This window comes from Lissotriton vulgaris, chromosome 2_2, assembly GCF_964263255.1.
Source record: "Lissotriton vulgaris chromosome 2_2, aLisVul1.2, whole genome shotgun sequence".
In the NCBI taxonomy this organism is placed as follows: domain Eukaryota; kingdom Metazoa; phylum Chordata; class Amphibia; order Caudata; family Salamandridae; genus Lissotriton; species Lissotriton vulgaris.
Window position 1 is genome coordinate 87,836,552 of NC_141688.1, and position 144,179 is coordinate 87,980,730.

Sequence of the window (144,179 nt, forward strand, 5' to 3'; positions counted from 1 at the left end):
CCAAAGTACTCAAGAAGAAAAAAAGTCAAGTTTGCCACTGGAACATTTTAATCGCAATTCCGTTGCCATTTAAAGCCTCTGAAAAAGGCGCCAGGTTGCGTAGGAGATAAAAAAGCTAATTACATTTGCATTTTTTGCACAAAATATTAAACCAATTTAAAGAAAAAAAATGAAAAACGAAAATAATAAAGTAGAGGAAAGGAACCCGCAGTGCACAGAGCCAAAGGACATGCGCAGTGGGGGGGAAATGGGGAATGGGGGAGGCTGCTTGAGTGGGTTGCGAAAAGCCCTGTGGATAATCCCTGTTGCGTTCAGCATTCAGTGATCAGCACCGGCGGTGGGCTAGGGGCATCGGGTGATGGCGTGAGGCAGGGCCCTTTGACCAACCACTACTATGTTTAGCCAAAGGCCCTGTGCAGCATGCAGCAGATAATGAAAACAAACATCTCTTATAAAAGAAAGTCAGTTAAGGTTCTGATTCGAATGAAAAAAAACATTGAAATTCACCTGTGATGGCATACAACGCGCACAGTTAAGGCATGTGTTTCACACACATTTTCTTTATATAGGTTATATTATCTGATGATTTTGAATATACAGTAAACATATTTATATGGAGTTCTGCAAAATGTAACCAGTCCCTATAATGCCGTTGAGCACTTGAATAAGTTTTAGATGTATTTAAAAAAAAAATACAGCCCGCATGAGGTAGGAGATGGGCGCACGCGCATGAGAGATGCTGCCTGACTTTGCAACTTCCTCGGAATTGAGCTTTCCTTCGACTCAGCACTAAAAATCCTTTACGTCCAACCTACTCCCCGTCAACAGGGGTGTCCCCCAAGGCTCAGTGCTCTCCCCTCAACTGTTCAACATATACATGGAACCCCTCACCACCATTCTGAAAAAAGCCAACATCCCCTTCCACCTATATGCAGACGACACCCAGATCTACTTGGAAACCTCCTCCAATAATGGTATTCTAAGACTCAACAACACTCTTACAGAAGTTCAACAATGGCTATCAACAAACCACCTTAAACTCAATCAAGACAAAACAGAAATCCTCCTCATCTCCATCAAATCGTAAAGTGGCTGAAAGCAATCGATGCTCTCAACGGTAATCTCACCCTGGCTAACTCGGTAAAATCGCTAGGAATCACCCTCAACCAAAAACTAAGCATGACCAAAAACATTAAGATCTCCTCAAAAAGTGCCTTCCTCTTCTGAGGCGTCTCAACAAAATTAAACCCTTCATCCCGCCCATGGACTTCAAACAAGCCACCCAATCACTAGTGTTATCTAGACTTGACTATGGGAACGCAGTCCTCTCCAGCACAGCTCGTTCCCACTTAGCGCCACTCAAAACAACTCGCAATGCTGCTGCCAGAATGGTTACCGGAGTAAAAAATATGACCACTTATCTCCCGCTCTCAGAGAACTAAAATGGCTCTGTCGAAATGTGTGCAAGCTTTAGAACTGCCTGCCTCACGCACAAAGCCCTGCACACAGGGAAAACTGAATATCTGGCCTCCAAACTCAAGAAAGTCGGCCAGTCAAGAAATCTCAGGAGCTCCAACACCCTCTTAGTCATCCCTTTGAAAGCCCACAAACAAAAAAACGCGTCACAATCCTTTTCTGGAAAAGCACCAAAAATCTGGAACTCCATCCCAGCCGATATCAGGACTATCCCTTCCTTCATAAAATTCAAAAGACTCCTAAAAGACCTCTACCTCAACCGTGCCTTCCCGAACTGAGAACCGAAACGCACAAGCCTGCACTCTGCAGCCACCAGGCAATGCTCCACCACCTTACCTTTTCCTGCACTTTACAGACCTCTGTCAATGTTTCACCACTACCTACTTCATCCTCGCTTTCTAACCCCCTCCTCGTTCACCTCCACTCGGAGGGAGATTTAGCCCAAGACTTTGTGCATACATCGAAACTACAGTAGGACCTCTGTACCTCAATGACGCACAGCACACTGGGACTTTTGAACACTTATGCTTACCTTTGTCTCTTTTATGTGATTTCTCCCCTATATCTGCTATAAAGTGCTCCGATACCTTCGGGTCTGGCCAGCCCTATATAAAACTTCTTATAAAAAAATTAAAAAAAACATATCACAGAGGAGGCCCACAGTATCTAACAAATCTGTGAATCATGCGGTCTGGGGCACACGTGGGCGTGAGATGTGAAAAATGAAAGTAGGGATTAGAGCTGTCCGGGTTGCATCCACTTGTTGTGATAATGGCCCTGACCCACGCCGCTCAACATGGTGGATGGGATTGTCCTCCATAAAAAAACAAGCGTGGTCCTCTTTTAATAATAAAAAGTGGTTACCGCCTTAAACAAGCGCGACCCACAATGAAAAAGAAAGAGTAAGTCCCAGCTAATGAAGGAGACCGTCTAACGCCGCAAGTGAGAAATCCAATCCCTGTGGTCAGGGCCAAAAGTAGACAAGGCGACAACAAGGAGGGACTAAGAAGCCTCCTTTACAATGAGAAGCCTGCGTTTAGCCTAACCTATTGCTCGAGCCAATGGGAAGAGGGGTCGAGGCTTCAAGTCCCCTTCCTCATCCGTATTGATTTTAAGAAGCTATAGGATGCCGAGAGCAGCGCATGCGCGCTGCTATCGCCAGCCGAGACCTAAAAAGGCTGTGAGCCACTGGTTAGAATCCAGACAGGGGATCCTGAAAAGAGCACGGAGAGAGGATACGATGTTGAAGTGGGTGTCAATGAGGCAGAAAATAAGAAACGTGACAATGGCCATGATCAAATTATTAAGAAAAAAAATAAGGGACAGAGAATCACAGAAGGTAATTCAGATGAGGAAGATACATTTCTAGAAATATTATTGGACTTCAGACCAAGACCTCCTTCATGTAATGAAGATTTTCATATCCTGAGATAGGAGTGAGGAGAAGGTGAACCTAGCACTTGCATATAGTCAGGAGTTCCATCTTCACCTTAAAAGGAGGTAGGACCTAATGAAATAGTTACTACTAATGTTTAACAGCTACATCCACCTCTGATACAGCTGTTATTTTTGTTACTGTTACAAGCGAACCAGCGAGAAGAGAGATAAATATTTTCCAGTTGAAAACAGCGTATTGAGAAATATTGCAATGTATAGTTGGTATAGAAAGACTGACTGTATACAAGAAGATGAATTGAAATATCTGAGTAAAGAAACAGCTAAATGTGTGTGTGAACCATATGAAAGACTTGAAGATGTGGAAGAAGAATATAATAGAGATTTCTTTAAAAAAGATACATTTGTGGTGAAATTACAGAATGGACATGAGTGAGGATGAAGTGAAGCAAATGGTTCTATTTAATCTGCAAGCAGATATTAGAGAATTAATCAATTTATGAAAGATTGGACACATTTAAGAAGATACCAGGCGAATTAACAACAAAAAAATGGGAAGCAGGGTCTATAAGAAAAGGCTTGAGACTGAGCGAGAAGTCAGTGTGGATATGAGTGAGCCTAAAATTGGAACGGTTGTGTCAGAACTTCCTATGCAAGAAGTGCATCATTGCACATATGTGCATGTGCCTAGTCAGAGCTCAAATAATCAGCAAACATTCCCCCTTAGCCTGTATTGCTTCTAGCCCAGATTTAATCACAGAACAATTTGCTAATACAGCTATAATTTTTAATATAAAGTGCATTGGTACCATATTTCATTACATTACAAAAACCATAAATAATATTTCATTATTTATCATACACTAAACTACGTTGCTCAGTCATTACAAACTCCGCTGCACTCGAAAACCTCACATACATACGATTCACTTTGTGCATACAGCTATATGGGTGTGTAAGAACAGAAGCATGTATATAATGAAATTGCACCATTCTTTAAGAATGTTAGAAATTGTGCTTGTTTTATAGATATTTGTTTAATCTGGAAGGGCGAGGAAGATCAACTCAAAGAGTTCGTGTTATGGCTCAATTGCATTTAAAACAAAGGTAGATTGTGATTTGGATAAGATTGCACTCTTGAACCATCTTGCAGATATTAGACATAAAGTATCACCAACAACATGGTGTCCTGTATGAAGGAAGTTAGCTATTTAGAATATCACACTGAAAAAGGGGCAAGAAAGGTCTCTAAAATACACATTTCTGCACTTCATAAAAATAATCCACCAAATACTCAACAAGAAAAAAGGATGTTACTGGGCTGCTGTTGACAGTGGAAGTTTTCCCTGATTGTAAAGCATTTACTGAGACTTGCTGACAGTGATGCGAGTGATCCTGTACCCTGGGACAAAGAATAAGTTAATACATTCCTAGAGCTCAGAGACAAACTCTGTAGTGCACCACCCGCTCTAAAAATGCCAAATTATGAGACAGTTTCTTTACATGTACTGTCATGAAAGAGAAGAGTGTTTAATGTCAGTATTATCTCAAAAGCATGGAAAGATGAAGTGGCCTGTGGCTTACTCTACCACATTGCACCCAGAAGCCGCTGCTGTTCCTGGCTGCTTAAAATTGGTAGCGGTTTGTCGTACAGTTCAGCAAATTGACGGGATTGTGATGGGTTATAAATTTATTGTGTTAGTCTCCTATCCAGTCAAGATTCTTTTGACCCGTTAAGTTGCTTAACAAAATATGAGCAAGTGACCTTAGCAGCTAATAATATTTCAATCAGAAGATGAAATACCCTGAATACCGCAATACGTTTGCCAATTGCAAACCAAGATGATGATGATGAGGAGGGTTGGATTGAATCAATGTGACCGAATTATGCATTTATTTTTATTTATTTAAACTTGTATTGCGCACAGCTACCCTCAATGGGTTTCCCGCGCCAGAGATAGATAGAAGAAAGAAAACAAGCAGAAGGCCCAAAACAGAACTGGCTGTGCAGGGAAATTAATTGAACAAAAGAGTCTTCAGTTTTTTACGAAAAGGAAGGAGATCAGTCTCAGCTTTCAAAGCCGGCGGGAAAGCATTCCACATCTTTGGGCCAAGATAAGAAAACGAGCGGCCGCCCATTTTGGCCAGTTTAATTCTGGGAACAAAAAAATCGCCACTAGTGGACGATCTTAAAGTCCGACCAGGCTTATAGTCTTGAACCAGGTTCTGCAAGTATTTAGGGGCAGAACCCTGCCTGATTTTAAAAAGGAGGCAAAAGGTTTTAAATTTTACACGGTTCGGGACTTTAAGCCAATGAAGGTCACGCAGAGCCTGAACTGCGGAGGATCTCCGAGGTACGTTACACAATAAACGGGCTGCCGAGTTTTGCACCACTTGAAGCTTGTTTATAGTGGCCTTGTCGGCCCCAAGATAGAGCACATTCCCGTAATCAATACAGGAAATCACAAGAGCCTGGACGACAGTTCTCCGAGTAGAGCAAGGCAGTATCCACAGGATCTTCTGCAACCATCTTAGGGTGGAAAAACAGATTGCAGCGACCTTTGTTACCTGCTGTCTCATAGAGAGTGTATCGTCTATGAGGAAACCTAGGTTGCGGGCAACGGGGGCTGGCTTCGGCAGAGGACCCATATCACTGGGCCAATGACGAGGGCCCCACAGGTCTTTATTCTTGCCCAGGATAACAACCTCGGTCTTGTCACCGTGAGCTTGAACAGATGGTCGTGTATCCAAGCAGCAACGCGTGACAGGCCAGATTTCAAGGCCGAGATCTCATGGCCCTCACTGCTGGAAAGAGAGAACACGATCTGCGTGTCGTCCGCATTAAGCATGGGCGGAAAATCCGTTTCGCTCGTGGATTTTGCGGATTTTCGGTAAATTCGCGATCCGCGAACGCTCGCGAATTTACCGAAAATCCACAAATTCGCACGCAGCGGATTTTTTTTTCTTGGTGATACAATTTTGCGGCGTGCGGTGTAAGTTCGCAATTGCGAACATGTGGGTGCGGCGGGCAGCAACAATCTCGCACTCGCAAAATTACAAAATTTGCAATTCTGCACAAGAAATCCACTAGCAAGCAGCATAGACCTTCTGAAAATGATTATTTTTATCAGAATCACTCCTCAGGTTGACATTTGCCTGCCCTTTTTTGGATTTGAGGCCTTTTGACTTTCTTTGGATCACTTTTGGATTAGAAATATTCACAAGTAAGTTTGTTTGGGGCATTACATTTGCTGTTCTGCAGAAAAACGAGTTTTGCTAAACTGAAAGCACTCAGCAGGTGCAAAAGTTCAAATTCATCATTAGTAACCATTCCCTGTAGTGCTTTCTGACTGGGGCCCCTCCAGAGTTCAGTTGCTAGTTGCAACAATTGTATGACCCTGCTCTGACCCTCACAGCCGGATCATGGAATAGCTACAAGTAGGCCACAAAGGTCCTTGAAAAAAAAATTGCACTGCAACAGAAAGCAAATTACAGATAAGGAAGCAGGTGCCAGACTGTAATTTTATAACAGTGACACATTAATAAATCAACCCCAAATTAATTCATGTCAGCTGAAGCAGGGCAGGTGTGCTTGCTTTTTCCCCCCATAATCTACAGTGATGATGATGAACCAGAGGGTGGCATTGATGTACCAGAGGGTGGCATGGGTGAAACAGAGGGTGGCAGTGTTGAAACAGAGGGTGCTGGGAACCTGTGATGATGAACCAGACGTAGAAGCAACATAGTCGCGACTGTTGCGAGCCGACAAGTAAGTTCGCAATCGCGAACTGGTACAAAATCCTCGCAAACTGGCAGAAACCCTTGCGAACACTATAAAAACAAAAAAATCCACAAATTTGTGAGAATTCGCGGATTTTGCGGATTGCGAGTTCGCAAATACGCAAATTCGCGAACGCCAGATTCGCAAAATTCGCCCATGTTAGTCGGCATACGAATAGATTGTCAACCCGGCGTCCTCCACGATGGTGGCAAGGGGTCTGATATAGATATTAAACAGCAAAGGGCTGAGAATCGACCCCTGGGGGATGCCGTGTGCCGATGGATAGACAGCAGATTCAGCTTCTGTCGAGAACACCTGAAAGGTGCGCTCACCTAAAAAGGAGGTAATCCAGGCAAGCGCAGATTCAGCAACACCAAGGGAGCGGAGAGAATCAAGAAGAATGGAATGAGACACGGTATCGAACGCTGCACTCAAATCCAAAAGGATTAGTTCCAAAGGTCTCCCCGCGGTCGATACCGTGCCGAAGCCTCTCCGTCACCCCGAGGAGAGCGGACTCAGTGGAATAGTGTGCGCGGAACCCGGATTGGGATGGATGAAGATATCCCACGTTCTCGACAAATGAATTAAGCTGAGTGTTCACATGTCGTTCCAAGATTTTAGAACATGCAGGCAGCAGGGAAATGGGCCTTAAATTGGCTAAATTAGAGGTGTCCGCACCAGTCTTTTTCAGCAGGGGAACAACCATGGCATGCTTCCACTCTTGCGCCACCAGAGACTCTGTAAGAGATGAATTTAGGAGTCTCATTAGGACTCTCCGTGCATCAAACCAAGACCAGACATACAGGATGTACCGCTTGAACTACTGTCTGATTTGATTCTATTTGTAGATTATTCTTGTCTGAGAGACCATCAAAGATTTTTGATGCACCATATGCAGTTTTCTTCATATGAAACCATCATCAGACTTGTGTAATGTATTTTCTGTAACAGCCAGTATGGTTTTAGTGTGGTTTATAATTTCAGACAACTGTGGTCATAATGGGGTTTTATGACATTTTCAGGTACCCTAATCTAAAATAGCACTTGCATTTTGTATTTGATGGTAGCGTTACAACTACCCAAAAACATTTCAATTGGTAAGTGTGCTGCTCACAAAAGTGGAAGTGATATTATCACTTTGGGCAACAGCTATGCTGAAGAGATTTCAAAACATACTGCTTATGAATCTGTTACAATTAAGTCAAAAGACCCAAAACAAACTAAAATCGAAAATTACAGTTAGAGTTGTTTTTTGTTGACTCCAGCACAAACGTTGAATTAACTTAAAGAACTCCTGGATGAGTCACCGGGAGATGAAAAAGGAAGATGTAAAACATCAGGTTGCATAAAAGATAATAATGAAGTTTTGATGACAAATAAAAAACATGAGCTTTACCTACCTTCATGTTATCACAATTGCCTAGGTTAATACTTTAATCAAAAGAACACCAAAATTGCCTGTACCACACTTACTTTTTTAAGCTATCACAATTTCTGCTTATTGGACAAACACAACTTTTTCGTTTGAACCGGTATTTTATTTATACCTCTTGATTTCAACTTTTTTTTGGAAACATTTTTTCTTTAAAGAATACATATATGAAAAGGAGAAAGAAAATCCACTGTTGTGTACAATATATACAAACAATTATACAAATATTTACAACAAACCATTTGAAGTCCACATATCAATGAAACATACTTGACATACTTTATCCAAAGTACATAAATTTACATCAAACAAACAAACACTTCTGACATAATGAATATTACTAGATAAGTAAGTTAAAATCCAAATTTAAGACCAAATTTGTATAGTCCAAAGGAGCAATCAACCATAAATGAAAAATATATTCAGAAGCCAAAATTAATTCAAACTTTTTGCAAGCAAGGTCTTGATTCCTTCTATTTTTGCGCTCCTTTGCTGTGCCAACAAGTTTCGAATCAAGGAAAGTTAATACCTAGATTCTCGTAAGGGCTTTTCTAATTTTCTGATTATAGTGCAGATGAGCATTCTTATTGTTACCATCTCAGGCTCTGCTCAGGTCATCACAAATATTTCTCTGTTTTTTTTAAATGGAGGAGAAGGGTCCCTACAAGTTATGGCCACCTTGTTCGATTTCTCGAATCAGTTGTTTCTTTTTTCAAAAAGTTGTAGTCGTTTTGCTGTTCAAGAGTTGTTATCGCTGTATCCCTTGTCAGTCTCACGAGCTGCCCAGACTCGCTCAGCTAACGTTTTTAGGTTTCGCCTGGCGTCCACTGCGCAGCAGTGTTCGCGCAGGCGAAATCTTTTGAGCTTCAGTAGGGGGCTTTAACCCGCCTCTCTCTTCCATTGGCTAGCTCCATAAATGGAGGGTAGCCATTGGAAGAGATAGTTGTCACTCACTCTTTCCCCCGTCACTACGCGATTCGTGGGCGTTTCTGGATCTTTTTTCAAGTCCCGCCCCTTTTCTCTCTGTCATCGGAGGTAGGCGTTTACTCATTTCCCCGACCGCCGCCCACCGGAAGAAATCTGCACCGAGATAGGGGGTATTTTGCTATGTATTTTGGAGACGCTAAAGGGAGTAGTTCGCCGGAATTTTTCAGGGGCCAAATAAATGAACTCATCTCATCCTGCCAATCCAGACGCCCACGCCGCATAATTCATGTTGTATCGGCGTGTCAGTAACCGTTTGACTTACAGATATAACCAAACAAACTTAAATTGAAGACGGCGCTGTCGTGCATGTCTCTCGGCACAAAGGAGGCGGGGAAACCTACGACACCAAAACATGGACTGCTCTTTCTCTCTTGACACAGGCTTGGCCGGTTTCCATTCAGCGGCCATCTTCAGGTCAGGCCAGATGTCACTCATGCATCAGCAGTCTGTTGGTTCGTGTAAGGGTAGTACCATATAGGTTTGCCTAACCTCACTATGGCGACTGCGGCGGACATTCCCACGAGCCAGCGAGCCAGCGGTAGTGTTTCATGTCCCCCGGCAGCAGACTGCGAATGCGCTAGCAGGGGCGGACGCGAGGCTGGAGCGGAGAGGGAACGGGAGCCATTTTGTCCCAAGTGAGCCTGCTGGAGAAAAGGAGGCTGCGACTGCGCTGGGTTGAAGGGGCCGAGAGAGCAGAGCTCAAGCAATGAGGGTGTGTCGAGGCCTATAGCAGTCTTGCTCGCCTGGCTCCGCCGCTGAGTGTGCAGGGAAGGAAGACTGCTACGCCCCCTGTGGGTGAGAGTCTGCGCCCCCGCCCTCCCTCCCGAGAGGCCCGGCTTCCCACTCTCTGCCTGTGACAGCCTCCGCCTGCCCAGTGACAGGCGCGCTCCAGGTGACAGGCCCGGCTCCCACCTCCCCCAGAGCTGACCCTGTGTAGAGCCAAGATCCCCGCCCGACCCAACCCTGTTAGAGGCTCGCTTCACCCCCCCCCCCCCCCCCCCCCTCTGTCGGTGACAGGCCTTAGCCCCCAGCCACCTCCCCATGGCAAAAAAGATGTATGACCTGCTGTTCAAGCTGCTGCTCATTTCTGCCTCGGGGTTGGGCAAGACCTGCATGCTCTTCTGCTTCTCCGGCGATGACTTCAACACCACCTTCATCTCCACCATAGGTGAGTATTTGTGGTACCAACATGGTGGGGGGGTAACTCTGAAGTATTGGTCATCCTTCAGTACCAACTGCTTGTGTTGTATCATGGGTGGGAATGGAGGTTTGATGGTGTTGATTGCATTAATAACAATCAGAGGGCCATCACCATCGTTTTGGGGCTTGGAGGGTGAATTGAAAAAGTATGCCATGGCTTTAGAACCCCATCTACTTCATTATGTGTTTGCACCAAAAAAATAAAAGATCTCGTTTTCAGTATCTGCTGTTGACCCAGATTACATCATTCTCTCGCCCATCCTCTTGCAACTTACAAAATATCACACGTGTTTGCCACCACTTTACACCATAGTATAAATCCTACAAGCAGATGTGCTGCTTGCATCAGAGCCTCAGCTGTGCCGCGTCCCGGGGAGCCCCTGTGTGTGTGTGTGTGTGGCTCTGTGTGTGGCTGTGTGTGTATTTTTGTGGCTGTGTGTGCGGCTCCGTGTGTGTGGCTCTATGTGTGTGTGTGTGGCTCTATGTGTGTGTGTGTGGCTCTGTGTGTGTGGCTGTGTGTGTGGTTCTGTGTGTGTGTGTGTGTGGCTTTGTGTGTGTGGCTCTATGTGTGTGTGTGTGTGGCTCTGTGTGTGTGTGTGGTGCTGTGTGTGTGTGGTTCTGTGTGTGTGTGGCTCTGTGTGTGTGTGTGTCTCTGTGTGTGTGTGTGGCTCTGTGTGTGTGTCTATGTGTGTGTGTGTGGCTCTGTGTGTGTGTGGCTCTGTGTGGCTCTGTGTGTGTGTGTGTGTGGCTCTGTGTGTATGTGGCTCTGTGTGTGTGTGTGGCTCTGTGTGTGTGTGTGTGTTACTCTGTGTGTGTGTGGGTGCAAATGCAATAGGTCTCGCATTTTCGAGAGATTAAGCTATTGGCATTGGAAATGACAATGCCATTTATTTATCTGTTTTCAAACCCAACACATAAATACATTTTTTGCAATTTACAATGCCAATAGCTCTAACTTTTGCAAAGGCGAGACAGTTGCATTGTAAATGCTTGTTTATTTTCGTTCTCTGAAATCACTTTGTATCACGGTACGGGAGCTCGTTAACGCGTTTTCGCGAGTCGCGTTGCCGCTCAAATCTTCCGTTCTCTCTTACTACAGGTCCTTCATCTCGCCTTCGCGCCCATTTGTCAACTTCTCCAAAAATTCGGCATGCAAACGTCATTGGAATTAAATAAGGATACTCACTTTGAAAGTGAAATTAGAACTCTACTGTGCACACAAAGCCTTCAATTGCAATTACTGACTACAGTCATCAGTGGTGGAGCGAATTAATGGGACATTAAAATTCAAGTTAGCAAACATATGTGAATCCACTTCACTGAAATAGCCAGATGTAATTGCACCTGTTCTACTGAGTCCAAATAAAAGGACGGGACTGTTTCTTCATGAAGTTTTGATGTGGAGAGTCATGAGAATCCCCTGTAATCCTACACCTGTACTTGATCATGATGACCTGGTACTAGATTAATGCAAAGGGCCGACTGATGATCAGATGAACTTGACAACCCCAGCATTAAAGAAGAACTATGTCATAATCTCTAACTGGCGACCTGGTGCTAGTAAAGAAGTACGCCAACCAGTCTTGCTTGGAGCAAGAGTCTGATCTAGATGAAACTGTGAACCAAGTAGAAAGTGAAGATGAAGATGCAGTAGTATTCATAAGTGGATCTGAAAATGAAAATGTGAATGTGCATCAAAGAAATAAATAACCTGAACCTGTGGAAATAAGAAAGAAAGTGTATAAGAACGTTAAAAGAGTAGAAACAATCAGAGAAGAACCAGAGCAAGAAGAACAAGCCTCTAATGATAGGGAAAATGAACATCTAGCAGCCAAAAGATCAACGAGAATGAAGATGCCAAACAAAAAGTATGTAGCACCTGAATGGTCGTATTTAGGTGAGGCTGGAATCGGATCTGATGTAGAAGTGACAGATTGCCAGATTTTCCTTGAAGAATCACCATGAATATTGTTGTGAATAAAATTACCGATGATTAATAATGAATTAATTACTGCTAAACTGAATTTTGAAACTGAATACTGAGATTTGATTTTCTTTCTCTTTTTAGGTTGCACAGTATTCGTAATTAAAGTATATTTTGTCTATACATTAGGTATCCAGTTGAAGATCATAGGGTTTTCCTGGACTCACGTTGGAGTAAAATCACAATTTGAAACTGTTGCAGTTTTGTTTTTTGATTTTGTACCTTAAAATTAGAAATTCAAATTTTGGTTTTGTTTTAATAGTTTGTGGGAGGAGTATGGCAATTAGCAAATAAAGATGCTGCTCAATCCTAAGAATAGTTTTCTTAATAATGATAATAATTTTCCTAGTTGACCTTTTGTTAAGCTTGCTGCTGCCGGTTGGGTATGCCTCTCCACCTAAAAATAAAAGTAATGAGTCAACCACTACTTATAATAATATACAAACTAGTACATAAAGATACATTTTTAGAAAATTTTAGGATGAACATTTATTCAAATTTGCTTTTGGAGTATTCAGGTATCATAAAAGTAAACAATTATTATGTACGTATATTCCTTCCCACTTCTGTTTCTGAGGGAGCAACCTATTTCCAACTTCCTTTGCCCTACTCATTATCATACAATGTTTTTGTTATTGTTTTCCATGATTAAAACTTTTTTGGTACCTTATATTACAGACTTTGATGTTTCTTTGGGAAAACTTCCTGTGACTGAAAATCTGAAACCTGTTTCGAATCTTCTGAGACTGATAAAGTAATCTAATCTAAAGCCTAAAGTAACTAAGAACAGCTTGTGTGTAGACTGAATGAAGGAGAGTTCGAAATTAATATGAGAGATACTGTTAGAATAGCTAGGAATGTGAAGGATGCAATCGTGATTCAGTTAGAGAAAGAGTCAAAGGAGACATTCAGAAATTCAAAACTGCATCCTAAGCTGAGAATGGAGCAATAAAGGAATGGACTGATATGCATGGTGCAAGAACTGTCTTGGAATGATGAGCCAGTAGAAATACTTGGAATGAGTAAGAGTAATGAGAGTTATGTGGTTGATGACAAGTTTCTGATTGGTGGAGACCTATTTTGAGAAGGATTTATTACATTTGTGGCAAGACTGCTTATTGTAATGTCTGATGTAATTGGGTGTAAAGCTGCTATCTTGCTTTAGTTTTCCCTCGTTAATATCATGTGAATGAGATGTCTGAAAGAGATTACACTGATCTAAAGAGAACAAAACGTGTTTTTGGACAAGTACTGATAGATATGGTTGGTGTATTGATACTGCCTATTGGTGTGGCTTTGAATGATATGAAAGTTAAAACACTGTCTATTTTAGTCGATTGGCTGGCTTTTAACAATGCTGAAGCATTAACTTGTATTATTAGGAATTCACTTGTATTATTAATGGTAATTCAAAACCATCTTGTATTAGGCATTTTGCCTGCAAAATAGGGTGGTGTCTGTGATATGTTGAAGATTCAACAATGCTACACCTACATACCAGATAAAAACAGGCTTCATAGAGATTACATTGGTAATATTACTTTTGCATGGGTCAAGGGTCCTGGAGGAGCATGGGTTATGGGAATCAGTAGTACATGGTTAAGTGAGATTGGAAAGAGATTTACAAAGGTGGGTGAATGGTTTGGTCACATAGGCGGAAGCATGCCTCATTATCATCGGTTATCTTTTGTTTTCTTTACCTTGATACTGAAGTCTGGAGGCTTCTGTGCATTGTTGTAATTGTTTAGACAGGAGCAAATGTACATTTGTTCTGGTATTCTGGGGGCTAGTGTTAGATCAAGAGTACCTCGCTTAGTCCACTTCATTGTACAAGTAGTATTGCCATTGTGCACATACCCTAGTCATTCTTTATGCATCTTTTGCTTGTTAGTACCAAACACACTTTGTCTCTGCAGTCCACCTTGAGCATCGTGCGTCCCTTTGAGAGAATGAACTAACTGGTCGTGTTAGCATGTGGCAGCTAATCCATAGCCACATGCTTCACTACCAGCGTTGGTGAATGGATTTTCAGAAGCCTATATGGCTGTTGGCTTCCTTGGATTGTCCCCTTCCCTCCCATAATTATAAGGCCATTTGATACAATACAGGACCTTCTTGTGGTGGAGTATTAAGACAGATGCCAACAATAGCACCCAGCCTGTCTATTAATAACATAATTTCTGCTGCAGGGAGGTTCTGGCTCGCATTAGCTTTGCTTGCTCACTGGTCAGGAAAATATTTTAATCTGCTGCCTTCTAGCTCAAGCTGTATGTTAAAAACGTCCACATCAATTATACAATAGTTAATACAAAGAGATGTTTGGGCCATATACCGACTATGGTGTTCCTATCATGAATAAAAGAACAAAACAAACATGAACATCCCTTTCTAAATCACATACTTTACCCAGTCTTGCAACTCTGTGTACACAAAAAAGTATATTTTTGCTTTGGCAGCGAAAATAACTGTGGCACAATAACGCATGTTATTTGGAGCTAGTGTATTTAATAAATAGGCTTTGGTATGAAATTCTGCTCCGCTTGTGCAGTTTGCAGAGTTTTTCGCGCTCCACGAGTGAAAGCGTGGAGAATCTTACTCTAGACCAGCTCCTGGTGAGATTTCACAATGTGGGCGGTCTCCGATGGCCACCACTGCTCGCGTTGAAAAGCTTTCTATTCGCGTTGAGGAAGCTGCCACTCGAGTTGAACATCTACTCGAGTTGCCAAAAGAAGCAGTGCCCTCTTGCGCTGCTCAGTGTTATTTGCGTTGATTTTACAGCCTGGGACTAACACCTTGCGCTAACAATCAGCGCAAACGCCATGACCTAATGCACTTCACCCCTTGCGGAACTCATTGTAGCACAGCAGAGGTTTTTGGTCACTGGTGCAGCTGTATGAGCTCCGCCTAAGCCTTCTAATGAACACACATTCAAGCCTTCAGCTCTAATTGTATGCTTTCCATCTTAGTTTTGGGTAAATAGTGCTTGTTAAAACAAGTACACATGAAAAAATACCATGTTATAAACCAAATATGCAGGGCTTGTATATGGATCATGCCCTCCACATACACTCAACAATAGCAATAACTAGCATACTGCACTGTGCTCATCTGAATATCCTCTATTGATTCACGTTTTTCTTAAAGCACAGCATACTGCATGTATGCAACCTTAGAGACCCGGGGGAGTAAGATACATGCCATGCTACCAGATCCTATACTCTGCATGTTGAAGGTACTCATGGGGTAGTACATGAAATATTTCATTAATGTGCTACAAGAGGGATCGCTGTACAGTTTACTATATTAGCTTCTGTGCAGGTAATGGCTGCAGATTGTAACTCACTTCACCTCTTATTACTCTGCCCTTGAGTTCTGCCGTTGGGAACATGTAGTTTTACTTGTTAGGCAGTTACTCCAATTTAATAAGGCCTCAATAAAGATTTGCCTCTAAGTGTGTCCGTTGTAAATAAAACAAGCATCACATTTTTTTGAGTTAGAGCTATTGACATAGCTCAACAGTTGCCGGAGAGAAATTGCCACTTTGCAGGTGCCGAACAGAGCATTGCTGTGTGAAACTCCTGAAAGCCGAAAACGATATTAATAGACTACAAAATAAAAAGGCAGATCAGGATGACCAAGAGGAACCTAGGACGTTTTGGGATGGCCAACACAAGCAAGCAATGAGGGAAATCGCCTGGGCGTGACCCACGCACTCAAAGGCGGGAGAATCCGACCCAGTGCACCAATAAAAACCCTGTATTTCTAAATGGCACAACTACGAACAAATGGCAATTCATGGGCTTGCCAAAAGCTGATAGAGGAGATAACAACAGGTCTTGCAGCAGAGCATGCGCGATGCCTAAGCTCAACCTAAAAAGTATGAGTTGCAGTCCCCATTTGAAGATCTGCATTGGTTTGATGCCATCTATTGGGCAAAGCGCATAATGTCAAAATTCCAATGATCATCCATCTTTAATGTATTTATATTAAATTCTCATTACACTTCACAGCTACTTTGGAGGGGATTGGATCGAGGACGAGAAAGGTTATGAGTCGTTTTGTCCTCCAACTCTGCTATTTATGTTTTCATAATAAGAGTGGCCCCATGGGCAGATGAGAACACATGACTTTTCAGACCCTTGGGGTGGGATCATGAGTGATGGGGGAGGGAGGGCTATACAAAATGGTAATGGTAATGTACAGCTCCTCGAAGATGAGCGTTGTGATAACTGCTGGATTGAGTTGGCTGTTTCTGGTGTTCTTTGCCTCCTTTGGAAAAACCCTTCGCCTCTTCGGATGCTTGTAGCGCTGGGTTGAGAATGGAAAGGGTATTTGTCTAGCAGTTGTACGTGAACACCATTCAAAATGTGTCTCCTTCTCCAGCTCACTCTCATCAGAATACCGTTCTGTGGCTATAGGATCCTTGGGCTGGGCAGCCCTGTCGTACCCACTTCCGATGGCCTGTAAGAACCACCAAGAACATAGGAATCTTACCTCCCAATGAATCATCAGGATACACATAGTTCATCTTGCTGGAAGACTTTCCCGCTCTTTTACTTGTCAAGCACCATAATGACCAAGTGAATGTATTGCACGCGAGCATCCAAAATCTGCCCAAAATAACTATTACATATATATATACATATATCTATATATATATATCCTGCCACCCAATAATAACGCTGCACTCTCCATACGATGTAGCCAGATACTTTCTTGAGTCATAGAATAATTCAGCACAACTCTCCCACCATATATATAACCCCAGTTTTTCATGTCTTCTCTGTAATCAGCTGGCTTTTTCCTTCATATGTTCTATTTGTTAGTGTGATGTTAGGGTTCAGTATACCTCTGCTTTAGGTTCTTCAAAGTGTCTTCTAGCTTATTTGATGGTAGCCTGCATGATTTGCTTTCCAACCTGGATATGGATTAACCATTGTCCCTTAGGTTTAGTTTCAAATATGATATAGTCAGTGATTGGGAAATACAGGTGGAGAGTGATACACTGCTTTTTTTGTCCCTTTTTGATATCTACGCTTGACCGCTTTGTCTTCCTCTGCTACATAGCTGCTATTGGACATCACTTATTACTGATTTTCTGCCACTTCACTCGTCAGGGGCACAAAACCTGCCTCCCTCCAGAACTCTGGTCACAGCTTCACTCTTAAAATTCACTCATGGTACTTAGGTTTAGACAAAAGGAGTAGAACTCTTTCTAATGTGTCCAACTTGTAATCCACTCTGCCACTACATTGACCTCTTTGTGGCCTAGAGTTATTAAGTGTCAGCAGTGCCGGCTGTAGCTCTGGAGGCGCCCGGTGCGACAATATTTTGGGTGCCGCCCCCCATGACCTCCTTTTCCACAGATTCCCTCACTAACACCTTCTAACAGTGCCCTTCGACATTCCATAGCCTCTCTCACATGCATTTAATTTGTTTTAAAGTGCTACTTATAGCAGTGTAGGGTTTCAGAGCACTTTACAGCATACACTCATTATACAGCGACAATGAATGATACATTTATAAATCAGTCTATAGGAAATGTTACATAAAACAATGAGGATTGCAAGGTGTAGGAATCACATAACATCCATCCTAGTAGGCAGTATATTTTAAGAGTGTTTGGTCTGGAGAAGCACAAACTCAGGATCTAAAAACATACCACAGTGGTTGGGGTTGGCTTTACTAATAAGAATGTATTCTACCCAAACAAATCCTTTTTAGGAACATTAGAAATAGATAATGAATGACTGCGGAAAAAAACATAACGTTAGAACCTATATTATGCAGTCTGCTTGCAGCTCTTTAATTACAGTTCATAAGGCACTGCACTATATTGGGACAGTAACTTATAAATTGCAAGTAATAAAAGGATCTCTGTGACAAAAGCAGTAAACCACTTCGCCATCCACATAAAAAACAGTTCTGTGATCTGCATGGTACATGTTCTTTGCAGAAGGCACATTACCCCCTCTACGATACTTCGTGATTATTCAGACTGCCATTAGACAAAATAACAAAACTCTGATCAGCAGGTACATTAATCACCAGAGTTCTCTTGACATTTTTATTGCTACCTGAAAACTACCGGACATACAAGGCACTCTGCAGCAGGTGCTATTAAACTCATGTTATTTCTAAACACAGTCCCCCCATCCCCGGTGCCATGTGCAGCCACGGTGTAGCTGCACATGGCACCGGGGATGGGGGGACTGTGTTTAGAAATAACATGAGTTTAATAGCACCTGCTGCAGAGTGGCACCTAGATGCGTCACTTTGTAAATATGGCGCAACAAGGCGCATATTTTACGCCACAGGTGCGTCACAAAAAGTGACGCACCAGCGGAGTAAAAGTGACGCACAGCCTCATAAATGAGGCCCCTGGTGCCCACAAGGTTCAGCTGGGCTCGGGGGAGGGGGGAGGGAGGGAGGTAAGAGGGGTGGAAGTTCTCTTCTCATTCCCTCACCTATATTCATTTACTCCTGTCCTTGATACAAGTAAATCTATTTGATGGGAAACAACATGCAGAGGATTAACTTATAAGTGTACATATGTTTGTGAATCGGTTTCATTACATCTATAGCAATACTGTGTTGCATTTTCTAAAGAAACAGAAATATATATCTAATCATAATTACCGTGTGGAATAAATAGCAAGAGCAGAGTATGGTGTTAACAATCTTTGCATATAACTTTGATTACTTAGATTGCGCTCTCAAGCACAGCAGCACTGTACAAGATAAGAACTGCACTTGGGTCAGCATGTAGGATACTAGAAGCCTTCCCACATAGGCCATGCTGCAAACTCACTCCCTTACAACCAAGCTTTACCCATGGAGAAGAGTGTGCCTGTTCATTTGTAGCGGTATGAAGCACTATATAGATGCACTGTAGCACAATTCATTAACAAAGCATGTCATTTGAAGTAAAGCAAGATGTTGTTGGCATTCACCGAACTGTGGGACACTCTTGACTCCATAAACCTGGAAAAGCTGAGGCAGACTACACGTGTGAATAGACTCTCTCACAAAGAACACATTGACCCTTTAGTCTTTAAATGTTAAAGGTTATAATGAATCTGAGATCATCTTTACTGAGTTTTTTGTAATTCGACCTGCCAGAATATTGGGGCCGAAATACCAAATACCACAACATCATGCGGATGCGTGTATAGGTAAGCATACATTTACTGTACTTACCTCCACCTCTACATGCCTTGAATATGTATGGAAAAAACAACAAGAATGCCAATACTGCGAAATAATTAGACTGATATCCGAGCGACAATGACCAAAACAAAGTGTCCTCAAGAAACCACTTGTTCCGTTTCTTTCATTGATTGCAACTTTTATTTATCTGTATTCATTTTTTAAGATTCTCCCCTGTCCAGACGAAAAATACGTCATCAATATAACGTAGCCAACCATTAATCCACAGTTTAAACGGGTTGTTTGTGTACACAAATCTCTCTTCATGTGCACTCATAAAGAGAACTGCCAATTCTGGAGCGAAGGCGCAGCCCATAGCCACCCATTTGATTTGAAAGAAAAAGTCCTCATTAAATTTGAAGAAATTCTTCTTTAGTGCCATTTTTGCCAGATCCAGTATGAATTTCGTAGGGATTTTAGTTGGTTTGGGCCTGCTGTCTAAGAACATTCCAAGGACCGCTAATGCATCGCCTTGTGGTATTTGAGTGTAAAGGGACACTACGTCCATACTCACTAGCCAATGTTTTTCCTCTTCAAATGTAATTTGGTCTATTTTATTTAAGAAGTCAGTTGTGTCCTGTAAAAATGATTTCACCTCTGTCATGAAGGGTTTAAGAAAGAAATTTACAAATTTGGAGACCGGTTCAAACAAGGATTCGCAACCCGAGACAATGGGCCTACCTGGGGGCTGTTGTTAGTCCTTGTACACTTTTGGTAGCACATACAAAATTGGGGTTCTTGTGTGCTTTTTTTGGAGAAATTCATATTCTTTTTGCAGAAATTTGACAGAGTGCATCCGTTTGAATAACGAGGTAAGCAGTGTGCCCAGGCTGAGTCTTGAGAGACTGGGAGGTGATGAGAGCAAGTTTGTAGTAAGACAAGTTTCTATTCTTTTGTCTTTCAGAGGCACTCTAGGTCCTGAGGAGAATCCCCACACTCGGGGTGATTCGAAACGCGTCGACCTTTCTATTATTTAGGCCAATCTGTTGAGTTGAATTTTTGAAAACAAATTATGAAACATGTTATAATGTTAGATGGCCACTTTTTTGATATGTATATAAGCTTTTTTTGATATGTATATAGGATTTTGTGATTAGTGTGTTAAAGGATTTGTTGCTTACCCCCTAATAATCAGTGGGTTCCAAGGTTGTAACCCCTGGGTAGGCACAGGATGATTGGTGTATGATAGTTAATTTGTCTGGATGTGTAATAGGTGAATGAGTCAGTCACAGTATGGTTGAAGGTTTTTTATGCTAGAAGATTTTTAGAGAGTGAATGCGGTTATAGAGCTCCCCCCCCCCCAAAAAAAACTTAGTGTTTTTTCCCCGAGTAAATAACTCAAATATGTGTTTTTGTTTGTGAAGTAATGCATAGGAATTATAATTGAAATCTTAAAAAATGAATGCAGGTAAATAAAAGTTGCAATCAATGAAAGAAACAGAACAAGTGGTTTCTTGAGGACAATTTGTTTTGGTCATTGTCGCTCGGATATCAGTCTAATTATTTCGCAGTATTGGCATTCTTGTTGTTTTTTCCTCTAATTGTGGCACTGCCTTGCTGCGTTTAAGCCAAAACCCTGGTTGTTTCATTGAATATGTATGGATCACACTGGCAGTGCTAGCACTAGATGGTGGATGATGAATGGAGGATGGATGGATTCTAATTAGATGGATGAACAGAGATGTAGCAACATAAATTACTTTCAGGTGTGTTATCATGGACCACTCTGCATGGACAAAGACACAACACAGACTAGAGGACTTCATCAATTAAAGAAAGAATGTAATATATCATGCAGAAAACATTTATTACTTGCCCTTTACCATTGTAAGACTGTAATAGGAGTTTAATGAGTCGTAATGCAATGAAGAAAGATGAATTATTTTCTAAAAACATAAAGGTACAACGCATTTTAGTATATTTTTAAATAATGCATTTTTTCTGAATCAAGAAGGGGCTCTATGTAACCATGCATCTTACACCACTGCAGTGCTTAATATGTGCCAGTGGTTTGCGGGGCTCAGCATCAGAACTTAATTATCAGAACCGGCTCTTGTGACATTCCAACACATGGCGGTGTTGTCTGTCTAATTTTGAGATGAGCACCACTACAGTGTTTAATAAGTCAATATACATTAGAAAAGAATAATACCTGCCGCTCATTCCATTATTGTAGATTTGGGAGGCTGGCACTGGTCTGAATTGTCACACTTGTAGGAGTGCAGTGGTTAGTAGTTGTGTTGGTACAGTTACTGGCAGTGCCAGAAGGGATATAGGTGGTGCAGACAGAAGTGAAATTGCAAGAAGGGCCCTGGCAGTTACTTTTTTTTGTGCAAAATAAGCACTGCTTCTCAGTGGTTTCTTATCTGCTATGCTCAGTGATTGCAGCATAGAGAGTAGTTACATGTTTTCAAACCATTTCTAAAGTTCAGATATGCATTATTTGATATAGCTAACATTGTTGTTAAATGCCAAGACATTTCCTCCATCACATATCATCACACTGATCACATTACTGATTGACATCATCAATGCCATAGCTGATGACATCACAGACATGATCACTCTATAAAGGAGTGTTTAATTGTGAGCGTGCTCTTTGAAAATACTCCTAACACCTACATGCCCACCACACACAAATGATACCCATATGCTCTCTACGACACTAAGGGCCTCATTTATGAAAACTGTTGCATCTCTGCGACAAAACAGCGATGCAACACTTTTCACTTCACCCTCCTTGCGACACAATGGATGCGCTGTTTTTAATGTATGGTGCTCCATGCCACAAGGAAAGATGGATATGTCAGGAATCCTGACGTATCTGTCAGTGCAAAAGTGACGGATTGTTGGAGTTGTTTCGCAAGCTTGATGCAACTCCAGCAATGCATGGGGCCTGTGCCTATTGCACTACACCACCCTTACGCCTACCATGAGGCAGGCGTAAGGTTTTAATGCAGTGGAGTCCTAGAAGTATTGAAGTGAAATCTGATAGATTTCACTACAACACTTCTACGAGGCTTTCTTGCGAGGGAATGCCCACCCTGCATACATTATACCTGACACATATATAATGTGGCGATGGGCTTTACAAGGTGGCGCATCTGCTTAGATGCCTCACTTTGTAAATATGGCGCAATGTGGTGCACTGTTTACGCCGCTGCTACATCACAAAAAGTGATGTAACGGCGGCACAAAAGTGTTGCAAAGCCTTCATAAATACGGTCCTAAGTATATCCAGGCGTGCACACTCCATACACAATGCTAGGCACTGTAGATACACACAGACATATACACTACACATTCAGTTCACTTATGGCTCCTCCTAACACTCACGGTCATTGTAGACACCACACACCACTGCATCATCCACGCTCCCAGGAGCACAAGCAACCTTACAGAGACTCATAGTGGTAATGTGGCCTGTCACTTGTCCTAGTGACTCGCTGACCTGCAGCCATTATGTCCTTTTAATAAAAGGTCTGTCAATCATGTACTACACACCACTTAGGGTAGTAAGGACAACCAAAGCTAATGGCGTGTCTGTCTGTGGTGCCCCGGATGCAGGGGCTCCAGGGCATCAATGGTGCATTGATCCTTGATATTTGGTATATTTTACAACCCACCCTGAAGTCAATTTCCCATGTTTGCTGCAAGGGCCTTGGCACCCATGCCACGTCAACCCTGATGACTGTGCCCTGCAGGAAGCCTGGGCTAATAGCGTTGTCAATGGAACACAGTAGAATTGTCCCAAACCTCCCTCCGGTACACTCAGATACTCACTTTATGTCTCCTCTAATCATTATTATTATACTCACGATCTTTTAATGTTGAAAAACGACTTAAACACAAATATAGGAAATATGACAAACTTGCTAAATGTCATATGACTAACTGATTACCTGTTTATTTATTAGAGCGCGTGCTAATTCTCTATAAGATGAAATTGTACATTTGTCAATTCACATCAGCACCCTTTCCAGACTCTGTAAGGAGGAGCAGACTCTGTAAGGAGGAGCCTAAACATAAACATATATAACTCCATTCTGAGGTGGGGCCAATGTACAAGACAGGAATCATGTTACGAGTTCATTTTCAAAGATGAAAGTCCCCTCCCCCTTTACCTCACAAGCTCCTCCCTCAATGGTAAGAACCCTAGAAGAACACACTCCTCCACCAAACTTTGAACTAATATCGAAGCACAAGCAGGGTACAGGCAGAAATTAAGATTATTATCAATAAGTAATCCGAGCATTATCTCTCTATTCCCTGCCTCATCTCATCTTTCGGTTCTGAGACTATACCACAGTTGTACAGATGCTGGCATACACAGGGACACTTGCAACTGTCTCCATTCAGGTCAAGGAATAGGAGAGTTGGACGACACTCCCAAAACTAGAGGAGGTGGGAGCAAAATGCTCCAATGAAAGGCAGGGAGGAGAGCCAAATCCAATCCAAGGTGTTACCTTAGCAAAGGCCAGCTCTGTAGGTCGGATACACACAGTGAAGACGAAACTTGACGTGCTTGTGCTTGTAATGTTACCACTGTCACTAAGGGTAATTCCTCTAATGTGCTCCTCTCTGCACTGGTGCATCCACCATCAGGTTGTTCCCACTGACAAGTAGCAGATTGGCATCAGGGACAAGTGAAAATATAACACATAATACCTGTCCATGCAGGATCAGCCCATACTCAGAATTGTGCTGCTTTGGCAATCATCTAGTTATCCTGGTGTTATCACAGGGCATCAATGCCCTCTTACAACTCCGCCAAATAGTTCTCCTGTGTGCAGTCCCTTCGAATTCACACCCCTCTATGCAGGACACTCAAGTAGGCCTTTTGTCAAATAATGTCACTAAAGCCCAGAGTCAGTCCTGTGCAGAGGCATGCATCCCTCTGGTCCACACCTAAGCCACACTGCCATCTTGCCATCCTCTGCACCATACCCACTGGCGGAAACTGCCCTTGGTTACCAGGGGGGCCACCTTCTAGCATGAGAGGTCTCTGGCACTAGCAGGCACCACCATGGTGGTAGAAGCAATGCCATGCTGATAGCTGTGAAAGGGGCAAACTCTCTGATTCCTCAGGGCCTCCTTGTAATGCTAGCTGGGGATGGAGGGTGCAAGGTAATAGGAGGCCTTTCGAAGCAGGGGTAACAGGACTCCTCACAAAGGCATGGCAATTGAGAGCTGCCACCAGGTCTGAGAAGCCACAGTGCCATCCTTCCGCTCTAGCAGAAGATGTAAAAAGCAGGTGGCGGGCTGCAGGAAGAGGTGGGGATTCTGCAATCTGGTCGGTACCATCTCTGCCTCTGCCACCGCCTTGTCATGGGCAGCCAGAGATACCATGGGGGAGGGAGGCTCCTCCAGAGGCTAAAGCCTAAATATGCACTAGGGTTTACCATACTGCCAGATGTGCACTGTGTTATGCAGCATATGGCTGAGAGCCTAATTCACACATACTATGGGGCACCTAAGTTGATATTCTGTGCGCAATTATTACTTTGCACTGCCTGATTCACAGGCTCAGGATTGGTGAAATGTGTGTCAATGTATAGATGCATTTCTGCATTTGTAGGTTCAGGATAAGTGGTCGATTTATGGTTGGTTGTGGGTGGAACGCACTGCAAAAGTGAGCGAACAGCCTTGAACTTGTAAGGTTGTGGCTACTAACAATGATTCCTGCAGGCAGCTCTTTTACCTTGGACAATCATGAAACATTATTACTGTCAATGGAGGAAGTAAATGTGTTGCCAGAATGGCCAGATGGAGGACTCATGCCCATATTTAATGGGAGGTTTTATATTTCCCATGTTTAATGGGCCCAATATGTTTTACAACATAGAAAAAATTGTCTCCCATGTAGAAAGAAAGAGTCACATGCCAATGTACATTTCTATTGCATTTATGCATGCAGATCCCCTCCACCTGTGAAAAAACCCCAAGAGTACATGTTACACATTGAATTTTTCCAGGAAGTCCACAGATATGTAGATCTTCTAGAAAGGATCCTTCATGATTTCCTAAGAAATCCCACTCAGCTCCGAAGGTAGGGCTAGCCCGACTGGGGTGGATGGGTTTTGTGAATTAGGCCCTTACAGCCTGATTAATGAACGGTAATTGCGCTCGCAAAGGGCCAGATTCTGAGAATCTGGCCCTTTGCGAGTGCGATTTTTGCATTTGGGATTCATCATCCCAAATGCAAAAATCGCTGATTGCGATCTCGCAATTTTGCGAGGAATTACATTTAAGGAATCTCTATTTGAGATTCCTTAAATGTAATTCATCATCCACATTTCTTTTGCGAATTCGCAATTTCTGGCCGCAATTTACCGCGAGGTGAAACCTCGCGGTAAATTGCGAAAACTCAGAAAAATGCATTTAAATGCATTTTTCTGAGTTGCATGTTACACACACACATGTCCTTTGGACATGTGTGTATGCAACACCTGTGTCAAATGTCATTTGAGGGGTGGTACAGGGTGTCCTTTGGACACCCCTGGCACCCTTCAAATCGCACTCTTATTTGCGATTAGCAAATTGCTAATCGCAAATAAGGAATACTCCCCATTCATTCCTATGGGCCTTTTGGCCCATAGGAATGAATGGGGAGTTTTTCCTTATTTGCGATTAGCAATTTGCTAATCGCAAATAAGGAATCAGTAGGAATCGCAAAAAATTTTGCTAATCCTACATGAATCCCGTTTTGCGAGTCCTTAATAGCGATTCACTATGATTCGCTATTAGGGCCTCGCAAAACGGGAGATTGATGAATCAGGCTGTAAGTCTGTAATGCTGATTACAATATCCTCTATTGAAGCACAGGAGCAAACTAACAGAATGTGTACCTGACGGAAACTCAGACTCGCATCTAGGGCAACCCTAACAACAACAATAATAATATTACATTGTTTTTATACAATGCTAAATAGCACACATGCTCTATTTCTAAGCACTGTAAATAATAGATGCGATATTACGTGTCCGGTATGGTAAGGTGTCTGCAAGACTGCACCAGACAAAAATACACACACACTCTCTCCCTCTCTGTTTTGAAATTCTTAAAAGAAGTTAGTTATTTCACAGAATTTTCTGTTTTCTCTCGCTTTGTACCTCTACCAATCCACGTTCATCTCCCTTTCTACTTCTCCTTTAGCCCCTCTCATGCACCCTGCTTGTCGTATAATATATTTTAATATTATATGCCAGCGTGATTGTTGGATAAACTGAACTTTACCCCTCCCCCCACAAAATTTTACTGAGCAAGCTAGGCCCCTGCTAAGAGTCTGTCTTGCCATCAGCTGCGGTCGGTAGTAGGAGTTCCTGCACGGCGATGACGTGGGGGGGGAGGGGCAGGGTGAGGGGTAGTAATGTATCTGCATCACCAAATGCGATGCAATGTGTTTACTTACCTGTTAAACTCCGTAATCCATACATTACTAGCCCCCCCACCCTGCCTCTCCCCCTCCCCACGTCACCGCCCTGCAGGAACTCCTACTGCTGAACGCGGCTGCTTGCCATGAACCTCAAGACCAGGGGACTGTCTAGGATAACCCTCAGACCTCTATGATAGACTTAAACAAGGGCTACTTGACCTCTTAGGTAACATCTGATGTGAGAGAAAACGTGAACTTTGATAACATCCTTGACATTGATGTAGGTGGACGGCAAAGAGTTAAGGCAAGGATACAAAGCACCATTTCATTTGTGGGTAAAACCTCCCACATTGACCATTTTATTAAATTCACACATAAATGATGCGCTCCATACATATGCGCCACAGGTTAACATGTATGAACAATTCGGCATCTCTAGAGGCGTGTTGTACCAGCAGGACACAACACCACCCCCTTTTCCAAGCCACCATCTACTAGGGAAGGGCCAGAGAGTCCAGGACCACCAGCAGGACGGCCCCCTCTCCCGCCAGCCCAGAGCCGCCATAACTGCCTCCCCTGCTTCAGGGTCAATTATTTTCCGACCAAAAAGAGTCCCCCGGCCTTTTCTTTTATCCGGGACCCGCCACTCAATACTGCACTTAGGGATGGGTGGGTGGGCAACTGTTGCTCCGGCTAGCCTTCCTGTGCTGAAGGCGAGAGACAAAGAGGGCTACTCCTTGGGGCACAATAATTTTAATACCTTGGGGGGAGGGCTCTCAGACGCCCACCTGGCATCTCACATTACTGAGAGACCCTCCCCATGACAGTAGCCTGGAGAATCGAAACTTCTTCTCTCCTTCCTTTCTGTCTTCCTTTCTTTCTGCTGAGTTCCCGTGCTCCAGCTTTGGTTGGAACTTAAGTGAATCTATCGATCGCCCTCCCTCTATCTATCTATCGCCCTCACTCTATCTATCTATCACCCTCACTCTATCTATCTATCGCCCTCACTCTATCTATCTATCGCCCTCACTCTATCTATCTATCACCCCTCACTGTATCTATCTATCGCTCTCACTCTATCTATTGCCCTCCCTCTAACTATCTATCGCCCTCACTCTATCTATCACATCAACACAGCATCACTCAGCACCACCACAGCATCACTCAGGGGCACCACAACCTCACTATACGCTACCACAGCATTACTGAACGCTACAGCATCACTCATCGCCACCACATCACTCAGCGCCACCACAGCATCACTCAGCACAACCACAGCATCACTCAGCGCAACCACAGCATCACTCAGCGCAACCACAGCATCGCTCAGCACAACCACAGCATCACTTGTTCAAATATGTTCTTTCAATGTTTCAAGCTTTATTACAAATGACACCAAAAAATGTTAAATAATGCTAAAGGTGTCACATTTGCAAATTCTATAAATATTGGCATTTACAATAACAAAATGAATACATTTGTTATTATAAAAACATATACATAACTTAAAAAATTATTAGAGTTACAAGGCCAATAGCTCCAACTTTTCTAATGCGAGACCTATTGCATTTCCAATGCTTGTTTCACTTCTAGCTGGGCCCACAACAAAGGTATGCTTTAAAGTGCCATTGGTCCTCCTTTTGTTCGAGTATCATCCTGGCTGGGAGCTATCTGAAGCCTAACACCTAGATGCCAATGCAAACAATGGAAACAAAAGCACGCAGCTTCCTATCGCTTCACAAGTACTTGTGAGAAACTGTAGTTCAGAGGCAAGTTTTTGACTTTGCTCAACCTTGTATATGACTAAGTTATATATACAGTGTAGAAATGCCAGATGCATCAGTCTGTGTGATTAATTACCCAAATAAGTATTTAAATAGCACTTATGTTTTTTTTTAGTTTTCTAATCTGTGATGTCGGAGCACTTTACATCACACACACACATTATGCAGAGAAAATATATCATGCAAGTGTGAAATCAATGTGTAGGAAATGTTACATAAGTCATTGAGGGTTACTAGGTGTAGGAGTCAGGTATCGTCCTTACTAGTAGGCATTATATGTTATGAGTGCAAGGTCTGGAGAAACACAAAATTAGGATTTAAAAGGTTATGATCTGGTTAGGGGTGTCTGTACTAATATGACTTCATGACTACCCAACAGAACGCTTTTCACCAACCTTTTAATAATGACAGATTGAGAAAAACCGCAAGGTTCAAATCCTATGCTTTGCAATTTGCTTGTAGCTCCTTGAAGCTAATGTGTAACTCACTGTGCTATACTAGAAAGACTGCAACATATTAACTGCAAGTAACAAAAGATTCTCTGGCCCTGATTATGATGTCACTGTTGCGGAATGGGACCCCACAGACCACAGGTCAGCGGTTCAGAACACAGTGCGGTCGGAAACATACATTTTTCTATGGGAGCTTGTGCGGTGGGCGGAAACCGCCCACAACATAAGCTCCCATAGACAAATGGATGTTTCCAAACATTCCTGCACCGTGTGGCAGGCACCTTGAGGTGCCAGCCATAGTGCACAGATGTTGTGGGGCCACTATGGGTGCCCACTAGGGCAGTATGTAGAGGCTGCGGAGGGATGTGGGCCCTGCTGGGGGTCCCAACAGACCCCTTCATACAGCCGTACCAAGTCAGAAAGGCCAACATGGTACTGCTGTTGGAAAGTGCCATCATTACCCTGACAGCGGAAATGCCGCCCTTAAGTGTTATTCAGGCCTTTCCGACTGGCCGACGGGCTCAAGGACCCCATCGGAACTGAGTCTGATTCCCTGGCCGGTTTAAACTTCAACCACCTTTATTATAATACAGGGGTTGGACTTTAAACCTACAATGTCGATCGGGAAGCCTCCGACCAGCCTAATTGTAATTAGGCCCTTAGTGTCAAAAGTAGTAACCCACTTACCTGTCTACATAAAATCAAACCTGTGATCTGCACGTTACAGAATGTACTATGCTGCAGGCATTTTAACCTGCTACGCTGCTTTATAAGTCAATGCTGTGACTAGACAAACATAGATCTCTCCAGCAAGTGCATTTTTGCCAAGAGGTATCATACTATTCTTATTATCTTCTCAAAACTGCAGTGCACACAAAGATCTGTGCAGCAGGTGTCTTAACTTAATCAAATAGTTTAAAATGCAGCCTCTTTCTGACCAATTCAGACATAATGCACAGGTAGGTGTGACTGGGTACAATGAGTGCTGTGTGCTCTTCAGGAACAGCACACTAGCCAATGTGGGTGAGTACAACGAAGACTGGATGCTTTTCAAGAAACACACACTGGCCGGTGTGTGTGCCTCACAAAGACGATACTTTCAATGGTAAGTGCTGTTTAGTCAGGGCAAACTGACAGGTGTGAGCAGTCCATGGAGGGTTTCCGTTTCGAGCAGCAACCTACAGGTGTTGAAAGGGCTTTCTTAATTTCACTTCCAGCTGGGCCAAAACAAAGGTATGTTTTATGGTTGAAATATTTTATTAGTATTTGTAAAGACAAGTGTAACAATAGCCACCACCTACATCCACCAGCCGGTGGGGTTCAGTCGCATCCCTGGAATAAAGAATATAGAGAAAGAAAAGTAGAAAAAAGAAGATAGGCCAGGACACCACCAGGTAACCGTTGCGCTTTAAAAATGTAATTAACATAACATAACTTAGGCCTACCAGATTCGGGTTGTGTACTGTAATTCGAGCGGGTACCTTGAGGGCATCCGGGGCAGCCAGGATCAACCAACTTCATTCGTCCGTGCGGGGAGGAGCTTTAGTAAGCTGGAGTACTCAGAGGTATCTCGGGCAAGTGAGTTCTGTGAATTCGGAGGACAAAAACTCTATGGTGGTGCCCATGTTTTATCAAACTTAGGGAGAGAACGTGTTAGGCCGGCTGTAATCTTCTCCATCCCTAGTGTGTCCTATAGCCTATATAGACCAGTCTAGTCAGGAAGGTATCGCCTCAGTTCCCCATCTAACCTGCAGCGCCTGTTTGGCTGCTCCCAGAGCCAGGGTGATTGCTCTACCACGGCAAGGTCTAAGAAGGAACATCAAGGCATTGGAGAGCCCTAGCAGTATGAAGGAGGGAAGTTTAGGTAGGTCAGTGTGGTATATGCTATCTATCTCTTTTGAGAATTGCATCCCAGTAATCCTGTATCTTTGGACATGGCCACAGAATATGTGTAAGGGTGCCCATGTGACCACATTGACGCCAACATTGCCCAGTCTCTCCCGGTTTCCATCTGGCTAGCCTCGTCAGCGTAAAATGCCAATTATGCACAATTTTAAAAAACATTTCTTTACCCACCGTACTGCAGGAGGTGGCTCTGCCTCTATAGATAATGTCTTGCCATTCATTGGGGGATAACTCATACTCAAATTCTGCCTCTCATCTATGCTGCACAAGGGACTTACTATGCTGCTTGGGGGTATATAGGAAATAGAATGTGTCTTACAGTATCCGCTTATCGGATGTTCTTGTAGTATACCACCGCTCAAATTTGGTCATGGGGCGGCCTGCGTGGGGGTACACCTGTGGCTGGGTCACCCAGTGGTGAAGAGCCAAGTATTGCCAGTATGTGTTCCAAGGGATCCCGAAGCCTGTGGTGAGGCTAGCAAAATCCATCACTCCTTTCTCGTCGAAGAGATCTCCAACACGTTTGCAATTTGCCTCCTGCCAGTGAAGATAACTGTTACCTGTGCATGTGAGAGGGAAGTCCAGGTTTCCTATAAAGGGGTCTGTTCACAAGGTGAATATCCTCCTCAGATCCCCACCTGAATACTATGGTATTTGTAGGGACAGGGGTTAGGACTATACCATCTGTACTTTACAGATCTGGGTCAGCACTTTAAAACAAACTCTATAATTCAAACTGTTGCATTGATTCCAACTAGTGTCACCTCCACACTCTCCCTCCCCTAATATGAACAGAATACTTCCAGTGAGTGAAAAGGAGATACTAAAAGAAAAATGTGTGAGAGGGCTGGTGGTGCCTCACAGGAGTGACACCATGGGGGTAAGCAGGAAGTTACTCACCTGCTACCTCAGTTTCTCATCGTCAGCAACCACCAAACCCGAACATAAAAGTGAATGTGAAAAGGAAAAAAGGGTGAACACTGGTGCTAGGATGTCGAACACTGCCAGTACATCAGTAAGAAATCCTATGTACCGCAGGATCAACCCCACTATAGGGACTCCGGGGCCTGAACCATAGCTCCTTCTGTCACAAATTAAAACCGGACTATATCACACTGGCTATTGGACTTTAATTCAGTGCTGTGTGTCTGCCCATTTAAAAGCCGACATGTTTTTTTGCCCAAGGAAAAACTCACTACAATTTCTTCAGAGCGTGGATTCTGTCACTTCACCCTGCACCAAATTAATTTTTGTTGTAGTTTTCCGGGATGAAGCCCATTACGGGCATACCTGTGCCCGCGTGTGAGTCTTTGCTAAGTCACTATCTAACTGGTTTTCACGTTGACTGCTACCGTCAGTCGTGACCTTTCTGCAAATGGCTCCATATATAAAGCCAAGAGCAGGGGCAATAAGGGACAACCCTGCCACGTACCTCTTCTAATGTGAAACGGTTTAGAGGTCATTTCGTTGACCCTAATTCTTGCCTGTGGATCCCAATACAAGCAGTCAACCCCTCTCAAAAATCTGTCCCCTGTTCCGAATTTACGTTGAACCCCTTGCAAATACGGCCAGTGAACCCGGTCGAACGCCTTCTCGGCGTCCATTGAAAGAAGCACAGCGGGTCTCTGAGTACTTTGGGATTTATACAACAAATGGCACATCCGATGAGTCCCATCACTGCAATTGCGTTCTGTAATGAAACCCGACTGGTCGGGGTCAGTCAATCCCTGTTTATGGGGTGCCAACTGGGCAGCAAGTGTGCTTGTGAAGTTCTTAGGGTCAACATTTAATAAAGAGATAGGGCGGTATGCAGCGCAATCCTGTGGGTCCTTGCCCGGTAAAGGGATCACAACAGCCATAGTCATAGTCAGGGTCAAACTACCGGTATCACTAAAATAGTTAAATAATCGTACCAGAACAGGGGCCAAATCATGGCAAATGTCTTATAAAAATCAGTCGAGAAACCATCTTCTCTAGGGGCCTTCCCGGATGTGAGATCCCTGATGGCCTTAAGGACCTCCTCTATGTGGACATCTGCATCAAAACTCGTCGCCTCAGAGTAGGTTTGCGAGGGGTTTCCCAGCCTTCTTATCTCCAGCGTAATACCGCTGCTTGGTCGCAAGGCAGGAGTATTCCGCACGGTCAAAGTCGAGGGCTTTCAGCTACTGTCTCGCAGCGTTAAGTTGACTCCTAACTTGTACGGCTCATGTGCGTCGGTGTACCACCTCTAGCTCTTTCACTTGCGATACGAGTTGTTCACGTTTTTCCTTTCTGTTTTATTGATTCCTGCTGCTATCACAATAACTTGTCCTCGGACGATGGCCTTGAAGGCGTCCCATAAGAGAGCAACCAAGGATGTTCCGTCCTTGTTAATCTCAAAATATGACTTAATTGTCACCCGTATTTCTCGAACATTAGCCTCATAAGAGAGCAGTTTGTGGTTGAGGCTCCCCTCACGAGTCCCAGGGCTCCCCCTCGAATGTACAACTCTAAACTAATTGACGAGTGATCTGAAAGGACAGCGGTCCCTATCATGATCTCCCCCCCTTTTGGCTTTTGTGACTCTCGGGGATGTAAAAAAACAATCTATGCGGGCATAAGTTGTGATCTCCCCCCCTTTTGGCTTTTGTGACTCTCGGGGATGTAAAAAAACAATCTATGCGGGCATAAGTTTGGTGAGCCGCTGAGAAGCATGTGTACTCCCTAGCGCTCGGGTAACTTTGTCTCCACTGCCTCCACAGCTGTGCATCGGGTATTATATTAAAATCCCCTCCTATGACAGAGGTCTTCGTCTGGTAACTCCAGAATAGCATTCAAAGTGTCATTGAGAAACACCTCCTGGCATTCGCTCGGGCCATATATGGATGCAATGGTGTAAATGTGGTTCCCCATTCCCACCCTCAAAGCCAGAGCTCTGCTCGGCACCTCTACATGTATTCCCAAAACCTTGCCGGGAAGTGTGTGGCAAACAGGATCGCTACTCCCACCTTCTTGTCCCCAGATTAAGAAAAGTATTGCACATAGAACTATCTGGAGCGGAGGCATTTCCAGTCTGCTCTCAGTAAGTGGGTCTCCTGTGAAAGGCAGACATTGCATTTCCACTCTCTCAAGAGCGCCAGTAGCGCATGTCTCTTAACCGGGGAATTAAGGCCCCTGACATTAAAACTCAAAATGCTCACTTTGAGTATCGGCATTAAGACTGAGGGGTGTCACTAAGCCAATTTCGCGCCCGGTCCTCGGCAGTCATCACCCAACCCTCCTGAATCCTCCCCTGTTCCTTCTCCCATCAGTTCTTGGGCCCCGCACCGTCCCCAGATGGTCCCCACCACCCCCACTCCAACCCGAGGTGTCATGTTCCCAAACTGAAGGCCTACCTCTAACCCTAACGGGAGTAGCGATAAGGGAGCAGAAAAAGAGTATAGAAAGGGGAAGTATAGAAAAACAGTAGTCCAACATATCAAGAGCAAGAATGGTGCCCTCCAACAGGATCTAAGCACAACCAGGTGCATGGGTCCGTATGTCTGACGATTGGGCATCCTCTCCAGTACGTGGGGCTTCCAGCCAGGGCCGGAGGCTAACATAGTCTTAGCCGTGTGATCTTCGGGGTCTCTTTAATCAATCGCTCTTTGGGTCTCCAGAGTCCCCGCCCCACAGCTGACAGATCAAAGCCTCTCTCTCCTGCTGCGTCTCCAGTTCCGTGGGCTTTTAGGGCTTCCCCCTCCCCGTCCTGGGCGTCTTTTCATAGTAGCCTGCCTCGAGGGCATCCTCTCCATCCAGGCTGTCGCCAAGTATGTCCTTTACATCTTTCAGAGATCTCACTATATGCAACTCTTTATCCCAAGTAAAGGACAGGCTGGAAGGGTGGCCCCACCGGTAGCAAATTCCTTTGTCCCTCAAGAGAGAAGTGATTGGCCGCAGCGCCCTTCGGCGCTGTAGAGTGAGAGGTGAGAGATCTTGGTACACACCAACCTGAAGCCCTTCAATTGTAATCGTTGCCTTGTCCCTGGTTGCCTTCATAATGAGATCCTTTTGCTTGTTCGAGTGAAGGCAAGTAAGGATATCTTGCTGCTGGCCCGGGCTCGTCGCTGGCCTTCCAGCCCGGTGTGTGCAATCAAAGGTATGCTTTAAAGGGCCATCCACCCTCCTTTTGTTCGAGTATTATTCTGAAGTATCATGTCTGCTGTAGTGTGTTTGCTGTACACTGACTGATGTGTGCTGTAACTTGATGAAACACTAAAATATATATTTGTTTTTAAATCCATCTTCGTAAAGCGTGAACTTATCACCCCTAAGGGTATCCGGGTGCTGGGGGGCCATCGGGGGTATTTAGTGACCTATTACCCAGAGTCATATGATGCTGCGCTGAGCTGCCGCCGGCTCAGGGGATCGAACCGTGATCTTTGCAGTCCGGAGTCAGACGCTCTGGCGGCTGCACCATACCTCTCCTCAATCACCCCTCATCAGCCAGGCTAGCTTGACTCCAGTGGCATAGAGAGCACAGGACCAATGTCTCAACATACCCGCCCCACTCATGGTGATAAATGATAAAAGAATAATTGATGGATGTAGTGCTGAACAATGTCAGACATTCACCCCCAGTACATAGATCTGGGCCTAAATCCATACTTGTTTTTGCTCACCATGCCATTCCACTGAGTTCCCAGCCATATGCAAATCAGACTTTACCTTTCTCCCCATGGGAACAGTCCAGCTCGAACTGACAGGCCAGGTGTCTACGGACCGGAAACAAGCATCCATGGACCAGTTTCGAGGTATCGGCCCTCATCAGCCAGGCCAGCTCTGTATTCTGGCCAGGTCCCTGTCTAGTGTGCAGCGAGGGGTTTGTGGCGACTGCTGTACAGTGAGGGTACACTGACTACTATGTGTTGTTCAGACAAGGTCACCTGACTGGTGTGTGATTTTTGTGCACCTATTGGTTATTCGGTTGGCTTTTGCTTGTTTGATGTTGAGGAAATATATTAGGGGGGATAAGACAGGCCACAGTACACAATTCCGCTCACTGTATGACATTTTTATAATGCCATCTAGGTCAAAGTCCAAATTCATACAGCATTGTGATGAAGCTGACAAGATCACATTTCCTGTGATCTCAAAGTCAAGCCAAAGGTTCTATCTTGGAATTTCCAGTCAGGGCACTATTATGCAAAAACAAAAACAAAAATTTAAAAGAAAAATTAACACGTTTCTTCATCGAAAATAAATGATGTAAGAAAGAGGCTGATGTAAAGAAGATTATGAGAAATAACCAGTAGGTGGAGTTGTAAGTCAAGCTAGGAATATCAAGACAATTATGAATATTAACTTCCTTTGGACCTCATAAATGTATCAAAAAATTTACTTTTCATCAAGATAATATAGATAATGGAGGTTTTGGAGCATTTTGGGAATTTGAAATACTTTGTTCGTAAGGTGTGATTATATAATGCTTATATTCTCCTACCCACGAGAAGATATTTCTTACTGGCTTTAGATCTGCACCCATACAGTGGTCGAAGTGCATTAAAAATGAAATATGTGAACCGTGATGCTGTGCGCAAAAGGGGTGGGGTGTGTGAACATGGGGGTCCAAAGGAGGGGCTAAAAAAACAAAATATCCGGTAACTTTTTCGGTCTGTCACATTCAGGTAACTATATTTATATAAAATAAGACACTGCTTAAATGAAAAAGTAATGCAAATTAAATTCATCAATGGGAAATGCACTATTGTACATTATGAAACCTCTAATACTTAAAGCACTGCAGAGGTCTGTGTTTGTAACCAGAGAGCCACGGAATTGAAACCTGGTTGGTGCAGTGGAGAATAGTGAGTTGTGTATGTTTAGTGCTACGAGGTCCCAGTCTTTGACAGAAAGTACAGTGAATATGTAAGTCATTATTTTAGACTTGCATTACACAAAGTATAAGATAGGCTGCAACAAACTGCAAAAAGTTTAAGATAAAAACAAAATTCTTCCAAAATATAGATTTCAGGACTACTTAGACTGTACATAGTGCAGTTTCTTTCATAACTGTCCTTAAAAAAGCACACATTTCACAGATCGGTTGGTAACTTTATTTTCAATACCACCTAAAAATAATAAATCTGTGTCATCATGAAGCATCAAGTGATTCCACCACTTTAAGACATTATCAGCTTTCAAGCTCCCTTTATATTCGCATATTAACCAGTTGTGCACCTTTACATTTTTTTCAGGCAAGCAGGCACACTGGCAAGAAGGATTGTTTAGCTGTCTGCTCCTCCTTTGGTTGCACAGCTGGAGAAGTGTGGCTCAATGGTTAGAGCGGCAGACCCTGATGCAGAGGTCTAGCCTGGGACCAGGGTTCAATTCCCGCCTCGGCAGGTCTTGGGCTCAATTTCCGCGGACCTGATAATTCTCGCCTCGGTGCCTATTCTAATCATGGGTTCAACTCTGGGCAATAGCTTGCTTAATCTCCACAACGGCCCCAACAGTGCTAGGATGCCTGGCATCACCTTGGGGGTGCCCGTGAGTGGGCACTTCACAGGGAAAGGCCAGGAAGGGGTCCACAGCGGTATGCGTACAAGCGCCTGAGATACCCCTTTGGGGGTCAATTTGGTGCGATTTACATTTACACAGCGCAGGAGACTCCTTGCCATACATTTCATCTGCGGCATTTCAACTCTTGGGCTTCATACGACGAGGCCTCGGGCGTCTATTCGTTTTGTGTGCTCTTGAAGGGTGCAGCGACTGAGGCCCAGGGCCGGACTGGCCATTGTGGGCACCAGGCGTTTCCCAGTAGGCCGAGCCTATCCATTTTGTGTGTTCTTGATGGGTGCAGCGACTGAGGTCCCGGGCCGGACTGGCCATTGCGGGCACCAGGCGTTTTCCCAGTGGGCCGGAAGGGTGGGGGCTGATTTTGATACCAGGGGCCAGTTTTGCAGCAGGGCTGCAATATCGGCCCCCTGTAACAAAAGCAGGAGGGATGCTCTCATTAGCACCCTCCACCCCCCTCCTGAGGCTGGTCGAACACATTGCCAGAGATGATTGCTGTTCCTAGTTCGGCAATGCTGAGGCCCTCAAAGCCCTTAGCTGGAGGCAATTTCAAAAGCCTCACAACGCTGGTCAAGGAATGAGCCCGATTAGCATTGGTTCAATGGACCAACAATGCTCAGCTTGCCCTACAATAACCTGCGCAGCTCAGTTATTGTTTAATCAGAAAAAAATGGTGGAACATTGATCCTCTTGCATGATCCTCCCGTCAGGTGGGGCTCTGGAGGGAAAGTCATGAGGCGAGACAATTTTGGAAATTAAAGTTGTAAAATGTTTCCTGTCTCGTGAGATGGGCCTGGGTCAGAAAGTAAAGACTAGGTTGAGAAAGTGATTGAGGAGGCAGCAGGACCTTTACTGCTTCTTAAAATAGGCTTTACACAGTGCTTTCCTTCATTGCTGCTTGGTTTACTTGCAGTATTATATTTTTACAATAAATGCTCAGAGGTGATGTTCTTTTTAATCGTTTTTGGTATTAATTTTCCTTCTCTGCTCTTTTGACTTCTCAATTCTGGAAGTAGACCAACATTTTCCTATTTTTTTGCCGAACCTAGGCAGCACATGCGCTGTCTCTCGACATGCTGTATTCAGTGAATGGATCTCTAATAAAAGAGAGAGGGACCCTCTACCAAAGGGATGGGGTACCAACTATTGACTTTGTCAAAAAAGCAATTTCCTCTGGCCACATTAATCAAAATTAATTGATTAATTGATTAATGTGGCCAGAGGGAATTGCTTCAGTGAATGGATCTACAGCCCAGCTTCTGATTGGCTTTTGTCACTGTCCTTTGAAAAACTTTGGACCCGATTCACAAAAGTAATCTGGCATTTGGAGTTGTAAAGTTAGGATTCCTAACCTTAGTACTCCTAAATGCATTTTGTGAATACCGAAAGTTGTAAAGTTAGGATTTTGTCTCAGATTACTTTTGTGAATTGGGCACGTCGCTTCTAATTGGATAATGGTTCCTGCTTGTCCACCTTTTTCTCAATTGTTGACTCCCATGATTCGCCCCCAGGACTTATTCTCTTCCACTTGCGCTATTGTAAGTCCTGTTATTTGGAACTTTTTTTTTATAATGACACCGAGCACTTCCAGCACGATACGCTGCGCTTTATCTTTAAGCATGGTGGCCACACCTTACTTTTGATCTGCACTGCACTGCTCGCCCACATCTATTTTTGTTAATTTTGAACACACTTTAACTCGCGCTGAGCCCATTTCACAAGAGCTGTGCTTTATCACACCAAGTACTTCCAGCGCTGCAGGTTGCGATTTTTCTTTAAGTATGGCGGCTACGCCTTTCTTTTGTTCTGCACGGCACTGGTCACCCACCTCCATCTTTATTAATTTTAAACATAATTTAACTCTGAGTGTTGTGCCCATTGCACGAGCGCCACGCTTTATCACACCGACCACTTCTAGCGCTGCACTTTGTCTTTAAGTATGGTGGCCGCACCAAGTAGCTCATTTCCTATTCCAATTTCTGAAACAGCAGTGTTGTAAACACACACATTTGAGAATAGGTATAACATATTGGTGAATTATAGGCAATAGTTAGCGGATATTTTGGCATTCTCATGCTGTGTTGATTTCCCACCAGTGAATGGCAGAATGCTGGTTTTTAGCAAGTTTTGTAAACAACATATTTTTCGCTTTAGCTGTAGCAAAGCCTGTCTGTCTGGTATCGGTTTAATCTGCTGCGTCCGCTGTGTTTCCCAGTGGGAAGACACACTCAGCGGGTTAAGGCCGTGGGATAGCAGCAAACAGTGTGATGTTCTTTCCCTCTCTCTTCAGGGCCGGGAGTTTTCCTTCTGTCGGCTCCAATCTCACCTTTCATGGCACAAGGACAGGATTGATGAAAAGGACAGAGTTCTAGCTGGGCATGGATGTTTTATATCACAGGGTAAGAGATGCAGTTGTGCTCTCTATTGTAAAGAGAAATGCGTTTTTATGCTGCTTTGTAATTATTTGCAGGTGCAGTGATTTACAAACGGTGTCATTTTTCACTGTCTCCATTAATGGCCAATGTTTGATGTACATGGAAACAGGCCCCTTTGTTAGCACCCTGAAAATCTATTACCAGACTTTTCCACCACGTGGGAACCTACACTCACTCATTCGAGGCATGTCAGGTACAAACGTGGGCTGCCGCCTGCTTTGCACGTAACACTGATGGAAAATATAAACACTCGCTTGTGTTACTTGTTCTTAAATAGTCACCGGTGCATTCCACGTATAACCGAGGCTGACTCAAAAACTCTTCTCAATACTAAACACAATATGCTTCCTATAAATGACAGTAGTGTTAAGCCTAAAAGCTAGGTACTTCAAAAATGTTTTTTTATTAAATGTCAAAACATGAACTTCTCAAGTTATTTAGGGCATGCTCAGTTTGATCCAGATTATGAAGTTAAAGTATTTGTGCACATATCATGTTGCTTCAGGGCCAGTTTATCAGTGCTGCATATAAACACAACTCACATTTATTGTTTTGTCTCTGGTTACTGGACAAACTAAAGACTGCTTTTGTGAGATCAGTGCACTCTCCCCCCCCCCAAGGATCTTTCCAATAACACTCCCTCAGCTGCTCTCCCTTTCATCCATTCTGCTCTAGTCTCTTCCTCACAAACTCGCAACCATTCTCTGTTTCCCACTCTCTCTCATATTCCTTCTCCCCATCTATTCTTCATAACATCCCTTTCTCCCTGTCACTCAGGCACACTTCTCTCTAAACTCTCTTTCACTCCCTCTGTCTCTCATGCACATGACCTGCTCCGGTATCATGCTGTCTCCTGTCATGCCTGACCCTTTACAACATCTCCTTTTCTATTTTTTTAATTCCTTTTTCCATTGAAGTCATTTATTTTTGACCTCCCCTCCTTTGTAACCTATTTCCCATTTTCTGGTTCTCCAGCACCCGAGGTCATATAAATAGCAATAGCGCTATACAAATATAATCACTATACTGAAAACAACCAAACACAAGTAACAAACATTGTCATTTACAATGCCAATAGCTCTACCTTTCACAAATGTGGTAACTGATTGCATTGCAAATGCTTGTTTCTTGTTTTTTGATCCTTGCAGAGCCCACTCTTTCTTCAAATTCCAGATGGATCCTCAGAGTTGAAAGTCTCAGCTGCATGTCGCCAATTCACATCTCCCCTTGGTTTTCAGTCAAAATATGTAACGACCGGAATGTTATGAAACCAATTACATTAAGGCTAGTACGTAAGCTGTGAACAGCAATGTTTGTTAGCATATTGCCCCTACAAGCTGAATCACAAATACTCAGAGTAAAATGAAATGAAAACAAATGTATAAAGCGCACACATACCAGATGGCATCATGGCGCTTTAGCCACTTACCCACCTAAACCAAGGACAGTCAAACCACCTAAAATCCTGGTAGAACTCAGGTCTCTAGGTTGGTAGATTTTTGTGGCAATCGAGGACCAAATTATGTAGCAGGATTGACTAAATTTGTGATGTTATGTAGCACATTGTGATAATATTACCTCATTACTTTGTCATTTTAACTTTTAATTAGTACCATTCTGACACTCAAACACAGCAATAAGCAACAGAAAAATGGCCAGTCCTCCTTTGCAGAGAGCCTCCCACTCTGCAGCAACGCTTGTTATTGCATTTTAGTAAGTTTTGATCCATTTGAGGTAGATTATTTTTCAAAAATTATGAAGCAGTTGATAGATTATGTGGCAATGGCGAAAAATCCCTAATTATGGGGAAAACACTGCAGCCTTGAAACAGGGGCGTAACAAAGACCCCACAGCCCCAGAGGTGCGAGTCAGGGGGGCCCAAGCTTACCCTTACTGGAGGGATCCCCTCATCCCCTACAGATGTCAGTGTGAGGGGCCCCTGGCGTGAATGCATGAGCTCACAAGAGTAGTGGCAATTACCAACAACACTGCACCAAACACTACCCTTGGAGTCTGGAGCAGTGCACTGCAACGCTTAATCAGGGGTAGTAAACGCTACATACAATGCAATATGGTCATCTTGTAAGTGTGTTTTCTACACGTGGGTCGACGTGACTGTAAAGTCACCCCTATAACGCAATAGGCGTAACCCCATGGGTGATACCATTGTTGACCCAGGGTCTGTACTGTATGTGGCGAACCCCCCTGTGACCACAGTAGTGAGGAAGCCAACGGGGGTCACGTGACCAAGCTAATAAAGATAAGCCCTCGCGGATGTGACACCAGAGGCGTGCATACGAGAGAGCTATTTGCCTACCCAACAACTGGTGCCCGTGTTTTGTTTTGCGGCCTGCGCCGCGTGTATTGCCCGCTACCTCGGAACACAACAGTGACCTCTCATGCGTGGTATTATTTAGTGCAAGGCACTGGTTGAGGGGCAAAGACTTGTGTTTTGCTTGTAATCGGTGTAGACAGGTCGCCCGACTCTCCAGCAAGAAATCAAGGTCGGAGTCTACCACAAAGTCGAAGGGGCATATTTACAATTACTGGCGCATCCCTGCAAATTAGCAGGGATGCGCTAGTAATAGTGTGCCATGCCTCTGCCACCCATGATGCGCCGCATTTACAATGCGGCGCACCATGGGCAAAAACGGCACAGATGCGTCATGCATCTGTGCCGTAAAGGTGTCGCATTGCTGGAGTTGCGTCGCATGCACGACGCAGCTCCGGCAATGCTCTGGGGGGCCCATTCTACTAATACTGCATCAAGCCTTACGCCTGCTTCAAGCAGGCGCAGGGTTTTGACGTAGCATTGGCCTAAAAGTGACTGAGTGAAATCTCGTAGATTTCCCTCAGCCACTTTTATGAGGTGGTCCTGCACAGGAACACCCCCCTGCGCCGGCAAGCCTCCATAAGGCGCAGGGCTTTACAACGTGACGCATCTCCCAGATGCATCATGTTGTAAATAGCCCGCACCATAGCGCATCTTTTGCGCCGCCGCTGCATCACAAAAGTGACGCAACGACGGCGCAAAAGAGGCGCAAGGGGCTTGTAAATCTGCCCCCATGTTTTGGTTCCTGCTCAGAGAGAGGCCGTCTCCTCTGATACACTCAGCCCCCGCTGACGCCCAGCCCTGTCACCCATCACATGCCCAGACTGTTACTGGTCGGCTCGAGCACAGCAGGCCAGTCCGGCAGTGAGCACTACAACCACAGAGGCACAGTGTTCTTTTGGGTAAGTCTCCAGGGTCAGCGAAAACCGCAGGTATGTGTGATCAACAAAGGCTCTATTGTGGGGCGACCGATGGCGGGGGATGTCTCCAAGCTGAAAGCTTGTCGCTGATGTCATCTATAGTCTGCACTCTGCTGATCACGATACGGTAGCCTGCACGACTCAGCCTTTTACCCTCCGCAGTCCATAAATTCCCCACCTGTAATAGAGTAATGATACCTTCTATCTACAGCACTTAGAGACGGCAGAAGCGCTGTGCACTAAAGTGAGTTATTGTGTCATATTTTGTGGGGTGCACTCGACTCCATGTGGTCCCAAAGGTGCAAGTGTTGAACACGCCAATCTTTATATGTACTGGACACCTGTGTGTGTCTGAGACGTCCATGAATCGCACTGGCAGGCGTCGAGTGACACAAGGCACAGTGTGTTTGTGCATAGCTCCGACCTGGGGTTCACTCTCTTTCCATCGACTCCCACTGATCATATGACTGACCCGAGGCACGGTTACTAGCCCAGGCTCACCCGAGCAGGCCCAGACCATCCCCACCAGACCAGCCACCCGCCGAAATATGCAGCCCCAGGCCGGTGACCATAGGCGCTGGAAGAGGGGGTACTGCAGCACCCGCATAATAACCATGCTAGAGTTCAGAGGATGAATGGGCAATAAACACGACTTTAACTCTTGTTTTTATCTGGTAAAAGTTGCTGTGCCTCAAAGACTGATGTCAAAGTCCGGCAGTAGATTTTCCCTATGGCTGTTTATTATGTAAACTAGAGAAGATCGTTCTCCCCTACGGTGTGCGGATTGTCACCTACGCTGACGATACCCAACTTGTGGTCTCTTTGGACCACAAGGAGGGTTCGTCTAACACCCTGGGTCCGTGTCTAGAGGCTGTTGCAGAGTGGATGCAACTCTCCCATCTCAAACTCAACGGGGAGAAGACCGAGATCATGTTACTAGGTAACCCTTCTCCTACCTTCCAGTTGAACTGGCCTTCGTGTCTCGGCACCCCTCCTCTTCCAAAGGACCAGATAAAGAGTTTGGGAATCTGGCTGGATAGAGCTCTGGATTTCTCGGTTCAAGCCACTAAAACAGCCTCCGTATGCGTAGGGCTAATGAAAATGCTCAGGAAAGTGCTCCCCTTACTTCCATTCCAGGCGAGAAGGGTCATGGTACAGGCCCTGATACTCTCCCGCCTGGACTATGGAAACGTTTTATATCTAGGGGCCCCGGCATCGGTGACAAAAAAACTCCAAGTCACTCAAAACTGTGCGGCGCGCCTGCTCTTTAACATCCCTCGCTGGCAGTCAGCGAGAACTGCCCTAAAGGAGCTTCATTGGCTCCCAGTGGCTGCAAGAACATTGTTCAAGGCCATGTGCATTCTGCACAAATCCTTTCATCAAACTGGCCCGGCAGTGCTGCTCCCCCTGGTACCGCCTTATGTGCCGCCCAGAACTCTTCGTTCGACCTCTCTGCATTTGGCAACCACGGCAAAAATCAAGAAAGCCCGCTGGGGTGGCCGTTCATTTACTTGCTCAGCAGCAAAGGCATGGAATTCCCTGCCTCTGTCCCTTAGACAAAATGATAATATGATGTCATTTAGGAGAGACTTAAAAACCTACCTGTTCTCAAAAGCGTACTAACTCTGCCCTGCAGTCGAACACAGTAATCAGTCATCAGCGCTGCGAGGCCTCCGGGCAGTTATGCGCTATATAAGTGGAATTTTTCATTTCATTTCATTTCACTCTCTCTAACTGCAAAGTGAGATGATTTTGTAAACTGAACTAAGTGGTGGTCCTGCATGGATATAGTAAAAGACATTTTTTTTTTACACATAATGAAATCTAAATACCAGTCCGAAAGCACAAATGAAACACATTTTTTCTTAATTTTATGTTTGATGGAAATAAAGATGTTAATAGGATCAAAATAAATCATGACATAATTATTTCCTGGAGACAATTTTCCACACATTGTTTACTCTTTTTTGACAATAAAAAACGGTCTCTAACCAAATTTAGTGGCCATTTAAATGGAAAATATGCAGTCTGTAAATGACTCTTCACTACCTTGCTTTAGAAATATAGCTGCGACAGAGTTGTGGTAAAAAAGCATCATCAGCTAAGTACTACACCCATACCATTGTCCTGGTGAACAACTTTGCGTTCTTTGCGTGACACTTGGAATTTTCACACTCCCTATGCCTTCTGTGATGTAACATTGATGTCAGCACACCCACTCTGTACCCTACTACCCCCTCACTGCCTCCCAGACCACTAGGTGGGGGAGAGTTTGCATTTACCAGGGAAAAGGTAAGGCCTACATTTTTGACATCCTGTGCCACGTCACAGTAGAGACAGTAAGACACCCTGAACTGCAACGAAGACATTTAACTGTCCTGTGACTTCTTCCCACAGAACAAGTCAATCAGAGGTGTATGTTTGGGGCGCTACACCCGCCCCCTACACACCAAAATAAATGTATTCTCTAGTCTAGTGAATAGTTGGGTACAGGTGCTTTCAGTCGCGTATTGTGAGGTGGCTGCAGGATTTCACCAATAATTTTAACCTGCACACAGAGACAAAAACTCACGCACACACTCTCCTCTCTGCTCTTAAAACTGTTGGTTATTTTACAACATTTTCAACATTTTAACAACACATTTTCTTTGAAGGTGCCAAAGGGGACTGCATAACACAATTGGTTTTGCGGAGTTTTTCAGCACTGTGATGAATGGATTCCTTCACTAATTATCTTTTTGGTCACTTCAGCTGGAGTATTTTCATGTGGACTCCTCCGATTTAACAAGCCGTTTTGGTATAATGTATCTATTTTTGTATTTGCATTGCTCCTTGCATTTTCATTCTTGTATTTTGTTGTATGTATGACTTGACTGTTATATGCACAGCGCTCTAATACCCCGAAGAGTAATGTTTACGCTTTATAAAACTCTGCAAATAAATAAATAACGTGGTTAATGCTGCACAGCTGAAATTTTGCCACTGACAGCAGAGAATGCACATAATTCACACAGCCTTTCAATTTTCTTAGGGACTCAGGGGAAGAAGTGGGTTGCTGTATCATTTGCAGGAGGGTGAGAACAGCAGGGCAGATTTAAAAGCCCTCTGCGCCACCAGTACGTCACTTTTTGTGACGTACTGGTAGCGCATTTCACTGCTCCATATTTACAAAGACAGGAAAAGCCACACTGCGTGGCTATTCCTGTCCTTGTAAATATGGCCCCTTTAAGCTCCAGAGGGCCCCCTCCAGCACTGTACAGGAGTGGCTGGCCCCCGCCCTGAGAGCTCCTGAATGGGCCCAGAGCGTGGGGGGCTGGAGGTTTGGGGAGAAGAGGGGGGGGGGGGCGTTGCCCCATGTACTTTGCAGGGGGGCCCCCTCAAGTTTCGTTACGCCACTGCCTTGAAAGTGCATAATTCCACTGGTCTTGATTATGAGGCATGGCGTGCCACAATGCTTGGCAGAATTAACTATTTCTCACCTAACACACATTAAAGGTTTCACCTCATTAGTGCCAGTTTAAACACCAGATTACGTGATTTTGTGCGGAGGATGGGAGCTGTAATATAAATGTGTCATGACATTTTTAATATTTGTCGCTTACCTCGCTGTAGTACAATGTGCACATATGTACGATTGAATTATTGGACATTTTAGCTGTTTGCAAATGCAGCATTGTAATGAATGTGTGATCTGTTTTGAGGCAGAAGCACAATTTTTGTTGTAATTTATAATGTATGCAGCAAATAGTTAATTATGTGACAGATACGATAAATCCCTAACTAGGCAGAACACGAGCAGCCACAGAATCGCGTTACTTCATTGTCCCTGCACATATTTTAATTATTGATTTCTAAAATGAAAACAGAGACCTTTTCCCTACTTCGCCAAAAGATGGCAGTCAAAGCCCACAGAATTAGAGCAACTGCTCAAAGAAGAAACGCTGTTCTGAACAAATATGACAGATTCTTAGCAAGACTACTATGAAAAATCACACATAACTGGGAGCCTTGGTGAATATGCAGCCAAGTGTTTTACTTCGTAAGGCCAATGAGCGGTATAAATAAATAAGGAACGAGAAAACGCCATGCTGCCTGGTACACTTTAATCCAGATGTTAATTGTCGGAGGATTGTCGGAGGAAAAATACTTGTGTTATTTTGCGTTTGTGTAGAGCCATACCATCGAAACTATTTCTTCGAAGCACATTTCGCATGTGGATGCCATTTCATGTGAATTTCAGAGGACCATCTCTCGAAATTTAGTAACCAAAAATGAATGTGTGTTATTTTGTAATTGCTACCTGCAAAGCAAGTGGGATTTTTTGCAGCATCTTAGCCTGAGGTAATTTCACATGGTTTACATTTTGTCTGAGTTGTTCCCACCTGCTAAAGCTAGTAATATCATTGGCAAATAGCTAACAAGCTCAATTTGCTTTCAGACTTTAAAAGACGCTAATGTCAACATATTGTTGCAAAGATGTATTGTGCTTGTTTTTGCAACTCTCAACTTTAAATGACCCACATAAGTGCTGCAGGACCTCAAAGGTGCAGGGAGGAACAGAAACCAGCCCACTATTCTTAAAATGGCCACCCAGCCAAGGTGCAATGCCAGCCACATCATTGAAACTAACAGCCTAATTCATGAAGGGGCCGTTTTGCGAGCCCCTAATAGCGAATCATAGCGATTCGCTATTAAGGACTCGCAAAACGGTAATCATGTAGGAATCGCATAATAAAATGCGATTCCTACTGATTCCTTATTTGCGATTAGCAAATTGCTAATCGCAAATAAGGAATAACTCGCCATTCATTCCTATGGGCCAAAAGGCCCATAGGAATGAATGGGGAGTATTCCTTATTTGCGATTAGCAATTAGCTAATCGCAAATAAGATTGCGATTTGAAGGGTGCCAGGGGTGTCCACAGGACACCCTGTAGCACCCCTCAAATGATCTGTGACACAGGTGTTGCACACACACATGTCAAAGGACATGTGTGTGTGTAACATGCAACTCAGAAAAATGCATTTAAATGCATTTTTCTGAGTTTTCGCAATTTACGCAATTTACGCAATTTACCATGTAGGAATCGCATAATAAAATGCGATTCCTACTGATTCCTTATTTGCGATTAGCAAATTGCTAATCGCAAATAAGGAATAACTCGCCATTCATTCCTATGGGCCAAAAGGCCCATAGGAATGAATGGGGAGTATTCCTTATTTGCGATTAGCAATTAGCTAATCGCAAATAAGATTGCGATTTGAAGGGTGCCAGGGGTGTCCACAGGACACCCTGTAGCACCCCTCAAATGATCTGTGACACAGGTGTTGCACACACACATGTCCAAAGGACATGTGTGTGTGTAACATGCAACTCAGAAAAATGCATTTAAATGCATTTTTCTGAGTTTTCGCAATTTACCGCGAGGTCTGACCTCGCGGTAAATTGCGCCTAGAAATAGCGAATTCGCAAATTGAAATAGGATGTTGAATAGCATTTAAGGAATCTCAAATAGAGATTCCTTAAATGTCATTTCCTCGCACATTTGCGACATCGCAATTAGCGATTTTTGCTTTTGGGATGCTGAATTCCAAAAGCAAAAATCGCACTCGCAAAGGTCCGGATTCTCAGAATCCGGCCCTTTGCGAGCCGATTTAGCCTTCATGAATAAGGCTGTAAGAAACTTGAGAATCCTCTTAAAATCAGAGCTTTTTCTCATGCCTCAAGCCAAGGAGGAGGTATTGGGAGTCAACCTCCAGCTTTCCCTTCTATGGTGAATCATCCCAGCCTCCTCTCCAACCACTGGGTGAAGATGACTGGACTTCTGGTGCTGACCTGAGTAGACTAGTGCTACATCCTGTAAACAGGGCTCCCTAAGAAGCTAATAGACATAGGTCCTGATTCCTAATTTGTTGGAATTAAAGTTTGTGAGAAGTTGGCCTGGTATATGATGTTCACTATTCTAGTGAGCACCTTGCACCAGTCCAAACGACCCTTATGGTGATTGGTTGTAAGTCAACCTTATAGACCAGCTATCATCATGGTAGCATGGACAAAAGCAGTCTTAGGCTAAACTCAAGAGGGCATGTGAAGCCAGCTGTTTTACCATATGCAATCCTTTTAACATCAAATGAAAGGACACCACACAAGTTATATATTATAAAATATATGTATTTATTACTAGAATAATCCCCTGTACTCTTTATGAGGACAGAAGCACAAGCGTTAAAAAAAGAACTTCATATAACATACAAAAGTTTCACAAATATGGATAGGCCCTGGTGGCCACTCAAACCATGTACTAAAATAGTGGTATAAGAACCACGTCACGAACAATGGTAAGGCCTAGGGCCTTGAGAATCGCTGGGGCTACACTGGACTAACAAAGGTTAGGTCGGGGGAGGTAACAGTAATCAGAAAGGTCCACCTCTAAGAGGATCAGTGTGTATCCTGTTGTCAATGTGTTAAAATACCCCTCACACACCAAAAGGGCCCTTGCTGTCATGCTTCATCATCGGGGTCTTCCCGCCCGGCTGCCGGACGGGGCAGTGCTGCGACAAGCGACTACACTGGAGCACCTTTTAAATGTGGGTGCTATGTGAGTGAATTTGAGTGAGTGTCAGTGGGGTCAGGGGTGATGAAAAAGTGATGTTTAAAAAATACCTGGCCTAGTGATAGAAAAAATTATTTAATAAACACTGGCTGGTATTATTAAAAAAGTGGTGTCGGAAAGGGTAAGCGAGTTAATGGGCTTACTTTCCTGTGCGGGTCAACATGTTTTGGGGCGCCATGCCCCTTTGTCAGGACCGGGGGAGGCCCACAGGATGCGGGTGCAGTGTCTATAGGCAACTGCGCGCACCAATAGAAGTCAATGGTGCGTAAAAGTCAGAAAGTTGCAGTTTTGGAAGTCTTCCGACTGGACTAGAACTTAACCACTTAAAACTAGGACACAAGGGATGTAAATCTCTTCAGGGGCACCGGAGTACCCTTGTTACCTCACCCACAGGAAGCGGGTGCATAGGTGTCAAAGTGCTTCGGGTTTCGTCGTGGAGTTCTATGGAGCCTTGATGAAAAGATGCTGCAGGCGACCTGGAGAGAAGAGTCCGGTTGGTTCCAAGGGTGGATCAAAGATGTAGAGTACATGAAAGCAGAGGGGACAGAGTCTGGGTCACTAGCCAGTGACCAGGATGGAACCAGGATGGAATCAGGCAATGTCGGGATGCGATCAGGTGCTGTTGTGAAGTTTGTCTTCACTGCCACATGGACCAGGAAGTCTCGACGACAACCAAGAGGTGGACACAGTCTGTCCCACGAAGACTCTCGCTGTCAGCAATGTCGGTTCTCGAATCGGAGTCAACAGTCCTTGGCAAATGCAACCCACGCAGGAATTGGAGATGGATTTTGGATCAGACCAGCAAGGTCTGATGGGCTGCTCCTTTTTAGGGGAGCAAGGGCCAGTCTGGAGCAACCAGACCAGCAGTGTAAATTTGAAGGTTCATCATCACAGAGGCCACTAGCCAACAGGCAAGTGACCGGACAACGCGTCAAGCAGGAAAAATGCAAAAGGGCCCCACGCAGCACTCGGTGAGTGTGGAGAGGTGATCTTCAGTGCAAAGGCTGCTCAGGGCTAGGGCTTCTCAATCCCCAATGCACAGCTTCGAGGGTGCCTCGGGAGCTGCACAGGAAGCACTTCGCTGGCTTTCCAAGATGGCCGGTCCTACGTCTCACGTCGTCTCCACGGGTCTCAGCTTTGCTGGGACTGTGGATCGGGCTATTGGAAGTCTGGGAGTCCAGATCTTGTCGGTCTCTGTTGTTCGAGCTCTGGCGGGAGCAACAACAAAGAAAACCTTTGAGCGCTGATGGTGCCTGCTTGTGCAGGGTAGTCCCTCCTTGACCACAAGGGAGATTCTTCAGTCTTCTATGTCGAGTAGGATGTCGAAGGGTCCAGAGTTTTGTATCAAAGTTTCAGTCAGGATGATCTAAAGTCTATGGGCACAGCTCCTACCTTTATTCCAAATCAAGGGGCTGGATCACCTTCTAGGTCCCTCCTATGGGTGGGATGGAGGAAGGGGATGGTTACTCCCATTTCCCTTTGTCCAGATTCATGCCAGAGCTGGGGCTGGAGTGCCCCAGCACCGGTTTGAACTGGACTTTGCATGGGACACCTTGTGCACCCCAGTCAGTGTCTAGTTTCATTCATCTCTCCCTGCCCCAATCCACTATCTCCTGTCTGGGTGGGTCTAGCACCTCCCTGTGACAGGAAACCTTTTGTCCAGGCCTCCCCTGCCGGAGTTTCGGTCAGCAGCAGGAGGCCAGACTTGTGTCTGTGGCAGCAGCATCCATTTTGTGATGCTGAGGCTCTGGTTAGATTTAACCACGTTTAAGGAAAGTAACATGTCTTCTCCCTCTAGAAGGGTGGAATGCTACCCCCGTTGCCAGGACTGGTGAGGGGGTAGTATTCCAAATCGTATGACACCTTACACGACATGTTTTGATAAAGCCAAACCATAGATAGCATTTAACCGCAAGGTTCATAATGCACTTAAGAGTATATGGTATGGCAATATCCTAGAACAGCTATAAGGACATGGTTCCGAAAGCTGCAGACAGGCTCAGCTCATGCTAGAGCACCATCTCACACAAAACCAAGCACTCTGACTCCAGGATTGTTAAGGCCTGCCATAGGAGTGACTTATAGGTGCATATGTGTCCAGATATAGGGTTAGATATAGGTATACTATATCTAAGCAAGGGGTGATTACACCACCTTGACCCAGCTGAGTGATCAGCCAGTTGTGTTAATTTGGGTGGCCAGCCAGGGGTGGCATAATACATGCTGCAGCCCCTGGTAGGCCTTGGATGCACCTATGCCCTGGGTACCTATAGTACCCTGTACAGGGGCTCATAAGGTGACCCAGTATCCAATTGGAGATGTACCTAGGGTACATGGAGTCCATTTTAAAGAGAGAGCAGATAGCCTGGGGCCCTGATTAGCAGGATCCCAGGCCAACTAAGTAAAAAACCAGCTAAACACTAGGCAAAAATCTGGGGTAACGATAGTCAGGTATTCACCTTCCTACATAACCCCCCCAAACGAAAGGAGATAAGGCTATCCTTGACCAGGTAAGCCTATATTGCCTAAGTGGCCATATAAGGAAGTACCTGCACTAGCATGGTTACCCCCTATCTCATGGTCCACTAAGGAATCCCTCACCCTAGGGGTATCAGTGGGTCTCCACCATAGGTAATCTGTACCTGTGGTGTGTTTTGGAAAAGTAAAAGGCTGGTGTTGAGATGGAGTACTGAAGTGAGGCTCCACTAATGTAGGGCTCAGCTTCCTCCAATCACCATCCACCATGGATGCCTTTCTTTCCATGACTGAGTTGCACTGTGCTCTCAGGGTCAACCTCTGGTTGCCTACAGCTGGAGTCTGGGCCTCTTTTGTTGGCTTACTGGAGGGTTTGGGGCCTTTGGGTACCAGGTTTGGCTGTGCCCAACAGAATCCATCTGGGGGAGGCTCCTAACTAAGTGTATGGGAGATCCATCAGGAGTTTTTGACTTTTTCACCTTGCTAGGGCTGCTAGCTTTGGTGCCCCTAATCTGCTGATGGGGTCGTTCTTGTGGACAGGGGGCCCTTTGGGGTCCACCACTGGCCTACCTGACCTCTACAGCCCTGGGCTGACTGAGGCAGGGTAGAGAGGGGCAGGTTACCTGCTCCAGACTGGGTCCCACCTTGGAAGGGTCCACTGACATCAGGGGCTCTGCCAGGCTAGGCCTGACTACCTCTGGGGCAGTTCCTTCACAAGGGGTAGGGTCAGTTCCCTGAGGAGGCTGACTCTCACCTAATGTCTGGTGGGAGGGAGACTTTTCTTCCTCCCCAATGCTCTATGTTTGAGTGGAGTGATCCATAGTTTCAGGCTTCACAACACAAACATCTGTTTGAGTTTGGGCTGTGACCATCACAGCCCTACCAACCTATTCAGGAGGGAATTCAGTTTGGGTGTGGGCTGTGACCATCACAGCCCTGCCAACCTTTACAGGGAAGTCTGCCTGAGCCTGGGCTGTGACCATCACAGCCCTTCCAACCTCTTTAGGAAGGAATTCTGCTTGGGCTGGGGCTGTGGCTATCACAGCCACACTAACCTTTTCTGGAAGGCCTACCATTCTAGAATGGGTTTCTTGTTCTACCTCAGCCCAGGCTGAGATCTCTAGATCATTCCCCAGTAGACAATCTACAGGCAAGTTTGATGGCACTGCCACTCTCTTGGGGCCAGTGACACCTCCCCAGCTGAGATTTACTACTGCCATGGGATGATCTTTCTGCACTCCATCAATGTTGATCACCTGATAGGTGAACCCAGTTAAAAGTTGTCCTGAGGGAACTAGACTGTCAGTCACCATAGTGATGCTAGCCCCTGTACCTCTGTAGGCTTCAACTTTCTGGCCATTGATGTGGGGCTCCTGTCTGTACTTGCCCAAAGTGTTGGGACAAGCAGTGAAGTTGGCAAACCCCATGTAATTTTCACAGACAAGAGTAGCTGTGTAGGGGACCTGGTTAGGCCAGAGTCCACCTGAGTTCCCCAAGTAAACCCAGCCAAATTCTTGGGGGCACTCCCACCACCTGGGGGATTACTACTAGTAGTAACAGGAGGTGTTGGAGTATTACTTGGAGGAATATTCTCCTTATTGCTGGCCTTGGGGCAACCGCTGTCAGTCTTCCAGTGGCCAGGTTATTTACAAGCATGGCAATTAGGTTTCTTAATTGTAGAGGAAGGATTTTGGGACCCACCCCCATCATTGGAATTTTGGGGCCCTGGGGAAGTCTTGTCTTTAGATTTATCCCTTCCTTTCTCTTGAGGCTTGGTAGAATCTTTCTTCTGGTCATTACCCTGAGTTTTAGGCCTAATCCTGGTTCTGACCCATTTGTCTGCCCTCTTACCCAATTCTTGTGGAGAGGTCAGATCTGAGTCCACCAGGTGCTGGTGTAAAAACTGGTTTTGACAATTACAAAGGATCTGCTCCCTCATAATCAAATTATACAATCCTGTATAGTGATGTACTTTGCTGCCCAGTAACCAACCTTCCAGAGCCTTAGTAGCACGATCTACAAAATCAGTCCAGTCCTGAGTCTGCGCTTTTTGGGTATCTCTGAACAACAACCTGTATTGCTCAGTGGTAAGGCCAACCCCCTTGATAAGGGCACTCTTCAGGACAGTGTAGTTTTTAGCATCCTCAGGTCTAACAGTGAGGAGTTTGTCTCTTCCTTTCTCTGAGAAGGAGAGCAACAAGATTGCTGCCCACTGATCTTGGGGAACCTGCTGTACCATGCAGGCTCTCTCCAGAGCAGTCATCCATTTGTGGATGTCATCCCCATCCCTGTAGGGGGGCACCATCTTACTCAGGTTTCTATGATCATAGGACCTGTCTTCATCCTTAGGGATATTGCTGCCACCAGTGGAATCTAATCCACTTAATCTTTGTTCCCTTGCTAAAGCAAGTTTAGCTTGTGCCAGGGCTGTTTCCTCTTTCTCTATCTGAAGTTGGACAGCTCTCATCCTAGCCTCATGCTCTTTTCTCTGAGGGGGAAGTCATTCCCCTTTGAGAACCCCTTGAGGCATTAGAAAGGATAGACTCCCTGGAAGGAGATCTGTACCTTTTATTGCTAGGGAGAAGCCTACTATTAGGTCTGGAGGGGTGAAACCCTACTCCATACCCATGTAAGCTTAGGTTAGCCTTGCTAAGTCTCCTGACCTGAACCTGGCTATCCCCCTGATCATCTGAATCATCTCCATCTATCTCCTCAACTTCTGGGGTGATGGTCTCATCATCTATGGTGTCTCCTTCTCCTGTATTAGCTGAGGGGCCTGCAGAGACCTTCTCAAAATCAGCTGTCTCTAGGACATGTTTGAGGATTGGGATGGTAGGGTTATGACCCTTTTTCAGCCTCATTGAGGGCCCCTAGGCACTCAATTCTCTGAAGCTGAGTTTTTCATAGCTTGACGGTCACTTTCCACAAGTAGAGAACTGGGTAGTTCACCTATGCCAGCCATGACTAGTGAGGTGTGGGTGTGTGCACTTACCTACTCTAAATGTTTACCTACTTGAACCTCTCTAGGATTTGTAGTCAGGTTGTGCTAAGCCCTTTGGTCTATAACCACTAAGTTCAGTAGAACTTAAGTATTTAAAGCTTTGTTTATATGTACCTATGGTACTTGATGTAATCTTTCAAATGATATTGTCAAAGATTACAATTGGTAAAACAACAGCAAGCTCAAATCACAACCGCTGCACACCAATGTGAGAAGTTGGCCTGGTATATGATGTTCACTATTCTAGTGAGTATCTTGCACCGGTCCAAACGACCCTTATGGTGATTGGTTGTAAGTCAACCTTATAGACCAGCTATCCTCATGGTAGCATGGACAAAAGCAGTCTTAGGCTAAACTCAAGAGGGCATGTGAAGCCAGCTGTTTTACCATATGCAATCCTTTTAACATCAAATGAAAGGACACCAACCAAGTTATATGTTATAAAATATATGTATTTATTACTAGAATAATCCCCTGTACTCTTTATGAGGACAGAAGCACAAGCGTTAAACAAAGAACTTCATATAACATACAAAAGTTGCACAAATATGGATAGGCCCTGGTGGCCACTCAAACCATATACTAAAATAGTGGTATAAGAACCACGTCACGAACAATAGTAAGGCCTAGTGCCTTGAGAATCGCTGGGGCTACACCGGACTAACAAAGGTTAGGTCGGGGGAGGCCCACAGGATGCAGGTGCAGTGTCTGATGGCAACCGCATGCACCAATAAAAGTCAATGGTGCGTAAAAGTTAGAAAGTTGCAGTTTTGGAAGTCTTCCAGCTGGACTAGAACTTAACCACTTAAAACTAGGACACTAGTGATGTAAATCTCTACAGGGGCACCGGAGTACCCTCGTTACTTCACCAACAGGAAGCGGGTGCATAGGTGTCAAAGTGCGTTGGGTTTCGTCGTGGAGTTCTATGGAGCCTTGATGAAAAGATGCTGCAGGCTACCAGGAGAGAAGAGTCCGGTTGGATCTAAGGGTGGATCGAAGATGTAGAGTACCTAAAAGCAGAGGGGACAGAGTCTGGGTCACTAGCCAGTGACCAGGATAGAACCAGGAAGGAACCAGGCGATGTTGAGTTGCGATAAGGTGCTGTTGTGAAGTTTGTCTCCGCTGCCACGTAGACCAGGAAGTCTCGACGACAACCAGGAGGCGGACACGGGATGTCCCACAAAGGCTCTTGCTGTTGGCGGTGTCGGTTTGTCAAATCGGAGTCAACAGGCCTTGGCAAATGCAACCCATGCAGGAATCGGAGATGGCTTCTGGATCAGACCAGCAAGGTCTGATGGGCTGCTCCTTTTTAGGGGAGCAAGGGCCATTCTGGAGCAACCAGACCAGCAGTGTAAATTCGAAGGTTCGTCATCACAGAGGCCACTAGCCAACAGGCAATTGACCGGACAATGTGTTGAGCAGGAAAAATGCAAAAGGGCCCCACGCAGCACTCGGCGAGTGTGGAGAGGTAATCTTCGGTGCAAAGGCTGCTTGGGGCTGGGGCTTTTCAATCCCTAATGCACAGCTTCGAGGGTGCCTCAGGATCTGCACAAGAAGCACTTTGCCGGCTTTCCAAGATGCCAGTCCCACGTCTCACATCACCTCCACGGGTCTCAGCTTTCCTGGGACTGTGGATCGGGCTGTTGGAAGTCTGGGAGTCCAGGTCTTGTCGGTCTCTGTTGTTCGAGCTCCAGCGGGAGCAACAACAAAGAAAACCTTTGAGCGCTGATGGTGCCTGCTTGTGCAGGGTGGTCACTCCTTGACCACAAGGGAGATTCTTCAGGCTTCTACATCGAGTAGGATGTCGAAGGGTCCAGAGTTTCGTATCAAATTTTCAGTCAGGATGATCTAAAGTCTATGGGCACAGCTCCTACCTTTATTCCAAATCAAGGGGTTGGATCACCTGCTAGGTCCCTCCTATGGGTGGGACCCAGGAAGGGGGTGGTTTCACCCCTTTCCCTTTGTCCAGTTTCGTGCCAGAGCTGGGGCTGGAGTGCCCCCGCACCTGTTTGAACTGGACTTTGCATGGGACACCTTGTGCGCCCCAGGCAGTGTCTAGTTTCATTCAGCCCTCCCTGCCCCAATCCACTATCTCCTTTCTGGGTGGTGCTAGCACCTCCCTGTGACAGGAAACCTTTTGTCCAGGCCTCCCCTGCCGGAGTTTTGGTCAGCAGCAGGAGGCCAGACTTGTGTGTGTTGCAGCAGCATCCATTTTGTGATGCTGAGGCTCTGGTTAGATTTAACTGCGTTTAAGGAAAGTAACATGTCTTCTCCCTCTAGGTGGAATGCTACCCCTGTCACCAGAACTGGCGAGGGGGTAGTATTCCAAAGTGTATGACACCTTACACAACATGTTTTGATAAAGCCAAACAATAGATAGCATTTAACCGTGAGGTTCATAATGCACTTAAGAGAATATGGTATGGCAATATCCCAGAACACCTATAAGGATATGTTTCCGAAAGCTGCAGACAGGCTCAGCTCATGCTAGAACACCATCTCACATAAAACCAAGCACTCTGCCTCCAGGATTGTTAAGACCTGCCATAGGAGTGACTTATAGGTGCATATGTGTCCAGATATAGGGTTAGATATAGTTATACTATATCTAAGCAAGGGAGGATTACACCACCTTCCCCAGCTGAGTGATCAGCCAGTTGTGTCAATTTGGGTGGCCAGCCAGGGGTGGCATACATGCTGCAGCCCCTGGTAGGCCTTGGATGCACCTATGCCCCGGGTACCAATAGTACCCTGTACAGGGGCTCATAAGGTGACCCAGTATCCAATTGGAGATGTACCTAGGGTACATGGAGTCCATTTTAAAGAGAGAGCAGATAGCCTGGGGCCCTGATTAGCAGGATCCCAGGCCAACTAAGTCGAAAACCAGCTAAACACTAGGCAAAAAATCTGGGGTAACCATAGTCAGGTATCCACTTCCCTACAAAGTTCTAATTGTTGTGCCTGATAAAACCTGATACCCCAGCATTCAGGGCGCAGGAGCTGTAACATAGAGCACCGATCCTGGGTTTTGGGGGAATAAAAAGTAGAGTTTGGGGCGTACCGCTCTAAAATCCACGTCTCAGTAAATACTGCATTGTTTTCCCTGTTAAATTTCTGCAGATCTGACTCTCAAAAATCATTTTCAGGAGTGAGATCTGGGGGCACATCAAATGCAACCAGCCGCAGACAGTTGAAAATATTTTTTAAGACGCCTCTTGTGTGTGAGGAAAAGGGAGTTGGCTTTGCAACCAATATATTGGTACTCCGTCCTCTTCTTCTCTGGATAAATATTTGGTCAAGGAAGTTGACAAAGAGATACTGAAAGATTGCCTTGCCTTTGATCACTTCCATCATATTTCCTGGTTTAATCACGTTAAGAAATCCCTGCAGAACTTTGATAGGGTCGACCTATTCAACACCCCTAAGATTATAGTGAAACATTATCGTAAATAGATAAGAGATAATTTTGTGAGGCTTAGTACCTCTGTCAGAGAAGAAGCTGCCTTCTATTTGCCAGAGGGTGCATAGATACATCTTGCTGAAATTTGTTCAAACTATGGAACCCTACCACTCAGTGGTAAAGAGGAATTATGATCGCTTTTTACTCACCAGATTCAGGCTGATTCTTTTGCACTAATTGTTGGCATTTACCGGGGGCAGTTATGATGTTCACTCTTGATGCCTGCGGGTGCGACAATGTGTCTCCGCAGGACTAGGACACATTGCACTTCATAATGTTTTGTAATTTTTATGCTGTACCAAGGAAGGCCTATTTCATTCCTTTGTTAAAACATGCAAAGTTCACTCAAGTGCATTCAGCCCTCTCGTTTTTACAACTGCTACTTGTAGATATTCTTTTTAATTTTGCTGTTGTTTTTAAACTGCAATGAGATTAAGAAATAGTAGTGACCTATGAACGTTTATGGCTGTCTTTTAGTGTATGTTTTTAATGTAAGTTTATCACACATAGCTACTGTATTTTTATTGTGGTTTTTCTGTCTTATCTATATGGTGTTGCTTTTATGGTTTGTAAAAAAACCAAATAAAGCTTGGTTGACTGACTCTGGGATATGTCACAGAATGTAGTTCACACTGTCATGTTAATTTATCATTTCTTGGTATTTATGGCACTAAAACCTTTATGAGGCATTCAAGCATGAGTTTACATCTATTGGTTAAATAATAGTCGAAATATACTAGTTTCAGTTGTATTGTTTCACAAAACCCAAAATAGAATGGATAAATGCATAAAACTATCATAAATAAAGATGGATTAATACTGTAAAAATTAGAGACCATAAAACCGAGTGAGCTGGTATTTCCCACCCCCGTGCAATCCTTTGTTTTCACATGGGGTGGAATTCTGACTCATTCTGAATTTATGGAAGCCACTCATTTCCAGGTACCATAAGGTCTGTACCGTCTGTAAAATGTTGGCAAGCCAAATCTGCTGGAATTTAGCAGAGAAGAGTAGTATGGTACTTACTGTGACATATGAAGTTTGGTGGGGGCCGGGGGGCGGGGGGAGGGGTAAACGCTCAATAACTCTGAATAGATGCCATATACTCAGACCTCATTAATTTGAAGCCCTGTGGAGTAGGATTTTATCAAGAGCTGGATGGGGGAAATAAAAGACGAGCTGGCAAAAATGCCCAAACCAACACTCTTCCCTTTATCTACTCACACCATCTCTCTCTTACTATACATCCAGCTATACTCTTTCTTGCCTTCCTTCCTCTCGCCCATCTCCTTCTCTGGCGGCCTTTTCTCTACCTTCCTTCTTCCTCCTGCTTCCCCGTGCCTGCTGTAACTCACCTTGAAGAGCTGGGGAAAATGACACAGGCACCAGGGGCTTTCGAAACCAACCTCTAAAGGCCTCTGCCTACCAGGGAAATTTCAGGTAGAATAAAAGGTCTATTAGGTGTGATAAATAGCACCTTAACTCCTGGCTACTCGAATTATGGCCATATTACGCTAATGGTTCTCAGAATGAATAAAAATGTCTGTTCTCTTCAGGAAATACTTACATGGGATGCATACAACAGTGGGTTCACTTATCTAACCTATCTGTCAATTCACATTTAAAGGATTGGACCACAGAATACTTAAAAAATGTATTTTAGAATCCCTGTTCTACAATCAATGGGTTCTATTCACAAACTGCACTTTGTAGTATGTTTAGTAGCAATGCAATAAATAGCACTACCCACAATCTACAAAAGACTGATTGCAAACATTCCGAGGCCTCTGCTGCCGCTGCTCCTATCATTTCTAAGTGGAGGTCTCCACTCCGACTGCGGAGATCTATGTGCACATAAGCGTACGCTTTTGTAGTAAAGATGGGAGGGACACAGGGCTGGAAATAGGGAATATTTACTCCTAATAGGAGGGGTTGAGGGAGAGGTAAGGAGGAGTTAAGTGAAGGACGAGACCCACCCACAAAAGAGTAAGAGCATTGATATGTACAAACTACACTTCTAGTGTTACTACAGTAACACTAGAAGTGTAAAACAGTAGTAAATGTACTCCAGCTGATTCTTAGAGTAAGTCCAGTACCACACATGGCCAACAACTGTTAGTGCAACCCACTCCCATAGAAACAATTGAGGTACCAAGTAACTATAGAAATGTATTAGAACAAAAATGAAGCTTTATTTGTTTTATTTTTTAAGATACAATAACTTTTTAAGAAATCCTGTGTAACGTTATTACGTTTTTGTTTGCTTATATGATCATCGTGGACTAGTACTGAAAGCTCTAAAATACTTTTGTTGTTCTATTTCTTTTACTGATTGTTTCATATTTATATTTCAAAGAGGCAAAATGTTGCTATTTGCAGATTTACCTTTTCTTACTGGCTCAACATGAAATACTGGATACAGTAGTAAACTAATGACCAGGTTCAGGGTCGGATTGGAATCACAATTTCGTCCCGGGCACCGACGAAAAAAGTGGCCCACATTCAAGAGGCGTGGCCCATATGTAAGGGGCGTGGCCCACATTCAAGGGGCGTGCCCTTTCATTAAACACCATTTGCACAGACAAGGAATGAAAGTGGGAGGATACTGTTCTTGCACACAACACAGGGCCAAGGTGACAATGGCCTACATGCTGAGCAACTTAAAAAAATAGCAAGGCCCCTTTTTGTCACAAAATTATTTCAGCCCTCCAGCACAGGAGCACCTGAAAAGCAGCAAAGCCCCTGCTATTACTAACCTACTCAGCCCTCCCCAGACCTTCAGCTCAGAAGCACATGAACAGAGGTATGGCCCCTGCAATTAGTAAATTAATCAACCCTCCAGGCCTTGGGAAAATGTCCTGGCAGGGGAGCACAAAACGCAGCTTTCCGGGTCATCCAAGGTAGCCAGGTAGCCAGGGGGGAGGCTGAGGTGAAGCTGGTGCACGGGAAGTGCCTTCCCAGTGTGTTCTGGCAGTTTGAGTATTTACCATTTACTGTAGTATTACTCTTGTACCTGTGTATGGTACCCTTTTGTAACTTGCACACGTCACTTTTCTCTTGTAAAACACTGTTTGCTACCTCTCACTTTTGTTTGCTTTAGATACTTGCACAAGTGCCACCATTGCCTACGTAACGTTTGTTCTTGTGCTGGAGTGTCTGCCATTAATTGCAGTATTATACCTCTACTTGTATTTTGTACGCTTTTGTAACCTGCACACATATCTCTTTTTCCTCCTGTAATGTATCGTTTGCTCCTATAGTATTTTGGTTGCTCACTATTGTCACTTTTGATTCATGTAACTTAACGTTTGCTTTTGTAATTTGTCCACTTATAATTTTCTCCTCATGTATTATTGCTGTTCCTAGTGTGAAGCGCTCTGACACCTTCGGGTAAAGTCCGCGCTATATAAAATCGCATAAATAAATGAATAAAACAAAAAAAATCCAAACATCACCAGGCCCCCACAGCAAGACCCATTCTTCCTCGCCCACTATGCCCTTAATGTGAAGGGCTGTGGGCGAGGTGCTAAGACTAACACCGTTTCAGGGCTGCATGGGCGCCAGGGGGCCGAGGTGCAAATGGCTCAAAAGCTTGAGAAACACCTGGCCCCCAGGGAGGCCGATTATTGCAAACAATCACCCCTCCCCAGCCCAGCCTCAGCTTGATTGCTTGGCAGGGTGGGGTGAAGGAGAGCCCACAGCTGACAATCGCTGTCTGGCCGCACAGCGAGGCTGCTTTCATTTTCTCAGTCTCTGTCTCCGTGCATTCTGTGGGCCGGTTTTTTTTCTCCCCATTCCTAGTCCACTCTCTGTGGACTGGGACAGGGGAGAAAAAAAAAACGGCCCACTGAGGCACCGGCCCTTCGGCCCATTCTCGAATGCCCGCCTTGCCAATCCGCCCCTGACCAGGTTGTAACGCTAGCGAGGCCAGATTGGGTAAAGAGAACTGGATTCAGAGACGTTTTAAGGCATGGGCTAAATGGGCCATTGCCCAGGGCCCCCAAGTTCCAAGGGGTACCCTTGAGAAAGTGAACTTTCTCACTAGCTCACTTCAGTATATTTCTGCGAGGGAACTTATGTGACAATCTTGCTGTGAAATGAAAGCCTTTTTTTCTAGCACACAAAAAAATGAATTGAAGATATTTCAGAATACGAAAAGTACAAATGAAGTTTCTTTTTTTTGTACTTCTGAAGTGTGGTGGAAACAAGTATTTAAATAGGATCAAAACACATCATTACACTGGATAATGAAACTTCCACACATTATCGTTTGTGCGCAGTAAAACTTTATGTTGGTGTAACGGTAATAGTCATTTCAATTGAACATGTATTCTTTGTAATGGCAGTGCACTACCACACCATGCATACTCCACATAAGCCACGCCACTCTACACCACCCCTCTCTACTCCACTCTATGCCACTCCACTCTACGCCACACCACTCCATTTTACAACACTCTACTCCACTATATGACATCCCACTCCATTCTACGACATTCCACGTCACTCCACAACATATCACTCCAGTCTCTATCATGGCACTCCACTCTACGCCCGTCTATTATAAGACACTTTACGCCAGGCCACTCTACTCTACACTCTTCCAATCTATGTCACACAACTTTAAAAACATTTTTTTTTTACTAATTTTATTTCGTATAACACATTGTACACAGCTGTTTGTCCACAACCCTGAGGCCGGCAGCGCATATTCTATGTAAATGTTTCGGCTAATACACAGCTCTTGTGCCTACAACCCAACGGGCCGGCAGCGATGAATAATTTCTATTTTTTTATACTCCATCAGTTTGGCAATGAAATCAAAGTGTACTGACAACTGAAATATTTATACTGTAGTTATCTCAACATAAAAACAACTCTCCCATTCCCTCCCCCCTGCCTACACCGAAGTTCCTTGGCACCGATCTGCATGTCTCACCTCAACAATTTATACACCATTCCCGCTACCTTCCAATAATTTCCATGCACGCTCATCTCCACCCTACTCTGCTCTAGATCACTCATGTGTCCTTGCGTTTATATGTGTTAGTTTGGGTAGCTGACCCACACCACCACTAGTTGTCTCCAATGGCCTGATCTACCCGGAGGTCTGACCCCACTGAATTCAGCCAGGTCACAAATGGTCCCCAGATGTCAACAGGTCTAGATCTGCTGGGCATAAGTTCCCAATAATGGGACAATTGATCCTTGCAATAAACCACAGTGTTAAGCTATGTAGCCACCATAGGGGGCTGTACTTTCTACCAATGCATTGCCACTTGACGTTTAGCCAGCAATAACAGCATGGATGTAAGTTTTTGAGTGGTCTTTGGGACCTCTAGTACGAAACCCAAAAGGGCTATCAATAGGGCGGCCTGTATCTGAGAACCAGTGATCTGTCTAATGATCCTAAATATCTCCATCCAAAACCCTTCTATCCGTCCACACTCCCATGCCAGGTGCGAAAATGTGGCATTCTGTTCCCCACACCTCCAGCAGTTGGAGTCTGGTTGTATACCCATGCGGTGCAATTGAGGAGGCGTTCAATACAGCCTATGTAAAAAGTGTATCAATCGAAGTCTATAATTTGGTGGGAAGTTTTCAAGTTGCAAGCAGCAATATTGCCATTGCTTGTCCCTGATTTCAATATTAATGTCCCTTTAGCAATTCGTTTTGGACGTGGGCTGCATTATAGGCGTCTCTCCTTGAGTAATGCTATAAATATGTGTGATCAATGTTTGAGGAGAGGGGTTGGATAGCACATTTTCCAATGATGGTAATGCAGGGGGTTCCCTGGGAAATGTCTCATATCTAGCTCTAAAAGCTGCCCTTATCTGGTAATATAACAACATATCCGAAGCTGTCAGCGTCTGCAGGGAACACATCTGCTGTAACGTCATGAAACTCCCATCTGGGAATATATCGCCTCCCTTCTCTAACGCATGCGCCCTTGCTCACAGTGTGGCTGAATTATCTGTGAGTGGAAAGAGGAGTGGGTTCCCTCCAAGTGGCAGGGAAGGAGCATATAGTTCCTCCTGACTGGCTCTCTTAGCAATCCCTCGCCAAGCTCATTGCGTTGCTTTGCTTCCACTGTATCTATTTCTAAATGTGGTCTCTTGTAAGGTTGGTATACTGCTGATTAAATCGGGATAGGGGCCACTCTATTAATTTCTATCACCACATGAGGCTGATATGGTGTCGGGTGCTGCTAAAAATGCAAGAATTGCGCCTGGGCGCTGTAGGCATATAATTCAAAGCCCGGAGCCCCTAGACCACCTTGGGTAAATGGGAGCGTCAATAAATTCCACGAGACCCTGGGTTGTTTGCCCGCCCACACCCGGTCATGAATGGCAGCTCTGAGTCTTTTAAAAAAGTGAGTGTTGAGCGGCATCGGGATGCTTACAAAAAGATATAATAACTTAGGCAATATCACCATTTTGGTGACAGCTATACGGCCTATCAGCGATAGTGGCAGTGACTTCCATCGCTGAACATTGTTGTCTATCCACTCTATTACCAGCCAAATTTCTTGTACCGATCTACTGATCCAAATCCCCAAGTATTTTACTTCACCGCTTGCCCATTGTAAAGGGAATTCTGTGTCAAACTGAGCTGTGGTGTCGGTCAGCGGAATCATTATAGATTTCGACCAGTTTATTTGAATGCCAGTTAGCCCACCATATCTAATCAATTCTCTCATGACTACTGCAAAGTTTTCCTTGGGGTTTGTCAAATATATTATTATGTTGTCAGCATACAACGATATCAGTAAGCCTCTTGAAGTGAACCCTATGCTCCTGTGGGTATGATGTTGTCTCAGCCTAGCCACCAGTGGTTCCATAGCAATTGCAAACAACAGAGGTGACAGTGGACTACCCTGTCTTGTCCCCCTAGTCACCGCAAATGGTTTTGATATTTGACCATTTACTCGAACTCTCGCCACTGGGTTCGTGTATAGCAATTGAATTTGTGAGATAAATAGAGGACTGAGTCCCATTTGAGCAAGCAAGACAAAAATAAATTTCCATTCTAAGGAATCGAGCGCTTTCGTGGCATCCAATAGTGCAGCAGCAGCCTGTACATGGGGGGCTAGGTAGTGAAGAAGCCTGAACATTGTTCTCAAATCGTGCGAAGTGGAACTGCCTGGTATAAAGCCAGATTGGTCCGACAAGGCTATCTGCGGGAGCATCGGTTGAAGTCTATTGGCGAGTAGTTTGGCATAAATCTTAGCATTTAAATTTATAAGGGATCGAGGGGAATAAGATTCTGGTACTGTGGGATCTTTATCTGATAATGGTAGCTTCACGCAAGGTAGGAGGGAGGACGCCCATCTCTAATGCCTCTGAATATACCTGAAGCAATCAGGGCAAGTATTTCCACGTATTCCTTGTGAAAGGATGCTGACAATCCGTCTGCCCCAGGGGCCTTCCCGGCGGGCAAACTGCTTATAACTTGTTTAACGTCCTCCACCGTGATCAGGAGTTCCATGTACTGCAGTGCACCATCATTGTACCAGGTCAGTGTCAGTGTGTCTAAATAATCAGATATATCAGTCTGGGATGGATTGGTTTTAGTAGTATATAATGATTTGTAGTATTGGGATATCATATGAAGGATCTCAGGCGGTGTTTTGACCAGCTCACCGTCTGCAGTGCATATTTTTGTGATATATGCAGAGCCCCTAGGCGGCCGGAGCAGACCTGCTAGTGTTTTCCCAGAGGAACCTCCAAATATATGGTATTATGTACGGTCTTGGTATTTTAATTTGCACCTGAGTGGGTGCATGATCAGACAGAGTGCGCGGATGGTGTGTCGCGTTAGTAACCCAGGTGTGAATGTCCCTAGAGACCAACCAGTAATCAAGCCTCGACCATGCATTTCGGTGATGTGTAACACATGTGCCTTCCCGTAGCGTTGGGTGTAACACCCTCCACGTATCGACTAAATGTAGGTCAGTTACAATATCATGCAGCATGGCCACAGCTTTCTGGTGATGCTCACTTTAAGTGCCCTGCCTGTCAACTGAGTCCAAGAGAACCGTGTTATTCATTGACTGTATCTTCTGCCAGATTAATGCAAAAAATTCTCCGGATCGTCCGTGTTCGGGCCATATGTGTTTACAATTACAGTGGGTGTATTGTACAGCGTGCCCTGAAGCACAATGTATCGTCCTTCTCTGTCCCGCAACGTGTGGTGTGTTTGCCAGTGGAGCCCCTTACGGATCAATATTGCAACACACCTAGAATAAGATGAGTACCCAGCTTCCACAACCTCTCCCCATCTGGTATTATGAAGCATGCCAGCCGTCGCCCCGGTCAAATGTGTTTCCTGTAGTAAACAGATGTCCACCCCGTTTCTCGGGAGATAAGAATGGACCATCCTAGCTTTTCGTCGGTCATTAAGACCCCTAGCATTCCACGTGAGGCAAGTCATGTGTGTCATAGCGGGTGCAGACATTGTGTAGTATCATGGCACAGTCATTTCAAAGATGCAGACAGGTTACAGACATGGATCAAATCAGAAACAATACAGTGCAAAGTTGCTGCCCAACAATAGTAGCATAGCAGGTGAGACATTTCAGTGCAATTCTGTCGAGTATAACGCATATATCTCATGGAACTCTCAGGCAAACCCCAACAAAGGAACATTCCCATCTGCCCTGACCCCCCCACACCAACCCCCCAATTAGGTTGTGAAGTATCTATCCCTCCCCCCATCAACTAAAACCATTTACCCGCCATAACAAACATTCATTCAAATTCATCCCATGAGGAACGTGAGGCCACCGGCTGGACTCCCCTGTACTTGTGACAGGGTGGCAGACTATAGTCTGTACGACCGTAAAATACACAGCCCAGTTTGGTCATAACAGTTCTGACACCCATGTTTCAGCTCTTTACCACAATGTGTTTGATTATAATCTATTGGTATTATGGCACCTACAATTAACCCTCCGGCCGTGCCTCCTCAATTAAAAAAAACAACACTCAAGCATATAAACTTATCTGGGTATCCAACGTAAGGGAATCTAGGAGTCAATCATTGTCACTGAGGCGGTTGTCAGCTTGTGTATCGTTCGGCGACGCTCTTTGTCGTTGGTCTTTGGCCAGTTGCTTCACATACACCAATGCGGCCTTAGCGTTGGTAAAGAAGGTGGGCCTGCCATGGCCCTGGACCCTCAGCTTGGCAGGGTATATCAACGAGTACTTAGTGCCAGTTTGTTGGAAGATCTTCTTAGCGGGCTAGAATTCCCTTCGGGCCGCCTGCACCTGTAGTGTAAAATCTGGGAACATGGCAATGTCATTGCCTCTGTATTGTATGTCACCTTTTCCCCGCGCCAGTATGAGGATTGTATCTCTGTCTCTATAGTTGAGAACTCTTGCCAAAATGGGTCTCGAGGAGTGCCCGGCCTTGGCTTGGGGCCCAACGTCCTATGAGCACGTTCTATTAAAAACATTGCAGACAAATCCAATCCGAAAAGATCCGTCATCATTGTCTCTATATATTTCGCCATATTTTGTATGTCTGTTGTTTCCGCAACTCCCGTGATCCGTATGTTATTCCTCCGTGATCTCTCTTCTAAATCTTCGTTCTTTTGCCTGATGACATTCAGCACACCATTCTTTTCGCGCAGCTTCTTGTCCATGTCAGTCTGCCCGACCTCCGTCTCCGTCACTCTGGTTTCGAGTACATTCATGCGGCCCTCCTGTTTTTCCACTCCTTGCGTTATCCTATCCATTCTCTCTGCTTGGGAATCCATTTTGGAGTCAATTCCTTGAAGACTGGTCTTCAGGTCTGTAAACATTGATCGGATGTCATCTTCCGGCAGAGTCATACTTGGGGTATCTTCAGTCGGACTCTGTTGATTGCGCTCTCCATCCCCCGTCTTGCTGGACTTCCTGTTGAAAGCAATCTTCGGTTGTCTTGTGTCAGGCATTCCCATCTTGTCTTCCGTGGTATGCGCTAGGCTCCACCTCTGCAGGGCTCTCCCACCTCGTGTGTTTCGTCAACACGACGCAGTGCTGTCCTTATTTCTTCACTGCAAGTCCGGTTCTACAGTCTAGCCACTGAGCTCGTCTCGCACTCCTCAGCGTCACACAATGGGCTTATCTCTCCTCCCAGGAGAATCTGCCGTCCCCAAATGGATCCAGTGTATGCCTGAACTGTCGCTCTCAGCCCTCTATGAACACAGCATTTACCTATGTGTACTTGCGTGTAGTGGCTGTTGATGACTACTGGTGCTTACATACAGCTCCACACCCTGCGTCCGCTTGCATAGCTGGTTAAGCGTTGGTATATATTGCCGCTCCGCCTGGGGTGCCTTTCTGATCCACGTCCCTCTTGTGTGTCAGCAGCAATACCCATGCGCGTAGTGTCTCTGTGATCAGGTATTCATGAAATGCCCCCTCTATGGCTATATCGTCTCAGGTATCCCAGGTCACTGCCAGAGAACCTCTGCCCCTGTCACCTTCTATCTTTTGCCTCCGATTGCAGCAACTAGCGTGAGGTCAAAGGCCCCCTATTTCGGCCATCCACACACGCCACACGCTCCAGCCAGGGGGGGAGTGCACCGTCACTTGGGTCGCGCACAAAATGGCGGCCGCAGGAGTCCCCTTCCCCTCTCAGTCGGGCGCTTCACACGGGGGGAGAAACGTGGGCGATTGTCGCGCCCTCCGTATGAGGGCAGCTGCAGCTCACTCCACTGGCAATTAGGGTATGGTCCCAGCTAGCTCCCCGATGTTGGTGTCTTTCGGCGCTTCAGGGCCAGCATGTCCAGTTTTTATTTTAAATCGCTCGCGTTAAAGTCTGGGTGGGGAGCCTCAAAAACACACCATTTGTCCCGTGCTGCGCCATCGGACTATCTATGCAGACGTGGTGAGAGGCGGACCAAGCAGACCGCAATTGTTCTCCCCCGCAGCGGCACTTCCACCTTACCTCATCCAACGTCCTCTCACTTCCGCTCGGGTGTGCTGCAACTCGAGCCCCGCACGCTACTCTGCGGCGAGCGTAGGAGGCCGTACTCCGTCTCCCACCTCCAGTTTGTCCGGCTTTCCCACAGATGTCACCCTGTGCAGGCGTTACTTGCATCAGAGCTCTGCTCTCGTTGGGTCTGCAATTCGGGTCTAGAAAGTCGGATATATGATGGATTATTTAGGTCTGCCCGTGGAGCCGCTGTAACTCGCGGCCATTCCCAGCACGGCAAAGCCACGCCCCCTCTATGCCACACAACTTGACTCAACCAAAATCTACCCTACTCTTCTCAATCTAGCCCAATCCAACCCACTTCACATCAGTCTATCCCACTCCACTTCACTACTACTGCAAGGACAGCTGGTGAAAACTGCAACTGTCCCAGCAAATTCAGGACACCTGGTTACCCTAATCTCACTCCGCTCCAATCTACCCCACTCCCCTCAATCTAACTCAAACTACCCCCTCCACTCCAATCTACACCACTCCACTCCACTCAATCTACCACATTCTACCACACTCCAATCTACCCAACTCCAATCCAATCTACTCTACTCAAATCTACCCCAATCTACGTGACTCCACCCCAATCTACGCACACCAATAAACCTTACTCCAGTCTACCACACTCCACTCTAATCTACCCCACTCTAATCTCCACTCCACTCCAATCTACCCCATTCTACACCACTCCATTCTACCAGTCTACCACAATCTCATCCACTCCAATCTACCCCACTGCAATCCACCCAATCTACTCTAGTCTACCCCAATCTACTCAACTCCACTCTACCTAAGTCTATCCCACTCCACTTCACTCTCCCACAATCTACCCAAACATTCCATTCTACCACATTCCAATGTACCCAGCTCCAATCTTCCCCAATCTACCCATTCCATTCCAATCTAACCCGCTACACCCAAATCGACCCCAATCCACCCCACTCCACTCTACCCCACCCCAATATACCCCACTCCACTCCAATCTACTTCATTCCACACCACATCCACTCCACTCCAATCTACCTCACTCCAATCTACCCACTCCACTCCAATCTACCCCACTCTGCTTCAATCTACCTCAATCTACTCCATTCCACTCCAATTTACTCCCCTTCATTCCACTCCCCAAATCTACCCAACTCCACTCCAATCTACCCCCCTCCACCCCAGCCTACCCACTCCAATCTACCCCACTCCAGTCTACCCTATTCCACTCCAATCTCTACTCTGATTTATCCCCACTCCAGTTCACTTCAATCTACTCCACTCTACACCACTCTAATCTACCACAATCTACCACACTTCAGTCTACCACAATCTACCCCACTCCAATCTACCCCATTTTACCTCACTACAATCCACCCAATCTACTCTACTCAATCTCAATCTACCCCACTCCACTCCCCCTCAATCTTCCCTACTGCACTCCACTGTGCCACAATCTACCACACTCTACTCCAATCTACCCAACCTCAATCTTCCCCAATCTACCCCACTCCACTCCAATCTAACCCACTACACCCAAATCTACCCTGATTTACCCCACTTCAATATACCCATCCCAATCCACCTCACCTCAATCTACCCCACCCCAATCCAACCCACCTCATTCCACTCCAATCTACACCAATATACCACACTCCACTTTACCCTATACTACACTACTCAAATCTACACCACTCCACCCCACTTCACTCCACTCTACTCCAATCTACCCAACTCCCCCAATCTACCCCACTCCACTCCAATCTAACCCACTCCACACCAGTCTACACCAATGTACCCAATCTACCCCACCCTATCCCGCTCCAATCTACCACACACAACTCCAATCTATTCCACTCCAATCTACTCCATTCCACTCAAATGAACTCCAATCTACCTTTCTAGAATACAATCCACACAAATCCTCTCCACTCTGATCCCTTCTACCCCATTTGCCCCCACGCCAATGTGCCCAACTCCAATCAACCACACTCCACTACACCCACAGTCTACCACCCTCAACTCTAACCTATCCCACTCCAATCTACTCCACTCCAGTCTACCTCACTCCACTCTAATCTACCCCACTTTACTCAATCTAACCCACTCTACCCACTCCACTCTACCCCACTCCATTCTCCCACAAACTACCCCCCTCTACTTCATTCTACCCCAGTATACTCCAATGTACCCTATGCTACCCCAATTTACTCTAATCTGCCCAACTCAACTCGAATCTACCACACTCCACTCAACCTTGCTCCACTTCAATCCACCCCAATTGAATCTACCACACTCACCCCAATCTATCTCACTTCAAACTAGTCCACTCTACCCCAGTCTATCCAACTCCAATCTACCAAACTCCACTCCAATCTACCCCACTCCACCTCAAACTACCCCACTCCACACCAGTCTACCCCACTCCACACCAATCTACCCCACTCCATTCAGTGCTTAATTTGAGATGGAGGTTTCCGGCACTTTATCATCAACACTGGTGCTTATAGTGAGAACTCGCCCCAAAAGTATTGGAGCACCAGTTAAGCACACATTCATGTTTTGTAGGCATCAGGAGATCAGGTGTTCTGCCCAGAATTACAGGATGTTGAGCCTATGTTGAGATTCGAACTTGGTTCCACTGCTCCAAAGTCTGTAGCTCTGGCTGTTACACCACAACCTCTCCCCACTTGTAGGGTTTCATGGTTAGTAGTTAGTTCTGTTATAGACGGCGCTAATAGGAGCAATGGGCTTGTGCAAGCTGCCTCCCGAGGAGAGGTCTGACACTTATTAATTCACAAATTAACCACTGTCTCCACTCCAATCTTTCCCACTCCCCCGTGCCCCACTCCACTCCTCTCCAATCCCATCTACCCCACTCCAGTCTACTACAATCTACCCAACTCTACTCCACCATAATCTATACAACTCCATTCAACCCCAATCTACTCCAACCTACCCCACTCAACTCAATCTGCCACACACGACTCCAATCTACCCCACTCCACTCAATCTACCCCAATCCGCCTCACTCCAATCTACCCCACTTTACCCCAATCTATCACAATCCAATCTACTCAACTCCAATCTACCCCACTGCAGTCCACTCTACCCCAGGCTACCCTACTCTACTCCAATCTACCACACTCTACTCAAATTTACCCCACTCCATCCCAAACTACCCCTCTCCACAACAAACTACCCCACCACACACCAGTCTACCCTACTTCACCCCAGTCTATCCCCATTCCAATATACCCTCACTCCACTCTAATCTACCCCACTCCACTCCAATCTACGACCATCTAGTCCAATCCACTCCAATCTACCCCACTCTACTCTCCACACGGCCCCACTCCACTCCACTCCACCCCTCTACTCTCCACTCCGATCCACCCCACTTAAATCTACTCCCCACTTCACTCCAATCTACCACAATCTACACCACTCCACTCCACCATAATCTACCCCACTCCAATCTATCCCACTCCATTCCCGCCTATCCCATTCTCACCTAATCTACCCACTCTACTCCAATCTACCCAATCCACCCCACTCCACCCACCCACTCCACTCCACCCCACTCAAATCTAACCTACTCCACTTTAACCTACACATATCTGCCCACTCCATTTCAATCTACCACACTCTAATCCACCCATTGTACCCCACTCCATCCCAATCAACCCCACTCCACTCCAATCTACACTCCACCCTACTTCACCGATTTTATTCCACTCCAACCTATCCCAGTGCACTACAATCTACACCACTCCACTCTACCCCAATCCAATCTACACCACTGCAATCTATCCCTACTCCACTATAATCTACAGCACTCCACCCAACCCTAATCTACACATTCTACTTCAATCTGCCCCACTCCCCTCCCATTTACCCCACTCCATCCCAATCTACCCCACTGCACTCTACCCACTCCCCCACCCCAATCAACACTAAGCCAATCTAACTACCACACTCCTGCACTCCAATCTACCCCACTCCACTAAACCCGCTCCACTCAACTGCACTCCACTCCAGACTACCCCACACTACTCCAATCTATCTCATTACAGTCTACCCCACTCTACTCCACGCCAATCTAACAAATCTACCCCACTCTACTCCAATACAATCTTCCCCAATCTACCCAACTCTACCCCGCTCTCACTGTACCCCAATCTACCCCACTCTATTCTACCCAAATCTACCCCACTCCACCCACCTCTATTTACCCCAATCCAATTTATCCCCCTCCAGTCTATCCCATTCCACTCCAATCTACCCCTCCAATCAAATATACACCAATCTAGCCACTCCAATCCAATCTACCCCACTCTACTCCAATCTACCCCACCCACTCCAATCTATCCCAGTCCACCCCACTCACATTTACACCAATCTACCCTACTCTATTCCAATCTCCCACATTCCAATCCACCAATTCCACAGCAATCTAGCCCGCTCCACTCCAATCTACCCCAATCCACCCTAATCAAACCAAATCCACTCTAATCTATCCCACTGCACTCCAGTCCACTCTACCCTAATCTATCCCATTACACTCCAATCTACCTCAATTTACGACACTCCACTCTACCCTAATCTATCCCACTCCAATCCATCCCACTTGAATATACCCCACTCCACTCAAACGTACACCAATCTAGCTCACTTCATTCCAATCTACCACACTCCTTTTCACCCCACTCGACCCCAATCTACACTACACCTTACTCAAAACAACCCCAATCTACCAAACTAAACTCTCCACCTTCACTCCAATCTACTCACCTCTACTCCATCCTAATCTACTTGACTTCACTCCAGTCTACCCCACCGTACTCCAATCTACCCCACTACACTCCATCCACCCCAATCTATCCCACTACTCTCTACCAAAATCTTCCCCACTCCGCTGTACCCCAATATACGCCATTCCAATCTACCCCACTCCAATCTACCCCACTCCTCTCCAATCTACCACAATCTACTCCACTCCAATCTACTCCACCCCACTTCCAACCACCCCCACTCCTATCTAATCCACACAGCTCCAATCTGCCCCATTCTAAGACACTCTAGTCTACACCACTCTATTCCACTACAATCTACCCTAATCAACCTCACTCTACACATCTCCACTCTATCACAATCTACCCCACTCCACTCCATCCCACTAACTTTTAGCCATTGTGAACAGCAGCCACACACATGTACAACATGGCTAAAAGACATAGCCAAAGCCAATAGATTTTGCAAGACCTATATGCGTTGCCAATGCTTGTTTTTTAATACAATTGAAATTTAATAAATCAAGATTGGTTAAACATAGCTGGTACCACAACAAATTATAATAGGCACAACTTGAGTGCCATCTTCTGGCAAGAAATGGAATAGAACAAGAATTTCTGGTGCTGCCATAATAATAGGAAGGGTCTCTGGAAATAACCACAATACTGTGGCATATTCTGTGGGAGAATTCATTTGCTATTTTTCCATTTTAGCAAACATTAATATTGAAGGGGGAAACATTTCTGTAAATCACAATGATGGCAGACTAAGTGGCCTCACAATAGGTAAAGTCATATCCTTATAATAATCCTCCCTTATAACGTGGATCGTGCCAGTGTTACAAAAACAAGTTGATATAATCATGCCCAAAAATTTAAAGAACCTGTTTTGATTTTACTTTTTATAAATAAAATGTATGTTTTCCACATTTCTGTATATAATTCAGCTTATAAATGGCTCTAAGGTATACTGCTTTTGACCAGACGTGTGCAATTTGGGGTTATGTTTTAAATTTTGTTTAGAGAGTAAACAAAATGTAATTGGTGTGTTTTTTGTAGTCAGTCTAACTTGTTGTTCGTGCATGTTTGCTTTCTGCAGTTTTTTTGTCCAGCTCTAAAGCACAAAGCACTGCTCATTTGGAGTTATTTGGGTAACTTAAGGGTTAATGGTGTGAAGTTAGAATTTTGAGGCAGAACTAGATGAGGAAAAAGAAAGGACTTGTCTTCAACCAATTGATCATCACTCGAGCCGTTTAAGTGCCTCCACTGGGGCTCCAGCTCGTTGTGCAGGAACGACAACAAAGGCCCAGCTGTCCTACGATAGCAAGCACTCGATGGGTACCAAGAGCGCAGGGTGGAGCACCAACACAGGACAGTAGAGCGCTCAAAATGGCGGATGCAGAATAAACAACTCGGTGCCCTGAACGCCATGTAGAGATAGCTCAGTAATTTGTTTTTAGCAATCAGAGAGGCGTGTGCCAACATGCAGAAAGCACTCTGCCACATTACACATGACGCCGATGGCTCAGTGGAGCCCATGCATTGAGTGGGCAACAGGGAATCTTTGGAAAATCATTTGGAGAGTCATGAGGGTGCCCATGGCGGGTTTGGGGGGCCGCCGAGCAACGCGAGGTCTGCCCCCCGGGCAGATTTGGGAGGGGGAGGAGGGCGAGCAAATGCAGCCATTTTGCTGCTTTGGGCTGCCTTGGGAATAGCCCAAAGGCAGCCCAAATTTACATAAACAGCCCAAAAAGTGACAGTTAACTGGGGTCTCCGCGCTGGCCCAGCCACCATTTTAGGTTTGGTAACCTGGTGGCTGGTAGAGCAGGACAGGTGTCTGTTTTTGTTGTGGGGTTTGTTGTTGTGCAGTGAGCGGTGTTGCGATATGGCCCAAGAGGATTTTCGAGTGCTCGAGGCCATCTGCCTGCTGAGCGAGGCGGGCGGATGGACCTCCTGGTGGGACCCCAGGTGCGCCCGGTGAGGCGCGCGTCCGCGGGGGTCGCGTCGGCTGTGTTGGCCTGCTCGCCGCCTCGTAAGGCGGCGTGCAGCCAGGTAAGAGGGCAGGGCCCCGCGGTGAGGGGGGGGCGTGCCCTGCAAGCGGCACAGAAATCATGTGTGGGCGGCCGGGATGGCCGGCAGGGGGGCGCTGCCAATGGCCCCCCGCTGGTGACTCACCGGGCTCCTGAGGCTGGAGGGTCGGGGACCGGAATATGCGGGCGGAAGCAGGGCCGTTTCTGCCATTAGGGCGGCAAAAGGGCTAGGGTGGCAAAAGTGGGGAATTTTTTATTTTATTTGAAGGCAGTGAGTGCAAAGCAAACGCACCTGCTTGCACATGCTGCACAGCGCAACCTAGCATAGTGGTGTGTGGAGCGGGCCGGCGGTACGAGTGTATGCACACCTTCTCATTCCGCTCTCTGCTAGTAGCAACTGATCCCCACACTTTCACGCACTCACAGCCCTCGCCCCCCCTCCACCTCCACCAGAAGCGCCTGCATCCGCTATTCCGCTGTGCCCACATTGAATACTGCAGTTCCTGTGACCCGCTGAACCCGCCAGGCCTTTCTCTGCCCCAGCAGTCCACGAGGCGACAGGTATACCGCCCCAGCCCTTCCAGCCACGGAGCTCGGCAGAGAAAGCACAGAGTCACAGAGACAGAGGGAGCGAGAAGGGGTGCTGAAATCGGTAGCAGAGGCCTAGCTGTTAATTGTGCAATGGCAGAGAGACACGGAAGGGTCCAAATATAGCTGGGGGCAGGGGGGTCTAAATGAGCGGACTAGGGCAGCATCAAGTGGAGAATGGTTTGCAGGTGCATGTGGGAGGGGCAGCGGGGTTCGAGGCTGTGGCAGACGAGAAAGGGGGTGAGAGAGCTGAGGAGAAAGACGAGAAATCAGGAACTGCTAAAGAGGGGTGAGTGGAAGAGCCAGACCCTGCAAGAACCAGAGACACATCTGGTATATTAGGGAAGCAAGGAAGGGCAATGCAACACGAAAGAAGCAGGGTGTGAGCAGAAACCACTGAAGGGATGGAAGGCACGCACAGAAGAAGAGAGAAGAGCAGCTAGTGGGGAATGGCAGGCAAGAAAGAAAGGGTGAGCAGGACCTGGTGAATGGAGGGCAGGGGTGCTGAAGGAAGGGACACAAGTGAGTAACCAAAAAATTAAAAGACCCCTCACTTGTTACTTACCTCTAATCACACCAAGCTCGCAAAACGTGCAAATCGAACCCTGCTTAAAAGAGTTCCTTTCAGCTTTTCATCTTCCTTCGGAGGGTCAATCCATTCCCCCTCCCTTTTACTCATCCATCCACCCCTTCACCTTTCCATCACTAACCTCTTGCCCCATTCAGCCATACTGTTTCCATCCATCCATCTGTCATTGCATGTGTGCATCCGTCCTTTCACACATCCGCCCTCTTTCCTGATATTCCCTAATGCTGGTATTTCGACTTGCAGGCAGAAGCGGCCCACAAACATCGTATTCACTTTTAAGTGGGGACCATTTCGCCATTCCATGGGGTCAGGGCTGCCTCTGCTTAAGCTGCTAGAGTGGGGGGTTCCCCATGCCACTGGGGGCACAGCTGAGAGAAGCAGTGAGCTCTGCAGAAAGGAGTATATTAGAGAAGCGGGGGAGGGGCAAGTGTTAAATTAAGGCGAAAGGTGAGGACCACTGATATCAAGAAGTGATGAAAGGTGACGGGGAGGCATGGGTTAAAAAAGGGGGAATATTGAGTAATATAAGGTCAGTGGGGATGAAAGACACCAAGAGCAGAGATGAAAGAGGCGATGCGGGAATCATTGAGGGAGAAGGTGGTATGATAGGAAGTATCAGGAGTGCAGGATCTGTGAACAGATGCGAGCTGGTGGGAGAGGGACAATTGAGAACTGCAGAGAGAGTAGTGGGGAGAGGCAGAGGAGAAATGCAAGGGAACAAGGAACACTGGAACAATAGGTGATAGACTCAGGGAGAGTTAATAAACCAGTGGAAGGGTGAAAGGTGCAGAGTAGGGAGCTCTAAAGGGAGGGCTCAACACACGAGAGAGAAGTCCATGAACTTCAGAAGAGAGAGATGCGGAGTGATGGTAGTAAAAGGGAGGGGGCGGCATTTTTCAATTCTCGCCTAGGGCAGCAAAACACCTAGAAACGGCCCTGGGCGGAAGGGGAGCGGGCTGGAAGCGCTGCCGGTAGCTCCCAGCCGCGCTCCGATGTCAGGCAGACTGAGGCCCCCTCGGCTCCGAAAGACGGGGCTGAGCGAGGGAGCCGGGCGGGTCGCGGTGCACAACAGCGCGCAGCTCGGGCCTCCTCTGAAGTGCTCGGGGCCCCGAGCGGGATGTCCAGCAGGGGGGGCGAGGGGGCGTCTGATTTATAAGCGACGGCGTGCGTGTCCCTGCAGGCAGGCCCCTCAGGCAGTGGAGGGCCGGTCGGGGGTGAGGAGCTAGGTTCCGGGGGGGGGGCGGTGGAGAGCAGGGGGGTCACAAGGGAGGACAGCACAGGCAGCAGTGGGGACCAGAGGTCGGCGGGGGAGCCGGGGAGGTGTGGGGAAGGTGGCGCAGGGGGCTGTTTGGGGGGGCACAGGTGGATGGGTGGGCTGGTGGAGCCGGAGGGGGAGTTTGGGGAGGGGCAGGGTGAGGGATGGGATAGTGGAAGTAGATGAGACGCAAGTGGGGGAGGGACATATGTCCCCGTTGTTGTTAGAATCCGGCGAGAGTGAGGTAGAGCTGGAGGTGGGAGGGGGTGGAATGGAGGTGGGGGGGTGCCGAGTTTGGTGGAGGTGGGGGGGGGCTGGGCGGAGGAGGAAGCTGGGCCTTCCGGGCGGGGGGACGGACTGGGGGAGGAGTTGGTGGAAGATGGGGGGGCGGGCGAGGGAGGTTTGTTGTGGAGTGGGGAGGAAGAGAGCAGGAGTGACGGGGCAGGTCGGGAGCAAGGGGGTTGGGGGAGGGGTGGATTGCATGAGGATAGCGCAGAGTTTGGCGCAGCGCAGTTTGAGGGACCCAGCACACCGAACCTGCCTTTTCTTTTTCAGGAGGAAGACCGGCGAGGGGCTCTGGACTTGGCAGGGTTTGGGGCGACCAATCAGCGCCAAGGAGAAGGGAGGGTCAGGCCTCACACAGCGGGCCCGGTGTCCGCGAGGGATCACGGCGCGGTTGGCACACGAAGGCCCGGCACGGGATCGCTGACCCCACCACCCACAGGGCCGCAGCGGCTTGGGGGACAAAGCAGGAAGAGGAGGAGCGCGTTGCAAGTTTTTATTGATGTGGACAGGGCAAGGGACCGGTGGAGCGTGCATAGCAGGGTGCAGTCGGCTCCGCCGGCCAGGAGGGTTTCTGTGCAGGAAGGGGTTCAGGTGATCAGGGATGATGAGAGTTTAGAAGAAAGGGAAGTGAGAGAGGGCGGAAGGGGGTCCGCTAATGATGTTGGTGTTTTCCAGGTGTCACGGGGCCAACGCGTGTGGGCGGCCCGGACATCTTATGCGACAGCGGCGACATCGGCGACTCGGAGAAACGGTGGAGCGACAGTCGTCATCATTGACCCCAGGTAATCGAGGGGCGCACATGGTGTCTGTGGGGGTTGAGGGGCATGGGGGGGACAAGGGGGGTTGCTTGAGGAAGGGAAAGTACGTGGTGGTTAAGGGTGTGGGCCCTGACCCGACGGATGGGGGAAGGAGGGCCCTGGGTGTGGGAGCAGCGCAGCGGCTGGTAGCGTAGCGTCTGGAACTGGCGCAGGGGCGAGTGGGTCTGATGGGGGAGCGGGACGGCAGCTGCGGGCGGGTTTGCGAAGACGGAGAGTAAGCAATTGAAAATTAAGAGGCTTCCATACATGGGTGTTACGAAACCTTTGGAGGCGCATCTGATGCTGGCAACCAAAGAACGGATCTGGAAGGGCGAGTACGTGGAGTTGCTCAAACTGCTGCACCAGGGCGAAGGAGGGGTCTAAAGAGGAGCAGTACGAGCTCCAGAAGCGGCCAAAAGTGCCCCTCACAATTGAGACCTGGACGCAGCATTTTTAATTTTCGTAATCGTGTATTGGGAGAAATTTCCGGAGCGATCGGTGTCCTTGTTTAAGTACATGGACGTGATTCGGAAGGTCCAAATCAAGGGAGGCGGTTACGCCTGGGCCCAGTACGATGAGGAGTTCCGGGCTCTGATGGCTTGGGACCCGGAGGCCAAGTGGGGCAAGCTGGACTGCGACCTTTGGCAGCACACGATGGGCTGGGCTAGGTCAGGGAAGACCATTTTTAGGGCCAGCGGGCTACCCATAAGGAGGCGGTGGGCGGACAACTTGAGGTCCGCCAGGGAGCACCCGGAGGTGGTGCAAGACAAGTTGGAGAAAGAAGTTAGTGCGGGTTGGATGGCGGGGCCTTATGACAATTGGCCTTTGGAGGACCTGATTGTGTCCCCTATCGGAGTGGTGCCGAAGAAGGAGGCGGGACAGTTTCCGCTCATTCAGCATTTGTCGTGGCTGCCCGGGGTTCAGTCAACGACTACATTGATGAGTGGGAGGCGACAGTGTCATACTCGTCTGTCGACGCGGCCATGGCCTTGGTGGTGGCGGCGGGGGCCACGGCACAGATGGCAAAGTGTGACATCAAATCGGCTTTTCGGCTATTGCCCGTTCACCCAGACGACTGGGTCCTACTGGGAGTCCAGTTTTTCGGCCGCTGGTATGTGGACAAGGCATTGCCGATGGGCTGCTCGATGTCCTGCGCACTTTTTGAGTGCTTTAGTACGTTCCTGCAGTGGTTTTTCACGGAACGGACTGGTCACCAGGGAGTTACTCACTACCTGGATGACTTTTTTCTGGTCGGGGCACAGGGCTCCACGGACTGCCAGGTGGCACTGGACAGGTTTCAGGAGCTGATGGACTATTTGGGTGTCCCATTGGCACCAGAGAAGACAGTGGGACAGGCACAGTGCTGTCTTTCCAGGGATTGAGCTGGATTCGGGGGCCATGGTGGCACGTTTACCAGCGGACAAAAAGCAACAGATGTTGGGCTTGTTGGCGGCCATGGTGGCGAAGCACAAGGTGGCGGTTTTGGAGATTCAGGTGCTTTTGGGCAACTGAATTTTGCTTGCAGAGTGGTGCGGGTGGGGCGAACTTTCTGCAGGAGATTGGGGAGAGCGTTGGCGGGAAAAAGGCCTCCGCACCACCACGTGCGTTTGTCCGCGAGCGTGCGCGAGGACTTGTGGATGTGGCAGTTTTTTCCGGAGCATTTCAGTGGCGTTCCAATGCAGAGGGGGGATGACATGGTCTGGGAAGTGCAGATACTTTGGGATACGGTGGGCAGCGACGGGTTTGGTCTGTACTGGCAGGGGCGGTGGTGCGCGGAAAAGTGTCCGTCGGAGTGGGCGGAGGGTGGCAGGAGCATTGCGTTCTTGGAGCTGTTCCCACTGGTGGTGGCAATTGAGCTGTAGGGGCGGTGCTGGCCCACAGGCAGGTGACTTTTAACGTGGACAACATGGCGGTGGTGCAGGGGGTGAATCGCCAGTCAGCAAGAGATGAGCAGGTGTTGAAACTGTTGCGGGTGTTTGTGTTGGGTTGCCTGCGCCATGATATCGCCTTCCGCGCGGTGCACGTCCCGGGGATCAATAATGACATTGCGGATGCTTTATCTCGTTCTCAGTGGGAGAGATTCCATGGGTTAGCCAAGGAGGCGGACCCAGAACTGACGGCCATGCCCCGGACGCTTTGGGAAGTCAGCAACACCAGATGTTGTAGCTGGTTCTAGGGTCTATGGCGGAATCAACGCGCTCCACGTATGTGTCTGCATGGGGGGAGTTTGTGGTGTCCGGGGCGCGATGGCGGGCTCCGGGACGGGAGAGAACTGAGGATGTGGGACAATACATACTGTCTTTGATAGACAAGGGCCTCACGCGGGTCACTATATCGGGCAAGGTGGTGGGCGTTGCGTTCATGGGGAAATTGTTGTGGGGTTACGCGCCGTCGGCGGGAGAGCTCGGGCCAGGATGTTGGAGGAGTGGGCCCGCGAGTGTGGGGGTGCAGGTCGGGTGGGGCTCCCGGTATCGAGGGCTATGCTGGGGAGGGTTGTGGGTGTGCTGGCGGATGTTTGCCGGGACGAAAGGGAGGACTGTCTGTTTGCCACGTTGATGATTTGGATGTTTGCTGGAGCCTTTCGGGTGTCAGAGTTGCTGGGCGGCCGGGAGGCGGTGGTTTGTTGTGGTCGGAAGTACAATTTGGGGCGGGGGAGGTACGGTTGTGGCTGCGGAAGTCGAAAACAGATCAGAGGAGCATGGGGAGGTGGGTCCACTTGGGTGGCAGTGATGGGGAGGGGGTGTGCCCTTTCTGCTGGGGGTGGCGCAGGAGGGAGATGGGCGAGGGGGACGGTTTGGTTTTTTGGCCTGCGTGTGGGGCGGGGGCGAAGGGGTCCCAATTGTTGGCGGTACTACGGAAAGCACTGGTGCAGTTGGGGGTGGATGGTAAGAAGTTTGGGACGCACTCGTTCCGCATTGGCGCAGCGTCTGAGGCACATAGGCGAGGGTGGGGGAGGGAGGACATCATGCATTTGGGGCGTTGGGCGTCCGATTGCTACAAACGCTATGTGCGCAGCGAGGAGCAATGCTGAAGCGGTATTGTGGTGGCCCATGTGTGACTCTGTTTTCTGATTCCAGGTTCGGTGGCTGGCCCTCTCGCACGCGACATGGCTATATGAATAGTGGGTCACTCCTTTGTCAGGAGAGCACAACTTCAGGCTCAGGATAGCTACTTCGGGGAGAATTTGGGTTTTAATCCTGAGGTTTTTAAAGTGTGTTGGTCCGGGAGGGGGGGATGCGTTGGAAGGAGCTGGTGGGGATTCTGAACGGGATGGTGGTGGGGGGCAGGTGCCCGGATGTGCTGGTACTTCACGTGGGAGAGAATAGAGAATGACATGGTCCAGGAAACGGGTTTGGTTCTCATGCGGGCCATGAAGAAGGATTTGGAGGAGATACGGAGAAAATGGGCAGGTTGTACGGTCGTGTGGACTGAGTTTGTTCCGCGGCGGGTGTGGAGCGGGGCGTTGAAACCCCACGCAGTGGACAATGCCAGGCACAAAATCAACGTGGAAATGGTGCGGTTTTGCAGCCATTTGGGATTTGCAAGGGTTTGGCACCGGGATTTGAAGTACGACGCTCCGGAATTGTTTAGAGGCAACGGGGTTCATCTTTCGCGTTTGGGGATGGACCTTTACCTTTTGGAGTTGAGAGAGGTGTTGTCTGGTTTGTTGGGAGTGCGTCAGGAGTAGGGGGGGTTTGCGCGGTCGGGGCATTGTTTGGCGCATTTGGGGGAGGGGGTGGGGGGGCAGAAAAAGGTGGAGGCGGTGTAATCACCTACCATCTGCCTTTTCCTGGGTGGCGGAGTTGTTGTTGAAGTTGGCCAAGGTTGGAGTTTGGCAGTTATCGGAAGTTGGGGGAATTGGTGAGCGGGAGCGGGGAATTGTTAAGGGTTACATTAGAGGGTGTTTGTTACAGTTGCAGGAAGGCAAATAGGTTTACAGGTCTTAGGAGGGTAACAGTTAGTGGTAGGTGGGAAGAGGGTGAAATATTTAATGTATTGCAATTTATGTTTGGATGATGCAGGGTGGCGGGTTTTTATCATGTGGGGATCGTAGGGGTGGGGGAGGAAATGTAAAGGTGGTTAGGTAAATCGATGTTTAGAGAGGTGTTAGTTTTGTAAGGCAAAATTGCCAGTTTAATAAAGTATGATGTGCACCTATTTCAATAAAGCGGCCATTTACACACAAAAATGGGTGTCAGTGTTGCTTGCCCCCCTTTCCTCCCTCCCAAGCTAGCCTTGCTCTGTGTATGACCAAAGTCAACCCTCACTAACGGCACAGTAGCCGCCATTACTGGCGGCTGGGGAGTCGGGCCGGTGTCAGCAGCCATTACACTGTTTGGCACGTCTAAATGATGCACATGTGACAGCATTTGAAGTGACACTTCCTGCCTTGGCAGCATTGCATCACCTGCCTGACTAATGACAACCTGGGCCTGGGGACAGTCTTCAGGGACTAATTAGAGTTTTGGCAGTACGGAGTGGTTGACCGCTATAGCCAGCTCCCGCACTGCCAAAGCTCAACACTGTCCACCTGCCAGATTACGAGTTATTTCATGGTCTGACGGGCGGGCGTTGTGGTAGTCCCGCTGCGGTGCAGTTTAAAGACTCATATGTGAGCCAGTGGCAGTCAGCATGGATCGGGGTGGTTGGGGAGGGTCTCTCCTCTGTCTTCTTGTCGCTCTCTCCCAGACAGGAACAGTAAGTACATCCAGGGTCCTCTGACCAATCACAACGCTGTAAAGCAGCGTTGTGGGTGGTCTGAGCACTGGAGTTGGGAATGGGAGCCTGATCATTTTCTCCACCCAGGCTGTAATGCAACCTGGGTGAAGAACATGCAAAGTACGCATGACTGTTTGGGCTGGCCCGTCACACTTACAGTGTGTCCACCACTCCACCTCCCTGCTCTGAGATCACCGCAGGAGGAACAAATAAAATAAAAAACGAGTTATCATTTTATTTTATTTTATTTCCACTGCTGAAAGCAGTGGGCGATGCGCCTCCATCTTAGCGGAGGAGCCGTCACTGATGTGAGCCTTAAATTGCACATCTGCGGAACTGCCAGTGCATATTCCAGCACGGCGTGGAGTGTGCAGTCCATGACATGCCGAAATCGGGTGTATGCACACCGAGGGTACAATATGTGCCCCCCTGCATGCACCCCAGTGCACAGGGGCAACAGGTGGCCCTGTATTGCTCCCTTTCTTTCCTCGCCATCAGCAGTTTCATGGAGGAAGAACCTCCATGAGACCGCTGGCAGTGAGGAAAGTTGTAATATGCTTGCGGTGCTGCAGGGCTCTGCCAAGCATATTGTGGCTCTCAGACTGCAGTGGCACCGGGGCAGTCATATGGCGATCCGGCCGCTAAAGCTGTAATAGGGCAGTCAGACCGCCGGTGCCGTGGTGGCTGGACCTCCATCGCCGTGCCACTGTGAGTTTGGTGGTCTCCGGATCACCAAACTCATGATTAGGCCCTTAGTCTAGCCCTGCCATAAAGAATTGTTGCACGTTATATCACCCACACAAGCGCAGGATCACATCTTTTGTTGTACAGGGATCTGGTTATCTGTTGGCACATTATTGAATCAATTCAGGAGGGAGAAGGAAATTGAGATCCGTCCAGTTTCCTGTATATCTAATCTCATTAATCACTTGGGGAAGGATCACTTGTCCTGCATAACCTGGGTATACAGGAGACGTTTATGTATGTCCCAAGATAAAAAACCCTCATGCACGTGTGAAATGGATCGAATTAGCGGTATATCTTGGTTCTCCGCCGTTCATTCACGTGACTGCATAATCATTGGGTTAGTTGTTATGCAACCTCCACCGGAGGTATTTACCCTTGGTTAAAAGCAGTAGTGAGCAGTGATAAGTGGTAAGTGAAAATATCTAAAATAGTCGGACAGCCAGACTTCTTTTTTATTATTTCTGGATTCGAATTAGTTGTCAGAAAATATTTAGATGTGCGTATGTTGAATAGTTAGGATTCATATGCACTCAATTTTCGTGATAAAAAAGGTCGACATGTTTCAGCCCTTGGTTGCCAGTCTGGTCATGTGGGCTTTCTTCAGGACCGTGTGAAGTATATTAAAATATCATATATAAGAATTACTTATTATGATAGAAGGTGTCGCAAAGTGACGTACTAGTCATTTACTTCAGGAAGGTTTCGTAGTGCCTGTAAAAACCTGGGAATGTGGGTTAAGGGACATTGATAACACTTAAGTTACCACAAATTTTCATAAAGCAACTGGAAAATGGCAATACTTTATAGAGCACACACCCATTTGGTAAATGTCACACACTCATATCTGGCCTTCACCTATGAGGGCCATATTCTTTGTCATGGTTGGCAAATTTTCCCTACTCATTATGTTGAGACACCATATGCACGTTATGATTAGCCTGTTGTCATTTTTTAGCCTTTCATTCGTGCTAACACTTTACTCTTCAAATTGTGTCACCATGTCTGATGTCCGATGTTTTAACATGGACATTTACATTGCTGTTTGTTTCAGTTCTTTCTAAACATGCTTTCACTATTTCTATAATACCCTGGTTGTCAAAAATCTCACGTTTTTATGGTTACCGTTTTTCAGGCGATAGCGTGCGTGTTTTATCTCAGCATTTAAGATGGTTATGCTTTCAATCTGTATTTGCGTTACTAGATTCACAGCGTCCTTGTATTTATTCACTTGCATCACTTGCGTTATTTAGCCTTAAGGTGGTTGTTTTCTTGTCCATTATTTCCAACATACACTCAGGTATAAATTTAGCAGTTTTATTTTCAGTCACACCTCCACTATGGCCGTATATTACTGATAAGCATGCTGGTCAGATGGTTAATTGCACGATATTGCAAAGGATTTTAGCAAACATAACTAGTGGTCTATATAGTAGTGTTAGCACGAATGAAAGGCTAAACAAGCATTGGAAATGCAATAGGTCTCGCAGCATTAGAGTTAGTGCTTTTAGAATTGTTTATGGGTTTTTTTGTAAATCTTTAGCATTTTTGTTTCCTGTAGCCAATGCTAAAGAATTAAAAAAAAAAGCCATAATCATTTCTAAAAGCTCTAACTCAAATGCTCCGAGACCTATTGCACTGTGTGAGGGTGAGGGGTTGAGGGTGAGTGAGAGTGAGTGAGGGTGAGGGTGGGTGAGGGTGAGTGAGGGGTTGAGGGTGAGTGAGGGTGAGGGGTTGAGGGTGAGTGAGAGTGAGGGTGAGTGAGGGTGAGTGAGGGTGAGGGTGAGTGAGGGTGAGGGTGAGTGAGGGTGAGGGTGAGTGAGGGTGAGTGAGGGTGAGGGTGAGTGAGGGTGAGGTATTGAGGGTGAGTGAGGGTAGAGGGTGAGAGAGGGTGAGGGTGAGTGAGTGTGAGGGTGAGTGAGTGTGAGGTGTTGAGGGTGAGTGAGGGTGAGGCGTTGAGGGTGAGTGAGGGTGAGTGTGGGTGAGGGTGAGTGAGGGTGAGGTGTTGAAGGTGAGTGAGGGTGAGTGTGGGTGAGGGTGAGGGAGGGTGAGGCGTTTAAAATGTTACTCAACAAGTGATTAAATTGCATCCTAAAGTACGTAACAGCTTTTTACTAACAGAGCCCCTTCTATCACTCAGAGTAAAATATTTATTGAAAAGTTGCAATTCGCACTTAGCACAAAAAAGTCTATGTGCACACTTATAATAAAAGGTGCCCCTCTTTTATTATGTGCATTCCGGTGATGATAAGGTTTTTTTCAAGCACAGCAGTGAACTGAAAGAATTTGCTGCAGTGGGGGTCAGAGCAGAAAGTCAAAGCATGCCGCCCGCGGCTGACGGGAGCGGCGCCAGCACCTCTGCGTGTGCCGTGGAGGAAAATGCCTGCTGAAGGGGGTGAGCAGTACTACTGGCAGGCCGTTCCCAGAGTATGGGTTAAAGAAATCCGTGCCCCAAGAGGTGTATGCCAGCAAGGTACGTTCCCAACCCAAGCGGAAACGAAGACCACAGAAAAGTAGCGAGATCTGGGAGTTTCCGAAAAGCAACTCCTGCCCCTTCTCCCCACGCAGCGTGGGTAACGAGCGATACAGCGACGGGGCGAGGAGGGAGACAGACGATGGGCCGGTATAGCAGCACGAGTGGCACAGGAAGACGAAACAACGCCTGCCATTCCTGACGCCGCAGTGGAAAGCCAAATTGCTGGGGGGTAGGGCAGGGGAGGGGGCGGAGCGGGGAGAGGGAACAGACGAAGGGAAGGCCAGATAAGGGGAGGGGGGAGGAGAGTAGGAGGAGGAGAGTAGGGTTTGCAGTTTGGTGACTAAGTTGAGGATGGTCTGGCCACTTCCTCAATGAGTCTGTGATCCGTGCTATTTAGTTGTCTATTCTATGATTGCAGGAGTCTGAGCTGGACGTTTTCTTGCGAAATTGTTGGTTTATATGTGTGGCGTCATTACACTGGCTTGTAAATTACCGTTATTTTCTCCTCAAGCGAAAGGATCGGAGACACGGCGGGCAGGGGAGGGGGCGGAGCGGGTAAAATAAACAAACAAGACGGAGGGAAGAGAGGGGAGGGGGGAGGAGAAATGCGACACGGCGGGAAGGGGAGGGGGCGGAGCGGGTAAAATAAACAAACAAGACGGAGGGAAGAGAGGGGAGAGGGGAGGAGAAATGCGACACAGCGGGAAGGGGAGGGGGCGGAGCGGGTAAAACAAGACGGACGTGCACGCGCTTTTAAGCTCAATGCGCATGCGCATTGAGCTTAAAAGTCACGGGCACTGCAAGGAATCGCCATGATTCCTTGCAGTGGATAAAGAGTGGATAAGCCCCCATAGTCTCGCTTGCTCGATGCACATGCGCATCGACAGGCGAGACCTAAAAATGACAACAGGCTAATCATAACGCGCACATGGCGTCTCAACATATAGAGTAGGGAAAATTTGCCAACCATGAGAAAGAATATGGCCCTCATAGGTGAAGCACAATGGTGGGACACTGTGATAGTGCCCCCAACCATCGCACAATTGCTGCTGCGTTTGCAGTTTTCAAAATTCTTTTTCTTCCATTTAAATCTTATTAATCCATGTTTTAACATCTTTACTCGTTTGTAATCATTTTTAATCCATGTGCAAGTTTAAAGCCAATTTCCAAGGTTTCTCATATTTATGATGGGCCATCCGTGCCTCTTCATTCAAAAATACGTACAAATGCACATTTCATCCAAAGCAGTTTATTTAAAAACACCCAATGCATTTCGGGCCTCCAGGGGCCCTTCGTCAGGGGTAAGTGTAAAATCAATGTAAACAAGTATTAATATGCTGTGCGCCATTATATGTACATCATTACATGATTATCGATTGAGACTCATTTTAAAACAACGCTTATGTAATCCAATACCACGCTCAACTCAAACTTAATATCTAATGAAGTTATCTCTATGGGTTAAAGATGCATTTGTTCTTTAAATACTGGTATGATTCTTGAACTTTCCTAGTGCTCGTCGCCTGTATCCTCATATGTTATTGCCTCATATAGACTCACCCTTCCCTTTTTAAATCCATTCCCCCACATAGTGGTTCCCTCAGACCCTCAAATGAAAGCGTTTACAGAATGAAAGCGTTTGAGCCGTTTTGTTTAATACGCCATGATACAAAATGACTGTTAAAGGAAGTTGTGTTCAAAAGGGAAGATTTAAGAGTTACAAAGCACGACAGGGAAGTGAAGAGAGAGTGAGAAGCACGTTTCAGTTACGTGGGGGGAAGCAGGTAGAGGGAAATCATCTTTGTTTGAGGAGGGAATCCCCTCTCACACTTAGAGAAACACCTTAGTGAGTGTAACACATAGCCTGCATTACACTCCTTTTTATCCTGCACTACACTCTATTTTAAAATGGTCCTGAGGAAAGCCAGATTTAGTTTAAGGCACTGGCTGAAACATGTCGACCAACTGATGGATGTAGAAGGTAGTAACTCGCCTCCCTGAACATCCCCAAGCCTTATTTTAACCGCTGACGGGGGCCCAGTTATTAAAATGTAATTTACCCTCGGGTACTGGGACCCTGGCCAAGCCGTTTTAACTCACACTTCACTTAACACCTCACACTGCACTCTCAGTAAAATACCAGCTCCGCTGTAATCAGGCGTCGCAGCACACCCGGGACACATTAGGTGTCAGTGGGTGGGCCCGATGATGAAGCATGCCACCAACCAGGTTGGTGGGTGAGGGCTTCATGAACTCACCAACGAGGTGCCCATGACATATCTAATCAGAGTCCTAACAATATTGGTCATATTTAAGCCAGTCTCTTCTGATAACACATATAAACTACGGGGACTAGGACTAGCTTTCTAGTCCTCTCTCTCTCTCTTGATACGCGTAAATGTATGTATGTGCCACCATTCACTTTGCCCATCGTTATGGATTGTTCTCAGTGCTGCCTGCTCCTTGTTGCGTTTCGATCAGGAGTCCTTAATCAGTCATTTAGGCCCTGTGCATTATCACCTGTGTGATAGTTTCCTTGATAGCGCAGCTATTCTGTGAAAATGTCTCATTTACAATGTATTGCTCACCAAGGAGCTATCCATCACCCACCTCATTATGCACTCGAGTTTTATGTATGGAACTGTGCCTGAATATGGATGCATTATACGCTCTGCCAGGGTATCAGGCAACTAAATCTGTGACGGCTTTGTTGGTGTCTCACACAATCAATTCAGTGAGTAATATCCCATCCAGCTGATCACTGGCACCAATGACTTTGAAGAAGTTTATCACGTGAAAAGCATAGGTGGGTCCCTAATAGAGTGACTGCAACCCTTAGGAATTGGCTTAAGGAAGGCGGGACCTAATTCTGGTAAATGCTACCTGCCAGGGCATCTTTGATGGCTCTCAGAAGATAAGAGGTGCAGTGACACCAGGAACTCCCTTAGTGCCTGACTCCTTCCAAGCTGGTAGACAATGCATGGGTGAGCTTCCATACAAACCTACCTGGAAACCTATACCATCTCTCTTAATGATTTGTCAAATGAGAAACCCCTTGTCTTGAAGGTGTCCCCCAACAAGCAGAGAGCAGTCATTCATTGTGAATATTTGGCTGTATTGGAGGTGTATTTTATCACGTGCAATTTGAGTGAATGTACTTTGTGCAGCTTGTCATTACTTTTAAGTAACCTGCGATTCACAAACTACAAGTGACTATTTAGAGCTTCAAGTTATGCTAAATATAGCTCACATTTCTATGGCCTTGTTGCGTTTCCAGCTGTCCAGAGGTTTCCAACTAATTCCAGGGTGTCCATTGCAGCCAGAATCGCATTCAGCTTGTGATGACGTGTCAAGTATTGTGTTGTGCTCCAATTCTAGGGTAGCCGGTAGCTGACTATACTGCCTCGAAATGTTGAGATCTTAATGTATTCTTTTGGCAGCTCGTCCTGTGATGTACTTTTAATAGCACCCCGCACAGGGACGCCTCGGGGCGAGCAGGCTGTGCTGACACACACTTAGTTTCCGGTTTGATTTAGAGTCGGAGCCCGAGGGAGCTGCGCGGGTGCAAGGTGCAGAGGAAGAGGACAGACAGGTTTAAGACACATCAAACACCTCCGTGCTGCCGGGCCAGGCCTCGAGGCTTCCCAGGAAGAGCTGTGCGTGCAGGTAGGCCTTATCTGTACATCTGCCTCGCTCCCTCCATCATCTCGAGACACATCTGAGAGAGCGCAATTTGAACGAAAGGTATATAGTAGCCATATTTAGACTTATATGTTATAAACGTAGGAATGAAACGCACATCGTAATGTAAAGTTGGCAACTATAGCATAAGGGCCAACGAATGTGATAACATGGGATAGGAAATGTAAATGTATTCACACGTTAAAATGCATTAAGTTTAGAAACCCCGTATACATGAAGGGCAATTGTATAGAAATGTGTATAAATGCTTATGAAATATAGAGCGTGCACAGTAGAATTCGTGTACGTGTGTAACTTAAAATGTGTAACTTTACATTGAGAGAAGCGGCGAGGAAATAACGTGGAAAGACGTAAACGTGGATAAATGTATAAGAGAACTTACATAAAGATGTAACCAAGGAAAATGCACAAGTTATGTTCTATGTAGTCGTATTCTATATAAGTATATGTCTAATGTAGAATGTGTTTAAGTATAACTAGGGCTTTTTGTTAAAGTACGAATATATGAATGTAGGCCAAGGGTTATACCGTCGAGAGAGTTTCTATAGGAATGTTGGAAGAGCTTGGGTCATTTGTGTTTCTAACCTGACTGACCAAGAGTTCGAAGGAGCATAATCACATGAATGTAATTTAGTGGTCTTGTGAAGGTCGTAAATAGTTGATGTGAACGTGAGAGCCGAGAAGTCTAGCACTTGTTAGATTTAAGGTGACAATGCCGGACGGAACTTGTTGTTCGAACGTGAGGAGAGGTATACGTTGAAGTGGACTATGTTTTGACAAGACCATTCATATGATCTAGAAGGTTAAGAAGTGTACAGATAAGTTAAGGCCTTGTCCAAGTTCCTATGACACTTGAGCTGAGAGAGTCAATAAATGTCGACGATGAAATGATGAAGATGACATCCAAAGGAGAAGGGTCAACTTAACGGACGACGCGAAGAGTGGACCAATGGAAGAAGCAGGAAGTTGACATCATCGGGGGAAGTCCGTGGTGGGCGTCAAGGGGCGTTCCACTCACACGGTGATTGTGTATTTTAGGGACAGCACCCCGGGGAGGAGGGAGCAATTGGGAGATTAGGAACAGCGAGACGAATTGCTCAGAGCAAGGGCGAGGGTAGATGCCTTGAGCAGATGCGCTAAGACATCATAGCGCAAGGGAGCAGTAGGCCGAGGACCCTTAGAGAGCAGATGGGTAGGCAGATAGGGTACTGCTTCTGAAACTTAAGATTTCCTTTAGAGGCTAGAGAGAGTTTGAACTTCTTAGGGAGTCAAACTGCTGACACCTTTTTAGGGAAGAAACTTGCAAAGTAGGATTGTCACATAGCCTAGAGTAGGGACAGTTTTAATTGATTATTGTTTTGTCTTACTGCAGATGACGCAGAAGGAACCACTTCACACCGAAGCTTAAAGCCACTGATATTTTAATTGATTTTGGATTGCATACTTTGAGATTTTATCCTGAATGGATTGTATCGTATTCAAATTAATCTTTATATAAACTTTTGAAACTTCACCAGTTGTAAGTAGTTCTTAAGAGTGGCGTCAGTTAATGGGGTTTGTCTAACCAATGCGGGGGTGGTCCTTTCCTCAATGACAGATATTATCGGTCCAAAACAGATGAATGGGATTCTTTATTAAATTTATCATAATCATAAATTGATATCAAAATCCCGTTCCCCGCAGTTGGTAGCAGAGGATGGTTATCTTCTTGAGGAAGACGACCTAGGCCAGGTTAGTTTACCCCAAGGTCCCTAGTCATCGTCGACCAGAAGAAGAATTGCAGCCGAAGACGGTGCTGACGGTGCGTCGAGAGAAAAGCAGCAGAATCGGTCGAGAGTGAGTATAAGGGTCATGCGTTGTAAGATTGCGGTGTTTTATGTTGTTCCTGTGTTGTAATGTCAAGCGGAGTTGAATGCCTGTAGTGTGAGTGAGGGAAAGTTGTGAGCGCGCGCAACTGGATGAAATCTTATGTCCAGAGGACTTAAGTGGTTCGGGTGTATCGAACACCTAGAGTAATTTGTCTACCACTGAAAGGGGGTCATGAGGTACCATTGATTTCCCGACAGACCGATGATAGGGGGAGCGTATGTGTGAGTGAATGAGTAGCGGACGCTGGTCGTACGTCTACTGTGCGTAAGTAACCTATCAGTTGAGGCAAGTGTCCGACCGTAAGAGGAAAGACGCTGTGCCAGTTGAGGTAGCAATTACAGTTAGACTGTGGCCGTACAGTCAGAGAAAAGTGATCGCTTGGACGGAAGTAGTCATTTTTCAATGTATGAATGAAAACGCATGCGAAATCGTGAGACGAGTTAAGAAACGAGGGAAGCTGCTGAAGAAGATACAAGTGACGTCAGCGTAGAACCGTGCTGGGATAGGCTGATTAGCGAGAGTCGCACAGGGACTGGTGGCTGTTATCAAGCAAAATGAAGTGTTTTAAGGGTTTAGGGAAAATCTTTAAAAAGAAAAGGAGAAATTTATATGCCGGAGAAGAAGCTCCACCAGAAGGCACACCAGCATATCATATGGCAGTAAATGTAGGCTTACATTCAATACTGTGGATTTCTGAGTGGCATAGGCTAACTGAAGGGCAAAAAGAGCTGGCGTTTCCAAGATTCGGAACGTTTAAATTAGAAGTGTTGAACCAACTGAAGGCGACGATGCTTTCAATGAGACCTCTACCGAGGCCAACACAATTTGAAGCTCTTGGTGTGTGGTTTAGAACAGCACACGAAAGGGGCGTAAAGAGGCGACAAGAAAGAGTGAGAAGATCGGTAAAGGCAGTGCAGGATGCTAAATGGGACGATGAAGCCAAGAAATGGAGGGTGCAAAAGATAGAAGCGGACAAATTGTTCACCATGATAGAGGCTACGGGAGAAAGAAAACCTCTAGAACAGGAAGATGAGGAAAGTGAATCGGAGGAGGATCTAATAGACAGGTTGTTAACAGATAAACCACCTCCATATAGCGGTGAACTTGCGAGTCCCATATTACCGCAAGTAGACGGAACTAGGTGGGGAGAGTATAAGTCGATCCCGGTATCAGAGTGGGACGCTACTAAGACCGTAGAGATACCCCAAACTAGTCCGGAACAGAGAGTAGTGGGAAGACTTGTGGTCCAGAACGTGCCAGAGACGCAATGCGCTAGGTCATACCAGATGCCGGACGCTTTACAGGTTCCGGTCACCATAGGTCCTATTGTGTCAATCTATAACCCGGAAGGGGTCCAGCAGGATGAACAGGCACGGTGGGATAATGAAAGAGCAGAAGAGGACAATAGGAATGCCACAATGAATTCCCACAGGCAGATACGAGCACCAATAAGTCGGAGTACCCCATTTGATTCCGCAACGGGTCCCAGAGTAGAACAGCGAGGTCGAAGAGGGTCAATGGATTTGAGGGGTCCTAAACCGAAAACCCATAAGGAACTAAGGGAATACCTGAGAGAATGGGACGCTGCCGAAGAAGCTCGGAATAAAAGTTTAGAAACAGGATCCGAGTGGAGAGAGCAGGATAACAGGATTCTCTCTCATTGTGGAGCTGGCGAAAGCAGCGCCGAGTGGGAGGGAAGAAGCCAAGAGAGCAGAAGAGATACCTATCCTACTGAGAACAGCAATAGGCTAATGTGCGAAGACAGAAGTGCAGGGGGTGGCGAGGTGCCTCGTGTCACCTTTAGTGAAGGGGAACATAGGACACAGGAGTACCGGAATACCTTCAGGTGCACACACCATGCCCCAGGTGAGAATGAAAGACATTGGAGTCACGGAAATATGGAGAGTCGCGAAGCGTCTCGACATACATCCGGAGATAGTGGTCAGAGTCACGAAAACATAGGAAGTCGCGAAACGTCTCGCCATTCCTCCGGTGATCGCGAAAGAGGTCACGGGAACATGGAGGGCCGTGGCGGACCCTATCGTTTATTAAGTGACACCAGACAACAAGCAAGTTATAATGGGTTAGAATCGAACGGTGGATCCTATCTCACATCTGGAGAAACCGAGCTTAGAAATCGGAATGTAGGGTTGGGGGACGGAGCGTTATTCCACCATACCCCACGTGGAGATGGAAAGGCTTGGGATCTCGAAGGGTGGGAACGAAGAGAAGGAAGCAGAGCTCCTCATAACTCACCTGTGCTCAGGCGTAGGGCGCATAGTGGAGGTGAGAGGGATATGAGGGAAGAACATAGAACTGAGATGCTGAAAGCTGAAATAAAAGCGAAACGGCTTGATGTGATGAGTTTGAAGGCAGATCTGGATGAATTGATTGATGGTACAGTGCAACTAGAGAGATTAAACTCATATACACCAGATGAGATACTGTTTCTATCCAAAGATATTACTCGAAGAGCGAGGTCAGTTCATGAGAACTTATCTAATTTAGCAAACAGGTACATGGTAGACCTGTCACGAACTAAGGCTTTACAGAGTAACCACAGGCTAACTTGCACAGATCAGGATTTGGATGATCGCAGAACGATCGCGCTGAAAGTACACATAAGGGAATTGATCGTAAGTATCAGAATATGGAGAGATCTAGATAGATGGGAGGAAAGATGGTCCAGAAAGGGCTCCGTTAGACGGAGTGTACTTGAGGGTTCCCAGGACACAGATTTGATGCGAATGGAAGCCTTCCCTTTGCGAGAGGTCGCGAATGGAAGCTACGTCCATGTGCCCTGGACTAGGGGGGATTTGGCGGCATTCACCAATTCCTTCCCAAAGCTTAGAGATAATCCTGTCGAGTGGTATAAGCAGGTAGAAAGATTCGTGAAGATCTCAAAGGTACTGTGGGTCGATTTGAACACACTGTTCGACATCGTAGTACCCGGAGACTTATGGACAGCGTGCAAGCTTAGTGTCGACTGGCCCACTTGTGAGCCAACGAGAGAAGTCAGGACGAATGGTCCATCTCATAGAGTCATGGAAAAGTACGAGAGGGTAATAACGTGGCTAAAAGAGAAAGTGCCGGTACAAGACATAGACTGGGTAAAGATAGATCGGACTACCCAAGAGCCGAAAGAGACAGTGCATGAGTTTTACGAGAGGTTGCTGAAAGCATTCAAGCAATACAGCGGGTTAGATGTGATGGATCCCAAGGACATAGGACAGTTTGTTTCAAAGTTTGTCTTAGGATTAAGACCAGAAATATGCCTAATGATCCAACAGCATCTGATCTGTTGGCAGAACAAACCTTTAGACGAGATTCTGAGGTATGCAAGGTATTGTAGTGACGAGATAGACTCGAAGGCAAAGAAGCTTAAAGAAAAGCTAATGTTAGTGCAAATGCAAGCTGCTGGAAAGGATAAACAGCGACAGCAGGGAACAGGGACGCAGGCAAGGAAACAGGATAATCAGAGCAGAGACGAGGAAGAAAGACCGAGACCGAGAATGGATATCGAGACGCTGAAAAAGAAGACGAGATGCCATCAGTGTAACGAGGTGGGACACTGGCGACGCGAGTGTCCTTACAACGTTGAGACAGGGGAATTAGAGCAGGAGGAGGAAGAGGTTCAGAACAACGTGGTTAAGGGAGCCACAGTCCCGAAGGGCAAGTTTGTCAAAGGGGGGACTCAGACTCCTCGAGCCCCGTTTCCTCAACCACCTCGCATCACGAACGGAGGAAAAACCTACAGACAGATGCCATTGTTTGTAGGGGGAGAGGAAGGTTACTACGTTGATCCTCTTACAGGGCAGCGGGCTAGTAGGGACGAGGACTGTACTCTAGGAGCCGCCTTGGAAGTAGATCAGAGAGGACCATACGTAGAGGCTGAAATAGCGGGATGTCCTACAACCTTTTTGGTGGATACAGGGGCCACTCGATCTACGTTGAGATCTGCGGTAGTCCCGGGTCTGCCAATGTCAGGAGAAACGGTACAGGTGGTAGGAGTTGCGAACAAAAGGATGACAAATCCCTTGACCGAACCAGTGTCGGTGAGGATAGGGAATTACAGTGACGAACATCAGTTCGTGATCTGCGATTCTAGTCCTGTGTGCTTATTAGGGAGAGATTTGCTGTGCAAACTGAATTGCACGATACATTGCACACCAGAAGGAGTAGAAGTGCAGACCAATGATGAGGACGCTGATTTTAAAGTTGTAAACTCAAGGGAATGCGTGGAACTTTATCCTACCTTAACAGTGGAGGAGCTTCCACAGGACCTGAGGGAGAAAGTCTCAGCCGAGGTGTGGGATTTTACTGGGGAAGAAATAGGATTGATCAAAGGAGTGGAACCGGTAAAAATCTTGGTTAGACCCAATGCTGAGTATCCAAGAACACCCCAATACAAGTTGACGCCGGAGACGATCGCAGGAATAAAGCCCGTGATCGAATCCATGATTAAGCAGGGAATACTGAAGGAGATCGTGGGAAGTCCATGTAACTCCCCGATCATGGGTTTGCAGAAACCTAGTGGAAAATACAGAATAGTACAGGATCTTCGAAAGATTAATAACATTGTTGTCTCATGTTGTCCAGTGGTACCGAATCCATCAGTGATATTGTTTCAGATACCGTTCCAAGCTGAATGGTTCACAGTGATAGATTTGTGTCAGGCTTTCTTTTCGATACCGTTAGATGAAGAGAGCCAATATCTTTTCGCTTTCAAACTGGAAGATCGCGTTTTAACATGGTGTCGTATCCCTCAGGGGTATACAGAGAGCCCATCGATCTTTAACCAGTTATTGAAACGAAATCTTGAGAGTCTAGTACTGCCCAAGAGTTCAGTTCTGGTCCAGTACATAGACGACCTCCTTGTTGCGTCAGAAACTGAGGAAGCTTGCAAAGAAGACACCATCACCTTGTTAAATCACTTGGCTGAGAACGGACACAAGGTGTCTCCAAGTAAATTGCAATATTGTAAGACTGAGGTGCAATACTTGGGCCACAGGATTGAAAAGGGAAAGCGGAAGGTGTCTCCAGACAGAATTGAGGCGATTATGAAAATGAACGCGCCTACAACACAAAGAGAAGTCAGGATGTTTCTAGGCATAGTCGGTTATTGTCGACAGTGGATAGCAAACTTTTCACTGAAGGCCAAACCGTTACTGCAACTGACGCACAAAGGAGTGAGTGATCCGGTACCATGGGACAAGGATTGTTTGATGGCGTTTTTGCAGCTGAGGGAGGACTTATGTCGCGCCCCGGCTCTAGGAATGCCGGATTATAAGAAACCTTTTTTGCTTTACTGCTGCGAGAGAGAGGGATGCGCTTTAGCGGTATTGGCACAGGTCCATGGAGATGCGCGCAGGCCAGTGGCGTATTTTTCGGCTACATTAGATCCAGTAGCCGCAGCGTTGCCCGGATGTCTGAAATCCGTAGCTGCAACGGGTGTCAGCATTGAAAGATCTGAGAGCGTAGTTATGGGTCATCCGTTAGAAGTGTATGTACCACATTCTGTAGAACTGTTAATGACAAGGACGAAGACTCAGCATCTGACGAATAGCAGGCTCACACGCTACGAGCAGGTCATACTGGCTGCCGAGAATGTGACCCTAAAAAGATGCTCTGTCTTGAATCCTGCAACCTTGATGCCACTTCCGAACGAAGTGGAAGATGAAAACTGTACAGAACATGACTGCCTCGATGTGACTGAACTATGTACCAAACCGAGACCTGATATCGTAGATGAGCCATTGACAGACCCAGACGAAATTTTCTTCGTTGATGGTTCATGCGTAAGAAACGATGTCGGTCAGCTGAGAGCAGCTTATGCAGTATGCACGATTACCAGAGTTATAGAAGCCGCTTGCCTGGAAGGAGTACACTCCGCACAGGTAGCTGAAATTGTGGCTTTGACTCGTGCTTGCTTAGCAGGCGAAAGACTTCGAGTCACTATATACACCGATAGTCAGTATGGATTTGGCGTAGTTCATGATTACGGGCAGTTGTGGTCTCAAAGAGGTTACATGACCTCCTCGGGTTCTCCGATTAGGAATGGAGAATTCGTGAAACTTCTGTTAGAGGCTTTGCAAAAACCAATGGCCATAGCTGTGGTCAAATGTGTAGCTCATACAAAGAATACGGATTTTGTATCATTAGGAAATAAATATGCCGATGAGGTAGCGCGTTACTGCGCAGAGCAGGGATATTCTCACACTGATGCAAAAGTGGGGGGAATCCAGGAAATGACTGAATTGACCATGTTATTAGATACTATAGATACATGGGACGAATTGAGAGCAGTACAGGAAAATACACCAGATGATGAGAAAAAGGGCTGGGAAACAGCTGGGTGCGAGAAAAGTGAAATGAATTTCTGGGTGTCTGCCGACGGAAGGGCAGTATTACCAAATGAACTCATTAGTCCGATGGCAAGAAAATTGCATGGATCAGCTCACATAGGAAGAGATGCTATGGTGAGAGTATTCAGGCAAACGTGGTTTAACCCTAAATTTAGAGTAGCGGCAGAAGCAGTGTGTCAGCGATGTACGATCTGTCAGCAACTAAATGTGGGTAAGAGAACACCAGTTACCTTGAGTCACATAGGAAGGTCTGGGGGGCCTTTCAATAGGATGCAGATTGACTTCATAGAAATGCCTCCATGCAACAGACTTAGATATGTGCTAGTGATTGTTTGCATATTTTCTAGATGGGTCGAGGCTTACCCTACACGTAGGTGCGATACACTTACAGTAGCAAAATTGTTACTTAGAGAGTTGATACCGAGGTTTGGGGTGCCATCCTCTTTGGAATCGGACAGAGGAACTCATTTCAATAGCGAAGTGGTGAAGATGCTGTGTTCAGCTTTAAACATCGATCAGAAGTTACACTGCAGCTATCGACCGGAAGCTTCAGGGATCGTAGAGCAGATTAACAGTACTATCAAGTCCAGACTGGCTAAAGTTTGTTCATCGACATCCCTGAGTTGGCCAGACGCACTTCCAGTAGTTCTCATGAGCATACGTAGCACACCCGATAGAAGAACAGGCCTCTCTCCACATGAAGTGCTAATGGGGAGAGCTATGAGGTTACCATCGATTCCGACTGCAGCGCTAGTGAACATCACAGACGATTTGATTTTGGACTACTGCAAGGGACTATCTGATGCCGTAAATTCTGTGTCCCTCCAGGTCCAGGCTGCAGAGGTTCCATCAATACAAGACTTGTGCCATGACCTGAGTCCAGGGGACTGGGTCCTGGTGAAGAAACACGTCAGGAAGAACTGCTTAGACGTGCGTTGGCGAGGACCGTTTCAAGTCATACTTGTAACGAATACTGCAGTGAAGTGTGGAGGGCTGTCAAACTGGATACATGCCTCACACACCCGAAGAGTGCCAACACCTCCAGAAGACACAGCTCCTCTCTCGGATGAGAATCCGGCGGGAAGCGGAGAAGCCATAGAGGGGGAAAGCCAAGCTGTGGAGGTGAGCGAAGAAACTGAAACTGTGTTGGAACAGGGCGACGAAGGTCGGGACACTAGCGGGACCGAAGTCGTCTCAGGAGAAGACAGTAACTGGGAGACCGAATCAGAAACTGAACAAGTTGAGAGTGACCAGGAGACGGGTCCTGTAACAAAGAGCGGGAAGAGGGAAAACAAAGAAGCTAGTTGGCCGGAGAGAAGGAAAAGGCCAACTTCGGAAAGGAAAAAGGAAAGAACTCTTGCCCCGATCGCTGAAGAATCGGATCAGGAGGAAGAGACGACAGATTCAGGAACTGAGAGTCCACGAAGATCAAGGAGGGTACGTGTGCCCTGCAGAAGGTACGCCACCCCAGAGTGGACTTATCTAGCAGATGTATTGGGGACAGAAATCTGGGAGAGTGAAGAGTGTGAAGGTAACCACTCTCGATCCAGTCGTGACAGTGGAGATATGGATGTTGGCGCCTGGGCTTGAGACTGAGGGGTTACTGACTTTCACACTTCCCCGACCCCCACGTTTGAGTAAAATTCAAGATTTGGTGTTAAAAAGACTACAATTTCCAACAGTTGGTCAGCAAATGACCGAAGAAGAAGAAAAAGTTATTCGTTTTGAACTGTTAATTATTGTTGTGAAAGCTGCAGGTCCGTCAATAATTGTTGATGCATAAAAGACTTTCTGTACGTATGTTATAAAGAAGAAGATAACCTAGCGCCGAGTGGAAAGAAGAATAAAGTTTGGGATTACATTTAGAGGACGGAGAAGGGCTAGGGTTGTCTGCTGCTAAGAAGAGAAAAGACATTGTGGTGAAAAAGATACCTGTTGATAACAAGCACTTTAAAGACTGTGAAAGCAAACAAGTAACCAAAGACTGGAAAGAGAACTTTCGCTGGAGAACGAGGGACGCTGTTTTGATAACATGGAGAACGGCAACCTAAACAGAAAAGCTAGATGTATAGTAGGTACACTTATAGCAATAGTGATATTTCTCATAATCACAGTAGTAACGATATCTTACATGACAGGCCATGAAAACGATAAAAGAATAGCGAATGTAAAAATTGTAACGACTTTGAAACCTGCTCTTGTGGGAAAGAAGGAGGAGAGCAATGTTATACGTGAAAAGGCGTTACTTGCAGATGAAGCTCGTAGATTACACATAGACGAGTCACAGGGAAACTTTAGGTCAAATGCATATGCCAAGTTATTGTATGAATATATCGATGCCATGGAGGCCAAAGATTGCTACGTTTGTATGCAATTGCCGGCTTCTGTAGACGAAGGCATTAGGTATCACCATCTCCCATTGACTTATGGGATCACATGTAGTTTACTGCTTAGTATATTTTATGGTAGAGAAGGATTTGAGTACTACTTTTCGAATTATGATTCGGTACTGCCTGAAGTTCCGAATTATAAGCAAATGAATAAGTGGGACTACTACAAAAAGGAAGATAGACTAGCTAAATTCTTTCTTCCTTGGGATACGTTAGATACATCATATGCACGTAGAAATAATCTGACTTGCAAAGTATCAGAAGTAGAGAAAAGGTTTATAGCACAAGTAGATGATCGATGCAGACGGCAGAAGATTCTAAAAATGTCAGGACAATGGAAAATAGACTGGACGGAAGAAGAGAAGGCACATAAAAAGAAAGGTAGTAATGGTCCAATAGCATTGGATAGAACGCAGAAAGGAAAGTTATGTTTAACTCGAAGCAAAACGTATTATGAGAGTGAATTTGTAGGTGAAGTTAGTTGTGAGCACTCTTTTAGGTTAGAGTACTACACAAAGGATTTTATGAAAGGGATGCAAGCTATTCCGAATGTGTATTTTGTATGTGGGAGAAATGCCTATGTAAAACTTCCAGATAATTGGTATGGTTCGTGTTACTTGGCAATTGTCTTCCCCAAAATATATCATGCAAAGGATTTGGCGGTCATAGAAGGAAAGGCTTCGAGGAGAACGAAAAGAGAAGTAGGAGATGCAGAAGTAGTAGGAGATGTATTTGGAGCGATGTTTCCATTGTTAGGTTTGATTCTTAACGATGTTAAGATTAGAAGGTTAGCGACAGTCGTGGATAGATTGTCTGCCAGCACTGCAAGATCTTTAATGTTAGTAGAAGGTGAAATGCAGTCGATTAGAGCAATGGTATTACAAAACAGACTTGCTTTAGATGTAATATTAGCAAAGGAAGGCGGAGTTTGTAAGGCTTTGAAAGTTCAGGAATGTTGTACTTATATTCCTGATAATTCAAAACCACTTGAGAAAGTCATACAGAACATTACACAGATTCATCAAGAAATTGAAGATTTATCAAAAATAAATGTTTGGGAAAAAGTAGGAAATGGAGTAGGCAAGGTTGGAAGTTGGTTTGCTAATATAAGCAAGGGTATAGTCTGGTACATTTTAAAGCCTGTATTAATAGTAGTAATTTGTATAATTATATTATTAGGATTAGTAAAATTGTATAAATGGTATAGGTCGAACAAGTTACAAAGATCGATGAGAGACCAAGAAAGGAGACTAGCTGTTTTACAAGATCAACAGTATAAAAGTCTGAGAACGCTTGAATCGATAAAAAGAGGAACAGATGTAACTAGTTCAGTATAAACTATGTATTCAAATTGCTTTTAGTGATGACTCCTAAAAGTCATCAAAGGGGGAAACTGAGAGAGCGCAATTTGAACGAAAGGTATATAGTAGCCATATTTAGACTTATATGTTATAAACGTAGGAATGAAACGCACATCGTAATGTAAAGTTGGCAACTATAGCATAAGGGCCAACGAAAGTGATAACATGGGATAGGAAATGTAAATGTATTCACACGTTAAAATGCATTAAGTTTAGAAACCCCGTATACATGAAGGGCAATTGTATAGAAATGTGTATAAATGCTTATGAAATATAGAGCGTGCACAGTAGAATTCGTGTACGTGTGTAACTTAAAATGTGTAACTTTACATTGAGAGAAGCGGCGAGGAAATAACGTGGAAAGACGTAAACGTGGATAAATGTATAAGAGAACTTACATAAAGATGTAACCAAGGAAAATGCACAAGTTATGTTCTATGTAGTCGTATTCTATATAAGTATATGTCTAATGTAGAATGTGTTTAAGTATAACTAGGGCTTTTTGTTAAAGTACGAATATATGAATGTAGGCCAAGGGTTATACCGTCGAGAGAGTTTCTATAGGAATGTTGGAAGAGCTTGGGTCATTTGTGTTTCTAACCTGACTGACCAAGAGTTCGAAGGAGCATAATCACATGAATGTAATTTAGTGGTCTTGTGAAGGTCGTAAATAGTTGATGTGAACGTGAGAGCCGAGAAGTCTAGCACTTGTTAGATTTAAGGTGACAATGCCGGACGGAACTTGTTGTTCGAACGTGAGGAGAGGTATACGTTGAAGTGGACTATGTTTTGACAAGACCATTCATATGATCTAGAAGGTTAAGAAGTGTACAGATAAGTTAAGGCCTTGTCCAAGTTCCTATGACACTTGAGCTGAGAGAGTCAATAAATGTCGACGATGAAATGATGAAGATGACATCCAAAGGAGAAGGGTCAACTTAACGGACGACGCGAAGAGTGGACCAATGGAAGAAGCAGGAAGTTGACATCATCGGGGGAAGTCCGTGGTGGGCGTCAAGGGGCGTTCCACTCACACGGTGATTGTGTATTTTAGGGACAGCACCCCGGGGAGGAGGGAGCAATTGGGAGATTAGGAACAGCGAGACGAATTGCTCAGAGCAAGGGCGAGGGTAGATGCCTTGAGCAGATGCGCTAAGACATCATAGCGCAAGGGAGCAGTAGGCCGAGGACCCTTAGAGAGCAGATGGGTAGGCAGATAGGGTACTGCTTCTGAAACTTAAGATTTCCTTTAGAGGCTAGAGAGAGTTTGAACTTCTTAGGGAGTCAAACTGCTGACACCTTTTTAGGGAAGAAACTTGCAAAGTAGGATTGTCACATAGCCTAGAGTAGGGACAGTTTTAATTGATTATTGTTTTGTCTTACTGCAGATGACGCAGAAGGAACCACTTCACACCGAAGCTTAAAGCCACTGATATTTTAATTGATTTTGGATTGCATACTTTGAGATTTTATCCTGAATGGATTGTATCGTATTCAAATTAATCTTTATATAAACTTTTGAAACTTCACCAGTTGTAAGTAGTTCTTAAGAGTGGCGTCAGTTAATGGGGTTTGTCTAACCAATGCGGGGGTGGTCCTTTCCTCAATGACAGATATTATCGGTCCAAAACAGATGAATGGGATTCTTTATTAAATTTATCATAATCATAAATTGATATCAAAATCCCGTTCCCCGCACATCCACCGTTGCAGCCTCACGCGACAGCGGAAGGACGCTGCCGGTCACGCGAGGCACGCTCACGCGAGGCACGCTCTGCGCGTGATATATGGCGCACTCAACTCTCCTCCCTGCGTTTCACGGTCACCCCTTACCTCCTCTCAACATGGCACCCTATAAATCTCCAAAGCCACCTTCCAACCCTCTGCTCCGCCTCCCACCCCTATCTACTCACCGCACACTCACCAGGGGCAGAAAGAATCCGCCTGGATTTGCCCATCCTTACTTCACAGTCCGTTCTCTGTGATACAATGTGGAATCCCTTCGAGGGCTTTCAAGGGGAACAGGACTAGGAAGCCGGGCTCAAGGGCTCTTTAGCAGGACTGGTCAGGTTATCAGTCAGTAACGTGTGGTGAAATGGATGAATTGTATTGTATTGTAATTGCATTATATAGTGCTCACAACTCATTTTCGGCGAGTAGCACGCTACTCTGGAACCCATAAAGGATTAGTGTTGAATTAGTATAGTGAATTGTGAAAGTAATTTAAGGGTTGGATAGGTTAGTCAATTATTTGGATTCAGACTGATAGAGGAAGGATAGAAGAGGGAAAAAAGGTTTGAGCGCTTGTTACCCCTAAGGGGTGCTGAAGCGCTTTTTTTGACGATTAGCGCACTACTCCCGAAACCTATAAAGGATTAGTGGTGAATTGGTATAGTGAAATATGAAAGTAATTTGAGTGGTGGATGTTAGTCAATTATTTGGAGTGAGAAGGATAGCAGGGTTTGGAGTTAATGTGCAGCTGCAGAGATGGATGCATTGTAATGAATGGTTGCATGATGGGAAGAAAGGCTTATGGATGGCTGAATTGGTGGGTTGATGATGAGCATATATGCGGGGGCATGATTAAACTGATGAACTGGATCAAGGGGTAGCCACATTTTTTTTTTTACCAGAGGTATGATGGCCCCAAACTAGCGAAGCAAGTGATCCCGTACCTCCCTAGTAGGGTATCCTTGTCTCTTTCATCCAAACATCTATCCACTCTTCTATTCACTCCTCCATCCAGCAGCTGCTCTCCACTATTTCACATTTACATTCTGCCGTCCATTCATTCTTCTATCCATTATCCAATCTTTCCACATTCCATCCATCAGCCATCCCATCCACCCAATCATGCACACTTCCATAATCAATTTAGGAAAAGAGAACATGTAGCAACGGGTTTTGTGCCTGTTTCACAAGAACAAATTTAGACGTTTTACGAATGAACTAATTGACACTATATATATTCTTGATATATTCTGTTATTTTATCATAATTACACTGTTGTATTTCATTATGGTTTCATCTTTTTAGTATCTATTTTTTTTGTTTTGACCCATTTTTTTATACATATCAAAAGGTGACTGTTCGTGCATCATAAATTAGGAGAGTTAATGATACAAAAAATACAAAGCTTATATACAACAAATATCCAAATACAGAACCAAATTCCCATTCAACGCGTTTCGGCGTATGCCTTCTTGAGGAAATCTGTATTTCTTTCACAATAACGATTACTGTACTGGAGTCCTATGGGACTAACTCTGTTATATTGATGCTATAGTTGGAATGTGTCTCTCAGTTTCTGTTAATTATAGCGCCCCGAAAGCAAACACTTCAAGGATGAATTTGATCAACTTCTCTTTGTATCCTTATGAATGACGATGGGAAGGATTAAGTGATTGTCTGTAAAGAGAGATCTTATATCCGCTGGTGCCGAAAGCTGTGATTGATTAAATGTCTGGTGAAGGTGGATGATAATGGATTCTTCCAAGTCTTTGAATGGTGGATCTGGGACCATAATCAATGCATGCATCAATCCATCCACCCATGCATGCATCTGTTGGCTCAACTATCCATCCAACCACCCATACTGTAGTGTAGTTCCTATATTCCCAATAGGCTCTGCGCATTGGAATAATATATCCTATAGTTGTGACAAAGGACTGAGGTCAGTATATCTCTATCGAATATACTATACTTAATTGTGAGTGCCAGCTAGCTCAGAGGTCACTAGAAACTTTCTAGAATACACAAGAAGGGATTCGTTTCTGACAACCGCATAAACATGACAACTTTGTTTCCCAAGAATAAAACTTATCTTCAGAGTCGTGGAAACAATAGATAACTATTTTACTCAGTCAATCGTGCCTGCTTAGTTTCTACAGATTTGCAGAGAAATAGTGAGACAGGCATTTCAAGGGGTTTATTGAACAGTCTTCTTTCTCATGCAAGAGAGGTGAACTGCTACAATCGTTAGACAGAATGCAAAGTATAATGCGTACAGCGTAAACAGTAGTATAAAATAATACTGTAGCATTGTCTGGTGCTATGACATATAAAAATACATACATAAATAACACAGGCTAAAATACTCAACTGGTGCTTCTAAAATACGCCTACCCCAATGTCCCTAATCTAGGTCTAGTACGAGGGAAGAAGTAAGTGTGGTATTTAGCAAAGGTTTAGTTTTTGCCAAGAATTGCCAAAGGTTTCTCTAGGTTCTAATCAGTTTCATACCTTAGAATGAGAGAGGTTGGTATCTCTTTCACAGGCTCAATTTCCCAAAACCCCGCAAGGGGAGTCAGAAACACTGGAGCTGGATTTCTCAGCAGAGGAAGACAGCTTCTGATCAGTGCGTCAGCTGGAGAGTTGGCTTCCTTCGGCACTTGCTGTAGCAAGCTGCGTCGTGCAAGTAGGTAGTCGAACTACACCGAACCACACCGTGCTTTGCCATAGCAAATGAGGGTATATTTATACCTTGAAGGTGTTTAGGAATGCCAGGTTTGACGTAAAGTCGGGCATATGAACGTCATGGATGAACCCCTAAGGAATAGTTGTTCATGCATAATAATGAGTTTCTTGGAGAAATCAATATTCAGGCTAGGTGAAGTCCCTTCTGCTTAAGAGTCTGGTTTTCCAAGATATCGTTGTGAAGTTGATGAACGGATGGAAGTAGCTATGCCTGTGTTTGGGCTATATGGTCTATGCCTAAATAATGACTGGATTTCTATGCCTGTATAAGGGCAATGTGAATTGTACCTATATAAGGGCATGAATTCGGGAAAATGCATATGAAATCTAAATTGCCACACAACAATACATGCATCTGTTGACTTATCCATCCATTTAACCATTCACACTCTCAGATTTCCTTTTTCTCTGCCCTCCTTTCACCTGTCCATACTCCGATCCATTTACTCATCCTTTCACCCACTCATTCATTCATCCATCCTTCTTATTACCATTCCTACATTTCTATCTTCGTTAATTTTACCCTTGCTTACATTCAATATTCCTTCTTTCCCTTTTCTATTTACCCTACCTTTGTCCTTCCTTTTTCCACTGCTTTCCTTTTGACACTGGAGTTTTTTACAAAGTTAAAAAGAAGCTTTTGTCTGCTGAGTTGCATACAGAAGAGGCCCCCAAAGAACCCCACCCCACTGTAGCAGCTAAAGCGGGGGTTCACGACGTCCCATAACTGGATAGACAAAAGGTACTACGTTGCTGTTAACGCTGATGGAAAATTAATGCTCATGGTCCTCCAGGTGTAGATGTCAGTGGAAGGAGCACACCGATTTTTTGCATGGGACGTGCCTCAAGCAAGCACTGACTCTACCAGAAGCGCAATACCACTGGATTAGGGAACAGGAGAAGCCACATTGCAAACTGGAAAAACAACAAAAGGACAAAGATTTTCCCCAGGAAAAAAATTACAGGAGGAATGGGATGGTCTTCAAAAGATCCAAACATGTGTATAAACCCCATAGAGTGGGGCCACAAGGCACTGTTCTCAGGTTGGAAGCACATGGGCCGTGGGCAGTCCACATTAGGAATGGTGTGGAAAATTGGTGCACACCCACAAAATTACGTAATTGTAAGCATTCATACCCTTTTCCATGGATCATTATTATTATTATTATTTTAAAATTTGTATGGCGCGCAGCTACCCGGAGGTTTCCCGGCGCCTACAGACACGCATTATGAAGAGAAGGGCCAAACTCTACTGATTAAATAGCCATGTTTTTAACTTTTTCTGGAATTTAAGATAACTCGTTTCGTACCGTAATTGGGGCGGGAGTGTGTTCCACAGGGAAGGAGCTAGGTAGGCAAAAGAGTGGCCATCCATTCTGGCTTGTTTAATCCTTGGAACTTGGAACTTCAACTGGTTGGAGGACCGTAGAAGACCTGAGGGGATGTAGGGATGCACCAAGGCACCAATATAGTGGGGTGGTAAGCCCATATTTATCCTATGCATGTAGCAAAGGGCCTTAAATGTAGCTCGATTGTCAATTCTCAGCCAGTGAAGTTCACAGAGATGGCCAGTGGTAGAGGCCATTTTGGGGAGCTGGCACAGTAGTCTGGCTGCTGAATTTTGGACTACTTGCAGCTTACAAACCACTTCCTTAGTTGGCCTATATATAACACATTTCTGTAATCCAGTCTTGACACAACCAGGGCCTGGATGACGTTTTTTGTGTGGCAGGCGGAAGCATCCAGAGAATTTTCCTAAGCCACTTTAGAATAGTAAAACAGGTAGAGGCAACTTTGACCCCTTGTGGCTTCTTAGACAACTGGCGTGTCGGCTTGCTGTTACATTGGACCTTGGTGCCCTATTACAGGTACTGGGTCTCTGCACTACGCCTACTGCTGGTCTTATCGTGACAAAATCTATCTTACTACACCACAGGGACATAATTGCCTTGGTATTTAGCAAGACTGTCCGGGTTCTTCCTTAACCTTTACGAAAGACACTACTCATACGGAGGCCTCATACCAACCTATTCCCCCATCTACGACATAATTTTGAATTTTTCTAAAGTTCTAATCGTTATTTCGAGCACACACTTGGGGGACTGAATTGTATTGGTGATCGCCAGTGATCTGACTGAAAATAAGACGCTTGTTCTTTTTGAACACCCAGTGGGGGAATACTATTGTGGAACCTCTGGAATTGCCTGAGAACTTAGCAGTCCAGGAAGCTACACCCGGCACGACTGCTTCCCAAAGAATTTTTTCACGTGGACAACCAGGACAACATTAGTTATGCAATCTATATTCATGCCCTGATGAACTTCCCGTGGCACTAGGGGAACGAAACGCGTTGGCTGTGCCCTTGTTCAAAGAAAAACAAAAGATCTAAATAAAGAAGAGACAATTTCTAAATATTCCTTCGTGTAATTGACTTCATTGGAGTGCACCTTCCATTTGTTTATGTATAACTGGTCGTCAATGATAATGCCAAGGTTGCGAGCTGATTGTGAGGGGAGGGAGAGATTACTCATTTGAGGTGGCCAGTGTTGGGGCCCCCAAAGAGTTTTGTTACCACCGAAAATTAGGGGTTCCGTTTTCCCACCATTCAGTTTCAGTTTGCTAGCGTACATCCAGTTGGCTATCTTTTTTAGCCCCAGCTGAAGAGATTATCCCTTAACAGTCTCTTTAGAGGATAAAGAGAAAATCAGCTGGGTGTCATCCGCATAAGAATATATTGCCAGCCCTGCTTCTTCTGCTATCGCAGCCAAAGGGCTGACATAATGTTTAAAAGCAGTGGGCTAAATATTGATCCCTAAGGGACTCCAAACGGGGCGTCATGAATCTGAGAGTCAGCAATTGAGTAGAAGACCTTGTCCAATAGGACCTGAAAGGTACTATTGGACAAGAAACTGGACATCCACTTGAGTGCTGAGCCGACAATCCCCTTTGACTGTAGAATATGAAAAAGAGACATATGGGATACCGTGTCAAACGCAGCACTCAAGTCCAGTAAAATAAGTGCCACAGTGTCTTCCCTGTCGACATGCTGACGAATAGTCTCAGTGACTCCCAAAAGCGTAGACTCCGTAGAAAAGCCAGCTCTAAAACCCGATTGGGAGGGATGTAAAATGTTCTGTAGATCGACAAACTTTACCATCGTAGACACAAATTGGATATTAACTTCTGTCAGTGTCCAGATAATTGTGACCAGGCTAGGAATGGGGGGAAAACACTGTGAAAGTTGGGACAGATCTAGAGAAAGAGTTTCTCAGCGGGGACAAATATTGCCCCAACAGAGAAAATAAATAGGTTTGGAAGTGTAATTGCACTAACATAGCACATTAATGCCTGAGTAAATGTACACAAAGCACAACTAAGTATAAGAAATATGAATAGAATTTGAAATAGAATTTCAGACGTACACTTGAGTAAATGATATTATCTCAACTAACTAGGAGTTTCTTTTGGAAAACATATCCAACTTCTTTTTGCGAATGGTCCAACCCTCTTAGAGAAAGTGCAAGGTTTACAGAGAAGAATGGCCACTGGAATTATGCAGCAATAGAGGACCAAGTATTGGCAGGGGTAACTCAATTATGCAGCAAAAAAGGTAAGTAATGTAGCATATTCTGGCACATTCTTTAGCAATATTATTTTTCAATTTCATCATTTTAATATACATTAATATTATCTGGGCAACTAATTCAGTGTAAAAGAACCAGCCTAACACATGATTGCAGCAATTAACAATTGAAAGTTTATTAGTTAATCCCTGCAAATTGTCTGCTACTGCAACAGGTGTTGCTTTTTTAGTAACTTTTGATCAATTTAAGCGGGAAAGTGTAAATTATGTAGCAGAATGTACAGTAAACTCATAGGGCTGTAGGGCACCCAACACATTCCACACACCTCACCCCATTCAAGGTGCTCCATGGTAAGCGCACAATGCATGCTTTAAGTGGGAGGAGGACATGGGTCTCAAGATATCAGACAAGATGTCCTTCTGTTGAGCACAATCGAGCATGATATCCCCCAAGTAGTAGGTTCAGTATAATTCATTATAAGAATTATTTTGCAGGGTACATACCACGCCCCTAAGTCCCTTCAAAAATATGCCCTCAGTGAAGTCTTCAATTGAACCAGATGCTGTCAGTCGGAGGTGAAGTTCCTGCACTTGGCATGGTCTTCTAGCCTAATTCATGACTATTGGGCTGAGGTACTGTCTACACCCTCTATGATTGACTACAAATGATTGACTGTGAAGAGGCCAGGGATCCAAGGGTTGCAGTGCTGGGCTAGGTGTCGGTTATCCCGATGTCTTATCGGCGGCATACAGCCATAAACATCTCCTTCGAGACAGCAACCTTCCAAGAGAGCTGGAAGCACGCAGAGATCAATGCCTTACTCAAGAAATAGAAGGCGGACCCCAAGGACCTCAAGAACTTCCGACCCATCTCCCTGCTCCCATTCCCGGCAAAGGTCATCGACTAAAGGCTGTCAACAAACAACTGACCAGCTTCCTCGAAGAGAACAACATCCTGGACCCGTCCCAGTCCGGGTTCCGCAGCAACCACAGCACCGAAACTGCCCTCATCGCCGCAACCGACGACATCAGGACCCTGCTCGACAACGGAGAACCCGCAGCCCTCATCCTCCTGGACCTGTCAGCCGCCTTCGACACGGTCTGCCGCCGCACTCTAAGAGCAAGCCTCCACGAAGCTGGAATCCAATAGAAGGCCCTGGACTGAACCACCTCCTTCCTCTCAGGCAGAACTCAGAGCGTCCGCCTCCTCCCTTCCGTTCCAAAGCCACCAAGATCATCTGCGGTGTACCCCAAGGCTCATCCCCCATCTCCATGTTGTTCAACATGTACATGGCTCTGCTCACCCACGTCGCCCGTCGGCACGACATCAACATCATCTCCTATGCCGACGACACCCAGCTGATCCTCTCCTCAGCAACGACCCCCACACCGCCAAAACCAACCTCCACGAAGGAATGAAGGCCATCGCTGACTGGATGAGAAACTGCCGACTGAAGCTGAACTTGGACAAGACGAAGATCCTCATCCTCGGTTCTACCTCCTCGGCCTGGGATGACTCCTGGTGGCCGCCTGCACTAGGAGCACCCCCTACACTTACCGACCACGCACGCAACCTAGAGGTCATCCTCGACTCCACCCTCTCCATGACGAAGCAGGTCAACGCTGTCTCCTCCTCCTGCTTCAACACCCTCGGAATGCTTCGCAGGATCTTCAAGTGGAGTCCCACTGAAACTAGAAGGATGGTCACCCAGGCCCTCGTCAGTAGTAGACTGGACTATGGCAATGCTCTCTACGCAGGAGCCCTGGCCAAACTCCTGAAACGGCTCCAATGCATCCAGAACGCCTCTGCACAACTGATCCTCGACATCCCCCGCCGTAGCCACATCACACCCCTCCTGAGAGACCTGCACTGGCTTTCCATCAACAAGAGGAACCCCTTCAAGCTCCTCACTCACTCACACAAGGCACTCCACGACACCGACCAGCATACCTCAACAGACGACTCAGCGTCTACACCGCCAGCTCCACTCCGCAGACTACGCTCTCGCCACCGTCCCCCCGCATCCGAAGAGTGACAGCCGGTGGCAGATAATTCTCCCACCTCGCCGCCAAGACGTGCAACACCCTCCCCATCTGCCTACGGCAGACCGAAGACCTCCTAACCTTCAGGAGACTCCTCTAGACCTGGCTATTCGAATAGTAGCAGCATTCCCTCACCCCCTGCCCCAGTGCCTTGAGACCCTCACAGGTATGTAGTGCGCTTTACAAGTGCTATGATTGATTGAATGATTGATTGGCCTTCTGCTGAGAACAAGGGAGGTCCTGGCACACAAGGAGTGGATCAAATCCCTGCGGTATTGCAATGAACAATTTAACTTATATGCCATGATAGACCCCCCTTGTGCCAGCCCCTCAAGTCTTTCATGCTGACCTTGACAGCATAGCACATTGAACTCTGTGCACTGACCTGGACTAAAGAGACATTTACTCTACTGCTTGGGGCTGACTACGAGTGGAGCTTCACAACATTGATATTATTTATTGAGGCTGGGAAAAGAGATGTGGTAAGGATATTTTGGACCTTTTAAGGACTTTGGCCGTCTTCCTGTAGGGCCGCTGCTGTGGTTGTCCCAGGAAAATCGCAAAGCCTCCACATATAATATTAGTGTCGTTGAGCTCCACTCGTACGTTAACACCCCCAAGTTAGCAGGGTATGTCCAGACATGAGTCCCTTGCTCACTTTGCCACCGGATTCAAGCTAGCCTGGCTGACGAGAGAAGTTACCCCAAAACCGGTCCCAGGTTGCTTTGTTTCCGATCAAGGTAAGACCTGGATTGGCAGTTCAGGCTGGACTGTTCCCATGAGGAACAGGGTCAAGACTGATTTGCATATGTCTGGGTCTGAACTGAGGAGGCAAAGTGAGGTAAAGTGTGATGATGGATTCAACCCAGATCTGTGACTGGGGGCGAGTGTCTGAAAATTTCAGTGCTCCATCCATTATCTCCTTGTGTTTGCTTTGTTCGCATTAAGTTGGCAGGGTATGCCCAAACGTGGGTCCCATGCTTGCTATGTCATCGTATGCAAACTAGCCTGGCTGATGAGGGTTGATGCCCCGAAACCGGTCCCAAGATGTTAGTTTCTGGTCCAGGGAGGACCTTGCCTGGCAGTTCAGGCTGGACTGTTCCCATGAGGAACAGGGTCAAGACTGATTTCCATATGGCTGTTTCAAACTGGAATTTCGTGGCAAGCAAAAAAAAGATGGATTTAACCCAGATCTGTGACTGGGGGTGAATGTTTCATTTGTTCAGCATTCAGTCCATCATCTGTGCTTTTTACAAAACACAATAAGAACACAATTCCGGTCCTCATGCACGTCATCAATACCCTACCTACATTGGCCACGGGACAGACATTGATCCTTCATCACAGTCCTTTCAAGTGGGATGCTGCCCGTCCACAAAGGCGTATCAGCGCCTCATGAAGGGCATGCCTCATGAAGGGTAGTAGGAGCTATAAAAATTAAACAACAGTACAAAACCCGATTACAAGATCTTATGTACATCAGGTACATTGTGGCGCAGTGTGTGAAATTACAGGTCTTGAGCACTTGACCATTATCAGTAGAACAGAACTTTGACATTTATTGTTTAATAGATCACTAATTGCATCCGACGACTGATAAGAAACTCTGTTACACGATTTCCGAGGTGAAACTGTTATCAATCATGTACAGGTACAAATCGAGTGAAAAGTATGTTTTGTTCCTGGACCAGGAAGGATTAATGCCAGTGACTGCTGGTCAAGTCATACTGGTGTGCAACATATCCTTGCCTAATGTGCAGTGAGTGGGTGAAACAAGCATGATGATGGCCACTAACCAGGCGTGGTATTTACCCACTTAAGTTATTGTTTAAAAAATCGGGTCAAATTGTGTGTTTAACAACAGTGCAATTTTTAAAGAAACAGGTTCAAAATGTACCACATAAGCGTATCATATATTATTTTCCTACATTTACTAATTAATTAATACTCGTTTGAAAACATTAAACATAGTTTAAAAAGTAAATAAAAGTATTAGCCCTCAGTAGAACAATCTAATTACACATGCATTGCACACAGAAGTACAAAACGTTCAGTAAGCTAGACAGACACACCAGAAGTACATACTCACTGCAAAGAAAGAGACACTATTTCAATACTTTTGGCAACATATGATTACATTAATTATAAAATAAACAGCAACAGTCTATACCACTCAAATTCATTGTTGAGTTTTAAAGGAACATTGTAAGTGTGCCATCAGAATAAATAGGTAAAGGAACGCAACATTGCCTACAGACTTAAGGTTTTTAATTTTGTAAGACTGGTAGAAGTGCACAAAGAATCTTTGATTATTACACAGCAAAAACACTATGGGGGTCATTACGATGTCGGGTGGATTGCTTCCGCCAGGCTGGCGGTAGCCACCGCCGGCCTGGCGGAGGCAATCCGCCCGACATCCACACTAGTTTTCCCCCCCCGCCATATTAGTATGGCCGGGGGGACCTTGGCGGACGGAAAGACCGTCCGCCGCTTTTCCGCCCCGGTCGCCTTGCGGCCGGGGCGGAAAAGGAATAATATGGTGGCGGTGTCTATCAGACACCGCCAGCCATATTATGATGTTTGTATTTAGGTGCCCTTCCGCGGCGGCGATGCCGCCACGGAAAGGCACCGAGCGGCAGGCGCCGCGCGGTGGCTGCCACTTTGTAAATGCAAATGCTGAAATGCATTTGCAGAGAGCACCGCCCGCCACAATGCTAAAAATACAGGATGTGCCCGCCACTGTGGCGGGCACATCCTAATACTCCCCACGGGACCCCCGCCCTTATGGCGGGCGGTCCCTATTACCACGAGGATGGCGGGCGGGCAAAGTCCACCCCCCCATCCTAATGACCCCCTATATTAGGAGGACAGTATGAGCACTATTTTCTCATACAATAAAACATCATTGTAAGTATTTTTATAAAAGTATGCATTGTAAGCATGCATATCTTCCTACCACGTCATATCAAAACATTAGTGCATCAATACATTGAAACTCAAAACAATCCTAAAATAACATCGTAATGAAATTTCACAAAAACAACAATGAAATTACGGAAATTAAAATTGATGGGGAGCTAATGTTGAGTACCAGCATGATAGTGCCTACAGTGCAAAATTTTAAAAGACATAAAATAAAATACAAAAATAGGTTATTGCCCTGCCCTTCAATTTAATCAAATGGAATAAGCAAGGAGACCAACACCTGCCACTTTTTTTCAGCGACGTGTTTTTCAATAGCAGTTTCTTGTTGTTCACAACTCTTGAACTTCTGGACGAAAGCGTACTAAATATAATTTGCAACATTTCTGCCATTCACTGCCCTTTCTTTGGTTTGGTAAATTTTGGTCTACTGGTTTTGGATTTGACACTAAAATAGAGTGTCCATAGTGCAAGCGCCAGTACGTTTTATAATCCATATTTTTCACATCCTCTCGAAACAATAGATATTCGATCTTGATCAATGGCTTAACAATATTTGTCCATGCGTCAGCTAGGAGCATGATCAATGAGCGCTCACAACCCTACCCTGACAATGTTCACGAACACTGGATTCTATAGGCAAAACCAATAGATCTTGCCTCTGCAAGAGCTATTGACAATGTGCTATTGAAATTTTGTGCACCAGCGTGGCTGCTGATCAGCATGGCTAAACTTTAGTGGTGTGGCGTGTCGTCGAGTGGAGTGGGGGAATAGAGTGTTGTGGTGTGGGGGAATAGAGTGTTGTGGTGTGGGGGAGTAGAGTGTTGTAAAGTGGATTTGTTGGAGTACAGTGTAGAGTGGAGTAGGGGGAGTAGAGTGTCAGAGTTGAGTAGAGGAGAGTAGAGTTCAAAGGTTCATTGACAGAGAGTGTTGTAGAGTGCAGTGGCATGGCGTGAAGTGGGGTGAAATAGGGTGGAGTGGATGAGGTAGTGGGGTGGATTGGGTTGGAGGAGAGTGGGGTGGATTGGTTCATGGTAGAGTGTGGTAGATTGAGTGAAGTGGGGTGGTTTGAAATGTGGTGAGGTGAATTAGGGTGGTGTAGATTAGATTGAATTGAGGTGGGTGCATTGGATTGAAGTGCTAGGACTAGGGTGGGGTGGATTGGATTGGGGTGGGGGATTAGATTGGGCTGGGGTGGATTAGACTGGAGTGGGGTACTTGGAGTGGGGTGGAGTAGAATGGGGTGGATTGGTTTGGATTGGAGTGGGGTAGGGTGGATTGGAGTGGAGTGGAGTGACATGGATTGGAGTAGAGTGGGTGGACTAGAGTGGGGTGGATTGGAGTGGGGTGAAGTGGGTGGATTGAGTGGGGTGGATTGGAGTGAGGTTGACTGGATTGAATTGGAATAGGGTGGGTGGATTTGATTGGATTGGAAAGGGCTGGGATAGATTGGAGTGGGGTGGATTGGAGTGGGGTGGATTGAAATGGATTGGGTTGGGGTGGGTAGGCTGGATTGTCGTGGGGTGGGTTAGATTAGGGTAAAGTGGGGTGGATTGGAATGAGGTGTATTTCATTGAGGTCGGGTGGATTGGAGTGGGGTGAATTGGATTGAGTGGGATTGATTGGATTGGGGTGGGTTGGATTGAGGATTGGATTGGAGTGGGGGTGGGGTGGATATTTTTGGAGTGGGTTGCAGTGGAGTGGACTGGAATGGAGCGGAATGAATTTGAGTGGATTGGATTTGAGTTAGGAGGATTGGACTGGAGTGAGGTGAGGTGGATTAGACTGGACTGGGTTGGATTGGAGTGGGGTGAATTGGATTAGTGTGGAGTGGGGTGGATTTGACTGGTATGGGTGGGTTAAGGTGGTTTGGAGTTCGGTGGAATGGATTGGAGTGGGTGGTTAAGGTGGAATGGAATGGACTGGAGTGGGCTGCATGGATTGGATTGGAGTGGGTGGAATGGAGTGGGGTGGGCTGGATGTATTGTATGGGGGTAACATTGGATTGTGGTGGAGTGGGGAGGATTGGTTTGGAGTGGGGTGAATTGGATTAGGTGGGGTGACCTGTATTGAGTGGGAGGATCTGGATTGAGTGGGATGGATTGGAGTAAATTGGACTGGAGTGAGGTGGACTGGAGTGAACTGAGATGGATTGGATTTACTGGGGTAGATTAGATTGAGTGAGGTGGACTGGATTTTGGTGGATTGGATTGGGGTTCATTGGATTGAGGAGGGGTGGATTGGAGTGGCGTGGATTGGACTTGAGTGGAGTTGACTGGATTTGAGTGGACTGAACTGAAATGGGCTGGATTTTACTGAAGTGGATTGGATTGGACTGGAGTGGGGTGGTTTGGGTTGGGGTCCATTAAACTCAAGAGAGTTGGATTGGATTGGTGGGGAGTGGTGTGGATTGGATTGGAGTGGGGTGGAGTGGAGTGGATTAAGGTAGTTTTGAGTGTATTGGAGTGGGTGGATTAAGGTGGACTGGACTGGGTGGATTCAAATAGACTAGATTGGTGTGAGGTGGGTGTATTGAGTTGTAGTGTAATGCAGTGGGGTGGATTGGTTTGCATTGGATTTGGGTGGACTGAAATGGGTTTGATTGGACTCGAGTGGGGTGGGTTGGATTGGGGTGTAGTGGATTGAGTGAGTTGGGTGGATTGGATTATGGAGAGATGGATTGGGTTGGGGTGGATTGGAATGGAGTGGGGTGGATTGGAGTAGTGTGAGTTGGATTGGAGCGGGTGATTTGGACTGGAGAGGGGTGGATTGGGTTGGAATGGGGTGGATTGTGGTAGATTGGAGTGGGATTGAGTGGGGTGGATTGGGGTGGGGTTGATCGAATTTGGATGAGTTGGACTGGAGTAGGGTAGATTGGATTGCGCTGGATTTGGGGGATTGGATTGGTGTAGGGTGGATTAGATTGGAGTGGGGAAGTTAATGTTAATGTTAATGTTAATATTTTATTAAGCGCAAACAGCTGCCCCAGCAACGAGGCGTCCCGGCGCTGGACCATAACAGAAACCTGAAGGGAGGGGGAGGAGGGAGAGGAACTACAGATATGTTAGGGAGAACAGAAAAGTTTTAATCGCCTTGCGGAAGGCCAACAAGTTGGTCAAGGAGCGAATGTGGGGAGGCAGAGAATTCCAGAGCTTCGCCCCTAAAACTCTGAAAGTACGGCCACCCATTCTGCTTAGCCTAGTACGAGGGACTACCACCAAGTGTTGTCCTAAGGAGCGTAGGGCATGCTGGGGGGTGTAAGGCACTAGGAGTGGGCGTAGGAGCCCGGGACAGTCAGATCTAAGAATTTTAAAAGCAGTGGTGAGAGCCTTGAATTGAACACGGGCTTCAATACGGTGGATTGGAGTGGGCTGAATTAGGATGGATTGGGATGGAGTGGGCTGGGTTGTATTTGGATGGAGTGGGGGACTGGATTGGGCTGTGATGGATTGGACTGGTGTAAAGTGGAGTGGATTGGGGTGTAGTGGATTGGATTGGAATGAGGTGAATTGGAGTGGGGTGGATTGGATTGGAGTGGGGCGGATTGTTTTGGATTGAGTGAGGCTGATTGGTTTGGACTGGATTGGGGCAGATTGTTTTGGATTGGTGTGGGGCAGAGTGTTTTGAATTTGAGTGAGGCCGATTGTTTTGGACTGAGGCAAACTGTTTTAGATTGACGGGGCAGATTATTTTGGATTGAAGTGGGGCAGATTGTTTTAGATTGGAGTGGGGCAGATTGTTTTGGGGCAGAGTGGAGTAGGATAGAATGTTTTGGATTGGAGTGGGGAAGATTGTTTTGGGCTGGGGTGGGCGAGACTGTTTTGAAATGGAGTGGGACAGATTGGAACTGTGCAGATTGTTTTGGATTGGAGTGGAGAAGAATGTTTTGGAGCAGCTTGTTTTGGTTTGGAGTGCAGCAGATTGCTTTGGATTGGAGTGGGGTATATTGGTTTAGACTGGAATGTGGCAGATTGGAGAGGGGCAGAGTGTTTTGGATTGGAGTGGGGCAGATTGTTTTGGATTGGAGTAGGGCAAGTTGTTTTGGAGTGGAGTGGGGCAGATTGTTTTGGACTGGAGTGAGGCAGATTGGATTAGGGTGGATTGTTTTGGATTGAGTGCAGCAGAATGGAGTTGGGCAGATTTCTTTGGATTGGAGTGTGGCAGATTGTTCAGGATTGCAGTGTGGTAGACTGGAGAGTGGTAGATTGTTTTGAATTGGAGTGGGACAGATTGCTTTTGATTAGAGTGGGGTTGTTTTAGACTGGAGTAGATTGGAGTGGGGCTGTCTGGATTGGGGTGAGGTGGACTGCATTGAAGTGGTGTAGATTGGATTGGGCTGGATTGGATTGGGCTGGATTGGATTGGTGTGGATTTATTTGGATTGCTGGATTGGAGTGGGACAAATTGTTTTGAATTGGAGTGGGGCAGATTGTTTTGGATTAAAGTGGGACAGATTGTTTTAGATTGGAGTGGGGCAGATTGTTTTGGATTGGATTGGGGCAGAGTGGAGTAGGATAGAATGTTTTGGATTGGAGTGGAGTAGAATGTTTTGGAGCAGCTTGTTTTGGTTTGGAGTGCAGCAGATTGCTTTGGATTGGAGTGGGGTAGATTGGTTTAGACTGGAATGTGGCACATTTGAGAGGGGCAGAGTGTTTTGGATTGGAGTGGGGCAGATTGTTTTGGATTGGAGTAGGGCAAGTTGTTTTGGACTGGAGTGGGGCAGATTGGAGTGGGGTAGATTGTTTAGGATTGAGTCCAGCAGATTGGAGTTGGGCAGATTGCTTTGGATTGGAGTATGGCAGATTGTTCAGGATTGCAGTGTGGTAGACTAGAGTGTGGTAGATTGTTTTGAATTGGAGTGGAGCAGATTGCTTTTGATTAAAATGGGGTAGATTGTTTTAGACTGGAGTAGATTGGAGTGAGGCTGTCTGGAGTGGGGCGAGGTGGATTTTATTGAAGTGGTGTAGATTGGATTGGGCTGGATTGGATTGGTGTGGATTTATTTGGATTGCTGGATTGGAGTGTGGGAAATTGTTTTGAATTGGAGTGGGGCAGATTGTTTTGGATTAGCGTGGGCAGAATGCTTTGGATTGGAATGAGGCAGATTGTTTTGGATTAGAGTGGGGCAGACTGGAGTAGGGCAGATTGTTTTAGATTGGAGTGGGGCAGATTCTTTTGGATTGAAGTGGGGGCAGACTGGAGTGGTGCATATTGTTTTGGATTAGGGTGAGGCATATTGTTTTGGATTAAAGTGGGGCAGATTATTTTAGATTGGAGTGGGGCAGATTGGAGTAAAGAAGATTGTTTTGGATTGGAATGGGGCAGATTGGATTGGGGCAGATTGGAGTGGGCCGAGGTGGATTGGGTTGGAGTGGGGTAGATTGATTTGGAGTGAGTGTATTAGGGTGTACTGCACTACATAGTTTTGAAAATTACACATAAGAAACAAACAATGTCGCTTTGCAATATATAGAACAAGATAATCATCATCTTTTAAGAAGAACCCCCACAAGAAAAAACAAAACAAAACATGAGTGCAAAGTGAGAAAAGAAGACTTGGCAAAAAAAGAGAAAATTAACTCTCGAAAATAAAACTTTGTAATTTTGTTTGTCCTGCTGGGCATGTTTTTGCCAGTCACACACCTTCTGTTTGCAGGGCACTAGTAGTTGAAAAGAACAAAATAGTCCCTCAATCACGTCCGGAGCAGCAGACGGCACTGATTAAGTTGAATCAATCAGTGCTTGGTCCCTGCTCCACAGAGAGGAACGGAAATAATGCTAGGCCTGCAGTGACCAGTTACGAGGCTGTAAAGAAGAATGCCACGCAAGCCAGCAAATTGTAAGCAAGGGGTGGGTTCCAAGCCCTTTTATGTATCCAGCAGTGTCTCACTAACGCATGCTATTGCAAGCTCAACCCTAAAAAGGTAGTACAGTGAAATAGTCAATACTGCATGACACATAAATATGCAGCCCTTAGTCCACCCACTTAAGCAAATCGCTGTTGGTCCTGGCCTGTCATTGAGGCTGGGAAGAGACATGAAATTAAACAAGCACTGTGTAGGAAGGTGGATACCTGACTATGGTTACCCCAGATTTTTTCCCTAGTGTTTAGCTGGTTTTCGACTTAGTAGGCCTGGGATCCTACTAATCAGGGCCCCAGGCTATCTGCTCTCTCTGTAAAATGGACTCCATGTACCCTAGGTACATCTCCAATTGGATATTGGGTCACCTTATCAGCCCCTGTACAGTGTACTATAGGTACACAGGGCATAGGTGCATCCAAGGCCTACCAGGGGCTGCAGCATATCTTTTGCCACCCCTGGCTGGCTATCCAATCTGACACAACTGGCTGATCACTCAGCTGGGGCAAGGTGGTGTAATCACCCCTTGCTTAGATATAGTATACCTATATCTACACCTATATCTGGACACATATACACCTATAAGTCACTCCTATTGCAGGCCTTAACAATCCTGGAGGCAGAGTGCATAGTTTTATGTGAGATGGTGCTCTAGCAAGAGCTGAGCCTTACTGCAGCTTTCGGAACCATGTCCCTTCGCTGTTCAGGGATATTGCCATACCATACACTCTTAAGTGCATTATAATCCTTGCGGTTACTTGCTAACTTTGGTTTGGTTTCATCAAAACATGTAGTGTAAGGTGTCATACACTTTGGAATACTACCCCCTCACCAGTTCAGGCGATGGGGGTAGCATGCCACCCTTCTAGAGGGAGAAGACATGTTACTTTCCTTAAACGCGGTTAAATCTAACCAGAGCCTCAGCATCACAAAATGGATGCTGCTGCCACAGACACAAGTCTGGCCTCCTGCTGCTGACCGAAACTCCGGCAGGGGAGGCCTGGACAAATGGTATCCTGTCACAGGGAGGTGTTACACCACCCCAGGCAGGAGATAGTGGATTGGGGCAGGGAGGGCTGAATGAAACTAGACACTGCCTGGCGCACACTAGATGTCCCATGCAAAGTCCAGTTCAAACCGGTGCTGGGGCTCTCCAGCCCCAGCTCTGGCGCGAAACTGGACAAAGGGAAAGGGGTGTAACCACCCCCTTCCTGGGTCCCACCCATAGGAGGGACCTAGCAGGTGATCCAGCCCCTTGATTTCGAATAAAGGTAGGAGCTGTGCCAATGCAAACTAGATCATCCTGACTGAAACTTTGAAACAGAACTCTGGACCCTTTGATATCCTACTCAACGTAGAAGACTGAAGAATCTCCCTTGTGGTCAAGGAGTGGCAACCCTGTGCAAGCAGGCACCATCAGCGCATCGAGACTTCCTTTGCCGTTGCTCCCGCTGGAGCCCGAACGACAGAGACCGACAAGAACTGGACTCCCAGACTTCCAACAGCCCGATCCACAGTCCTAGCAAAGCTTAGACCCGTGGAGGCGACGTGAGACGTGGGACCGGACATCTTGAAAAGTCAAAGAAGTGCTTCCTGTGCAGCTCCCAAGGCTCCCTTGACGCTGTGCTTTGGGGGTTGAGAAGCCCCAGCCCCGAGCAGCCTGTGCTCCAAAGATCACCCCTCCACACGGATGTATGACGGTACAACGCGTACCGTTTCAACGCCTTTACAACGCGTCTTTAACAACGCAAGTCGTTACAACGACTTGCGTTGTTGGGCGCGGATAGTAAATAGTATAATTTACTATTCTAACACCAGTCCCCGTGGATAGTAGGGAAGGTGTTGGAATAGTAAATATACTATTCTTTATCCTTTAGCGCCCTCCAGCGCAAGTCGTGGTTACGACTTGCGTTGTAAAGGATGCGTCGTAAAATCACTGCGGGGTAACATCCGTGTTGAAAAGGATGTTCCCCCTCCACACTCACCGAGTGCTCTGTGGGGCCCTTTTGCACTTTTCCTGCTCAATGCGTTGTCCGGTCACTTGGCCGTTGGCTAATGGCCTCTGTGACGATGATCCATAGAAACTACACTGCTGGTCTGGTTGCTCCAGACTGGCCCCAGCTCCTCTGAAAAGGAGCCACCGATCTGACCTTCCCGGTCCGATCCAGAAGACATCTTCGAGTCCTGCGTGGGTTGCATTTGCCAAGGCTTGGTGACTCCGATTCGAGAACCGACACCGCCGACAGCAAGAGCCTTCTTGGGACAGATCGTGTTCACCAGCTGGTTATCCTCGATCCTTCCTGGTCCTCGTGGCAGTGGAGACAAACTACTCGACAGCTCCTGATCGCAACCCGACATTGCCTGGTTCCGTCCTGGTTCCATCCTGGTCACTGGCTAGTGACCCAGGCTCTGTCCCCTCTGCTTTCAGGTACTCTACATCTTCGATCCACCCTTGGATCCAACCAGACTCTTCTCTCCTGGCCACCTGCAGCATCTTTTCCTCCAGGCTCCATAGAACTTCACGAAGAAACCCGACACACTTTGGCACCTATGCACCCGCTTCCTGTGGGTGAGGTAACAATATAATTCCGGTGCTCCTGTAGTGGTTTACACCTCTAGGGTCCTAGTTTTATGTGGCTAAGTTCTAGTCCAGTCGGAAGTCTCCTAAACCTATAACTTTCTGATTTTTACGCACCATTGACTTATATGGTAAACGCAGTTGCCTATAGACACTGCACCCCCATCCAGTGGGCCTCCTATGTCCTAACCTTCATTAGTCCAGTGTAGGCCCAGCGATTCCCAAGGCCCCAGGCCTTACCATTGTTTGTGACGTGGTACTTATACCACTTTTTTAATATATGGTTTTAGTGGCCACCCGGCCTATCCATAATTGTGCAGCTTATTGTATGTTATACTGTGTTCTTTGTTTAACGCTTGTGCTTCTGTGCTCGTAAAGAGTATAGAGGATTATTCTAGAAATAAATATATATATTTTGTCATATATAACTTGTGTGGTGTCCTTTCATTTGGTATTTAAAAGGATTGCACCCCAACCATCCCTATCCTCATAGCACTCTTGAGAGGGAGCCTGTGAAACCCCCAGAGAAAAGAACATGAGGCTAGGATGAGAGCTGTCCAACTTCAGATTGAGAAGGAAGAGATTGCCCTGGCCCAAGCTAAACTTGCTTTGGCAAGGGAGCAAAAGTTAAGTGGATTAGATTCCACTGGTGGCAGCAGTATCCCTAAGGATAAAGACAGGTCCTATGATAGTAGAAACCTGAGTAAGATTGTGCCCCCCTACAGAGATGGGGATGACATCCACAAATGGATGACTGCTCTGGAGAGAGGGCCTGCATGGTACAGCAGGTTCCCCAAGAACAGTGGGCAGCAATCTTATGGCTCTCCTTTTCAGGAAAAGGGAGAGACAAGCTCCTCACTGTTAGACATGAGGATGCAAAGAACTACACTGTCCTGAAGAGTGCTCTAATTGATGGGTTTGGCGTAACCACTGAACAATACAGGTTAATGTTTAGAGATACCCAGAAGACACAGACTCAGGACTGGACTGATTTTGTAGATTGTGCTGCTAAGGCTCTGGAAGGTTGGTTGCTGGGCAGCAAAGTACATGACTATACAGGATTATATAATTTGATTATGAGGGAGCAGATCCTTAGTAATTGTCAAAACCAGCTTTTACACCAGCACCTGGTGGACTCAGATCTGACCTCTTCACAAGAATTGGGTAAGAGGGCAGACAAATGGGTCAGAACCAGGAGTAGGCCTAGAAATCAGGGTAATGACCAGAAGAAGGAGTCTGCCAAGCCTCAAGAAAAAGGTGGGGATACATCTAAAGACAAGACTTCCCCAGGGCCCCAAAACTCCAAGGATGAGGGTGGGTCCCAAGACACTTCCTCTACCCAAAAGAAAACTTATTGCCATGCTTGTAAAAAGCCTGGCCATTGGAAGACTGACAGCAGTTGTCCTAAGGTCAGCAATAAGGAGAATATTCCTCCAAGTACTACTCCAACACTTCCTGTTACTACTAGTAGTGATCCCCCAGGTGGTGGGAGTGCTCCCAAGAATCTAGCTGGGTTTACTTGGGGAACACAGGTGGACTCTGGCCTAACCAGGTCCCCTACCACAGCTACTCTTGTCTGTGAAAATGGCATGGGGTTTGCCAACTTCACTGCTTGTCCCAACACTTTGGGCAAGTACAGACAGGAGCCCCTCATCAATGGTCTGAAAGCTGAGGCCTTCAGAGACACAGGGGCTAGCATCACCATGGTGACTGAGAGTCTAGTCCCCGGAAGGCAACTTTTACCTGGAGCCACATACCAGGTGACCAACATTGATGGAGTGCAGAAATATCATCCCATGGCAGTGGTAAATCTCAGCTGGGGAGGTGTCACTGGTCCCAAGAGAGTGGCAGTGTCATCAAACTTGCCTGTAGATTGTCTACTGGGGAATGATCTAGAAATCTCAGCCTAGGCTGAGGTTGAGCAAGAATCCCATTTTAAAATATTAGGCCTTCCAGATAAGGTTAGTGGGGCTGTGAAAGCCACAGCCCCAATCCCAAATGTCCCCCCTGAACAGGTCAGGAGGGCGGTGCCAGTCTCAGCCCAATCTCAAACAGATTCCTTCCCTGAACAGGTTGACAGGGCTGTGATGGTAACAGCCCAAACCCAAACGGAGTCCCTTCCTGAAAAGGTTGGTGGGGCTGTGATGTCCATAGCCCAAACTCAAACAGATTCATGTGTTGTGAAGCCTGGAACTATGGATCACTCCACACAAACAGAGAGCATTGAGGAGGAAGAGAAATCTCCCTCCCACCAGACTTTAGGGAAGGATCAGCCTCCTCAGGGAACTGATCTTACCCCTTGGGAAGAAACTGCCCCAGAGGTAGTCAGGCCTAGCCTGGCAGAGCCCCTGATGTCAGTGGACCCTTCCAAGGTGGGACCCAGTCTGGAGCAGGTAACCTGCCCCTCTCTACCCTGCCTCAGTCAGCCCAGGGCTGTAGAGGTCAGGGAGGCCAGTGTTGGACCCCAAAGGGCCCCCTGTCCAAAAGAACCACCCCATCAGCTGATTAGGGGCACCAAAGCTAGCAGCCCTAGCAAGGTGAAAAAGTTACAAACTCCTGAGGGACCACCCTTGCACTTAGTTAGGAGCCTCCCCCAATAGGATTCTGTTGGGCACAGCCAAACCTGGGACCCAAAGGCCCCAAACCTGACCTGTCCCTCCAGTAAGCCACCAAAAGGGACCGTGCACAGTGCAACTCAGTCCTGGAAAGAAAGGCATCCATGGTGGATAGTGATTGGAGGAAGCTGAGCCCTACACTGGTTTGAGTGGCCACCCGGCCTATCCATAATTGTGCAGCTTATTGTATGTTATACTGTGTTCTTTGTTTAACGCTTGTGCTTCTGTGCTCATAAAGAGTATAGGGGATTATTCTAGAAATCAATACATATATTTTGTAATATATAACTTGTGTGGTGTCCTTTCATTTGGTATTTAAAAGGATTGCATATGGTAAAACAGCTGGCTTCACATGCCCTCTTGAGTTTAGCCTAAAACTGCTTTTGTCCATGCTACCACTAGGATAGCTGGTCTATAAGGTTGACCTACAACCAATCACAATAAGGGTCGTTTGGACAGGTGCAAGGTGCTCACTAGAATAGTGATCATCGTATACCAGGCCAACTTCTCACACACTGGCAAAGCCAAATGATCTTACCTTTGTGATCTATTTGCTTTACAAAAAAGAAAAGCTTCTGGAAGAATCTGGAAGAAGGGAGTAATTTGTTGTTAAAAGAACAAGAAGAAATATCAACTTTAATCTTATAGTTCACTTAATCAAACAGGATATTTGATATTTTAGCTCCATGGATAAGTCACGGAAAAAGAAACCACCTTCTGTGGGATTTATAAAAAGCTAGCTCCAGTGTTCTTCAAAAATCACGTCTCTACACTATGAATGCTAAAGAACAGGGACCACTGCTGCTTCTCTGCGTGTATATAGTGTACTGCAAGTGTTAGTAATAGGGGTCTCTAGTTGGCAGAGGTAGGTACCTTTGTCCAAATAGGGACCCTTGCTTCTAGTCAGGGTAAGGGGGATACACACTTGAGATAACCCCTGCTCACCCCCTGGGTATTTTGGCATGAGAAGACAGACTTATCCACAAAAAAAGGGGTTTTAGTATAAAGGGAACAATTGCGCTCAGCAAGATGACGGCTGTTAAGTCGACATAGAACTAGGTATAATGGCGCTAACAGGAAAGGGGTGACCATAATAACCCTTAAACTAGTGTATGGAACTACAAACCCATACAATAATACCTAAGGACCTGTCCACACATAAGATCAGAAACAGGGTATGTTCATATTATGTACAAAATAGAATGAAATCGCCACGTCTTTTCTTGTTGCTTTTAATGCTTGTTTGCATATAGACCAGCCAAGCCAGCCGAGAAGACAGACTTATCCCAAAGGCAATGTGGAAAATATTTGTACTTAAAACACACAGTAATACAGTGTTAACACCACAAATGGACACCACACCAGTTTAGGAAAAATAAAGTATCTTTATCTAAACTCAACAAGACCAAAACACAACATACATGTAATAAGAATTTGACTTTTAAAGGTTTCAAGCAACTGTGTCCATAGAAAACTAATGGATGCGTGATTTCTCACAAAGTACCTGTAGACGCTTCAAAATCCACAAGGTCAACCGGCCGCAGAGATGCGAAGTGTCAAGAAACAAAGAAATGCGTCAGTTCCTGAGACCATGGAGAGGCAATGCAACAGTTCTGCTGCATGCAGGAGTAGTGATGTGTCGAATCCGGTCTGTAGGGGGAAGTGATGCGTCGACCTCAAGGCGGTTCTGGTCCGCTGGTGATGCGTCAAGAAAACTTGCTGCACAAGTACGATGCGTGGAAATCCGGGATGCGTCGGTGAACGATGCAGCGGCGTCGAGCGTCGCGATCCCTTGATGCGTCGGTTCTAGCAGTGGCGACAGGCACTGCATCGGTTCGGCAGCGGCACGGCGATGCATGGAGATTCTTCTTGCACAGCGCTGCTGTGTCAGAAAAACATCCGCAAGAACAGCAATGTATCGATTTCTTCAGTTCTTTAGGTTTATTCCAGATTCCAACAGCAGGAACAACCTCCAGAGGCCCAGAACTGGAAAAGGCACCTCCTGGCAGGTCAGAACTCTCAGCAGCAGAGTTCAGGGGAGCTGGTGGTGAAGTCTTTGTGTCCATGAGACTTCGGCACAGGAGGCCAACACACAGAGGCCCTTGGAGATCTTCTTCAAGCAGGTTCAAAGCAAAGTTCCAGTCTTTGACCTCTCCTTGGCAGAAACAGAAACTGCAGGCAAATCTCTCACAGCACAGAGCAAATGGGCAGTACTCCTCCTCACAGCTCTTCAGCTCTTCTCCTTGGCAAAGGTTCCTCTTGAGTCCAGAAGTGATCTCAAGTTCTGGGGTTTTAGGTTTAATACTTATATCCCAAAATGTCTTAGTTCTATTTGAGTAAGGGTCACTGAGCCCAGTCCAAACCAGTTCTGTCTTCACAGGTGCAGTATGACCACAGGGGGTACAGACGGCATTGTGCAAGGGAGACAGGCCCTATTCAGGTACAAGGAAATCTCCTCCCACTACTCTAAATGCAGCCAAGCCAAATTTAGCTCAGCTCTGAGCCATCCAAGAAGGGACAGGCACACCTCACCCCGAGTGGCTGTCTACAGTGAATACACATCCCCAGCCCATATCACTCCAAAACCAGACAGTCTATACACAAACAGGCAGAGGCACACAGAACGGTTAAACAAGAAAATGCCTTCTTTCTAAAAGTGGCATTTTCAAGCACACAATTTAAAAACCATCTCTACTAAAAGATCTGCTATTAAATTCTGAGTTCAGTGAGCTTAAACTGTATTTCTCTATCCTGTCCCAATGGGAAGTTATGCTTGTAAGATGTGTGGTGTTAGCATTTTAGATGCAGCCAGCTTGCGTGTGACGTAACAAGCGCCGGCAGAGAACGCGGGACTGCGCATGCGCGAACGGCGGTTCGCGCGAGTGAGAGCCAGGCAGAGCGCGATCCTTACCAGACGCCCGGCGCTCTTCCCTAGATAAATATTATATTCATAAAAGAGCATTTCCCTCTATACCTGCTTCGGAGTGATCATTTGGGAGGGAGCTTGTGCACCTCTACAGTGGCGAGGAGGAGTGGGATCTGTCCACTCAATATATAGAAAAAAAAAGAAACTGTGACCAGGCAGGACCAAGGTAGTAGAGGCACAGGGAAACCAGGACAAGATCACCCACGCCACCATCCTGCAGAAGAAGGAGGTAAATGTGAAGGCGCTACAATACAGAAGGGGAGAGCGTGGCAGAGGCGCAGAGATACACTCAGGTACACTGAGAGTCGGAGAGCCAAGAGGCAAGGCAACCTGCGCGGAAGCAAGGTAGGAGCACGCAACCACCCCACCAAGGGCCCTGGCTGAGAAGGGTATCCACGAGGGAGCGGGAAGAAGTGTGCCCAGCTCCACCACATCGCAAGCAGAAGGCGCCAACGCACCTGGCAGTCCCAGAAGTCAGGGAGGGAACAATAGCGCACCAGACAGCCCCAGGAATCAGGAAGAAGGGCCAGAGAGACAGGTCAAGATGAGCAATCAAGCGTCATCACTCACAGCACCGATCCCATTTCTACCCAGGCCAGGAGAACCGCAGATGAAGTGGGAGGACTGGAGGGAGTACTTCAAGAACTACTTAGAAGCCCTAGAGGATGAATCAACTGACGAATTCACCCCCGCAAGACCGAGACGGGTATTGCTACACAACCTGGGCCCGGAAGGCATAAGGGTGTTCAAGAACATTGCAACGACTCCACTACAAGCAGTTGACGCAGATGTCTTCACACAGGCCCTAGATGACCTAGACACCCATTACCGCCCGGCTGTTTGCGTCTCCATGGATAGGTTTAACTTTCAGCAAAGGAAACAAGGCGACGGAGAGTCAGTTGACGACTATGTGGCAGCCCTGAGGAGACTAGCAGTCACGTGCAAGTACGGGGCACTGGAAGAAGACTTTATCAAGGGCCAGATAGTAATGCACACCACCAACAGGAATGTGCAGGACAAGCTATGGGCTCATGGTGAGGCAATTAAAAGAAGTAATTGCAATGGTGAAAAAAGCTGAACTCTCCAAACGATGCGCAGAAGCCGCGAAAAAAGAGAGTGCGTAAAGAGTCGTGGTTAACAAGATTGATGACGCGGAACCATTGAGTAGACACAAAATGGCACCGGGAGACAACCGCGGAACCAGCAAATGGGCGGGAAGAGCGGGACAAGCAGGGAAGCAGCCCTCATTCACCAAATCAACGTGCTATAGGTGTGGAAGTGCAAACCACGCAGCTCACGATAAACGCTGCCCCGTTTTTCGTGCAAAGTGCATGTTCTGCAGCCTGATAGGCCACTACGAGAAAGTGTGTCGGAGGAAAGAGAAGAAAACGATGGTGAAATACATAGCGCACCATCAGCAGGACTAACGCGCCGAGGAGGAGTCAGACGAAGACGACAGAGTGTTGTGCATCGAGGAGCAAGTTCTGGGCATCGACACTCAGCGTTCTGACAAACCGAGAGCAGACATGTTAATAGGAGGAGTCAAAATCAGAATTGCGATTGACTCTGGATCCCCGTACACCATTGTGCAGAGATCGGTGTGGGAAGGGGAATTCAGACCGAGCCTGGGCCCACAGCTAAACCCGCCAGACATCAGACCAGTGTCGTACACGAGCAACCTGATCCCCATAGTGGGATACCGGAGCCTGAAGTTCGAATTCAGGGGGAGAACAGCCACATGTAAGCTATACGTAGCTGAGAAGGGCCCCTCCGTTCTGGGATGGAGAGACCAGGGAGACTTGGGGATCAAGCTAGACCCAGGAGGCAAAGAACAGGTGCTGCTAACAGATAGTGAGCAATGGCCAGACCTGGAAAGGGTGAGAAGAGAATTTCCCAACGTCTTCGGTGGCAAACTGGGCAAACTGGAGAAGTTCATGCATAAAATCGTGCTCAGAGAAGACTCCCGGCCAGTATCACACAAGGTCCGCAATGTGCCCATTGCAGTGAGAGAAGCGGTCCAGCAAGAACTGTCTCGACTGGAAGAGCAAGGGATCATTGAGCCGATCGACAGCTCAGAGTGATTGGCTCCCTTGGTGGTCGCCAGGAAGCCCAATGGCAAGGTGCGCCTATGTGTGGACTTGCGCGAGCTGAATAAATGCTTGGTGGTGGAGAAGTTTCCCCTTCCTAGGATAGAAGAAATGTTGGCGGGAACCAGGGGAGTGAAATGGTTCTCCACAGTTGACCTCACGTCAGCATACCACCAGATCGACCTACACCCGTCCAGCAGGAAACTGACGTATTTCATCACCCCCTATGGTTGTTATCAATTCCGCAGGATGCCCTTTGGTCTGGCGTCTGCCGCGGCGGTATTCCAAAAGCTCATGCATCGCCTATTCAAAGATGTCAAAGGCATCCAGTACTTCCAGGACGACATCCTGGTAATGGGGATGGATCGTAAAGACCACGATACCAAGCTGGACAAAGTACTGAGCGTCCTACAGGAAAAAGGGCTCACGGCGGAATGGAAGAAGTGCAGATTCGGAATGACGTCCGTCACCTACCTGGGGCACGAAATAAGCGGACAAGGGATCACGCCCAAGAAAGACAATGTGAGAGCAATCTGCGAGTCCAGAGCCCCTAACAGCAAGAATGAAGTACGGTCATTCCTAGGAATGGCCGAGTACTACAGCAAATTCGTCCAACATTTTGCTATGAAAACGCACAGATTACGGCAACTGATAAGAGACAAGGCGTCATTCCAGTGGGATGACGAGGCTCAGAGGGAGTTCGAGGAACTGAAGGAGAACATCAGCCAGGCCGTACCATTGCATGGACATGACCCAGCAGGAGTCACCATTCTCACCACGGACGCCAGCGAAAAAGGTCTGGGTGCAGTCCTCGCCCAACCGAGAGAAATCAACACGGTTGAAACACTCAGCTTTGCATCCAGAGCACTGTCACACACTGAACAGAAGTTCAGCATAATAGAGAAAGAGATGCTAGCTGTTGTGTGGGCCATGGGAAAGTTCCGGCAGTTCCTGTGGGGAACGAGGTTTCGCCTACAAACTGACCACAAGCCACTAGTCAAGGTGCTTACCTCGAGTGGGCATGCCACGGCCACCCCGCGGATTGCTAAGATGACTCTCAAACTATTAGAGTACACGTACGATGTAGAGTACATCCCGGGGACACGCAACAGAGTGGCGGACTATCTCAGCAGGGCCTCAGCCATGGAGGATGCACCCACACTTGCAGAGGAGAATGAAGAAATGGTAGCAGTAATGGAAGACATGGAGAAAGCGATCAGCACACAAGAATAGGCACACGCATATAGAAAAGATGAGACCTTGGAAGAGATCAAGAGGTACCTTGTCAATGGGTGGCCTGAAAAGAAAAGGCTAAAGGAGGTGCCCAGGAAACTGTACGAAGTGAGAGAGGAGTTATCCATGAGTGACTCAGGAACATTTCGGTATCGCGGGGACAAGGTGGTGCCCCCAGAAGAGCTGATCCCTACATTGCTGAACCAATTGCATGAAGGTCACCTCGGCATTGTGAAGACCAAGTCGAGGGTGAAGCAGATGTACTGGTGGCCAGGAATGGACATCATGATCGAGAGACATGTCAGGGATTGCAACCAATGCCAGGAGTCAGACAAGGTGCTCAAACCCTTGAGGCCGGCGTTGGGCAGTTTTGAACAACCCCGTGATCCATGGGAAGATCTAGCTGTCGACATACTCGGGCTGATACTCGATGGACAAGGAGCGGCCAAGTACTTGTGTGTACTGGTGGACAAGTATTCCAAATGGCCAGAGGTGCATGTGCAGGAAGAAAGGGACTCTGATGTAGTCATAAAATTCCTCACGTCGGTGTTCCTAAGGGAAAGCATCCCGAGGACTATATTGACAGACAATGGCCCGCAATTCACATCCGATAAGTGGCACAGATACACAGAGAGGAACGGAATCAGGTCCAAACACACCTCAGTGTATCATCCAGCCAGCAAAGGACGGGTGGAAAGGTTTAACCGAGTTCTGATGGGGTCAATTCAAGCTGCCATAATGCAAGGAAAAGACTGGGAAGCAGAAATTCAAAGAATGCTGTGGGCGTATAGAATTACTCCCACTGCAACAGGGTACAGTCCCTTCCAGGTCCTTAGAGGCAGGCATCCGTTCACGAAGGACAATGTAGTATGGAGAGAAAAACGGTCACCAGTAAGTGGTCGCCTGCCGTAGTCCAGCACACTTGGAGAAGGCCCAAAGAGTGTACACAGACCACTACAATCGGAGAAAGAGAGTGAAGGACTCGACGTTGGAAAAAGGGGAATGGGTGAGAGTTAAACAAGCAGTACTGAGGAAGAAGGGAGAAAGTAAATACAGCCCACCCCTACAAGTGGAGGAAGTGTACAGCAGAGCAGCCCTCCTTAGCGACGGAAAGGTGTGGTCTCAGGATCGCATGGCTAAGATAAATAAGATTTTGCAATGGCCAGAGGAGAAAGGTAACTGCACGTCTGGTCAAAGACAAGAAGGAGGAACTGAAGAAAGAGAGTCAGTTGACGAAAGTCTGGGAGGCAGAGATACGTGCATGAAAAGTGAAGAACTGGTTGAGACAAGTGTGATGGAAACACCAGCAAAGGAAGAGTCGACACCCGGGAGATTGGGACATGGTCAAGGAAGAGAAAAGGTAGAGAGCCCCGCTCCTGAGGTTGTCCATAGAGCCTCCACTTCGGTAAGACGCACGCCCGCTGGGAGAATGATAGTCAGACCTTCACACCTCAGAGACTTTGAGTGAGAGAACGATGAACATTGAACTGGAAATGTCCGTTGTGTAAAAGGAGGAGATATGTGGTGTTAGAGTTCTAGATGCAGCCAGCTTGCGTGTGACGTAACACGAGCCGGCAGAGAACGCGGGACTGCGCATGCGCGAACGGCGGTTCGCGCGAGTGAGAGCCCGGCAGAGCGCGATCCTTACCAGATGCCCGGCGCTCTTCCCTAGATAAATATTGTATTAATAAAAGAGCATTTCCCTCTATACCTGCTTCGGAGTGATCATTTGGGAGGGAGCTTGTGCACCTCTACAAGATGTTACAAAGTATTTCCCATTCTATCCTATGGGACAGATAGCCTTTCAATAGTGAATAACGAAATTGGCAGTATTTCACTATCAGGACATCTCACACACACCAGTACATGTCCTACCTTTCAAATACACTGCACTCTACCCATGGGGGTCCTTGGGCCTACCATAGTGGTATTTTACATGTAGGGCAAGGGAAAGTTTGGGTCTGGCAAGTGGGTGCACTTGCCGAGTCGGCATGGCAGTTAACAAACTGCGCACAGACACTGCAGTGGCAAGTCTGAGATACCTTTTCAGGGCTACTAATGCGGGTGGCACAATTAGTGTTGCAGGCCTTTGTTGTAGCATTTGATTTACAGGCCCTGGCACACTCAGTGCACTTTACTAGGGACTTACCAGTAAATCAAATATGCCAAACAATTTTAAAAACAATTTAAACAGAGAGCACTTGCACTTTGACACTGATCTGCTGTGGCAAAGTGCCCAATGCATCTAAGCCAGCAAAAACGAAATCCAGCACAGCATCAAAAATACAGGAGGTAGAGGAAACCACTCCAAAGATGCCAAGTCTAACAGCAAGTATCACAGCGTCCCTATAAATTATATGTATATCCCACTAAGCAAGGGCATGAAAGAGTACAAGAATTAGTGCAGGGTCTGCTGCTCAAATGTAAATATAGATATTAGCCAATAATATTATCATAATGATATTCCTTGATAATTGAGGGCTGCATATCTTTTAAATGCAGCGTCAATATAGGTTGATAAAATAGTCAAATAATCATTACATTTTCTAGATGTGGTTTCAGTTGTGCGGATCAGAGGAACAATACTGCATTATTGTGAAACAGAACAATAACCTAGTGGATTCCCTTTAATGAAACACAAATTCCCAAACAAAAAGCTCTGTTGAGACCTGAATGATGGAAGCCAGTCTGAGAAGCGGTCTGAGAGATAGTCTTCCTTTTCATCTTGAAGCGGAGCTAAGATTTTTTTTATGTACCAACACACTGGTTTTGAGTTGTGTTTCATGCGTTCTTGGCCAGGTAAGAATGTGTCTTTCAAATATTGCTTGAATCTCGGTTGCATGCTCAGTCCGGCCAGGAGAGGATGTGGCGTTAGGGCCAGTGCTGCCGACTTTGGCTGGGAAAACCAGGTTTGAGTTTCGGTGTCGGCTGAATATCCTGTGATTCTGGGCAAATCTATTAATTGCCCACCCTACCTAAAAGAACAAGCATTTGAAATGCAATATGGCTCACACTTGTTTTTAGAGTTAGAGCTATTGACGTTGTAATGGAAATGTTTTTTACTTAGGTGTTTTGGTGTGGAGTGGATGCAGATCATGGTAATTGTATGTTTTGCAATCAATGTAATAGGAAGCGCGTTGATGTTTGGATCTGGTGTATGGAGCATGACAGCTGCAATGTGCTGCAGTGCAGCCATCAGATGTTCGAAACCGAGATTGATAAATGAGTTATAGAATTAGGTAGGAATAGCACAATGTATTAATCTGAAAAAGGCCATTAAACGCGGCAATGATGAACTGAACTCTAATTGATACAAATAGGGCAATGTAGAAAAGCACGACCAGAAGAATGGCTGAAAAGACTGTGGGCTTAAAAAGGCCCCAGAAGAGGAGGAAGCAAATTGAATGGATTAGAGGTAGGAGAAAATAGAGAACGTGATCAAGATGCTGCAATGACGGCGGTAGAAAGAATCCTGAGGTGACAGCTGAGTGCTCCGGGGGTTAATAACTGCCCAAAATGTGCGCAAATGAGATTCCGCTTATAAACAAAAACACAGAGGGAGGGATGGATTTGTGTCACTTGAAGAGGTAGGGGTGCATCTAGTGGCAAACTGCTGCGCATACAAAGGGAGGAAGGTAGGGGATGATGCAAGAAATCAGTGGTATTGTATCAGAGTGGAAAAGGCGAGTGAAAAATTAGTGTGGTCCAGCAGGAGATCAGTGGAAGAGAGGCTGAGCGGAGCCTTTACAGAGAGGGGAGCATAGAGGTCAGGAGAGTTTAGAGGCAGGGAGGTTGAGAGGAAAGGCAGGCTTGGAGAGAGAGCAAACACAAGCAAGAAGTAGCGACCTTGGAGGGGTGTTGGAGCGGGCACGCACTGTTGAGGGAGGGGTGAGGTGCTGTGGGGAAGGGCATAGGGAGATTAAGAGTGGCACAGCATGCGGCCAAAAATGAAGTGCCCACAAAGGTTTCATGGCAGGAACATGAGCAGAGGCAGGCCAACCTAAAAAAAGATGCACTTTAACATTGAGAAATAACATGAAGAGTAAAAGCACTTGTAACAGGGGCAGTACGCATGGGAGTGTCGTGTAGTTCCTACTAATCTGTAGGATCTGCATATTGTTTGACCAACATAAACTAGGGGCTTGGTGTCAAGACTGATTGCAGACACCCCACAGGATATGTTGGCCTGTAGACCAGCTAGCTCACAGTGTCACCATAAGCCAGCCAAACTAATCAGTGAGCAAATGGTTTCTGGCAACCACTGAAAATGACAACCGGGACCCCTCAGGGATCGTGGAAACATTACAGAACTTTTCACTCAGTCGCTCGTGCTCAATTATTCTCAGAGAAATATACAGAGAATACACAGTGGGACGTTTACAATAATATTTATTGAATCAATGTTATTCTTGCATAAAATACATGTTATGTTATGTTATGTTATTTATGGGTCTTATATAGCGCAACGGCTACTCCAAAGGAGTGTCCCGGCGCTTTGAGCTCCAGACCCAGAAAGGAGACTGAAAAACATAACAAAGGAAACAGAGAATAAGGAAGGAGGCGCTCTAACCAGAGAATAGCCAAGTCTTTAGACCCTTTCTAAAGGCAAGCAGATTGGATGTGGACCGTAAAGACAGCGGTAGAGAATTCCACAACTGAGGGGCCAGGAATCTGAAGGACCGACCGCCTACACGGGCCTTCTTGATACGGGGAACTACAGCAAGTGCCAATGACTCTGATCTTAAAGATCGTGTCGGCCGGTAAAAATCCAGCCTCTTCTGTAGGTATTTTGCACCAGTGGCGTGGAGGGCTTTGTGGGCTAATGTCAAAGCCTTAAACATTATCCTCTTCCGTATTGGGAGCCAATGGAGAGACTGCAGCAGGTTTGAAGCACTGGCTCGACGATGCAGACCAAAAATAGCTCGAGCTGAAGCATTCTGGGTCACCTGCATTCGCTGTAAGAGATATTCTGGAAGACCCAGATACAGAATGTTAGCATAATCCAATCTGGATCCGACAAGGGCCTGTACAGTTATTCTCCGATGTTCCTCAGAAAGCAAAGGAAAAAACTTTCGAAGCATCCTGAGGATGCCGAAACACGTCCCTGTGAGGGTGGACACCTGGGATTTGAGCGTAAGCCCATTGTCAATTTTAATTCCCAGGTTCTTAGCCCATTTAGAGGACTGGGCTGGAGGGAACATGTCAGCAGGCCACCAACCATGCCAGTCTGGTTCCGATGGGCATCCGAAAAAAAGTATCTCGGATTTATCCGAGTTGCACTTGAGGCTGTTCAGTTGGAACCAGTTAAAAACAGCCCCAAGGCACTCTCGGATACTTTCCCCATCGAAATCTTCGCTCTTGCGGCAGGTGAAAAGAAGCTGGGTGTCGTCAGCATATGATACGATCTGGGCCCCGTAGGCCTCCACCAATGTCGCCAGAGGGGTCATAAGGATGTTGAAGAGAGTAGGGCTCAATACTGAGCCCTGGGGTACTCCAACTCCCAATGGCGGCATTTCGGCAGATCCAGGAGAGGCCCAGACCGTTTGTCGGCGGTTGGCTAAGAAGGAACAAAAGCAGTTGAGCACCGTCCCCCCTAGACCGATGTCATGTAGTCTTGTGAGGAGATCCTCATGGGGAACGGTGTCAAAAGCCGCCGACAAGTCTAACATAACTAACATCACCCTGCCTCCAGTGTCCAGCACCTCCTTCACAATCTCTGAGACTTCCTAAAGCGCCGTCTCGGTACTTAGGTTGGATCTGAAGCCCGATTGAGATGCATGAAGAAGCTCATTCGACTCCAGGAAGTTGGAGAGCACGCTGTGGACATGTTTCTCCAAGATTTTAGTAAGTGCTGGAAGGAGCGAAATCGGTCTATAGTTAGACGGGACTTCTGGGGCGAGGTTGGGCTTTTTAAGGAGAGGAATAACCATGGCCTGTTTCCAGGAGTGTGGCAGGACTCCCTGACTCAGGGAAAGATTAAGAATTGGATTGGCTATAGGATTGACAACATCTGCCATTCTAGCCAGAAATTTCGCCAGACAGGGATCGCATGGTGAGCCAGATTTAAGATTCCTCATCAATGCTAAAGATGAGGTTATCGTAAGAGGCGGGAAGTCCAGCAGGACAGGGCCAGAAGTAGGCAGGTGGGCTATCTGTACTGCAATGATTAGTAGACAAAAGCAGATAACCATGACGCATTATCCCACGCAACATTATTGCGGTAAAGTTCAGGAGCTGGGTCTTACGCCCACTCCTGTGCGTATTAATTTTGACTGATGGTGGGTAAAATGACTTCTTCCCCCATTGGGCAATCCATTATAAAATCAAGTGGTCAATCCTTTTCGGCCAAAAGAATATCGTCACCATATGTGAAGTTCTCCTAAAAGAGACTTTTCTAGCCTGGGTATGTGCCCCTCCATTTGGAGCGTTATTTCATATAAACGGTGTACAACACTTACCCTTATTTGAAGTCTTTCCACCGTGATATTCTCAATCAGCGCTACTACCCCCTGATAATCCATCACGTTCTTGCGAGCTATTGTGACTCTTGTCGAGCTGTCCAGCATCGTCACTGACCATTCCTCATTCAGAAGCAGAGTCCTCAGTAGCCTGGGTATTCCTAATTGTAATCCCAGCTACCTTTTCTTTTTAAAATGTGGTTTAGAAATCTTTTGTTTGTCTTCCTGTTTAATGATGTAGTCTGAAGTTCGATGTGTCGCCTTTTTCGGCTAGACTCACTCTTCCGATGTGTGCTCTGATCGTCCTTCTCTCTCTGAACGCTTTTCAGATGTCACCTGAAAGGAACTAGATGAACGTCTATCAGTATCCCAATACCTGTCAGGTTTTCTAATATTGTCACTGTTTCTCAAATTGTATTTTCTCTCGGTGTGCTCCTGTTGATGAGACCCACCCTGTGACTGTGTTTTGTTATGTTTATTGCCCATTTCTTCTTTGAAGAATCAGGCGCTTGCTTAGTTATCCTTTTCAGAATTGCTCTTAACTATTGGTTTCCCAGGTCTGGCTCCCAGATCATCTCTACCAAGGAAAGCATATGTATCCTCGTTAATCTTAGGCAATTCTCGTTCCTGCTGTGCAGGAGTGAATTCTCTCAGGCGTTGAGGTATTGCCACCGCTGCTGCCCCCCTTTTTATGTTACTCAACAAAATGGCCAATACTTGGGCAAAATGGCCATCCATTTAATCCCCAGTTTCATCCCAAAGGGTAAAAACTAAATACTGACACCGGGGGCGGGGGGTGAGAGTATTGTCATTGCAGGTACCGCGAGCCTGTGGAACTCTCTACCACTTGCACTTCAGAAGGAAAGCAATCTCCTGGTGTTTACCAAACTGTTAAAAACCTAGCTGTTGGGGGGGGAGGGGGAGGGGGGGTGTGTTGGAGTTTTTGTGCTGCTGTTCGCATATGTATAAAATGTTCACCATTAGCTGTCCTGGAACACTGGGAACCCGACCCTAGCGGAGTCCCTCGAAGGGTGGGGCGGGCTTGGAGGCCGTGATTACCTGCCATGCACAGAGGTACGGTGCTGCACCTGGGCACCCGGACTTTCATCCTCCTGGACTCTGCTGAGACTCGACTCTGGCGGCCTACGCATGGATTGCTATAGACTTACAGGGCATGGGCCAGAGGCGGCTAGCGTCGTGGAGATGTAACGACCCCCTCCCCCTTAGGTATGCTGGGAATAGGATGCTTCTTGACTAATGGGCCCCTGCGTGGGCAATGTGGCGAGTTGTGCCCTGTGATTTTTTTTGCATGTGAACAACAATAAAATCTGTTTACAAAAAAATAAAAACCTGGCTGTTCAACAACTAACCTGCGCTCAAATCCAGCTGTCCCATTCGTGGGTAGTCTGTCTGCAGTTCCGCCGCGCCTAGACATCCTCGGGTATTAGTGAGCATTACAAATTAAAATTTTATTTAATTTCAGATCTAAGGCAGGTTCTGCCCAGTACTCATTCTGAACCTGTTTCAGTACATCTGATATGACAGCTATTGTCATGTGTTTAGGTATATACAGCAGCGAAGACTGCACCTTGTTATGAAGAAACTCTCAAGACTGGAGGTTGATTCAAGTCGTTTAATGAAGAGAGAAGGAAACTGGCATCCAAGACCCTCGACGATCCAACAGAAACTGCCAGAGGTAGAGTCTTGTAAGCCTCACATTCTAGAGTAGAGAACACAGGGCATTCTACACTGAGGTAAGAGGGAAGGGCCCGAGGATAAAGGTAAGTAAAGAAAAGGAACAACATAACACATCCTCTTCCCTAATGCAAGAAATTAAAGGAAAACACAAAAAGGCATAGAAGAAAAAGGGCAGAATATTTCTTCTAAGAAGTAACATAATCTTGTAAGTAAGCAGGAGGTCTGCGTACCCTGCTGACGGAATCAGTTGAACCCACAGGTTCCTCACAACCCAAATTCAGGGGTGGTACACCAAAGCTTGAAGAAGAAGTGCTAGGATCCTGAGAAACAGCCTCAGAAGGAGACACATCAGGAGGAACAAGGCAGGAACCAGAAACACCACTCATCTCCCTCCCCACAACAATACTGTCTTTATCAGGAATGAACAAAGCACCCGAAGACTCATCATCAGAAGAACAGTCCACACAAGGACCCACCCTTACCAAATCACCCTTTCTCTGGTAAAGAGCAATTCTGCGCAAATTCCACTTTCGACCACCCTCAACAACCACATAATGCTTAGCAACTTTGATGATGCGGCAAGGAGCAGAAAATTTACTTAAACCAGCCTTAACCCTGCCAGATTTGATTTTAATCCAATCACCAACTTGGAACTTAGAAACGAAGAAATCTTCAGGAGAAGAACCGTCAGAAACAACCCAATCTTTGAGCCAAGAAGGGACCTCTTTAGAACCGGGTACATGGCCTCTCATGCTAATAAAAGGAGAAACATGAGTAACACTATGTTCAGTGGAGCGGTAGGCCCACAACATTTCATTAATCATCTGAATGGGAGACTGCCTGTTGGCAACAGCTAATTGTAAGGTACCCTTAACCAATCTATTGGCCCTTTCCACAATGCCATTCCCCATAGGGTTGTACAATGAAGTGCATGAATGCTTAACACCCCAACGCTCTAGAAAACAACGCATCTCACCAGATGTCAATTGTGTCCCATTGTCAGTCAACAACGAATGCGGAACACCTTCTTCAAAGAAAACTTGCTCCAAAACATGGATGGTAGAAGAGGTGGAAATTTCTCTGACAAACTTGACAATAAGCCAACGAGAATGCACATCCACAATGAGAACAGCAAAGCGAAAATCTAAAGAAAGTTCTGACAAGGGTCCAATGAAATCCAGACAAATAAGATGCCAGGGTACACCAGGATCGGGGATGTGACCAAAATTCTTTTGAGCACCAACTCTGAATCTTTTTTCACTGTCTCTGCATAACAAACACCCCTCAACCCAACCACGAATCTGGTCATCCATGGCAGGCCACCAAAAATCTTGAATAAAGCAAAGGTGTGCAGATCACCGTGAAAGTGCTGCAGGGATGAGACAAATCCAAAGATAAAAATACCTTAAATGTTTAAAATCCAAGAAGACAAAATAGCTTGACACGAAGGATAAGCGTAAACAGCTCCGAAACCTTGAGGTAACGTACAAGACCAATCCAAAATGGCCGCACGTAACGTGAAGTGACGAAACACGTACATGTACGTAAACAAAGCACGCAAACACTGCCCTGTGCGTTTCACAGTGAAGCGTTACAGTAACGTAGAGTCGATGACGTTACACAGTGACGGTTGGCTTGCGCTCGAGCGGGGGAGCTCAGCGAGCGGATCTCATAAAGAAATACCTCCAAAATGACAAAAAGGAACAGTACCTTGTGGAGGGAAAACGGAGATCAAAGTCAAACCGCAGAAGTGTTGTAATCCAGAGGAAAAGCCCAAAGAATAACGGAAACTGGAGTTCATGCGTGCAGCGCAGGGATACCAAAATCTTCTCTCGGTAATCAGGATACGCCGAGGAGAACCAAGCGTCGCCAAAATTGTTATGAAGAAACTCTCAAGACTGGAGGTTGATTCAAGTCGTTTAATGAAGAGAGAAGGAAACTGGCATCCAAGACCCTCGACGATCCAACAGAAACTGCCAGAGGTCGAGTCTTGTAAACCTCACATTCTAGAGTAGAGAACACAGGA